Here is a 144,179-nt window from a genome sequence, read left to right on the forward strand (position 1 = left end):
TGGTCAGAGTTGATGGATAGAGGAAAACCTAGTAGAGGCTGCAAAAGACTTGAGACTGGGGCAGAGGTTCACCTTCCAGCAGGACAACGACCCTAAACTTACAGCCAGAACTACAATGGAATGGTTTAGATCAAACCATATTCATGTGTTAGAATGACCCATTCAAAGTCCAGACCTAAATCCCATTGAGAATTGAACATTTTGAAAACCATGTATTATTTTCTTTTCACTTCACACATACTTGCTACTTTGTGTTAGTCTATCACATAAAATCCCAATAAAATACATTTAAGTTTGTGAGTGTAACGTGAAAGAATGTGGAAAAGTTGAAGCCGTATGAATATTTATTCAAAGCAAACGACAGATTAGAACTTGCAGTGGTACAATGAATATTCTTGCTAAGTACACCTGAATATGAGATATTTGTCTGACTGGTCGGAGTATGACAGCTGGTGCCTCAATTGATCCAGAGAATGGGGTGCCAAGTCCATGTTACTAGCGGAGAAGTGATTGGGTAGTTACTCTATCAAAAATTTATGGGAGATACTCAACTGTTTAAGTTTCTCTATTAGACTTTAGAGGGGTTTCTAGTACTTTCCTATTGATGGCCTGACCTCAGGAACAATTCTGATTAGCTGGGGGCAAAATTAGGGCAAAATTGTCACCTACAAGGAGCACCTTTAGGCCCTTGGTGTATGTCGTGGTCTGCCATCATGTGTAGATCAATCCTGCACAATGCCCTTTCTATCACTGATGAGAACGTTTTTCACAGTAGCACTCTTAAAGGGAATCTGTCACTAGTTTTTTGCCACCCTAATCGGGTCAGCATAAACTGGTGACTGATACCCTTAACAAAACACTGGGTCACTTTCTTTAATTGATCCAGCCATTTTGCTAAAATGTTGTACTGAACGTCTCCGGCACTGGAGCAGCTGAATACACAGCCGATGAGTTCCGATCACGGCCGGCCTTTGTGGTGTGACACTGCACAGAACCAAGAAGGGGTGCCAGAACGGCAGAATGGGAGTGAATGCTGCTGGGTGTTGCTGACAGTGAATACCTGTTCTCAGTGCTCCCTTCCCGCTGCTGAGTTGCCTTCTTGCTGCTAACTCGCAAGCTAGCTGTTGCTTGCTCCACTGGGGGGGAGACTGCTTCCACTAGCAGCCAGGCAGCTCCCGTCCCGCTTTTTTTCTGCCATTATACCCACCCCTAGTGACATCACAGACAAGTCACCTAATGACCTTACTGACCCACCAATGCCATCATTAGCAAGCAAAGTAGCAGCAGGACTGGAGCCCTTGAGGAGCTCTGACAGGGCCACCAGCAGTGGAACACAGAAGGAGACAGGGGTCCTATTTCAGAGAGGGCTGAAGCTTTTGGCAATGGTGAGCGGGGTATCAGAAGGTTCCAATGTCTGTACAGGGACATGGGACATTATATATATACTGTTGGGGCAGACAAGTCATGAGATGGCAGGAATTCAGCGGCAGTCTGGGTACAAAAGCTTGTTGCAGGGACTCTGGGGGATCAACAGGCGTCAGGGTTCTGTGAAGGGTGGTTGGGAGGTGTGAAATAAAAGATGGCAGGGGCTTTGTTAGGGTAAGAGGACAAAGAAGATCTCAGGAGTTTTACGGTTGCAAGGGACAAGGGGATAGAAGGTGGAGTGGGTTCGGTGGGAGGCGGAGGCTCAGAAGGTGGGGATGCAGGGCATTGATGACAAAAGGTAGGGAGAATTCTGTTAGTGGAGAGAGGTACAGAAGGTGGTAGGGAAGGATACTGTGGGCTTCAGGGGACAGAATGTGGTAGGGGCTATGTGGGGTCATGGAACAAAGAAAGGGAAAGGGGACCATAGAGGGGGTGGCAGCACAGAAGCTGGCATGGTCTCTGTGGGAGAAGGACACAGAACATGGTAGACGGGCTCAAAGGTGGCCGGGGATCAGTTGAGGTAGGGGACACATTAGGTAGAAGGGGTTCTAGATGGGGGTAGTGGCATAAAAGGTCGCACAAGCTCTGTAGGGGAGGGAAAATTGAATGGGGGGGTGCCATCTAATATTTCTCAAAGGGCGCCATCTAATCTAAGGCCAGCCCTGGCTCTGATTACGATCCTGCTCTCTCCACCAAAACCAGTCCTGAAGCTGTTCAATACAAGATTTCAGCAAAATGGCTGGGTTATTTAAAGAAAATTACCAGCCAGTATTTTCCTAAGGGGATCTGTCCTTAGTTTATGTTGCCCTTATTTAAGGTAGCAAAAAACTAGTGGCAAATTCCTGTCACATTGACAAGCAATAAAATGTACAGGCTGCATGTGTCACGCTTCGGTGTGGGAGGGAAACACCACACCGAGCATAAGAGGGAATGGGGAACAGGAAATCAGGCCTGAGAACTAGGAAAGGAAGATGTACATCTCCTAGTAAAACCCTAACCAAAATCCTGACTTGACTACCAGTATGAACAGACCTCAGAGGTAGGTGTGTTCATACACAGGAATACCTAGAGACCTATCTTGACCTATAGGACTCTGGTATGAATGGCAGGGACGAGACTACCTGTTCCTCCAAAAGGAAGGACGAACAGGAGTCTCCTTCAGGCCTAATACAAACAATAGGGAAATGCAACACACAGAACCCAAACAAAATACAAAAGGGAAAGGAAAGACTTAACTTCAAAGGAGCAATAGAAGCACCAGGAACTCCCCCGAGATCCACACACTAACTATCCACAACTGAGACTGAAGCTATAAACTGCACAGCATTGTGGGAGAAACAACAATAAATAAGGAAGTGTAAATGACCACATTAGCAACACCTGAGGCAAGGGGTGTGGCAATTACCAGAAACAACACAGACGCCTATTGATCCACAAGGAAAACCTGTCAGATCAAACCATGTGTTGCCAGTCTCACCGATCTCCTGCCACCTGTCACATTCTCTCCTCTGGTCCATTACCCTTCCAGTGAACAAGATACTGCAGAGATCTATGGAGAACTTGAGAGTCAATTATCTTGGCGATCTGAAATTCCAAACTACTGTCCACCATGACAGGAGCGGGTAACAAGGAAGACGGCTCCAAAGGTTCAACATATCTCTTAAACAAAGGTTTATAAAACACATTATGAATTTTCAGTGCCTCAGGAAGTTTAAGACTAAAATCTACAGGATTAATAATGGCAGTGATCTTATATGGACCAATAAACCTTGGACCCAACTTCCAAGAAGGTACCTTCAACTTAATGTTTCTTGTGGACAGCCACACAGACTCAACCACTCTTAGGTCCGGACCATACATACGTTTCCTGTCAGCCACACGTTTATACTTGTTGCCCATATTCATCAAGTTATTTTGAATTTTCCGCCATATAGATGACAATGATGATGAAAAATGTTCCTCTTCAGGGATACCAGAGGTATCAGAACCAGAAAATATGCCAAACTGAGGGTGAAATTAGGTAGATCAGTGATAAAATCCATGGATAAGTGAGTCCATGGTCTGAACAGGATGGGCAACGGAAGTAGAGATCCGGAAGGCTGACTATGTGTCACCTTAGCACGTGCACAGGTACTACAGGCTGACACATAGTCCTCAACACACTTACGAAACCCCGGCCACCAGAATCGACGAGAAATGAGGTCGGCAGTGGATCTACTCCTAGGGTGTCCCGTAAGAACCGTACAATGATGTTCCTCAAATACCTTGTGATGTAATTCTGATGGCACAAACAGTTTCCCAGAGGGACAAGAATCTGGTGTGTCTGCCTGGGCCTAACACCTTCACCTCTAGGTCAGGGTAAAGAGCGGATATCACCCCCTCTTCTGACAGTATCAGACTCAGATTTTCTAAATTACCACCTCCAGTAAAACTATGTGATAAGGCATCTGCCTTGACGTTCTTAACCCCAGGGCGATAGGTGACAATGAAATTGAATCTGGTGAAAAACAAAGACCATCTGGCCTGCCTCAGGTTCAGTCGTTTAGCCGACTCCAGGTAAGCCAGGTTTTTATGATCTGTGAACACCGTGATAAGATGACGCCATTCCTCAAAAGCTAAGGGTACTTTCACACTAGCGTTTTTCTTTTCCGGCACTGAGTTCCGTCCTAGGGGAACGGATACGGAACACATACAGAAATGCATCCGTAAGTCTTCCATATCTGTTCAGTTTTTGCGGAACCATCTATTGAAAATGTTATGCCCCGCTCAATTTTTTTAATGTAATTACTGTATAAGGTATATGGCATACGGAAAAACGGAACAGAAAAATGGAAAGGAAACGGAAACACAACGGAAACAAAAAACAGAACAACGGATCCTTAAAAAAAAAGCCATACGGTCGTGTGCATGAGCCCTTATTGAATTGAACGGAGTTGAGCTGCAATACCACTCACTGCCACTATACAGTGTATGGCGCTGTGCTTGTGGAGCTGTAAAGAGAAAATAGCACTGGAGCGCTGGCGAGCTCAGTGGCCTCATCAAACTGCTAATAGGCGGGGGTGCTGTGAGTCGGACCCCCGCCGATCTGATATTGTTGACCTGTCCTGCGGATAGCCCATCAATATCCAATTTTTGCATAACCCCTTTAATAGTTAAACATCAAATCAGTTTCATTTTGGGAATGATGTCTCCAGCATTAATATCCAATAACCTTCTTCTTGCATTTCCACCTTCCACCTCTCTTGGCCGTTGTAACCTATTCTATGCCTGAGGATCTAAGACACGATCTATCGCCTGCATGTACCCGTCTGGAATGTTTAGAAACAATTGGGGAATTGTCACACCATTAACATACCTCTCAAGTGTCCCTCTTTCTGACCCAAGTCCCTCTTTTCCATTTGAGGTGTAGATTTGCATTATTACATTTACAATATTGATCCACAATGTGTTTTCCTGGTTATTATCGATATATTAAAGCCCGCCTTGCATATTATTTCTATAATTTATGTAATTTTGATTTTAGAAATCTTTATATTCAGATAATTTTTGCGCTATTGTGTTTAAAAAAGCTATTGTGTGATCAGGTTACAGAGCTCGCTATGGTACTGCAGCAGAGGGGGTGAGGGACAAGCCAGAAGAAAAACCCACCAACATGCTGCCCGCATGCCTCCTTCTGCACATGTGCCGCTGAGCAGGTCCGGTGCCAGTGCGCTGCCCGCTCGGACGGGCTGGTGACATGAAGTTACGGGCTGGTGCCGCTGAGCAGGTCCGGTGCCAGTGCGCTGCCCGCTCGGATGGGCTGGTGACATGAAGTTACAGGCTGGTGCTGCTGAGCGGGTCCGGTGCCAGTGCGCTGCCCTCTCGGATGGGCTGGTGACATGAAGTTACAGGCTGGTGCTGCTCAGTGGGTCCGGTGCCAGTGCGCTGCCCTCTCGGACGGGCTGGTGACATGAAGTTACAGGCTGGTGCTGCTCAGTGGGTCCGGTGCCAGTGCGCTGCCCTCTCGGACGGGCTGGTGACATGAAGTTATGGGCTGGCATGTTCCATTGTACAGGTCCTTCTAAAAAAATTAGCATATTGTGATAAAGTTCATTCTTTTCTGTAATGTACTGATAAACATTAGACTTTCATATATTTTAGATTCATTACACACAACTGAAGTAGTTCAAGCCTTTTATTGTTTTAATATTGATGGTTTTGGCATACAGCTCATGAAAACCCAAATTTCCTATCTAAAAAAATTTGCATATTTCATCCGACCAATAAAAGAAAAGTGTTTTTAATACAAAAAAAGTCAACCTTCAAATAATTATGTTCAGTTATGCACTCAATACTTGGTCGGGGATCCTTTTGCAGAAATGACTGCGTCAATGCGGCGTGGCATGGAGGCAATCAGCCTGTGGCACTGCTGAGGTGTTATGGAGGCCCAGGATGCTGCGATAGCGGCCTTAAGCTCATCCAGAGTGTTGGGTCTTGCGTCTCTCAACTTTCTCTTCCCAATATCCCACAGATTCTCTATGGGGTTCAGGTCAGGAGAGTTGGCAGGCCAATTGAGCACAGTAATACCATGGTCAGTAAACCATTTACCAGTGGTTTTGGCACTGTGAGCAGGTGCCAGGTCGTGCTGAAAAATGACATCTTCATCTCCATAAAGCTTTTCAGCAGATGGAAGCATGAAGTGCTCCAAAATCTCCTGATAGCTAGCTGCATTGACCCTGCCCTTGATAAAACACAGTGGACCAACACCAGCAGCTGACATGGCACCCCAGACCATCACTGACTGTGGGTACTTGACACTGGACTTCAGGCATTTTGGCATTTCCCTCTCCTCAGTCTTCCTCCAGACTCTGGCACCTTGATTTCCGAATGACATGCAACAGTCCAGTGCTGCTTCTCTGCAGCCCAGGTCAGGCGCTTCTGCCGCTGTTTCTGGTTCAAAAGTGGCTTGACCTGGGGAATGCGGCACCTGTAGCCCATTTCCTGCACACGCCTGTACACGGTGGCTCTGGATGTTTCTACTCCAGACTCAGTCCACTGCTTCCGCAGGTCCCCCAAGGTCTGGAATCGGTCCTTCTCCACAATCTTCCTCAGGGTCCGGTCACCTCTTCTCGTTGTGCAGCGTTTTCTGCCACACTTTTTCCTTCCCACAGACTTCCCACTGAGGTGCCTTGATACAGCACTCTGGGAACAGCCTATTCGTTCAGAAATGTCTTTCTGTGTCTTACCCTCTTGCTTGAGGGTGTCAATGATGGCCTTCTGGACAGCAGTCAGGTCGGCAGTCTTACCCATGATTGCGGTTTTGAGTAATGAACCAGGCTGGGAGTTTTTAAAAGCCTCAGGAATCTCTTGCAGGTGTTTAGAGTTAATTAGTTGATTCAGATGATTACGTTAATAGCTCGTTTAGAGAACCTTTTCATGATATGATAATTTTTTTAGATAGGAATTTGGGGTTTTCATGAGCTGTATGCCAAAATCATCAATATTAAAACAATAAAAGGCTTGAACTACTTCAGTTGTGTGTAATGAATCTAAAATATATGAAAGTCTAATGTTTATCAGTACATTACAGAAAATAATGAACTTTATCACAATATGCAAATTTTTTTAGAAGGACCTGTTTTAGAGAAAAGGATGGCTGAGACCTCGCCGTGTGATGATTGGTCGGCGCACTGGGTTGGGCGGCGCGGTTGTGTGTGGGGCGGCGGTAATTGGGCAGCGAGCTGGTGTGGGGGGCGTGTGGAGCGCCGTATGCTGATTGGTCGGCATGGCGCGCATGTGCAGTTTAATTATCGATATATGAACTGCGCATGTGCGGCGAGCCGACCAATCATCACATGACGCTCCACACGCTGCCCGCACCTGCACGCCGCACAATCACCGCTGCCGCTCGCAGGTTATGGTGTGCTCTCCACGTCGAAGCGCCACCATTACTGTCCATGCATCACAGAGCCACCTAGTCTCAGCACTCTCAGCCACCAGTCGCTGCCAGCAGTCTCAGCCACCAGTCACTGCCAGCAGTCTCAGCCACCAGTCACAGTGCCAGCCGTCTCAGCCATCAGGCGCTGCCAGCATTCACTGCCACCAGTCACAGTGCCAGCCGTCTCAGCCATCAGGCACTTCCAGCAGTCACTGCCACCATTCTCAGCGCCAGCCGTCACAGTGCCAGCGGTCTCAGCCATCAGTCTCAGCACCACCAGTCAGTGCCAGCCGTCCCCTTGCCATCTAATATAGACTGTTCCTACTAATGTTTATGCACTACTGTTCTAGCGCCTGTTATTGTAACGGGCTTAATGTCTAGTAAACCATAAGTGTCCCTCTTTGACCGTCCAAAAAGTTGGGAGGCATGCATTTATATTTGTCCCTGATTCTACATTTACTAGTTCACGGCCGGTGCATCCAACATATGACAAGTGACATGCTGTGCACACATGGCGGTATGTGCAATGTATGAAGCTGTCACTTTGTGTGTTTTATTATTATTATTTAGTATCCGTTATACTTTTAATTTGCTGCATTTGATGCGCGTGTCTACAACACATCGCGACTATTACATTCAGAAAATCCACCTCAATGTACCCGGTGTGCTGGTGGCATCTGTTGGGACAAGACTTGGGGAAAGCACAGATCCCAGGGTTTGGGGCCTATGGTAAAATCTCAGCTTTCTGTCTTCTCAATAAAGCTGAGGGCATGTGATTTCCCCTCCCCACCTTCCCATCCCCCTCATCACTGTGTAAATGCTTTGTTGGAAGGTTTTGTGATTGATTGGGTATGCTAGTGTGCATGCATTGTGATGTATAGTGAGGCTAGCCTGCGCCTTACATAACAATGCCATGCTCGCAAAGACGACTGTAAGTAATTTAGTAAGTGCTGCCCCACAGTACTAAAGAATGTATGTATAACGATGGATTGTAATAAAGGTGTTAGCTAGAGCATCGTCCTGCGCTAATGTGGGGAAGTACTTCTTCACAATTTGACATATCAGACAATATCTGAAACTACAACTCCCAGAATCCTCCTTCGACTTCTATGAGAGTTACAAAACCAGCTGAGTAAGGGCTTGTTCACACGGCCGTTGTGTGCCCGTGGGCGTATTGCATTCACTTGAATGGGTCCGCAATCACGGCGATGCGGTACGGAAGCACGGATAGGAACCCTACGCAGTGCTTCCATGGTGTTTCTGTCCGTGCCTCCGCACCGCAGAAAAAATATAACATGATCTATTTTTTTGTGTGGTGCGGACGGATCACGGACCCATTCAAGTTGAATGGGTCTGGATCCATCCCGTCAACCGCATGGATGTTGCCCGTGCTTTGGGGACCGCAAATTGCGGCCCCCAATGCACGGAACGGCCACACAACGGCCGTGTGAACAAGCCCTAACTGTGCACGGTGGGAGTTGTAGTTTCACAGCAGCTGGAGTGCCGAAGGTTGCTGATCCCTGGTCCATACTATGGGTGGTAACAAAAGTAGGAATGTTGGCATCTGGCCCTGATTTATTTTTATTTCAGGGTAAATTGCAACTTTTTTGTTGTTTCAGGCCTGTTTCACGCTTGCGTTGCTAATTCCAGTATTGAAGGATCTCAATACCGAAATTAAACTGATCCGTTTTGATTTTGCACATAAGGATGCATCCGTTCAGGATGAGGTTGTGTGAAATCAAAATGGAAAAAAAAACGGATCCGTCACTAAATAAATTTTTTGGGTCCGGTCACTAAACAAAATGCTGCCGGAACAGAAGACATCCTGATGCATCCTGAACGGATACAGAATGCATGAGGAGTAAACGGAACCGTTTTTTCCCGGTATTGAGATCTTCTGCCGGATCTCAATACCGGAAAACAACAACGCAGGTGTGAAAGACTAACTTGAAAGACTAATTGGCCAAAATGAATTAAGTCAACTTCACAAAGCCAGCAGTTTCTGACCTTATTTATCATGGGAGATTGTCTCACAAAATTGTTCTCTCCGCTGCTCTCCACTCCTGAGCGGCCTTAGCGGCGGCGATTGTGAATAAATAAAATGTGATCTTTTGTCCTGTGCTAAACTCAACAAGTGCTGTGCGCCGCTTTCTGAAATGTATCTCACAGACCATTATGTGAAGACAACCCTCGATCTGATCCCTGCTGATTAGGCCTCATGCACACGACTATATGAATTTTCCGGACTGCAAAAAACGCATCCGCAAAAAATACGGATGACATCTGTGTGCATTCTGTATTTTGCGGAATGGAACAGCTGGCCCCTAATAGAACAGTACTATCCTTGTCTGTAATGCGGACAATAATAAGACATGTTCTATTTTTTTGCGGAACGGAAATATGGAATGCACATGATGTACCTTCCATTTTTTTTTTTTTGCGGACCCATTGAAATCAATAGTTCCGTATAAGGTCCGCAAAAAAAAACCCGGAAAGGACGCGGAATGAAAATACGTTCATGTGCATGAGGCCTAAATCAGTTTTTTTCCTGTTCTCAATGGAAAGTAAATCTCTGTTCCTTTTATTGCTCGACTCAATACCCATTGAGAGTAACTTCGCTTTTTCAGTCTATAGTTGGTGTTTTCTTTTAAAAATGCTGTATTCGGAGAACAATTATTTTACGCACTTATATAACCCTACTATATTCCGCAGCGCATTACAGACATTAGCATCCAGCTGTCCCCAGTGGGGCTCACAATCTAAGTTCCCTATCAGTATGTCTTTGGAGTGTGGGAGGAAACAGGAGAACCCGGAGAAAACCCACGCAAACACGGAGAGAACATACAAACTCCATGCAGATGTTGTCCTTGGTTGGATTCAAACCCAGGACAATTCCGTTTAGCCCTTAATAGTCCCCACAGGGATATTCATGATGGTACGCCGGGGATGACACCATGCGGATGCAGCATCGCATTGACTGCTGTCGGTTTGCGGTAACTGCATGTGTGAACAGAGGCTTCCTCCACATCTACTGATAACTTCAAATCCAGAAACAGATCTTGTGTGTTCATATTTGCTGGGTTGCGGACAGATCGCGCCGGTTACCATTATAGTTAAGGGGCTGGCGGGCCAGTGCATTCCCGGGCAAGAGCCGGGGCCCACTGCCACAGCTATAGGGGTCGCAGTTGCCAGTGGCGCTGTATTTTTTGCTTCATAAGACGAAGTGCGTCTTATAGAGCAAATACTAGTGAGCGCTTCCATTCTGGAGGAGGCGGGGGAGTGAAGAGCTGTACTCACCCCTCCTCCCGGGTCTCTTCCACTGTCCTGACTGCCGACAGCATCAGGACGTAGTGGGCAAAAATAGAAAAAAGGGGAGCGTAAATGGAGAGGTGAATTAAAAGGGAAAAAGGGGGAGGATAGATTAGGGGGGCGCCAGGGGACACCTAAAGCCAAAACCAAAAGAAGAAATGGTAGATTGTAAGGCTGCTCACACCCAGTGGAACTCGCAGGCCGCGATAATTAGTGGATGCACGAAAAAAGAGGGGAAGAAAAGCTGGTGGAGCGCCAAGTATTAAAAGAGAATTAATGGGAATTTGATACCTCTGATAGAGGCTTGTGGTGCCTCCCCAGAAATAAAGAAGACCAAACGGTGAATAGTAAAAAAGAAAAAGGATAAAAAAATGTGTTCTTACATAAAAACAATAATCATCAAAGTGAGTATGTTCACTGTATTATTTAACAGATAATACATATACACCCAATCGTGTTTTACTCACTTCACCAGGGGGGGGCGTAAGATAAAGCTCAAGACGCTTGACGCCAGGAACCCCCCCCCCCCTCGCCGAGGTCGCCTGTAGAGCGTGAGCTCCCCTTGTTGATTGATGACTCACTGGACTTCAGACGTTTATGAGATTAGTGAAGGCACTGGATTATGCAGATGCTCACCCGTCTAATATCTTGTAAGGTGCTCGACGTCTAACTGGCTCACCCAGCCAGTGGCAAGGTGACGTAAAGATAGGGGTGATAGACAGACTGGCACACTAATACCTGGGATTGAGTATAGAGTAAAGAGCGGACCGAGTAGATTATAAAATTTAGTTTATTGCCCTTAAAAAGTAGTGGGGTTAAAAGTACAAAGGGAGAAAGTTTTTATAAAAAGTCTTAGGTGGTACAGTATTTCGGATTAAAAAAATGAAAGTCTCAGTGCGTCAGAAGTGCAATTGCCCTTAAATGGACCAAGGGTCTATTAGAATGCAATCCGTTTTGGACGGCTTGTGAGAGCCCTGAACGGATCTCACAAACGGAAAGCCAAAACGCCAGTGTGAAAGTAGCCTTAAATACACAGGATGTTCCCAACAGTGAAAAATTTGATTTTATTGAGAAAAAAATTGAGCAAAACGTAAAATATTATCAAATAACCCCGTATTAACCTACACCAACCATTTTAAAGAGGACCTTTCATGGGTCCAAACATTACACTAAGTATCAGGATACGTAGGGCATAGTGCAGGGATCTAAGATTTGTGGGGACTCATTTTTTTGTGGGACGATCTGTCATTTTTGACAATACCACCTGGGGTGTGTATAACTTGATCACTTTTTATTCAATTTTCTTGGGAGATAAAGTGATGAAAAAACTCGAAACTGCCTTTTTTTTCTGTTACACCATTCACCATATGGGCTAACTTTAAAAAAAAATAATTTTAATAGTATGGGTGCTTTCGCATGCGGCGATGCCCATCATTCTATTATTTTGTTGTTTCTTTTTATTTTGGAAAATGGGGGTGATTAAAATTTTTGGGGTTTTTAATATTTTCAAAACTTTTTTTTTCTTTTTTCTTTTCTTTTTGTTAAGTCCCCCAAGTGGACCACAACTTACAATCATCAGATATAAATTGCTCCATTAGGGCTCATGCACACATACGTTTTTTGCGTTCCGTATACAGGCCATATTTTGATCCCGTATATGGAACCATTCATTTCAATGGGTCAGCCAAAGATGGAGACAGCACTCCGTGTGCTGTCCGCATCTGTTGCTCCATTCCGTGGCCCCGCAAAAATGATGAGGCATGTCCTATTCTTGTCCGTTTTGCGGACAAGAATAGGCATCTCTATAATGGGCCTCCTGTTCCATTTCGCAAATGGTGGAAGGCACATGGGCTGCATCCATTTTTTGCAAAAAACGGCACGGTCGTGTGCATGAGCCCTTATTCTGTATAGAAATCACTATATCACAGTTCAGTGCTGCCACCTAGTGGCCTGAACTGGGGTATAATAACAATGAGCCTGGAAGCCTAGTACAGGCTGCGACTCATTTTTAGAACAGGGTGTTTTCCCTGATCTCCTCGGGGGGAAAGCGCGACTGAAGAGGAATCCCGCGCTTCCGGTTTTTAACACTCTCGGATGCCGTGAGTAAGGGGAACTCATTGCTGTGAGGGGAGGGGCAATATGGCATATTCTGGGGCCATGAGGGTGAAGAACTGTGTTTGGAGCATTACGGGGTGTAAATCTGTGATGGAGAGCGCCGGAATCAACTGTGTTGTTAGTACATTATTACAGATTTGTGGCCCCACTTTTGATTTTGCCCAGGGCCACATTTTGTCTAAAACCAGCGCTGATCCAGGTCCCTCTCAACACACAGGCGATGACCACTCTGCCAATCAATGGTTGCAGTGATGCCCGCCCTAGGAGGATTCCATCAGTGATTCTGACCCAGAGGCAGGGGTGGTTCAGAAACACAGAACTGGCGCAGATCTTTCCCTTAGGCCTCATGCACACGAACATTCCGTTTTTACGGTCCGCAAACCGCGGATCCACAAAAAACGGAAGCCTCCCGTGTGCCTTCCGCAATTTGCGTAACCGAACGGGCGGCCGTTAATATAAATGCCTATTCTTGTCCGCAAAGCGCGGACATGAATCGGACATGTTATATTTTTTTTAAAGGGGTCGCGGAACGGAGCAACGGATGTGGACAGCACACGGAGTGCTGTCCGCATCTTTTGCGGCCCCATTGAAGTGAATGGGTCCGCATCCGAGCCGCCGATGTGGACCCAAACAATGAGGCCTTAGGTCCCTTTCACACGAGCGAGTTTTCCGCGCGGGTGCAATGCGTGACGTGAACGCATAGCAGCCGCACTGAATCCTGACCCATTCATTTCAATGGGTCTGTGTACATGAGCGTTGTTTTTCACGCATCAGTTCTGCGTTGTGTGAAAATCGCAGCATGTTCTATAGTGCGGGTGCGATGCGTTTTTCACTGATGGTTGCTTAGAGATGTTGTTTGTAAACCTTCCGTTTTTATCACGCGCGTGAAAAACGCATAAAAACGCACTGCACCCGCGCGGAAAAAACTGAACAACTAAACGCAATCGCAGACAAAACTGACTGAACTTGCTTGCAAAATAGTGCGAGTTTCACTGAACGCACCCTGAACGCATCCGGCCCCAATCCGCAACGCCCGTGTGAAACCAGCCTTAGGCCCCTTTCACACGAGCGAGTATTCCGCGCGGGTGCGATGCGTGAGTTGAACGGGGAAATAATGCAATCTTCAGAACATCAATCCCAAGCCCGAACTTCTGTGAAGAAGTTCGGGTTTGGGTACCAAACATGCGCGATTTTTCTCACGCGAGTGCAAAACGCAAGACAATGTTTTGCACTTGCGTGGAAAAATCGTGCATTTTCCCGCAACGCACCCGCCTCTTATCCGGGCAAAAAACATGACGCCCGTGTGAAAGAGGCCTTAGAGTACTTTCACACTAGCGTTTTTCTTTTCCGGCATAGAGTTCCGTCACAGGGGCTCAAATCCGGAAAAGAACTGATCAGTTTTATCCCCATGCATTCTGAATGGAGAGCAATCCGCCCAAAAAACTGAAGACTTACCTGAATGCCATTTTTTTCCCATAGGAATGTATTGGTGACGGGTCGGCATTCAAAATACCGCAATGCCAGTTCCGTCATTCCGGTCTGCGCATGCGCAAACCGAAAAAACATAAATGCCGGATGTTTTTTCCAGATGACACCGGAAAGACGGATCCGGCATTTCAATGCATTTTTCTGACTGATCAGGATCCTAAATGCCATCAGTTGGCATACGTTTTGCCGGATCACTCTGCCGCAAGTGTGAAAGTGGCCTTAGTCAGCGATTGGTTGAATTTTGCGTGTGACGAGGGACCAGGAAGCAGAGGAACAGGATGGGTGATATTTAATGGTAAATGCCATTCTGACTCATCCCACAAAAACATTAACCATTCAAACGGATGGCTTAGTGTAAGAAGTTGCCATGATGCCGGAGTTGTCCCTCCTTACGTTCTTTGAAAGTTGGGAGGAATAGGGCACTGTGACTGTCGCCGGAATGATGGCCATGGCCACTATGACTGGCAGTGGTAATGGGTACTGTTCATGGTATATGGGGCACTGTGCTGGTCTATTATGGGGGCACTGTTATAAGGCAGTAGTGATGGGTACTGTTCATGGTATATGGGGTACTGTGCCAGTATATTAAGGGGGCACTGTCCTAAGGTAGTGGTAATGGCTACTGTTCATGGTATATTGGGTACTGTGCCAGTATATTAAGGGGGCACTGTCCTAAGGTAGTGGTAATGGGTACTGCTCATAGTATATAGGACACTGTGCCAGTCTATTATGGGGGCACTATGCCAGTCTATTATGGGGCACTGTCATAAGGCAGTAGTGATGGGTACTCTTCATGGTATATGAGGCACTGTGCCAGTCTATTATGGGGGCACCGTCATAAGGCAGTGGTAATGGGTACTGTTCATGGTATATAGGGCACTGTGCCAGTCTATTATGGGGGCACCGTCATAAGGCAGTGGTAATGGGTACTGTTCATGGTATATGGGGCACTGTGCCAGTCTATTATGGGGGCACTGTTATAAGGCAGTAGTGATGGGTACTGCTCATGGTATATGGGGCACTGTGCCATCTATTATGGGGGCACCGTCATAAGGCAGTGGTAATGGGCACTGTTCATGGTATATGGGGCACTGTTATGAGGTACGGCTGCACAGAACTAATCTCCAGAAGTACAGTCCCCCACTTCTGCTCTCGGCTCCCCCGCTATTACGCGCAGAGCCCGCCCCGACCTCTCCGGCCAGCCCGCCGGCCTCTGCTAACCTCACCCCATCACCCGGCAGCATCCCGGCCCCCACAGCCCCGCCCCTTTCCGATAGCTCCTCCAACTCCTTTCGGCCAAGCAATCAATAACTTGTCTAGGCCCCGCCCACTCACGACAATCGCCTCTATAGCTCTTCCTGTTCACCCCGCCCACACACTGCGGTGTCCCCGCCCCTCTTGCTGACGTGTGTGTGGGCGCGTTCCTGTGGGAAGCCGTGTGTACGAGCGCGGTGGCGGCGGCGGGTGTGAGCGAGTGACTGCTGGTGAGGGAAGAAGTTCCCGCTGCCCGAGATGTGATGACCCGAGCGGCGGCTGCAGTCATGAGGAGCTGGGATGTGGCAGGCGGTAGGAAGAAGACGCCTGGGGCGCCCGGGGGTTGGAGTCGGTTCCCCGGTGTGTGCCTGGTGCTGCTCATCGTTGTCTTGCTGCTGCTTCCCCCGGCCTCGGTGTGCACGCTGTGTGAGGCGGACGGAGCGCGGAGGAGGCGGGATACCCCGGAGCTGCTGGCAGGTGAGCGGGTGGTGATGATGCGGAGGTGGTGGGCACACAAGTGACCCGCCCGGGTGACTTCCTCTACTGTGTGGAGGACGCTTCTACTTGCCCAGGACAGGGGACCAGGAGGTGTAATGCCAGCGGTGCCATCTGTGGGCACAGGCGCCCTGCATCAGTCCTGAACGTGTCTGTAAGGTGTTACTGCTGGCCACTGGCATGGAGGTGGGATGACTGGCACACTGGCATCCCTGGGATGGTGGTGGGGTGACTGGCATCCCTGGGATGGTGGTGGGGTGACTGGCATCCCTGGGATGGAGGTGGGGTGACGGCTGGCACATTGGCATCCCTGGGATGGAGGTGGGGTGACTGGCATCCTTGGGATGGAGGTGGGCTGACGGCTGGCACATTGGCATCCTTGGGATGGAGGTGGGCTGATGGCTGGCACACTGGCAGAACCAGTCACAGCTTTGGGTTTACTTGGTTGTCTTCTCTGCTGTCCTAACACTTCTCAGCCTTTGGCCCATACTGCCCTCACTATTGGCAGGCTGACCATGCACATTGGTTATTGGGGGTCCTATGGGATCTTCCAGCAGTCTATGGGCAGAGATGTGCCCTAATCTGATGCCACCCCACTCCTATGTGTGGCTTATGGGGCCTGGGTGACTCACGGGCAAGGACTAGGGACAATGAGGTCCTGCTTGTGGTTTTTAACTTCTATGATGCTGTTAATGATATGCGAGTTCCTTTTGAGGGGTCCTCACTCCAAGAATGAGCACCTGGTGGCATGTTTACATACCTCAGACCTAGAATGGACACTGAATTGCATCTGACCTCCTTAGGTCCTAGAGTGGACATCTGAAGGTACGTGACTACCATGTATACAGGTCTTACGGTGGACCCCAGCTGTATTCTAAACATTATGTACCCAACCTGGAGTAGAAACTGAATCCCAAGAGAATATGATCTATTTTGGTCATCTTGCATACACAGGAGCTAGATTGGATACTTGAGGGCATCTAACTGCCATGTTACTAGGACCTAGTTTTGATACTTGAGAGCATCTAACTGCCATGTTACTAGGACCTAGTTTTGATACTTGAGAGCATCTAGCTGCAATATAACCATCTCCTAGAATGGACAACTGAGCGGTAGGACTTGGAGGCTACCTAATGCTATGCACATGACCTTGAATAGATGCCTGAGGGTATCTAGCCCCATGCACGTGATCTAGGTATCTGATCTCCACATACACAGGACCAGCTGGACACTAGACCTGTGTATGTGTGGTTCTTTCTTGTGCCCTGCTCTCCGATGGTGCAGTGAATAACCCTCAGCAGATCCATGCCCACACGGTGGTCCTCAAGACTCCAGTAAATCATCCAGTTCTTTTTTTTGTCCTCACTCTAGGCGTCCTTTATTTTTACTAATGCGCCAGGGGTGCACTATTAGGAGTACGGTGCTATGTTTGGTGTAATGGAATCTCCTCCACAGATCGGATTTTAACACTCTCCTCCTTTGGTGATTTCCTGATTCATCCGGGAGTAGTTGAGCTGTGAGGGCAGCTTGGTTCTCCCTGCCTCTGCTGTGGTACCTGAGGTGGTGCATGTGGCACCATGAGTGTTTTTGTTATGTTTTTCCTGGGAACCTCCTGCTGGAGAACTGGGATCTTCCCTGTTTTTTTCCCCCTTGATGATGGAGCGATGCGGTGGCTTTATTACGCTGCATCTTGGTATTGGCCTGTCTGTAGGGGACTCTGCATGGAGGAAATAAGCAGCATTGCGGTATTCAGCAAATAACTGCTGCACATACTGCCGGCTGGCAGAGCGGCAGATGAGGGAGGGCTTCCTGCCACTGGAGGGGTCCTCCCGGCCTCCCTGTGTGCAGGATTCCTTCTTGGAAGGCAACCCCTTTGTCATCTGCTGTAATTGTCAGCATCCTCCTGGTGGAATGAGGAAGCGGCAGGCGGAGAGCCATAAGCAAATGATTAGGTTTCACAGGGAAAGTGCTGTGTGCGCGCAGCCAGCCGCCCGGCTGCCTCGGTCTGTGGGAAAGCGTCTATGTGCAGTCTATTTGCTTACAGTCACTGCAAGCTGTTGTTTCCCTTTGCTGTTATGTAAAGAAGACTCCCGCTCTTACACGGCATCAGGATATTTTAGGAGATTATTTTTCTATTTCTCGCTGTCCACCTCGTTTGCTCTTATTTTTTATCTTATTTTTATCCCCTCCATTTCTCTGCTGTCGACAAACTAGTGACCTAGATAATTCAGCCATGTTCACCTTTTGAATACCAATGTGTAAAAATGCCTCTCATACAGTTTCTGTACTCCGGAGCTGCATTCTCAATTCTGCAGGCTTCAGAGCCGAAGTCGGCCAGGGATCTGTGCTCAGTGTCTGTATAGAGCTTGGTGATTTGGAAAGTGTCATCTCTACGTGGGGCACTGGGCAGGAGCCTGGTGTAAGGTCATGCCCCTCAGTATTAGAGCTTGTTCACACAGTGCAGTTGGGTGGTGAGAGGAAAGGGAAGACTGATACTGATCCTGTGTTTTATTTTTATTTTTTTAGATCCGGGTACCGTTTTGGAAAGAGGAAAGTAGCATAGTCTTAAAGGGGTATTCTGGAATTTTAATAATGATGGCTTATCCTCAGGATAGACCTTCAGTATCTGATTGGCGCGGGTCTGACACCCCACTGTTCTGTGTAGAAAGTCGGCGCCGGAACCGCACAGCTTCTACCGCTGAGTGTTGGATGTGTGGCAACTGCAGCGCTGCTCCTATTGAAGTGAATGGCAGCCATGCTGTTACTGGAACGGCTGATCAGTGTGGGTGCCGGGATCGGTCAGGTATTGTCTGTCCTAACTGTAGGCCATCAATATTAAAATCCTAGAATACCCATTGGAGGTGACATACACCCTAGATTGCAGTCGGTAGAACGGTTGCACACGGCCACAGCTATCACCAACTCACCATACACATACGCACTCAGATGGTGGCTGATCTCCTGTAAGAACACAGAGGACTGTTTGTGGAAGCACAGCAACCCTGTTTCTTCTTTCCTCCATCAACCACTCTTGTAATCCAGGGTTCAGCTACCTCCAGCACTCCAGCTATTGTCGGACTACAAGTTCCAGCATGTACACTGCCTTGGCTTTAGTCTGAATACCTAAAGAGTGAATGGAGCATGCTGGGCATTGTAGTTTGATAACAGGTGGAGTACTGGAAGATGTTGACCCTTGATGTGTGTGATTTGTACTATTGTCTCCAGCAAATACCGATATCCACCTCAGTACAATGGGGGCCAATTAGGGTTGCTGGCAGGATAGGTTTGCGGACAGAGTCTCAACCTTTAGGGGCAGTCTCTGGGCTAAGGGACCATCATCGGAATAATGTATTGGGAAGCTTTAGGTTTATTTTTTTAATTAGACGAATTAAAGTTCTGTTTTTAAGGGTCTTACTTTTTGCTGGACTTGCCGTAGTTTGATTGTACTATTGGCTTCGCTTTCTAGTTTCAACCAGCAGAATTGTGAATGCAGCTCTGGACTACAATATATGCTGTAACTCCAGATAGGAAGAAGTAGTCATTTACGAAGTTACTCAACTTTTTGTGCATTATATAACCTTTCAGAGGGGTTGTCTGAGTCTCAAATGTAGATCATCAATGTGTGATAGATGGGAGATTTCAGGCATCTCCACCAATGAGCTTTCGGGCCATGATGCTGCTGCCTTCTTAGTACACCAAGCACAGCACCTTATAGTGGCTTTACTTGGTATTGCAGCTCAGTCCCTTCCACTTAAAGGGGTTGTCCAGGTTCAGAGCTGAACCTTGACAGCCCTCCATTTTCACCCCAGCAGCCCCCCTGACATGAGCATCGGAGCAGTTCATGCTCCGATGCTCTCCTTTGCCCTGCGCTAAATCGCGCAGGGCAAAGGCATTTTTCAGAGTTCCGGTGACGTACCGGGCTCTCTATGGGGCTAACAGGAACCCCGGTGACGTCACTGGCACTGATGGGCGGGATTTAGCGCTGCCCTAGCCAGTAAAACGGCTAGGGCAGAGCTAAAGCCCGCCCCTCAGAGCCGGTGACGTCACCGAACACACTGCTGGGCGGAAGTTACCGCCCGGCAGTGTGTTATTGAAAACACAAGAGCCCGTGCCCTGCGCGATCTAGCGCAGGGCACTGGAGTGCATCGGAGCATGAGATGCTCCGATGCTAGGCTCAGGGGGGCTGCCGGGGTGAAAATAACGGTATGTCCGGGTTCAGCTCTGAACCCGGACAACCCCTTTAAATGGCCATATGATAGGCCTAGAAATAGGCAGTGGTGTAGCACAGAAGGATGAGGCAGAGGCGTAGTCAGACAGGCAAAGGGTCAGGGCCGGCGGCACAGGTCAGGCAATCCTGGTCGGCAACAGGAGAGTGAAGGCAAGCAGGTAGGGATATAACGGGCAGCAGAGTCCAGGAATACAGATACGAGTCAAGAGCACAAGCTAAAAACGGGAACCTTAGCAGGCCACAAGGACCCTGACACTGAGGCATCTGGGAAGGGGACTGAGCCACTTGTATATGTGCAGGAGGGCTAGGATAGGTCATCGAGGTCACATGACCTAACCCATAAAGCCCAGGAAGTGACGCTCGCTGGCCCTTAAGTGCTGCAGGGAACAAGCAGCAAGCATGCTGTGGCCAGGGCTGAGGGCAAACTGGAGCGAATTCTAGAACACCACCCACACGGACAGAGCCCAGGACTGCAGGGGTGAATGGGAAGCATCGGCTGCAGATCACCGCTGAACACAGCGCCCGGGACCCCGGTGGTAAGCAGGGGAACATCAGCTCACAGCAGTCGCTGTTACACAGAGTCGGCTTTTACTTCGGAAAGCCATTGCATCCTACCTTAGTCGGTGTGGCTGAGGCGGGATCAGATATGCCGACTACAGTAAACCCCCCTGATGGTGCTTGTGGTGCAGATGTGAACCTACCCTTAGCTTACCAGTAGCAGTGACATGTTTTTGTCCTCTCCGCTGCTTGTGTTGGTTCTGTGTGAGTGTGACCTTAGAAAGTAGTTCATGAGCTGTGCATTGTTCCCCCCCCCCTCCTGTGCAGGTGTTTATGGGACTTCTAGGCAAAGTGTCTGAACAGATGATAAAAAGACATCCTAAGAATATAGGAAATAAAACATTTTGTCCATTGATTGGAGTAAAGGTTTGAGAAACCAAAAGCAACTCGTGGATTTTGGTGGTGTCTGCAGACAGACTGTTTGGAGCTGCCAGACGTTCCTTTGATGTGTGCCTGCCCCCAAGTGTCATTAGATTGTCAGCTCAGCTGATCTCGGAGATCTATGGTCTGTGGCCAGTTTATACTTCTGGCAAACACAGAGGCCAAGAAGCGGACATACATCAGATCTGCGTTTATCTGAAATGACATTTAAATCCGTGCGCTACATAATCAATTCAAGAGTTATTCTATCTTGCTGCTTGCTTGGCTCAGAAGGCAACTAAGGTCCGCATCTCCTCTGGAACCCCATCAGACATGTATGGCATGCCCTGTGGATGTGCTGTAAATGTGTAAAGAGGAACCCCTGTCCATATAACCTATTAGAGATGCCCCCTTGTTGACCCAGAATAAAGGGCTGCTCTGTACCAAAGGCATCCATTCTGGAGGGCTTGGGTTGTCCATGTGTCACAAGAACGGCCTTTCAACTACACATCCACATTTTCTCTGCTGGCCATGGCTTTCCCTGGCAAAATCAACTTTTAGACAGGAGTGGATCTCTTTTAAAATAGTAATGCCCCTTTTAATATAGACATTTGATTCGGGCACCTTGCTTTTTTAATTCTTTCCTCTTTGACTGTTCTTATTGATGGTCCACTGAGAACTGGTTCCGGAAGTCTACGGTATATTGGTCAACTGACCATGAGCCTGACCAGTGACGTGAGTGCTTGATAAGTGTTGAAGCCCTCCAACTACAATGTGGCCTCTAACCCACATATTTCATATTGATCTTAGTGGCTCATCGTATATGCAAGTTACTAGCAAAGATTAAAGTACCAGACCTTGATTCTCCTGGTAGTAGCTGTGGTGTTTTACCAGAGGACTATGTTAGTGGGTTTTCAGTACCAGGTATCAGTCTCTGAGCAGTAGACATTCCTCCCTGGGTACTGGGAACATCACAAACTTTAGAATTAATAGTTCCTAAGTTGACTCAATTTCTGCAGGGGCACAAGGAGACCTGTTTTGTGACATCAAGTCTCAAAGTTGAGCGACCAAAAACTCATGTGACTGTATTGGGATTTGGGAACCACAATCATTGGTCGAGGTTTGCAATTCATATGCACACATCTACTGAATAGTAAGATTTTTTTTTTTCACACTTATTGATGTTTTTGTTGTAATTTTTACAGTTAAAAGGATATTTAATGACCATAAATTAAGTGGGGAAATTGCTATTGACAAGCTTGCAGTAACTTATTATGGTCCTTCTACTAGATCTAAAAAAAACCGAAATAGGGGAGAATATCTCAGAAATGCAGTGCTGTGCATATGCACCAGACGGAGCCTAGAGCCCAGCCATAGCGCCTCCAAGTGCTGCTGTAAGGCCTTCACACACCTCTCTAACCCAGTAGGACACCCTACCAAATGTCTGTACAGAGGTACTCTCCCCAGAAACAATTGTTTTTGGGGGGAAGAGACTCGTATCTATGGATCCTGAACTCCAAGATGTGGAGGTCATATGGTGACTCTGAACAGCGTTACGGCCTCAGTGCACATGGCTCTCCTACGCCTGGACCTCCTGATGTAGAATGGTCTGTATCGGGGGCCCACTGCCACTAATGATTAATACTGGGGAGGGGGGGTGGGTTTGAGTTACCAGAGGGGGCTGATAAGAGTGGGAGGCTGGGGGGCACATGAGGCTGGGGGGCACATGAGAGGCTGGCTGCCATGGTCAGCTCCCTGCTGTTGTGTGCACAGGGCAGCAGGGAGAGTGTAAAGTCCTATTCACCCTAATAGAACTCTATTAGGGTGAATATGACAAGGGTTCTAGCCCTTAAGGGGGCTAATAGTTATTTAAAAAAAAGTTTACCTCCCCCCCCCAAATATAGAAAACAATATATTGCGATATATATCGCATATCGCACATGCTTAAAATTTAGATTTTAGGCTATATCGCCCACCTCTAATCTCCCTCAATATTTTGCTGGGTGGGATATTGGCGTTTAAGGGATAAGCGAAGAGGTCTTAAAATTTAAGTGGGGGCAATGTAAAATGTAAAAAAATCCAAAACCTTATTCATCTTTAAAATGGATCAGGAAGCTGTCCCATTGCCTGCCCCCCTTCTGGGCCTGTATTCATGATCATGCACATCCAGTTGAGTGCTACAGCCAATCACTTGCAACAGTGACATGACCACTGCAGCCCATTGTGGATTGGAGAAGCAGCATAGAACCTGTGGGACTTCATAGTGATAAGTAATGTTTTTTATTTTATTTATAATTTTGAGATTTTAATAACTCTTGGGTAACCTCTTTGAGGAAGTTGTTTATCCTGCGGGGGCCTCTCAGACAGACCCCCCCCCCCCCTCCCTTCCAGTGTGGCCAGACCTGAAGAGGGATTCATACTTACCTGACCCCCAGACACTTGAGTCTAGCTCCTTTGCTTCCACTGGAGCTGCAGCAGCTCTCAGGTCATGATCCAGTTTGACACAGGTCATGTGAGGCGTGGGAGACACGTCACCGCTGTAGTGGCAATGTGATGACGTGGGTGGCGAGTAGTTGATGGGACAACTGAGCCAGAACCCAGCGTTGAGGATCAAGTATGATTTCCACCACAGGTCTGTGTATGCCAGGGCCTCTGAAGCCCTGAGAGTGAACAATCCCTTTAAAGTAGGTCCATTGCTATCCATTTTACCCAAGTACTCCTATTTTAGACCAGATTGTTCAATTTTCTCAGACTTTTAGCAAAAACTGTCAGGAATGTAAGCATATGTAGTGATACTCCATGTTCTTCAGTCTGGTGGTCAAAAAGTGAAGACATTGCTAGGGAACCTAATTGGCTGCATCCATGGCTATGGATACCTTATTCTGCACAGTCTGGTATGTTGGCCGTTTATTTGCTTCCTGGGGCATTTATACTTTTCTTTGGCTGCACAACTATGTTCAGAGCAGAGAGGGGTTTTCTGGTTACAGCAAATTAGCCCTAATCCCTTGTTTGGACCCTCAGTGATCACAATAAGTGGGGTCTGTTTTTACAGTGAACGGATCGGGAGTATGTGCAATGCTGCTCCTCTACTGCTGGAGATGGCTGGTGTCAAGGCTGTATCTAGGCCTATAAAGATGAATGGTGTGTTCAGGAGCCTCTTCATTGGGAAACAGGACCTCTTAGTTTTGTGACTTGGGGAGGGTCCCAGCAGTCCGATCTAACCGTTATTCCTCACTGTGGATTGGGGTACCTTGTTCTTACTTGGATGACAGAGGGAACGTTCAACTACAGCATCGACAATTACTGAAGTAAACTTGGAAGTGGCTCCCTGTTCTCTTCCTTTCTATAGTGTTACTCCTTCAGGAAGGGGAGGCCATGTCCTGCTTCTGAGTCACCCAGCCTTCAGAAGCTTGGACCCCTGACAAGAAAGGGACGCTTATTTTTCTGATAGCATCACTTGTCTGGAGCCAGATAGGATACGGTTTGGTGAATTGCAGTAAAATAGCATTAAAACTTTGTCAGGTGTGGAAAATAATGTAGGAGGGTCCTGGTTTCTGTTCTGTAATCTTTCCTATTATGATGTGTCCCTGGCGGTTGGCTGTTTTTAGGGCCTCTAGGCTCTCGCTGTAATTTACATGTAATACATAGTTTTACTAGGGAAGGTCACTGGGTATCCATTACACCTTAAAAAAAATAATAATTGGTACTACCATCTCACCATGATGAGCAGCCCTCCTTTGGTGGACTGATCTTGTCCATGTTGTCCAGATCTGTGGCTCCATTGCAGAGTCAGCAGTATTCTGATATGTAAATAAGATTTGGTGCAACGAGGTTGGCGCCCTTGCATCATGTTGCACCAAGAACGCTGCCCTTTATTGTGGATAGAACCCTCCTTCCCCCCCCCCCCTCCTTCCCCCAACTATGACTGACAAAAGAAGGGGTAAAAAAATTAACTATATTCACACAACGAGTTGGAGATTCAGGTACCACATTTAATAAAGCAAAGGGAGAATCTGCATTATTGATCATTCCATTAAAATTCCACCTAGATGGTAGGTCTTTCTGTCTGGACGTTTTGTAATGGATGATCAATAAAACTGATATTTTTTTTATTTCCCCTTTACGCTACTTTCACACTTGCGTTTTGGACGGATCCATCATGGATCTGCAAAAACGGAGCCATTACAATAATGCGACCATCTGCATCTGTCATGAACGGATCAGTTTGTATTATGTGTAACCTAGCCAAGACGGATCCATCATGAACACCATTTAAGGTCTATGGTGGACGTATTAGTTTGGCTCAGTTTCGTCAGATGGACACCTCCAAAGCGGTGTCCGCCTCCAAAGCGGAATGGTGTTGGAACTGATGCATTCTGAGCGGATCCTTTTCCATTCAGAATGCATTAAGGGCAAAACTGATCCGTTTTGGACCGCCTGTGACAGCCCTGAACGGATCTCTCAAGCGGAAAGCCAAAACGCCAGTGTAAAATTAGCCTTACTTGGGAATCGCACATGCAGTTTTTGAACCCAAGCCAGAAAAGAGGATTCAGCAAGAAGATAGACTATAGAAGTCCTTCCCATTCCTTTTGAATCCACTAGTGGCTTTGATTCAGGAAAACTGCATGTGTGATTGCTGCCTAAAGACCGTCTTCGTATGTAGCAGAGCTGAGCCGCCCTCTTGACAGTCTATTTCCTACTTGCAGACTATTGACAGCTTTAAAGAGTTACCCTTTATAAGTTTTATTGTTTCTGAATTGGGTTGTGTACTAACCTGCGGACTGGTGGGACCCGTGTTGATGATTATACTTACCTGATGTAAGGTAAGCTGGGTCCCGGCTCGTTCACTCCCCGATCTCCTCTACTTGTCTGGGCTTCCTCCATATAAACTTCCTGATTTGATGCTGCTGCAGCCAATCCCTGGCCACTGCTTGCATCATGTCAAATGGTGGGGTGACCCAGGGGAGCAGATCACTGCTTGTAGTAACATTGAAGTCGCATGCTGCACCGATCCCATCTTTTATTGAGCACATTGAGTGCAGGAAAAAAGGAAGGAACTGATGATCTGTCGGGGAAGGGTGTTTGTATAAATGCAGATAATCTGCCAGTGTAAAAGCTGTCGGCAAGTCACCCAAAGAACGAGCTCCTTCATGCGGTGCTTGTGGTGTTCGGGCGGCACAGAAATCGTTGTTCCTGTAGCAGATCATGGCGTATAATCTGCTGCAGGAACAATGACTTTCTATGGGGACATGTGATCACTGTATCGTTCGCTCGTCCCTGTACAGTGGAGATGATTGCTACATGTAAATGCTGCTCTCATCTCTGCTATGATGACAGATCATCGGTTTGTGTAAAAGGACCTTAATTACTTTTTTGAATTTGATAACGTATGCATCCCTTTAGCTGTAGTCACATACACTAATTATTTAATTAAAGAGCAAATTTGAGGGGGAATTTTGGACCAACCTCAGTTTAACTTCTTGGATGCCTCGCATGCACATGTCTCTTCAGGTCATGCTCACATCGATGGGGTTAAATGGGTGGTCCAGCCATTAATATTCATGACCTATCTTTAGGATAGGTCCATCAATATCTGATTGGCTGGGGTGCCAGAATCCTGCCAATCAGCTGTGCGGCGAGGAGGCAGCGCTGCATGCGAGCGCTGCGCCCTGGTCCTCACCCTACGGCTGGTCTCCAGTGGAGCGATGGCGTGGTGTCATTGCAAGCACTTGCCCTATTCACTTGACTGGAGGGGGTACTTGTATTACACTGCACTTCTGAGACGAAGTGCAGCATAATGAAGAGGAAGCAGCGCTCGCATGGAGCACCGCTGATCAGCAGGGGCGCCAGGTGTCAGACCCCCACAGATTTTTAGATATTATGACCTATCCTGACAATAGGTCATCAATAATTTTGGCTGAGCAACCCCTTTAAGGTCAGAACTCTGACTTGGCCACTCTAAAACATAAATGATCTTTTTCAGCCAGTCTTTACTTGACTTATTGTGTGTCTTGGATCATTGTCTTGAGCTCATCTCGTCTTCAGCTTGAGGTCATGGACTGCTGCCCTTATATTCTCCTGTAGTGTTTTGATGTACCTTGCAGTTCATTGATCCCTCAGTCATCATGAAGAGTCTAGGCCTTGAAGCATCAGAGCAGCCCCAAACCATGATGCCACTTCCACTATGCTTCACAGTTGAGATGAGGTTTTGTTGTTAACCCCTTTCCAACCAGCGCCATAATAATATGGCGCTGGCCGGGTCTTTAAACATGGCGCCCGCACCTGAGCGGTGCGGGCGCCATAGCCGCAGGTGGCTGCCTGCTTCTTCTAGCAGACACCAGTGGCTCATGTCCGCAACTGGCAGTAATGCCGATCGTGGACATTTAACCCCTCAGATGCATTGGTCAATCCTGACCATGGCATCTGAACGCGTGAAACACCGGAAGCGCGTGCTTCGGGTGATGCTCCGGTTCCCCCATGTGGCGATCGGGGGAGCTGAAGCTTGTGTGCAGCAGCCCCTGTCTTTGTGAATGACACAAGGCTGCTGCATAGTATTTCCTATGGAGCCATTGCCTGTAATAGGGCTCCATAGGAGAGTAGTAAAATCATCATAGATTCCATCATGGGAACTGTAAAGTTTGAAAAAATAAAATAAACACAACATAAAAATTCCAATCGCCCCCTTTTCCCAAAATAAAAGAACTAAAAAAATTTAAATACACATCATGGGTGTCGCGATGTGCAAAAACGCCCATAGTATCAAAATATATTCCCCCACGGCAAACCGGATTCGCAGTTTTTGGTCACTTCATTCAACAGGCGCAGTGGCTTCATTCATGTTGTCCTTCCATGAGCGTCTTTCTTGGTCACTGTTTTCCTGATAGTGGACACATGAACTGATGGGTTTTGCAGTTGACTCTACAAACTGCAAAACCCTGTGTAGTTCGCTGGGGATCCTTCAAGAAATAGTAGCAACAGTCCTGAAATTTCTCCAGTGGCAGATAATTTCTCTTTGATGTCCACCCAGGTCTTAAGCAATGCTTTTGTAGACTTTTCCAGCTTCATGTATCTCAGACACATCTCTTTTGGTCTTCTGAAAATTGTTGGCATTTGAACATGGTTCACACCAGCCAGTCGTCTTTGAGAAGAACAGATTTGTCAGTAACCAGGGTTTGTGTGTCTTTATTTATTGGGCAAAGCACCTATGAAACCTATACTTCAAAAGACGTTTTGCCAACTGGCTCTTGGAGAAGTCATTATTGCGGAGGATCATTAATCCCCCCCCCCCCCCCCTCCCTCAACTAGTTTCTGTGGATGTTTACTCAATAGAAGACATGACCGGTACAATTACTTGTGCGTTGTTAGTCAGATCGTGTTTCTCTATAATTTGAGTGTTTTTATTAGTAATCTATAGAAATATCTTGGGTATTACAGAGGTTGACTTACTTTTTCTTGTATCTGTACAGAAGACAGTTTTTTCACTGAAAATAAACCTCTTTATGGTGAAAGCTGAGGACAAAGTATAGTAGAACCCTGCAGGTCTCCTTCCTTGGATGATGAAGCATTATTTGCAGCAAGTCTAAAACCACTAATAGTTGAGAGAAAGGACTTCATACATTAAGGTGCACTACGTAAGACTGTCCCCTGTAATGAATATGCAATTACGCTGCAATAATCCATAGTGTTTTTCCTAATTGATCTCTTGGTTCTTCTCCAAGAATTACAAATTTGAAGTCATGTCATTTGCCAAAAGAACGTCTGTCTTTTGAGAATTTGTGAAAAGTCATGGGAAAGTTAGAAAATATGTAATTACTACAGTCACGAAAGTTGGGAAAACACAAAATAAGTTTTATGGTTTTTGGATGACAGGGAACGTATTAAGGCAGGAAGTCCCAAGCTCTGGGCCCAGTCTGACCAGTAGAGCTTGACATATCTTGGAGACAACTGTGTTTAGATATTGATAGTGGCCCCGTATACGCCAGACTTATCGGTGATTTAGCTCTTCCCAATCCTGGCTGCTAACCCTCCCAGTGCTACTAGTAAAGTCTATGTCTGTGTCCCAGGGTTGTTATAGTCGGTGGTATGCTCTAATGGGAACATGTGTAAATTGCTATTTACTAGCTTATATGTAAGTGTGTATATATATATAAAACAAAAAAAGACCTAAACCCTATTTTTAAACATTTGGGAGCTCTATCACCCCTGTAACTGGGGTTTATTATGTCAGACCCAGTTCCAAGAGAAATCAACAATAATATATATAAAAAAAATAATAATGTTGTAATGCCCCCTTATAGGTGGCACAAAGAGTTAAAGTAAAAAAGGACAAAATGAGGGGAAAAAAACAAAACGCCAACTTCTAGCCCCGTCCTGGTGATCATAACTTATTGATGCCCCAATACAAAATTGATAGTTACGGAACAGAAAAAATAAAATAAAAATACTATTTCAAAAGGGCTAAAAATCTGACTACTTCCATGTTATTTATTTTATTTTTTTAGAACATTTGCGCAGGTATAAAAAAAAAATACAGATGACAAATCCTCATGTCTGACTGAAAAAGGTGCAAAAATCATTTACATAGCTGAATGGGATAAAGTTCTGGTTTGACTGCAGCGCTGGATCGGTAAGGGACTGGAACATCTGGCATAAAGTGGAACCCTTTCAAGTATCTAAACACACAATAGAAAATGCATGTGGTTAGTAATGGGTTAAGCTAATATCTATGTACCACAAAACGCTATTTATTGAGACTACAACTTGTCCAAATTCTGTGTGTTTAAGGAAGGCCTGTACATTTTTGATGATTCTGGATCATCTTTTCTTAGAATTTGCATCTGTGCCTGGAAAATATATTTCCAGGAGGAATAACTTTGGAGTGACACTCAACGAGGAATTGTCTGGAGTGGTGAGCAGTCAAGGGTGTATTTAATTCAAGGACCCTTTAGACCCGGGATATATAAGTCCTAAAGTTCAGATAGCCCTGGGCTACAAGATTCCCGTTTCTGGTCATTTAAAACATAGTTTTAACAAAAGGAAATAAATGCTAACAGTCAAGGGTTTAGTCCAGTGCTGGTGCTTCTCACGGATGTGTCCACTATACCAAGGGTGTCATTGTTTAGCCATTCACAATCATACAGGGAAAATGCCAGGGCTCCCCGTGGTCCTATAGCAATAAGGCATCCCGTATGAAGTGAGGGGCCCAAAGTGTCCGATACATATAGCAGAAGTAAATAGACCCCTGCTTAGTACGGGCATCCGAATCCGCATCCAGAACCATTCTGCCTGCTGTGAGCCCTATATATGGACCTCTCTACAATGCTCTGCTATTGTCATAGCTTTTCTAGTGTCGGCCTGGGCACATCAGGGACCCTGTGATTATGTAAGTGCATGGGTGTAAGGTAGAGCAGAATTCTGTGGAAATGGGATCAGGAAAAGCTTTTGCAAACTGCTTTTTGTATCCTGGCCCACACGCCGTCTTTATTTTAAGAGTAGACGTCCTGTGTTTCCTCTGTACTGGCCAGCGTGCAAGAAACAAACTGAGGCTTCATTCATGCCGCAGCCTTCTCCTCCGGATCTCTGTTACCTGGTTTCTAGGTCAGAAATGGTGAGGGTGGCATCCAGCTGGCAGCACAAGAGCCTGTGAAGGTACCCTGTGTTGGAGCAGTGAGGGTGGGTTGAAGAGTTAAATAAGATTAGCAATCACCCTCCCTTCCTTAGAAGAATGTCTTGGCAAAGCCACTTCCTTCAGACCCCACCATTTGTTCTTCTTGACAGCTGACTTTTACTTAGCCGCCAATGCTTGCTTACAGTTTCTGATCCAGATAAAGCCCAGGGAGATTATCAGCGATGGCGAGACCCCGTCAATTGTGGGCGAAGTCATGTGACTTGACTGAGGAGACCATGGACACTGTGCAGTGTGCACCCACCACTAGGAATCTTTACATTGACTTTCTCCACGTCCACAACTGCAGCCCCTTATTTCTCCTATCAAGGACTGGATTGTCATACAGATAGTATTACAAACTGGAAGTGTGCCCTGCACCCCCGCCTGCCAAAGTAAAATGCGTTGACTGGTCTGGATGAATCCCAGGAGCCAGGCAGCCAATCCGTCTTCTGCAGGTTTAGGAGCGTCAGGTGCTTGATAACGTGTTCTTCTCACTCCAGGTATAATTGTATTGATAACTGTAGATGTATAGATTGGAATAAATAATGAATATCCTCCTTCCACGTGTAACACGTGGCACTATATGTCCTATACTGCTGGGCACTGGCAATAGAGCGGTGGATGAAATCACACTTATTATTCTGCCCTGCCTGCTTGTATGGCTGCCCAGGGATAACCCTCATCTTCTGTGTACATGGCTCTCGTTGGCAACTGCTGCTCCAAGACTTCATGCTTATGACTTAGTTCTTGGCACGATGAGTCCTGGTGTGTTTTTTTTTTTTTTTTTCTTTTAATTCCCACCCCCCCCCCCCCCCCCTCTCTTCTCTGGCCTGACGTTGATGTAATCTGACAGTATTTAGTCTTTTTTGACACGATGATGCAATCCAAGAAGTTTTGTTGATTTCGATCTCGGGGAAAAGTTGACTGCTGGAAATATATTAAAGTTGTTATCCAAGACCTAAAAAGACCCAGTGACAGGCCACTGCTGCAGCCAGTAATTGGCTGCAGAAGTCACGTGGCGTCTGACAACAGGATGTTGATGCCAAAGCATCATGGAGCAATAGAGCCAGGACCCAGGTAAGTATGAACCCCACTACGGGTCTTCCATTTTCTGAGGTCTTTTTAAGCCTTTAAAGGGTTCTCCATTAGTTACAATGGCTTGTTTTGTCTAGGGAGCAATCATTAGGAGAAAAATTGGCTGCCATCTTACTAGTCCACACACAACCTGTCCTAATTACACAGGAGGACATCTTACTCTTACTTGTCAGGATCCTGTATACAGTTTATTATGATCAGATGAATTTCTGTAGGAATGGAGTTCATTAGGATGAGAAGTACAGAGAGAATAGTGTGGTTGTAGATAATGAGTAGCAGCACTTGTATGCAGCCTCCATTACCACAGTCTGTCCTGTCCGTCCTCTCTGTACTTCATGTCTTCTCATGAACTCCATTCCTACAGAGATTCAGCTAAAGATTTTATCTGTGTTCAGCATCATAATTCCTGACAAGTAGAGCAGAGAGGAGGATGAGGCAGATCTTTAGCTCAGTGTTGAAGTAACTTGTCCTCCTGTGTGGTTAGGAAAGGTTTTGTGTGTACTGATAGCAAGGCGGCCATTTTATTTCTCCTAATGATTGCTCCCTAGACAAAACAAGCAATTATACCTAATGAAATGTATTTGAGAATATATTTTTACTAAAGAAATATTTAAGTTTTTTAATTTTCTTAATTCCCAGAGAACCCCTTTTTAAGGCTACGTTCACATCACTGTTAAGCCTTTCCGTTCTCCTGCTCCGTTTAGGAGCAGGAGAACGAAAAGGACGGATAAGGCGCTTAACTGACGTCAAACGGAGCACTTAGGACCCCATAGACTATAATGGGGTCCGTTATGTTTCCACTCAGAAGTTGATTTTTAAGCGGAGACAAAAGTCCTGCATGCACAACTTTTGTCTCCGCTTAGGTTTCCGCTCAGAAGATGATTTTTAAGCGGAGACAAAAGTTGTGCATGCAGGACTTTTGTCTCCGCTTAAAAATCAACTTCTGAGTGGAAACATAACGGACCCCATTATAGTCTATGGGGTCCTAAGTGCTCCGTTTGACGTCAGTTAAACGCCTTATCCGTCCTTTTCGTTCTCCTGCTCCTAAACGGAACTGGAGAACTGAAAGGCTGAACGGTGATGTGAATGAAGCCTAAACTGCATTGCTGTTTTCTGCCTTTTTACATTTTTCTTTTTTAAAGCTGGCTTATTTACATTTAGACCAGTGGTAGATACATCACAGCTATGTAGAGGCCTGTGCCTCTTCATAACTTCGGCGGTTCCACCTCCAAATATACAGGTTATTAAGACCGGCTTAATAAATGGCCGCCGTATTTTGACGAAAAGGTCCTTTTCAGATGACCAGTTCCCTTGAAATGCTGCAAGGAGTGCTACAAAGAGCCTGAGACTCTAAGAAAAGCTGTCGGTCACTGTGTAGGTGGCAGATGCAGGACTCTATGGCTTTTCCTAGTAACTCATCCTACATACTTAATAAAATCATATGTTTAAGGAGACTGGACAGAGCTTCGTGAGGACTGATTTGGAGCATCATCAGGATAGTCCATGGTATTAAAAAATAAAAGACAAATTCCCATTCATTTCAATGGAGTGCACATCCTAGGAAAAATGTCTGTAAAATCTGCAGAGTTTTCACTTAGTGTTTCAGCATTGGTGGCGGTAGCTGTAGATACGAGACACGTGTGTGTTTGGTTACATTCTGCAGAAAGGCTTGTGATGAGTAAGCGCTGTCAGGGAACGCTTGCCATCTGCTTGTCCCATTAGGACTGACTATTGGCACAGCACGTTTCTGAATGTTTCATATCCTGTTGCAGTTGGTAGAAGCTGAAGCTGCTCCTCACATTGTTCTTTCCTCTCAGGCATAGCTATGGAGAACTGATTGAATACGTCTTTAATATTTGCACCTACATATTCTTTCATTTACAGTAACTTCTTACTGCTCCTTCTGGTAAAACCCACCTACATGATCAGGTCAGTAGGGTTTAGGTAATCACACAAGTCGTGTGATGTCCCCATGGATAATATATCTCCATCCACTTCTGTATCCCAGAGATGTATGATATGGGGCAGTATGGAGAACATTTCCACACCGTGAGCATTGACACTGCGTGAGCTGTGGCTGGAGCGGTCGCCTGCTTCTGATGAAGATAAACCAGGATTTAGAAAAATCTTTAAAAAAAAAAAACTAGCCCTCTAGTTTTGTCATTTACATGGATTTGACCTTTCTTGTCCTCTAAATCCTGAATAGAATTAGGTTACTTTTGTCAAGCTGTGTTCACACAGAGGACTTCTGCTTGCTTTCTGCTAGATATTTTCTATTTTTCAATACTTGATGATCTTACTTGAGTCACTGCTCTGCTCTAACATTAAGAGATGCTTTAGACTGAGCAGCCACGTGGACCTAGTGTCTGGAGATGACTTATCTATGGGAGACCTGCTCTGTGAGGAGGTGCACATATGATAAATGTTTTAGTCTGGAATACTCATGCACACAGCAATGTTATGGCTGTTTTCTATAGGTTGATTTATCAAAGAAGAATCTGAGGCATGCTCCGTTGAATGCCAAAAGTATGGAGGTATCCTCTGTTTGGTCAAGTTTGCATTGCAGCATTTTGGTCAGTATTTGTAAGCAAAGACCAGGACCAGGTCTGAAACCTGGAAAGTTCAGGTCTTTCCATATGTTTCACTTCTTTTTGGCTGGCAAAATGCAGACTGTGGCGAAGCCTGCCAACGAGACATTGCGTAAAGGAGAGACTAGCTTGGCACTTGGCAGAGGTTGTAGGCTCCATGCAGTGCTATGTAGACTCTGCCATGTGCATGGGCTCCAGTTTGGTAAATCTAGTCACCCTTGTCTGTAGTGAGGTCAGTAAACTGGGATGGTAAGTTCTGGATCTTATTTGGCTAGAGACGGCTATGTACAGAGAGCACAGGCAGAATGCAGTTGTGATTGACACTTACGCGGGTGAAGTCTCTCTGGATAAACGGTTCTAATCTCATTTGAAGAAGACATACAATTTTTGTCTTCAATCACTCAGTGTAATTACAGCAATTTGTCTGTCCTCCTCCACCTCTTCCAGCATGCATGCACCGAGATGGCCGCAGAAACAGAAGTAGGGCGTCCTCGATACAGCCCCGGATAGGCTTCAAGGCTGTGTCTGTACATGAATAAGAAGTAGTGATGCTTTATACTAGTTTCAGGATTATAGAATGTATGAAGGATATGAACTGCAGGTTGTGAGCTTCACCAGTCACTGGAAGCCTTGAAAAATAATAGAATCAACAGCAATGGTCAAAATGTGTATGGTGGCCTCCTGACGGTGCCCCAATCGGACGCATTGGATTCATTTGCCTGATCCTTTTGTTAGTGTGGAAAAAAGTTGCTGCCAGAGGTGACTGAAAGCCACTTTCTCCCCATTCGCTAGATATGCATGCTCGGCCAGGCATGCGTATGTGGGGGAAGAGTGTGAAAGTTGGGGGTTGGCCGATTAAGCGTCTGGCTGACAGCTATGTATATGGCCAGCTTAAAGGGGTTGTCAACTTATATCCTATCCACAGGATAGTTTAAATGTCTGATCAGCAGAGGACCAAACAGTGGGGTTTCCACCAATCTCGAACAAGAGCTTGAGCTCCCCATTTTGAATGGAGTGGCAGACATGCATGCGGCGTCCTGCCGCTCCATTCAGCTCTACGGGGTTACCGGAGATATCTGAACTATTATAACTATCTCCAGCAGTCCCATAAAGTTGAATGGAACAGTGGACACTCATGCATGACCACAACTCCATTCAAACAGAGCATTGGCCCACATTCTCGTCATACTGCACTGGGGACGCCACTGCTGAGGACCATTGTCTGCCAAACCTGCAGTTTTGACGGGGTGGCTGACAGTCTAATATGTATGGAGAGCCTCTGACTCTTTACCTGACAGATGATGTTGGGGGAAAGAAAGATTAGGCTTCCTTGAATCTCAATGCCTGATCCTTTTGGGGAGTAACTTGCTGTTAGACACATCTAAGGGTACATTCACATGACAGTGTGGTAGGTAGGCCCATCTCATTTGCCATTTTCTACGCCTGGTTTAGGAGTAGAAAATGGTCTAAATGTAAGACTGCTAGGTAGCGGCAGTGGATCCGCCGAAGGTATGTATGAAGTTACAGTATATATCATTCTGCTCTATAACCTGCTGCCTGCATTGCGTTTCAAGGTGACGGGTTCCCTTTAAAATTTAGCAAGATGCTCCTGCCAGATATATGGGAACTGAGCCTTAGGCCCCCTGCAGAGGAGCATGTCCGGATGCTTTGCGAATGCATTCAGTGAAAACTGCGTGATTTGGCAAGAAAGTCCGTTCAGGTTGGTTTGCGATTGCGTTCAGTTGTTGTTGCGCGGGTGCAATGCGATTCAATGTGTTTTACCCACGCGTGATAAAAAACAATATTTACAAGCAACATCCCTTAGCAACCATCTGTGAAAAAACGCATCGCAGCCGCACTTGCTTGCGGATGTGATGAGATTTTCACACAGCTTCATTCACTTCTATGGGGCCAGGGTTGCGTGGATATAGAACATGCTGCGATTTTCACGCAACGCTCAAGTGATGCGTGAAAACCAAAGCTCATGTACACAGCCCCATTGAAATGAATGGGTCTGGATTCCGTGCGGGCGTAATGCGTTCGTATCGTGTTTAAAGGGGCCTTAGAAGAGCATCCTGCCCTTTTTAAACACAACATAGAGCATCTGTAGCTCCTTATGTCGGTGCCCTGGTGTTGTGTGGTTACTGCAGTTTTACCACTGCTAAACCTTGAAGCTATGCAGTAATTGCACTGGGGCGTCTATGCACGTTAGATGGCTGTTGGCAGAGTGGTTGTTTGGCCGACTGCTATCCTTCCTGACCCCCGAAGTGAGCATGCATTTGTTCTGAATTAGTAGAGCTGTATGGCTTTCACACTAGCGTTTCTATTTTCCGGTATTGAGATCTTTCATAGGGTCACGTTACAGGAAAAAAACGCTTCTGTTCTGTCCCCTTTCATTGTCAATGGGGACAAAACATAACAGAACTGAATGCTCCAAAATGCATTCCGTTCCATTCTCGTACCGGAGAGCAAACTGCATCATGCTGCGGTTTGCTTTCCGTCCTGGGATGCGGAGCAAGACTGATCTGGCATGACCCACAATGTAAGTCAATGGGGAAGGATCCATTTTCTCTGACACAATCAAACGGATCCGTCCTCCATTGACTTTCGATGGAGTTCATGATGGATCCGTCTTGGCTATGTTAAAGATAATACAACCGGATCCGTTCATAACTGATGCGGACGGTTGTATTATCAGTAATGGAAGAGTTTTTGCTCAACCCTGCCGGATCCAGTAAGCGCTAGTGTAAAAGTAGCTCAAGGGCTCTTTCACACGAGCGAATGCCTTGCGGGTAATCTGCGTGAAAGAGCAAAGCCCCGCTCCGGACAGCAGAGACACTAAGCGTTAACATGACTGATAATGCTCCATGTCTCTCTGCGATCTTTTTGCTATGAAATCACGGTGACCACCTTCTCACTGGGATTTTGTAGTAAAAAGATCAGAGAGGCACGGAGCATTATCAATCATGTTAACGCTTTGTGTCTCTGCTGTCCAGGGCAGGGCCTTGCTCTTTCACCCAGCGGATTACCTGAACGGTATCCTCTCGTGAAAGAGCCTTACGGGTCCTTATTGAGATGGGTTTGAATGAATGATCGTTCTTGTAATCATTCGTTCAAACCCCTTCCTATACAGTTACACTGTTGGCAGCACATCCCTTGTTTACATGGGAGAGGAATTGGGAGGCTGCTTACATGTTAGGTCTCATGCACACGACTGAATGTGTGCAGTCTGCAAATGCAAAAACGTGGATCGGACACGGATGCAAAGTACGGCCTTAGGGATCATGCACATGACCGTAATATGGGTCCGCGTCCAATCCCCGTTTTTCCCATCTCTCACTCATTTCTGTAATGTAATCTATCTGTGGTCCGTTTGGCTGTTCCTCAAATTATCGAGTTAGTCTGTTTTAAACGAGAATAAATAATGGTGGCCGAGGAAAGTGCGCATTGTGCACAGCCGGTATCTGTATGGTCGTCTGGTCCTAGCGGGTTCGGCTGACCTTTATCTTACGTGTACGGTTAGCTTACATCATTGGAAAAGCACATGAGGCAAAATCTGTGGAGGTTAATGATGAGGGACTCTAGCCATTGGCCAAAGAGGGTGCTCGGAAATGCTTCAGTACTCGTGGAATGGAGATATGGACCTGGGTGTTTTATTCTGCATCCTGTGCCTACACTTAGAACACAGTATGGTGCTTGTGCCAAGTAGAACGACACCTTGTCAGAATGACCAGATGTTGTTTCATTTACACACGGCCCACATAAGGGTCTGACACATCCAGTTTTCTGGAAGTGTCTCCTGGGTGAGAGCGGGGTGTCCTTCAGTTTTGAATCCCTGGTGACAGAATCTTTAAGAGGTCTCCTCCTAGCCAGGCAATGCTCTGTATATAAACTCAACACATGGGTGCACCTGCTGGGCATCTGTTATGTTTCCTTCAATCTAATAGGGTGCCTTCCTGTCTTCACTTGTGTCTTTCTTCTGGGTGTGTTAATAGGTCTACCTGCTTGTGAAGCTGACTGATGCTCACATAGATGCTATACTCATGGTGGACTAATGTGTGCCCATAGAGAGGCCTGACGTGTACAGATGTACAAGTATCTCACAAAACTGAGTACACCCCTTACACTTATGTAAATATTTTATTCTATCTTTCCATGGAACAACACTGAAAATCTGACACTTTGATACCGTGTGAAGTAGTCAGTGTACAGAGTGTATAGCAGTGTAAATGTGGTGTGCCCTCAAGATAACTCAACACACAGCCATTAATGTCCAAAAGTGAGTACACCCCTAAGTGAAAGTGGCCAAATTGTGCCCAATTAGCCATTTTCTCTCCCTGGTGTCATGTGACTTGTTAGTGTTACAAGGTCTCAGGTGTGGATGGTGAGCAGGTGTGTTAAATTTGGTGTTATTGCTCTCACAATCTCTTAATGGTCTCTGGAAGTTCACCATGGCTCCTCATGGCAAATAACTTTGAGCATCTCAGAAAAAGAACTGTTGCTCTGCATAAAGATGGCCTAGGCTATAAGATTGCCAATATCCTGAAACTGAGCAGCAGCACGGGGGCCAAGACCATACAGCGGGAACACTCAGAACAGTGGTCGACCAGAGAAGTTGAGCGCACATGCTCAGCATCATATCCTGAGGTTGTCTTTTCAAAATAGACGTATGAGTACTGGCAGCATTGCTGCAGGGGTTAAAGGACAGCCTGTCTGTCCTCAGACCATAAGCCGCACATTGCATCAAATTGGTCGTCACAGAAGGAAGCCTCTTCTAAAGATGATGCACAAGAAAGTCTGCAAACTGTTTTCTGAAGGCAAGCAGACTAAGGACATGGATGACTGGAACCATGTCCTGTGCTCTGATGGGACAAAGATAAACGTATTTGGTTCAGATGGTGTCAAGCGTGTTTGGCGGCAACCAGGTGATTAGTACAAAGACAAATGTGTCCTGCCTACAGTCATGGTGGTGGGAGTGTCATGGTTTGGGGCTACATGAGCGCTGCTGGCTGTGGGGAGCTACAGTTCATTGAGGGAACCATGAATGCCTAACATGTACTGTGACATACTGAAGCAGAGCATGATCCCCTCCCTTCGGAAACTGGGCCGCAGTAGTCCAGCGCGATAACGACCCCAAACACACCTCTAAGGTGACCACTGCTTTGCTAAAGAAACTGAGGGTAAAGGTGCTGGACTGGCCAAGCATGTCTCCAGACCTAAACCCTATTGATTATCTGTGGGGCATCCTCAAACAGAAGGTGGAGGAGCGCAAAGTGTCTAACATCCACCAGTCCTGTGATGTCATCTTGGAGGAGTGGAAGAAGTATTCCAGTGGTAACCTGTGAGGCTCTAGTGAGCTCCATGTCCAAGAGATTTAAGGCCATGCTGGAAAATAATTGTGGCCACACAAAATATTGTCACTTTAAGCATAATTTGGCCTTTTTCACTTAGGGGTGTACTCACTTTTGTTGCCAGCGGTTTAGACATTAATGGCTGTGTGCTGAGTTATTAATATTAGAGGGCCCACCACATTTACACGGTTATACAATCTGCACACTGACTACTTCACATTGTATCAAAGTGTAAGAACTTCAGTGTTGTCCCATGAAAAGAGAATAAAATATTTACAAAAAATGTGAGGGGTGTACTCACTTTTGTGAGATACTGTGCTTAAAGAGGACCTTTCACCAAAAAAAAAAAAATGTAAACTAAGACCATAGCTTTACTTACATGCCCCCATGAAGTGTTGATCGTTTTTTCTTTTTTCAAACTGTGCCCCCGTTTGTCCGCTATGCCCCCCCGGAATAATTCCTGCCGTCTATGCTAATGAGCCAGCCTCAAATGGGCTGGCTTTAAAAGTTCTCCTCGGCGTGCCTTCTCTCTTCTCCCTGGCACGGAGCGCATCCAATCAGCGCGCTCCGCTCTTAGCCAGGGAGAAGACGCTCCAGTTCTCGCGAGACTTCAAGAGCGGAGCGCGCTGATTGGATGCGCTCCGTGCCAGGGAGAAGAGAGAAGGCACGCCGAGGAGAACTTTTAAAGCCAGCCCATTTGAGGCTGGCTCATTAGCATAGACGGCGGGAATTATTCCGGGGGGGCATAGCGGACAAACGGGGGCACAGTTTGAAAAAAGAAAAACGATCAACACTTCATGGGGGCATGTAAGTAAAGCTATGGTCTTAGTTTACATTTTTTTTTTAGGTGAAAGGTCCTCTTTAAGGTATTTTTACATAGCTCTTTTCAGTTCCTCTGCAGCGCCGCCTCAGGAGCAACAAAGCATTGCATGGATTGTCATCGAAATGAGTGGGTTGTTTGTGTGATGCATGGATATGCCGGGTCCTCCAGAGTTGCTTTTTGTAAGTTCTCGGTTCGTTCCTGGTAATTTCTGAAGGTCTCGAATGAGAGCTCCCCCTCTAATTTATGGGTTTTTGGAGTGGGACAAGAGGTCTCTCCCCCCCCCCCCCCCCCCCCTCAGCAGGTTTGCTTAAGACTACATGATGAGTGGTTTACATTTTTATGGGTACTCAATATTTTTTCTTTTATTAGGACTTTTTCTTCTGAGATATACCGTTTTGAGTTCGAAGAATCTTTTCTTACGATATTTTTTTATTTTTTTTACAAGCCTGCTTTGACATTTAGATTTCCTTTCATGGCTTTGGAGACCTCTGCTGCTTGGCACTGGAGCTGTGTGTTGTCTTAGCACCATGTCCCTCATTATGTGGAATAATGTGTTCATTATGTACGGGTTTATAGCAGGAGAGCGAGTCCTTTCACATCTAGTGGTTGTGGGTAATGTGGTGAATGCACTCTTATCTGAGGCTTTAAACATGTATTTGATGCGTGTAACATGGTTACAATAACTCGCTCATCAGTGTTACTCTGTGGACCCCCACATCCCCTCACAGGGGTCTCAAAATTGTGAAATAAAAATGGTGTTATTTTTAATAAGTCACCTTTTAATGTATTTTTCTAAATGTTTCTTGTCCATGGGAATAATGTGTCTTGGAGGTTATCACTAATACGCTATTGTAGGTCATCTTCTCGGGTGCATCTGTACACATCGGTAAGACTTATTGACATCTAGGTACTTAATATAGTTAGCTGGATATTAGAATCTCGGACATTTGTGGCCTATCCATAGGTTATGCCATACATTTCTGATGCAAAACCCAGGGACAACTCTGTGAAGGTCCTTGAGTAGCACACTGTGCAGACACCCTTGTGAATATCCTTGAGTGGCTATGCCTGATCCCTGACTTGAACCCACTTGAACATCTCAGGAGAGAGCTGAAAATGCCTGTCCACCGATGGTCCCAATCCAACCTCACAGAGCTGGAAAGGATCTCAAATCAACGCGTACAAACCTTGTGGCATCATACCCAAGAAGACTGGAGGCTGGAATCTCTGCCAAAAGGTGCTTCAACGAAGTCCAAAATAAGGGTCCATTCATTCATTTGGCGATGTGCGTTCCGCATTTTGCGGCCTGCATATCGCCGGCACTTGATAGAAAATACGTATTCTTGTCTGCAATTGCAGACAAGAATAGGACATGTTCTATTTTTTTCGGGATCGGAATTGCGTACCCGGAAGTGTGGAATGAAATTGCGAATGTGTGAATGGACCCTTTTATCATTTAGGGGGTATTGAGTGCAGAATAATGGGGGGAAGGAACTTATTTTATTTTAACACAAAGCAGTAACATAAAATGTGAAGAAAAAAAAAAAAGTGAAAGGGTCATTTAGGAAGTGGATGAGATAAAAATAACCTGTGGTAAGCCGACCCCCTGACATTGTTGGGATGTTCCCACAGGACATTGCACTTGCACTACTTTGTAATGTGACCTTTCTGAATGTCAGATTAGTGAGAGTAGAATCGCCTTACTGGAAATGTTTGATCTCATTGCAAATTTCATACATTACTCAAGTGAATGGCTTTCTTGGGTATTTTTTTTATTTGATTTTTCTGCTATAGACTCTACTTTACCTAGTCACCCCCCCGATTCTCCTGTTTAATCTTTCAAGGGGGTTTCCCACTAGTTGTGGCATGTAGATATGATAGACATGCCTCTACAACACACTCATTTTATGAAGTTGTGTTCCTTGTTTGTTTTCAGCTGTGATGAGTAAGAGAGTATGACCTGGTATTGCAAGAGTTAATTTTGCATTGACTAGGAAATGATCACCTAATCTTCTCTCTGAGCTGAGACTAATGGGACATAAGTTCTACGGATAGTCATGTAGTGATGGAGAGAATTAATCGCTGGGATTTGCACTGATACGGAGACCTGAACGATTTCTTACTTATCACAATTTTTTTTTATTAACTGTAAGAGGTTGCACAATCTCACTTTTGCATATCGTTAGGGTATGCCACCAGTATCAGATAGAGGTGGGATCTGCACCCCTCTAGAACAGGGCCCCCAAAGTGAAAAAGTGCGCCCTGTGCATGTGCAGCATGCTCTCCATTCACTTCTAGAGGAGTTTCAACAAGTTGAGCCATTATGCCTTATTTCCAGAACTACCATAGAAGTGAACGGACAGCGCACCGTGCAAGCGTGTCTACCTCTCTATTCACCTGTATGAGTTCTGGAAATGGCCAAGCCATCGCTTGGCCTATCTTTAGCACTCCCAATAGAAGTAAATGGAGGGTGGCCACACTTGCACGGTGCGCCCTGCTCTAGAGATAGGTGCGGGTCCCAGAGGTGGGATGGTGCTCTATGTATCTGTCTCGTCTACATTCATTCCGCCTATTGCTTGGCTTACTTTGTGTCAGAATTGTTCTCCACGGTGCTTTGGCACATGGTGCTAATTCCCAGGCCATGACCTATTTCCCACAAAGCCATGTCCCCTTGTTGAGGCCAGACACTGAACGCTGGTGCATATTCATCAGTAAATCTGCCCCGTTGTTTTTTGATCTGACACAACAATGCCAAAGGGAATCTCCACCTGAATGTTGCTGGACGTGTGTGAAAGCACCCTAAGAAGCATCACTTCTAGGAGAAAACTGGGCTCCGGACAGGACATCTGATAGACTGTCCGGCAGTTCTTCTAGCTGTCGGAGTGTAAGCTCGTTATACTTTGTGACTGGTTTCTTGTGACACATAATCCCATGTTTCTCAAAACTGTCTGGGAATAGCAGTTTCAAAGAATCTTGGCAGGACCGATAAGATAACATGCGAGCATACTTCATCTTTCTAGTGTACCTAGCTGCTAATGGGCTGGGAATCCAAGCACCTGGAGCCAGCGTGGAAATATATTATCGCATTACGTTTTCTTCCAGATGACCTTTTTTGCTGACTTTCATAACACTAATAACTTAATCTCTCATAAGCACTATTGGGAGTTGGGACCTAGGGTCCTTTCACAGGGGCAGTTTTATTTTTCCTGGCCTCTTGTTTAGCTCTGTTTACATGGAGCTGTGTACCATAAGTGTCCGAGCGATTTATTAATACTGGCACATATACTTTAATTATTGGTGACAGCTGTGTGCTACCACCGGCTTATGTTCATTTTTAAGGGGTTCATTGGCTTGCTTACACGAGAAGATAATCAGGCGCCGGAACATTCTTGCCCAGTCTTTAGGCCTTTGTAAGGCCCCCCCCCCCCCTTCTACACAGCTGAGGTGAGGATTCCTACTAGGTCTCGAGAAGTAGCAGTCTATTTCTTGACTTCCTGTGATGTGGAGTCTCCTGATGGAGCTTGATGTAGGCACCCAGGAGTATTAGGTGGGTTGTCCCATGACAGGAACTTATCCCCAAGCCACAGGATAAGTAATGAGTGTCTGGTGGGTGGTCATGGTCTCCCACCTATCGCCAAATCGGGGCTTGTGTTCCCAGTTTGAATGAAGCGGCAGGGACCAATGTGTCTGCCACTACAACTCTGTGGTTACCAGAGATGTTGGAGCAATAGCACTCTATCTCCGGCAGCCCAATGGAGAGGCGGACACACTTTTTTTAAAGAACTCGTGTAAGGATCCTGTAGTATAGAAGCACTGACTGTACAGCTTTATCAGAAGGTTTACAACCCAATGACAAGGCATTGTCAGCTTGAGGGAGACCCCACCCATATCTTGAAGGGATGACACCTCAATGTACCATGTTCCTTGGTCCCCAGTCTACGTTCTTGACTTCTTTTGGAGTGAAAATGGGTCTCTGTATAATTTTCTGTGATCTTTTGAGATTTTGGCTATGAATGGGGCAGGAATACTCTGTATTAATATCATTAGTACTCATGGAGGTTAGATCAGGTTATGTCATCCCATCACCCCCCATGTATCTACATGCTTCACGTTCTGCTGGTTGGCAGTAACAGGAGATGTTTCTGGATCAGTTAGTTCTTTGTTGCCTGTCTAGGTCACCGTATATACTTCCCAGCACGAAAGTGACTTTTGACAGATTTTCTATTGTATGTAATAAGACATTTAATACTTCACTAGATGGTTCAAGATCTGTGAATGTGAAATGCGTTTGTTTTGTTTCTCATTGCAGCGACCATATAAATTTGATTTCTTAAAAATCTCCCAACATTCAGTGCTTATCTACATAACCTGTTTAATCACTTTCTAGGAGAACCTAATTTCTTGTACCGACTTTGTCTTCAGTTTTCACATTCATCCGTTCTGTTTCAAGGCGTTTTGCCTACCAGTAAATATTTATATTTATTGCACAGGGCATGTACAATTAACAGTACTTGCTGTTTATATACATATGTGCATGCCCACTTGTGGGGAGAAGGAGGCTGATTGAGGAAGTTACTGGGGACTATAGTTACTACTGCCTGGGGCTTACAGAAACTGACTGGGAATCTATTGAGGACTATACTTACAGCTGCCAGAGGGGGAAGGAGGCTTACCCAGTTGTGTACAGCTGCCAGAGGGTGAAGGAGATGGCTGGTGATGCAAGGCCTGTTGAGAATTGTATGCAGAAAATGGGTCATATGACATGGACCTGCAGCCATTCTACAATAGCACACGTTAGTAGTTGTGCTGAGTGACACAGAAGCAAGCAAAACATGAAAAATGTGTACTTTTGGGTTGAAAAAGTGCAACTAGTTTAAAATTGTCTATTGAGACTTGTATGAATTTTGGCAAAAACCTTTACGTGATGTATGCTGACCACGCAGTTTACTATTCTACTGAACAATGAGCCAACTAGACATTTAAAAGGGTGTCCCAGTCATGGCAAGTGCTGGAACATCAATACAAAATGCCGTCCCTTGCGAACCTGTGGGTGTCTGACTGGGACCGTCATTGAAGAAAACCAAGGGTTTGGGGGGATGATATAATAAACCAGGAATGGGGGCATTATTCCATAAGTCGACATATGATGCATTGCTTTTTGAAATCTTGAATGGTGCCCTTTGCTGTTGCTCAGCAGTATAGGAGAATTAGTAGTAGTCTTCATCTGTCTCACTTTCTCCTTACAGATCCACTTATTTCCCTGAGTCCACCGTGTCTTACAGAAGAGGACCGCTCTAGCTTGGAAGCCATCAGAACAATTCATAAACAAATGGATGATGACAATGATGGCGGCATTGAAGTTGAGGAAAGTGTTGAGGTGAGCCTCAGTGATGAGGTCTTTACTGCTCTGCTACTATCCTGGATTCAACAGTTCTCATATCTTTGAATAGCAAGCATCTTAATCTGTGACGTAGGGACATGGGGCTGGTTTCATTAGCTTAGTGATTGCCGTTCATTGGGCCAATATACATTTTAATGGTTTTTGGCTGTTGCCTTGTAAATGCGAGATGTCAAACAGTCTGGAGTGTGATACATTATGAAATCATATGAATTGGGAAATATATGGGGAGATTTGTAGTTAAATGGTTTGCCTGGTTTAAAAAAAAAAGTATGGCCATAAAGGATTGATCCTACGGGCAGCATGTGTCTCCTTTCCACAGGATAGGTCATGAATGTTGGATCAGAAAGGGGTTTGACTGCAGTCCCAAGTGCCCAGTCAGTCCTATAGAAGTGACTGTAGCAGTGGAGCGACATGTGCGCTACTGCTCCATTCAGACTTGAGACTTAAGGATCTCCTGTGGATAGGTGATACATGCGGTTTGTGAGATAACTAGTGTTGAGTGAAATTGTGTTAACCCGAATCTTCGAACTTATCGAGGAATCCCATAATGGATTCCGCTACGACTGACCATAACTGAATTCTTCAATAACCCCAAATTTGGACGCCAAACTTAAAACACAAGTTCATTTTACACTAGAGATACCCTATTTAAGGAGTTCTATGGATGGCCTGTTATATAAGCCCTCCATCTTTTAGCCAGAAAGGAGAGCAAGAGTGTCTTGTCCTCTGAAGGTCTCATGATGCCCACATCCTACAGGCTTTGGTTGCGAGCAGAACACTGTATAACTGCAGCCTTTGGCTATAGGGGCTTGGCTGCAGAGGTATTGAACTTTTACTGCAAGGGTTTGTCCAAAGGGGGTAAACCCTACAAGTCTGCTTATTGAATTTTTGTGGGGAATTCCTTTAGTAGCCTCCTCGACATGAAATACAGAATAATGTCGCTTCATTTTGCAGTTTGAGGGGTTGTGCCAAGTTTATAAATTATCCTCTATCCAAAGTATAGGGATAACTAGCTAATTGTGGAGGGTCTAGCCTCTAAGACCCCCATTAATCCTGAGACCGAGGGTCACATTCCCTCCATTCATTCTCTATGGGAGTGCTGGGGATAGCCCTTTTTTTTTTTTTCCGTTGCTCCCATAGGAAATGAATGAAGGGCACCGTGCATGCACGATCTGCCGCTCCATCAGAGCAGGGGAAGGATCCTGTACTTCTCGGGATCGATTGGGGTCTGTGCATTCGGACCCCCAGCAATCAGGATAACTTCTAAACTTGGCACAACCCCTTCAATTGTGGAGCTCACTGGGACTTGTGGAAATCTACATGTAATCTTGTCTGACCGAAATGTCCAAATATGTTGAGGGCTGCCCCTTTTTAAAGGGGTTGTCTCATTTCAGGGAATGGGATTTATTATGTAGAGAAAGTTAATACAAGGCATTTACTAATGTATTGTCCATATCGCTTACTTTGCTGGCTGGACTAATTTTTTTCATAACACTATACACATCTCGTATCCATGGTTACAACCACCCTGCAATCCAGCATCGGTGGCCGTGCTTACATACTATAGAAAAAAGCACACGGGACCATAGGATCGCACATAGGTCAGCGCTTATTCCTATAGTGCGCAGGCACTGCCACCGCTGCTGGATTGCAGGGTGGTCGTAACCATGGAAACAAACAGTGCATAATGTGATGGAAAAATGAGTCTCGAATTAATAACAGCATGGCTGTACAACAATGCACATACAATTCAACTGAGAAATGGGGATCATTCTAGATTAAAGTGGTATTATACCTACTATAAATGAAAAAAATAGAAGCTCTTTGCGCACATTTTTGATCAAACGTGTGTTGGGCTCATCTACCAGACGTCAAGGTGGCTTCCGCAGATGGGTCCATTCACACGACCGCACATTGCCGGCACTCTTAGAAAATGCATTTTCTTGTCTGTAATTGCGGACAAGAATAGGACATGTTCTATTTTTTTTTTTTGCAGATCCGGAAGTACGGACCTGCATTGAAAATAAATGGGTCCGCACCTGTTCCACAAAATTGCGGAACGGATGCGGACCCATTTTGCGGACGTGTGAATGGACCCTTAAACTAATACCGCCTCTCTTGGACTTGCCTACGCCTACATTTTCAGGGCAGTGTAGAGACCAGCTCCATTTATACTCTGCTCAGAAGCCCCAGGCAGATGGGTGTTGCTCAGTCTAAAAGATGCGCTACCCTCAATATATACTACAAGAAAATGTAGACTAGCACATTCATGGTCACAGGTCCATAAAGCAAGCATTGATGTCTGGTAGATGGGCCCGACACACGTTTGATCCAAAATGTGCGCCAAGAGCTTCTATTTTTTCATTTATAGTAGGTATAATACCACTTCAATTTAGAATGATCCCCATTTCTCAGTTCTATTGTTTGCATGTGAAATGTTGTGCAGCCATGTTTTTATTAGTTCTCTGTATGCTTGCTTTATGGATATGCTCCAGTGACCGTGATTGTTCTAGTCCTACATTTTCTTGTAGGAAAAATGAGTCTAGCCAGAAAAGTAGGCAATCACAATACATTAGTAAGTGCCTCGTGTTAACGTTATCTACATGATGAATGCCAGTTACTGAAGTGAGACGGTCCCTTTAAGTGTGTGTTTTGCTTCCCTTCTGTCTTTAACTTTTCTTGACGCTACAGTCTATTAAGATGTTAGAATTTGCCTTCCTTTCTATAATATTCATTATATACCACAAGCCCATTACACATCAGGGCTCCAAAATGAAAACCCAGCTAACGTACAGAAACCGATTGACGCGGGGGGCGCGCTTGCTTGCGGGAGCTTACAAAATGTGTGGCTGTAAGCAGCTCTCTGCAGGCAGTGACAGGTAAAATGAAAATTCTTCTCAGATTACTGCTGTGTGGGCTGCCAAGTCTACAATATGTTTGTGCTTAAGCCTCGCAAATGAGCTTATGGGTTTAAATTCTTGGGTTATCGAGTTTATTATTAAAGGTGCATGAAGCACTTATTAATAAAATCAATGCACGATCTGAGAGGTGGAACGGTCGTCTGGAGATGGCTCATTGACCAGGAAAGAGTCAAGGCATGCTCTGTCCCTGTGCGGAGGCCGTTGTAAAGGGAATGGGAGATGGTGAACTATGACCTTCCTCTATTGTCAGTGGATCCTGTGTCACTTGTCATTGTAACCCTGTCTGTGATGATAATGAGATGACTGCTGAGAAGTGATCTCCACAGAACAGGAAGTGTCAGCTTCTTATAAGACTAAAGCCCCTTTCACCAATGCAGGATAACCCAGAAATGTACCGGAGTTTGCCCTGTCCCGGGCTTTATCCCCTAGTGTTCTGGGTAGTTTCAGCTCATGTGTGAACACAGCAGTAATCGTAGTGGGCACTGGAACACTTCGGGGCTGATCGCTACATGTGTGAAAGGGCTAATCCAGTCAATCTCCGGACCCAATATCCCGGAGATTTTGTAAAAACCCCATCAATATGAAAAGTGCAGGGTTATAGGACTGTTAATATAATATAGCAGAGGCAATAAAAGAATTGGGGAGAATGTTAGGCATAAACACATGGTGCATTCCCTAAAAGTGTGATTTTGATTGTTAGCTGTTGGTCAACTTCCAGGGTAACTCTTCTGGTTGACTTCATGGTGGCTGTTGACCGCTTCTGTCTGGAGCTCAGGTCATATTTTTGCTTATGCAAATAAAGTGCATAATAAAATCCACCTGAATACACATTTACCTATATGTAAAGTCTCCCTCGCTGAAATAGTCGGCCCTTTAAGAAGCCTCTTCAGACACTCCATGAAAGTTGATGACGTTTCTTGGAGTGTTTGGAAGGGTAATGTTTCGGCTGCTTTAAGATCTGGATTCTGCCTGTTCCAAATATCAAATTTTTGACTACCACAGCCAGGCTTTACTCGATGCCATACACGGCTGGGATCCTATATGCCGAACAGAGGAGGACAGGGTTATGGAAACCTCTGGTCCATGCAGTTGCCTTGGGATAGGTCGTTGCACTGTAAAGTGGACAAACTATGCTAAGATGATTGACCCTAGATTTTCTGGGTGTTTAAGGCCTTATGCACACGACCATTGTTCTGGTCTGCATCTAAGCAGTTTTTGCGGCTTTGGTGCGGACCCATTCACTTCAGTGGGGGCCGCAAAAGATGCGGACAGCACTCTGTGCTGTCCGCATCCATTGCTCCACTCTGCGGCCCCGCCAAAAATAATGTCCTATTCTTGTCAATTTTACGGACAAGAATAGGCATTTCTACAATGGGCCACCTGTTCCGTTCTGCAAATTGCAGAAGGCACACGGTGGGCTTCCGTGTTTTGCGGATCCGCAATTTGCGGACCGCAAAAAAAGGAATGGTCATGTGCATGAGGCCTAATATTAATTATCTATCCTTGTCTATATCTGGTGGGGGTCTGACTCCCGGTGTTGATCAGATGTTTGAAAAGGCTGTGGATCTCACATCACCATGCATAGTATAGTGGCTGGCTTGGAATTGCAGCTCAGGCCTATTCAATTAAAGGTGATGTCACAGGCCTAGGAGGAGACGGCAGCTCTCTACTTTTCAAACAGCTGATTGGTGGATGTGCAGGAGTCTGACCCCCACTGATCAGATACTGATGACCTATCCTGTGGATAGGTCATCAATATCAAACGCCTAGAAACCCCTTTTAAATTTCTATAATTTTGTATATTCAGTAAAGCAATGGAAATCTTGTAACTGAATGCTGGAATTGGCAGTACACATTCAGCTGCTGTCGGGCTAAAGATTATTTGGCGGACCTCTTTCCTTCTGACCCAATCATACAGAAGCACGTTCATTTTGACAGGGCGAGCATGTGTTTTGAATTGGGACAGGTGGCAGTAGCTGGTCTCCAATGAAAACTAAAAGGATCGGGCATGTAAAATTCAGCATGCATGATCAGTCTTCCCTGGCATGATCTGTCAGAGCAGAAGTGGGACACCCTCATGTGCATTAATCCAATGTATATGTGCACCTTTATGCTCTCTCTACACACTTCGTTAAAACTGATGAGGATAAGGGCTTGTTCACACAAACGTGCCATATTTTGCGGTTCCGTAAAACACGGATGCAGCCCGTGTGCCTTCTGCGATTTGAGGAATGGAATGCCCTTTATAGAAATGCCTATTCTTGGCCGCAAAACGGACAAGAATAGGACATGATTTATAAGCAGCGGATGTGGACAGCACACCAATGACGTGAATGGGTCCGCACCTGGGCCGCAAAAATTGCGTCTCGGATGTGGAACCAAACCACGGTCGTGTGAACAAGCCCCAAGTCAGATTTCCTTCAAGAAATATGGCTGTTGCCCCCTGCTGATCACCATACCCATTTGCATAGAGAGTTGCCGAGACTCTCCACTGGCCTGTAACCCGGCTTTTTTACCTGCTTAGCTAATCGTATGTGGGGGATATACATTCGTATGGGCAGTCTAAGAAAGTTTGGGGGCAGTCTGCCCTTCGCTGGTCCCTGTCTTGACTACGCATGGACCAGCGTGTGGCACAGTTGGCAGAATTTCCAGCTATAATGAGAACTCCCTTTATATGGACATTTCTGATGCCAGGAATCTGACCTGCATCACTCACCTCTTTAGTGCTGTGTGTAATGTGACAGAATGTGGCAGCTTCCCCGATCTTCTATGATTCATCCACTTCTCTGGGAGTCACAAATGGTTGGCAGGATTTTTGACATTCTATGGTTGAGCCTGGGCATGTGTAACTGGCACTGCCTGCGTCACTTTCTTCTCTAAGGCCTGGTTCTGTGGTTGACATTGCGGTGTTCATTTCTCATTCACTGACTCAAATCTTTTAGGCTAATTCTTCGGGTTGCTTGTCCGGTTTTCCTCCACGTTCCCGGTGCCGTGCACTACACATGAGTCATAGGTGGTGACGTCATGTGCTGTGCAGGTGTCTGACTCATTTATTACAGCCTGCTTATTGTCAACACCTATATATTCCCTCAGACTACATCATACAAATTACCACACTCCTAATAAATAACTTGTGAAAACCAGTTTGCCTAATCATTTGCCCTAAAACCACTAGAAGGACATTACAAAAATAATCAATTGGGTACAAATCTGCTGACGGATGCCCCCTATGACGCTGGCTGACCTGTTACATGAGCACTTGGCAGCTGAAGGCATCTGTGTTGGCCCTATGTTCATATGTGCCCGCATTGCTGAGAAAAATGTTTTAATATATGCAAATGAGCCCCTAGTGATGTCACAGCCCTATAAAGCACTCACCCCGCACAGTCTCCACCATTGTCCTGTGAGCTGAGCATAAGGAGAGACGTGACCAGCGCTCATCTTCTCGGGACCGTGTTGCTGAAAACGATTAGTAGAGGAATACTGGAGAGTGCTCTCTGTGAACATAGGGGACGATTTATCAAAACAGCCTTAGTTGCCCATAGCAACACAATCAGATTCTACCCTTCATCTTTCAGTGCTGGAGGAATCTGGTTGCTATGGGCAACTAAGCCAGTTCTGCTTTGATAAATCTCCCCATTAGAGTTTAAAACAATACCCCATTCTGATGGAAGTGTCTTTTTAACATACAATTTGGTAGGCTCGCGCAAAGTAGAGGAACAGACTATGCTGCCACTGGCAGAATTAGGGTTGTAATAATTCCAGGATTTGAACTTTTACTCAAACATAAGTTCTTCCATTGTTTAAAGGCGATGTACACCTTTTGGGGGTAACTTTTTTTTTTTTTTTTTATTGTACGCATTTTGAGCTAATCATTTTTTAAATTGATCTTTATAAAAAAATAATATGGAGTCCCTTTTCTGTACAGAGCTGAGATGCTGTAGTAGCACCCTTTTGGATTTTGCCTTTTCAGTCAGACGAGAAGCAGACTGGCTCCTTATCTCTGCTCTCTGACCTCCTAAACACTCATTATAGCTCAGTTCTTATCTTACTGATAAGAATGGGGCTTAAATAAGTGTTTATGAGCTCTCAGTAGTTTAAAAAAATAGAAAACCGCAGCACTCCCAGTCTTGAATCCAATTTTGTTTATTAACACCGAAAAAAAATAGCCCCCCCAAAAAAATTGCTGTATGCTAACAAGGGGGCCCTCGGGTTGGGGCCTGGCACTGCGAGCACCGCCACAGTTTTACACAGAAATCGACTAACAAGTGGTGCTGTCCTGTCCGGTCTTCACTTTGACGACTCAGTAGTTTAGAGATAAGGTTCATTAGAAAACCAGCACAAAGTGAAAGTACCAGTCACACAGCTAGAAAAACAGTTAACCCTTTGTGACAGAACGGCTCAATATTTATAATAAAGGCCAATTGAAAAAAAGATTTTTAGCCCAAAATGAATACAATGCAATAATAAAAAAAATATTACCCTCTAAGGTGTATATAGCCTTTAACCACCTCCGGACCGCCTAACGCATGGATGCGTCCGGAAGGTGGTTGATTCATTCCTCCTGGACGCATCCGTGCGTCATCTCGCGATAGCCGAGATTTCCTGTGAACGCGCGCACACAGGCGCGCGCGTTCACAGGAACGGAAGGTAAGCGAGTGGATCTCCGGCCTGCCAGCGCCGATCGTTCGCTGGCAGGCTGGAGATGTGATATATATATATATATATATATATATATTTTTTTTAACCCCTAACAGGTATATTAGATGCTGTTTTGATAACGGCGTCTAATATACCTGCTACCTGGTCCTCTGGTGGTCCCTTTTGTTTGGATCGACCACCAGAGGACACAGGCAACTTGGTAAAGTACCACCAAACTACACTACACCCCCCCCCCCCCCCGTCAATTATTAACCCCTGATCACCCCATATAGACTCCCTGATCACCCCCGTCATTGATCACCACCCTGTAAGGCTCCATTCAGACGTCCGTATGTGTTTTGCGGATCCGATCCATGTATCCGTGGATCTGTAAAAATCATACGGACGTCTGAATGGAGCCTTACAGGGGGGTGATCAATGACGGGGGTGATCAGGGAGTCTATATGGGTGATCACCCCTCTGTCATTGATCACCCCCCCCCTGTAAGGCTCCATTCAGACATTTGGCCCAAGTTAGCGGATTTTATTTATTTATTTTTTTTAATTTTTTTTACAAAGTCTTATATTCCACTAACTTGTGTCAAAAAATAAAATCTCACATGAACTCACCATACCCCTCACGGAATCCAAATGCGTAAATTTTTTTTGACATTTATATTCCAGACTTCTTCTCGCGCTTTAGGGCCCCTAAAATGCCAGGGCAGTATAAATACCCCACATGTGACCCCATTTCGGAAAGAAGACACCCCAAGGTATTCTGTGAGGGGCATATTGAGTCCATGAAAGATTTACATTTTTGGCCCAAGTTAGTGGAAAGGGAGACTTGGTGAGAAAATACAAAAAAAATCTATTTCCGCTAACTTGTGCCAAAAAAAAAAAATTCTATGAACTCTCCATGCCCCTCATTGAATACCTTGGGGTGTCTTCTTTCCAAAATGGGGTCACATGTGGGGTATTTATACTGCCCTGGCATTTTAGGGGCCCGAATGCATGAGAAGAAGTCTGGGATCCAAATGTCTAAAAATGTCCCCCTAAAAGGAATTTGGGCCGCTTTTGCGCATCTAGGCTGCAAAAAAGTGTTACACGTGGTATCGCCGTAGAAGTTGGGCAATGTGTTTTGGGGTGTTATTTTACATATACTCATGCTGGGTGAGATAAATATCTTGGTCAAATGCCAACTTTGTATAAAAAAATTTGAAAAGTTGTCTCTTGCCAAGATATTTCTCTCACCCAGCATGGGTATATGTAAAATGACACCCCAGAACACATTGCCCAACTTCTCCTGAGTACGGTGATACCACATGTGTGACACTTTTTTGCCGCCTAGGTGGGCAAAGGGGCACACATTCCAAAGAGCACCTTTAGGATTTCACAGGTCATTTTTTACAGATTTTGATTTCAAACTACTTACCACACATTTGGGCCCCTAGAATGCCAAGACAGTATAACTACCCCACAAGTGACCCCATTTTGGAAAGAAGACACCCCAAGGTATTCCGTGAGGGGCATGGCGAGTTCCTAGAATTTTTTTATTTTTTTGCCCCTTTGCAGCCTAGGTGGGCAAAGGGGCACACATTCCAAAGAGCAACTTTCGCATTTCATCGGTCATTTTTTACAGATTTTGATTGCAAACTACTTCTCACGCATATGGGCCCCTAAAATGCCAGGGCAGTATAACTACCCCACAAGTGACCCCATTTTGGAAAGAAGACACCTCAGGGTATTCCATAAGGGGCATGGCGAGTTCCTCAAATTTTTTATTTTTTGTCACAAGTTAGTGGAATATGAGACTTTGTAAGAAAAAAATTAAAAAATCATCATTTTCCGCTAACTTGTGACAAAAAATAAAAAGTTCTATGAACTCACTATGCCCATCAGTGAATACCTTAGGGTGTCTACTTTCCGAAATGGGGTCATTTGTGGGGTGTTTGTGCTGTCTGGGCATTGTAGAACCTCAGGAAACATGACAGGTGCTCAGAAAGTCAGAGCTGTTTCAAAAAGTGGAAATTCACATTTTTGTACCATAGTTTGTAAACGCTAGTACTTTTACCCAAACCATTTCTTTTTTTTTACCCAAACATTTTTTTTATCAGACATGTAGAACAGCAAATTTAGCGAAAAAGTTAAGTTATATATGGATGTCGTTTTTTTTGCAAAATTTTACAAATGAAAGGGACTCCATTTTTTTGCAAACAAATCGTTAAATTTCGATTAATAACAAAAAAGTAAAAATGTCAGCAGCAATGAAATACCACCAAATGAAAGCTCTATTAGTGAGAAGAAAAGGAGGTAAAATTCATTTGGGTGGTAAGTTGCATGACCGAGCAATAAACGGTGAAAGTAGTGTAGTGCATAAGTGTAAAAAGTGGCCTGGTCATTAAGGGTGTTTCAGCTAGCGGGGTTGAAGTGGTTAAACAGTGGAAGAACTTCATATGTTTGAGTATTTTTGAGACAGTTTTCGGAGTAGACTCTCAGACAGAAGTAAGCAGTGGCCACACGTGTGCAATCGTATTAGGTTTCCCCTTGTGTTGTATACTTGCTCTTCTTCCCATTATGACCCACTTTTACTAAAGAGGTGATACAAGATCATACTGCTCTTCCCAAATCTGCCGCCTATACTGGTGCTGATCTGTGTGCTCCCATAAACCAGCGGCTCAGCAGCATAATTTAGGCCTGTGGTTGTGTCCCCTGTACAAAGTGTCCTCCCCATAGGCGGCCATTTGGAGGGAGGTGGCTCGGAATGCTCTGCCTCTCGGGCTTTCATGAGCTCTGTTCTGCTTTTGGCGTGTATGGATCCTGTATACTTTCTATGGATTTGTACTCCGCAGGCCCCAAGAGCCTAAGGCAGGGCTTAACAGGAACATTGTGATTTTACTATAGACTCAATACCTTATTCAAATGCAGTCTATGGTGTTGCTTGTTAAAGTCCCCTTTATTTAGACCTAAAAAAAAAAAAAAAAAAAGTTTAAAAATATTAGACAACCAACACAATAATAAAAGCAGAGCCATCACAGAAACAAAGAATAGTGCAGCAGTATACCAGCCGGTACCACCCGCCAACTAAATGACACTATACCAGGGATAAAATATCAATTGTGACCACTCAAACCATCAGATGTCCATAATCAGACTTGCCTGCCCCACCGCTAAGCCCTATACTGCTGAGTCTGAAACCACAGGTATTTCTCACCGGATATTTCCCACATAAACTATACTATCCGGCACCTACCGGAGCTGGTGGTACTGGAAAGGCAGAAGGGATCCTGTGAATGTGGCGTCCTCTGATTCCTGAGGAAGGAAAACAAGAGCATATTCGAAACGCGTTTGTTGCGTTTTGTCCCTTGTAGCTTTTGCAGCTCAGGTGATGTCACGGTGTGCCCTCTACAGAGCGCAGGCTTTGAGGAGGGGAAGCATGCTCCAGCCGGGGCACGCTTCAAGCATCTGGAACTACTACTATCGCCAGGGCCATGGGTATTTGCCCATACAAGAGGACGCCACACACAGGATCCCTTCTGCCTTTCCAGTACCACCCGCTAGTTTGTGGGAAATACTTGGAACTGTGCGTGCGCCTGTGGTTTCACACATGGCAGTATAGGGCTTACCGGTCGGACATGCTTGTTGGATTCTGGACATTTGTGTTTTACTCTCAATTTATTGAACAAAGTATTATCTCTGAATACAAAGCTTCACTGCCGTCCTTCCATATACTTACAGCTCACATTTTAAACCAACATTTACAAACCTGTATTATGAGTACGTTAGTTATTATACCGCCTATTGTGGTTGTACATATTTAGTGTTATCCAACATCATAGCATACTTATTCAATATATGAACAAAAAGGTAAATGAAAAGAGGAGATTTAAGTTATAGAAGGGAAAGAGAAGGGGTAGAGCACGTGGTGAGTACCTAACCTTTATTTCGTACCTCTTCACTAAAACTTATCTGGAAAGCTCTCTGTAATGCAGAGAATTCTGAAGAATGAAGGGAATTCCACCTAGTGTAAAGCCTACCCCTCTGATCATGTGTGCAATCAGTTCCTCCATTCTAAGTAAATGTCTGATCTCACCTGCCCATTCAGAGAGAGGGAGCCTCCTCCGACTTCCAGTGTCTCGGCACACTGCCATGAGGAAGAACCTCAGCACACTTTTCGTCATCTGAGTTCCCGAAGTTGGAGAATGAAGGGTTACTTTAGGTGTATTGGCTATTGTCTTCCCTGAGAAATTTCTATAAACCTGGAGCACTTGATCCCAGAATCTTTTTATAGTCTGGCAGGACCACCAAATATGTAGTATGGTACCCTCCTTTCCACGGATTCTGGACATTTGATGGTTTGTGTGATCACAATTTATATTTTATCCATGGTAGATTAAAAAAAAATAATACAAACTACAGCTTGCCTTGTTAAAAACAAACTATCACATAGCTCCAAAAATCTAAACAAAAAGTTGTGGGAATCTGAGAACAGAAATATTTTTTCCATGGCCGTATTCTATGTTTTTAATATTACATAGCTGTATGAGGGCTTGTTTTTCGTGGGGCAAGATATACTTTCTAACTGCACCATTTATGGTTGTATACAATGTGGTGGAAAGCAGGGAAAAAAAAATCTAAATCGGGTGGAATTCTAAAAATCAAAAAAGGCCACTGTTTCAAATTTTCTTTTTTTATATTTATTTTTTTTAACACTTTTTAATAGTTCCCCTAGGGAACTATAACAAGCAATCATTAGATTGCTCTTCTCATAGACTCCAATGCATTAACATTAGCGTTTATTAGAATTGCACTAACTAATGTGCAGCAGCCCTGTACCACTCCTCAGTACAGATGCTGCCGCACACTACATCCGGCTCCCCCGATCCTCGCCAAGGGTAGCCAGTACATGGACTGGTCTTTAACCTCCCAGATGCTGTAGTCACATTTAACCACAGCATCTGAGGGGTTAAATGTGTATGTGATCGATGTAGGTTTAAAACTGCATGGACCTGACCACTATGGCACCCGCTCCGCTCGCGAGTGGGCACCATTTTAAATGCCTGACAGCTAATGTATATTTACGTGGGGTGGTCGGGAAGGGGGTTAAAGGGTCTGTCTCAAGAAGACCACCTCCATTCATGTGCCTGGAGTTTCTGCATGTCATACAGGGGATTACTCTGTTTTAAAGGGGTTTTGCGAGATAGAATACTGATGACCTATCCTCAAGATGGTTCAATAAGTATCTGATCAGTGGAGATCCGAGCACCACGGCCTCTTCCTAGGTCAATGATGTCATGAGCATCGGTCACATGGCCTAGGCACAGCTCAGTCCCTCTCTTAGGCTACTTTCACACTAGCGCTTGATCGGATCCGTTCTGAACGGATCCGATCATATTAATGCAGACGGAGGCTCCGTTCAGTACAGATCCGTCTGCATTAATAACTTAGAAAATTTTCTAAGTGCGCAAGATGCCTGAGCGGATCCGTCCAGACTTTCAATGTAAAGTCAATGGGGGACGGATCCGCTTGAAGATTGAGCCATATGGTGACCTCTTCAAGCAGATCCGTTCCCATTGACTTACATTGTAAGTCTGGACGGATCCGCACGCCTCCGCACGGCCAGGTGGACAGCTGAACGCTGCAAGCAGCGTTCAGCTGTCCGTGCGGAGGCGAGCGGGGCAGAGGCTGAACGCCGCCAGACTGATGCAGTCTGAGCGGACCCGCTCCATTCAGACTGCATCAGGGCTGGACGGAGGCGTTCGGGTCCGCTCGTGAGCTCCTTCAAACGGAGCTCACGAGCGGACCGATGAACGCTAGTGTGAAACTAGCCTTAAGTTCGTCGGTCCGCTCGTGAGCTCCGTTTGAAGGAGCTCACGAGCGGACCCGAACGCCTCCGTCCAGCCCTGATGCAGTCTGAATGGAGCGGGTCCGCTCAGACTGCATCAGTCTGGCGGCGTTCAGCCTCTGCTCCGCACGGCCAGGCGGACAGCTGAACGCTGCTTGCAGCGTTCAGCTGTCCGCCTGGCCGTGCGGAGGCGAGCGGATCCGTCCAGACTTACAATGTAAGTCAATGGGAACGGATCCGCTTGAAGAGGTCACCATATGGCTCAATCTTCAAGCGGATCCGTCCCCCATTGACTTTACATTGACAGTCTGGACGGATCCGCTCAGGCTACTTGCGCACTTAGAACATTTTCTAAGTTATTAATGCAGACGGATCCGTACTGAACGGAGCCTCCGTCTGCATTAATATGATCGGATCCGTTCAGAACGGATCCGATCAAGCGCTAGTGTGAAAGTAGCCTAAGCAGCGCATGCTGGAGCTCCTCTGCCTCTTCACACACCTGATCGGTGGGGGTGCTGGGAATTAGACCCCACAGATCTGATATTAATGACTTATCCTGAAGATGGCTCATCGGTATTACAGTGAGCCTTTCACATTGAATATGGTGTCATGTTATAGAGCAGGAGGCGCTGAGCAGACTGCTGTATATTATAGGAAGAGTTTCAATAAAACTTGTATTTTATACATTTACATTCCTGCTCATTCTGGGCTTTGAAGTCCACGGGGCGGTCCTATCAGTGATTGACAGGCTTCCCTCTATGGCTGTGTATACAGGGAGAGCTTTTCACTGATAGGACCGCCCCCTGGACTTCAAAGCCCAGAATAAATTACATTTTACTGAATATTTTCCCATAGAACCATTTATCACTCTGCTCAGCTCTTCCTGCTCTATAACCTGCTGCCCTGCATTTTCACAGTGACAGGTTTTAATGTGGCTCAGTTACCAAAGCCAAGAGCGGTCACAATTGCCACCTAGTTGTCTGTTGAAGTCACTGCAGAGGAAAATAATATATTTCCAGATGCAACGTGCATCAGATAGAGAGAGATTTCATTTCAGGCCCTGTTTACACAATTCAGTAATTTTAGCAAACACCAATCTTGGAGGACTGTTCAGTGTATTCTCTCCTGGATGCCGACATTTTGGGGTTTCATACCGAGGGGGACAGTATGGACGCCATGACGTCCTGCGGGGGCTGTTTGCACCCAGATGTAGTACAGCCATGTGATGTATGTGGCAGTAGGTCATTTCAGATTTTCCAGTAGCTGAAGAAAAAAAAACCTATCTGTGTGCATTCACCGTGTACAGTAGGAGGAAGCGGGTGGATGTTAATGTTTCCGTCTCCTGCCTTCACATAGTAGTGACATGATACAGAGCCGGCCCGCAGATGTCACAGGGTTTCCTGTTTTTACTGCTGAATGGCTTTATTAGTCTCCTACATAGTTTCCATTAGTGCTATTGATTTGTTATGTGGCTGGCCAGAATCCATTAATAATCATTAATCTGCCTCTTTACTGTATTTCAATACATTTTCCACGTCTAGAAGCTGTACTACATACAGTAGATAGTGTGTGTGTGTAATATATTATATTATATTTCTCATACATAAAGTTCCTTTAATCCACACAACTGTCGGCTGCATCTCCTGGACCGATGGCGGCTCCTCTCACCCAAATATACTTCATCATATGTGTACGGTACAGCAGACCCGCAGTCATATAGCAGCTCAAGGCATGATAAATCACTGTGTTGCAGTGAGTTGAGGGTCAGAGGAGCCACCGTCTGTCTAGGACATGCGGCCGGCACACTGGGTGGGTTTACCTGATCCTACACGGCCGTGTGCATGCGCCCTAATCCTGAAAATCTGATCATCTTTTTTCCAGAGCTTCATTCCAGTAAATGACCCAAAGCAGGAGGCAGCAGGCAGACACGAACCAAATTAAAGGGGTTTTCCCAATATAAATACTGGTGACTTTTTATACAGAGGTATAACATTTGGATTCACATGAACATTTAAAGGTGTTCTCAGGGATTTTTACATTGATAGCCTATCCTAGGGATCGGTTATCAATATGAGGTCAATGGGTATCCGAGACTCTGCACCCATGCCAATCAGCTAGTTGTGGAAGCTGTGGCGCTCATCAGGACTCCGGTGAGTCTCCTCACGTCTGATGGCCCGGTATAGTAGACAATCTGGCCGCGGTTGAGCCCATTTGTAGTTCCAGTTTCAATAGAAACCAGCCTGGTTGAAGATTATGGGAAGTCCTGTTACTCGAGTATCCAGCGATCAGCTATTAGTGGGGAAGACCTACCTGTCTATATACTGTTACTGCTGGGGAAATGTAGAGTTAAATGCTGACCATGTAATGCATGGTGTTGCCACCCAGAACTTCTCTTATGTGGCGGTTTTCCATTCTACTCAAGGTGTGGGATCCTTCCTCTGTTGTCCATATATCTTGATAGGGCAGAAGCACATAGTGTATGGTCATCCATCCTCTGCTGTCTTCTTGCTGGCCTCTGCTGAAGCCTACCCGAGAGACAGCAGTAGTCATATTCCTTACAGGATATCTCTGATGCATCTATGTGCAGAAGTATTTCCTGTACAGGTTCCTGGGATGCCTGTGAGAACCTGAAGGCTTCAGATGACCTTTAGAGGACTTCAGTGGAGCTTGTTGTAAATTGAATGTTTGTTTTCTCTGAAAATCCACAGAAAATTGTGTGTGTTCTTATTCATCCTATGTGTGCTTGATTTTTAATTACGTTTTCATTAAAGTCATTTTTGTGAGCAGCAAAAGAGACTTTAAAGGAGTTTTCTGGAAGTTCAGTATTGATGGCCGAGCCTAAGGATAGACTGTCAGTATCTGGGGGGTCCAGCACCCCACATTGGCACCAGAGTTGCACCTCTGTCCATTGGTAACTGCAACACTGACCTCATTTAATGGGGCAAATGGCCTTAATAAAGCCCTGATGTAGCAGTCAAGTTGGAAATATGAGCATCTTGGCATCTTAAAAGGTTTTCAGGTTTACTCCATATGCAGTGTGTGTGAAGATTGTACTGTGCCTCTTGCTCTTCATGAAAATGGCTGAACTGAACTCAAGCATATAGCGGCATATGATGAATATGAGCAATTAGCTTGTAATTTTCTGCAATTCAGTTTATTTTCTCATGTTCTTGTGTTTTTTCATCTTCTCGCTCCACCTCCCTCCTGTTCAAGGAAAACAGCCAGGGCCACCCAGTCAGGTGTACTGCGATATAAATGATTATGTGGATCAGACCATCATGTCCTCCTCTGGGTCGTGTGCACCTCGTGGTAGGACAGAACAGAGCGGAAAACTTTACCTTATTAGGTCACGTTAATTTGGGGCAGATTTGTGTATGTTCACTGGACATCCTCCTGTGAATTCTTGGTTGAATAGTTGGATGAATTGTGCAGTTATTGACAATTGGAAGACTCTATTAAAGTAAATGTGTCAGAAAATGGCCTATTGTTTGTGCTATATATCTATAATCTATATATCTATATATCTATCCTTGTCCCTCTAGTTTTACTCTGACTGCTGACACTCTGTAGCTATCTCCTCTCAGCAGTCATCTTATTGTCATCACAGGCCGGAGTACTACAAAAGATGACACATTCTGTATTTACACATAAGACAAGACCCTCTATTCCTAGGTGATGGTAGCAGCTCATCTTCTCCTCCTGCACAATGACCTTTGCACAGGTTGCATGCCTATGACATTCTCCAATCTGTGGGTTCCTCTGGTCCATGGTTGCTGTAAACCATATTTCTGAATGCTGTTAACTGCTTCGGCCAGATGACTGCTCTATAATTATGAACAGAAAACCAAATAAAATCTACAATCTTAGAGTTTGCATCTGGAAACTACAGGTGATGTGTAAGTTTTAGACCCTTAGCTCTTATTATAACCCAATGGGGGGTTCTTTCACGATTCAGATCCCATGTTTGAGGAATCGGTCACAACTTCACGACTTTCGTTATCAACGCAGGCTTACCACTAATTGTAAAACTTTACAGAGGTGCGGCTACGTGTAATAGTTGTCGGGCTACTCTTGTGATTTGTTGCGTTGTCTTTTTTAGTTTACTAGCTGTGTCATCTTCTATTTTGGCTGACACACATGTATTGTCCTGTTTTTGTTTTTTTCAGTTCCTGCGTGAAGACATGAACTATAAGGACGCTTCTCACAAACACAACCACTTGCACAGAGAGGACAAACACATCACAGTGGAGGACCTGTGGAAGAGGTGGAAAACATCTGAAGGTGATGCATGAAACATAACACCATTTCTTGTTTGCATTTATAAGTTTAAGGCCTCTCTTTCACATGGCAGTGACGACATCCGAGGCAAGATGGTCAGTGGTTCAACTGTGAAGAATCTGTTTGGTCCGTTGTCCGGTTTTTGCCCTCAGTGTCATCTGCATTCCACGTACACTGCTAGGCTGAAAAATAATTTTCAGGTAGCAACAATCTGTGAAAACATGATTGACATCCTTGTTGTGTCCATGGTCTTCACAGATCCATAGACTGTAATGTGCTTGAGGGATCTCTGATCATGGACCATAAATGGAGCTCTTGTGAGAGCTGCTTCCTCTTCAAAGTTACTTGTGCGTTGTCTCACTTGCGGATGGGACATGCAGTTTTCGTTACACTGACAACGTTGTGCAGGTAATTTTGAAGTTGGCCTCCTGATCTGACATTGATGGCCCTGCTTTCACATATCAATTTTTAGTGGTGTGTTTTTTTATTTTTCCCTCCTGATCAAAATGTCAGCTCCAGATGTTAGATGTAGGTCAGTGGGAAATATGAGACACAAGGTTTTTTGTTTTTCTGGCGTTTCCAAAAGGCAGCATGCTGTAGCTCTTTCAACACTTAATGGGTTTCTATTCATCTCTGGGTTCTGGTCTGGGCTCAACATATTGGAAATGGCAGGAGATGCCTGTTCTGCCACCCATGGCTGCTTTCTTTCCATGTTTCCCTAGTATAGCGACGTCATATTCATCGATCACATGGTCTAGGCACAGCAAGTAAATGCGGCTGAGCTGCGCTACCAAGCACAGACGCTTTTACAAGGTATGGCGCTGTGCTTTGTAAGCTGCCAGAAGGCCACGGCGCTCATGTCGATCATCCCAAACAGTGTTGGTGCAGGAAGGAGGGGACAATAGTGTTTTGAAGGAACACTATTTGGGGGCTGTGTGGCTACAGAAGGGGAAATACTTCTGATGGCTTTAGCCCCTCATTGGGCTACAGCCACAATTTTGATCATAGCTGTAATCCAATCTAAGATCGCAGCACAAGCTACAATATGTGTTGAGTTACACTCCTTAGAAATGTGTCAAGTGAGAGCTGCAATGCCTGCAGTTTTCACTCCCAATGTGGATTATAAAGGCTGTTTCTCTTAATGTAGCTCAGCCTGTAACTGCAGTCTGTCATGTTTAACAGCTTAGATTGTCTGCTTTCAAACAAGACCAGCATCACATCTTCAGCTGGTACAAAGCTTTTAGATATGAAGCACAGCCCTCTCACCCTTCAGCTGGAGGATGAGAGGGGGGCCCAGAGGGGAAGTGCTGACAGGCTGCACAGTAGAGACTGTTTCTCCCTGGGTTTTGTACATGTCCCCAGAGGGAGGGTAACATGGGCTTATATCCAGAGATCAAGTGAGACGATGAGCGCTTATTCATCTAGTCACTCCTCTGCACCTAATTAGGCTTTTTATTGCTGCCATGACCCAGATGTTTACCAGCGTCCAGATCATGTCGTCAAATTGTGCCAAACATTTGTAACCCACACGCAAAAATCATTTTACACAGTGCCCATTCTGTCCATACTAGATAGACCTATAGCATAAAGCATGCAGACCACTTCTCTAACCCCTTACACTCTGCAGTAATAGTGATGACCATCGCTGTATATTTCACTGCTGGAGAAGGTGTCTTCTCATATACCATAGTGTTCAATTATTTTTACAACGCAAACCAGGCTCCTGCACAGGGCTGCATACGGTTCACTGAAATTGGTGTAATGCTACTGGTCCTGAAGACTAAAATTAGTTATGTCACCAAGGGGTTAAAATGCACTTCAGTTACCAGAGTTGTGCATTAGGCTACTTTCACACTTGCGCTTGATCGGATCCGTTCTGAACGGATCCGATCATATTAATGCAGACGGAGGCTCCGTTCAGTACGGATCCGTCTGCATTAATAACTTTAAAAAAAATTCGCAAGTGCGCAAGTAGCCTGCGCGGATCCGTTCAGACTTTCAATGTAAAGTCAATGGGGGACGGATCCGCTTGAAGATTGAGCCATATGGTGACATCTTCAAGCGGATCCGTTCCCATTGACTTACATTGAAAGTCTGAACGGATCCGCACGCCTCCGCACGGCCAGGCGGACACCCGAACGCAGCAAGCAGCGTTCAGCTGTCCGCCTGTCCGTGCGGAGGCGAGCGGAGTGGAGGCTGAACGCCGCCAGACTGATGCAGTCTGAGCGTATCCGCGTCCATTCAGACTGCATCAGGGCTGGACGGAGGCGTTTGGGTCCGCTCGTGAGCTCCTTCAAACGGAGCTCACGAGCGGACCGGCGAACGCTAGTGTGAAAGTAGCCTTAACTATATTTACTTTCTTTATTTAGTTTTTATCCAATTTTGATGACTCCTAAAGAGCACCTATGCACACCGGCTCATCATTGTTTTTAAAAATATAGCTGCTAATAAGAGAAATGCATGTGTTTTTATTACATAAGGGGTGGGGGCAGGGGAAAGGAACATTGAAACCGCTGCTCCACAGTGACTGGTGTGGACTCTTAAATGCCTTCCACTAAGGAAAACTCTATTATTAATGAGGTAAGATATAGTTGTGGTTAGAAGTATTCGGTCTATAGGAGATTAGTAATTGAAGTATTTGAAAACTGGCTATATACTACTGCTAAATTGTACGATCCCTTGCAAAATTATTTCCACACCTCTCTTGTTCCAGTTTTTTGCATTACACCCTAGAATTAAAATTGTGGTTTGTAGCACTGGATTTACACACAAAAAAAATATATATATTTATTTTTTACTATTGCACAAACAATTAAGACAAAAAAGAACAGACTTCTCCAACTCCATGTTGGCTTGTGTTAGTCTACAGCATCTTCAAGTCATGATACATATCCTCAGTTTGTGTGCGGTTTGGGCCGTTCCTAGGCCTTTCCAAGACTGTTAAGGGAAGATTTATCATAGACCAGCATTTTATGTCTATCTTTGAAATCTCTTGCGCTTGCTGGTGCATGCACCTAATTTCTGACTAGGCACAGGCCTCTTCATAAATTAGGTGCATCCTCCAGCAGTCTGTGACATAACAAAATCTACGGGAGCTGACGTAGATTTGTGTTAGTTTCTGCCAGAAAACTGGTGCAAATGAAGAGAAGTGTCGGGCCAACTCCCCTCCGTCCCCACACCCCTTGTCGCAAGTGCCATTTAAAAAGTCTTTTTTTTTTTAATTTTTTTAATTTATTTTTTTTACGCCAGAAAAGTGGCACAGGAATATCATGTATCTCCCACCTAAAGGGGTTGTCCCACAAAAAATATTCTACAGATTTCAAAACTGCACCTGTATCTGAATACTTTTTGTAATTGCATGTATAATGTATAGCCAGGAGTTATTTAATAAAATGTATCTGTATGGCGCCACCTGCTTTGTTTTTCTAATTTCTTTGTCCGGCTCACTAAGGTGGCCGCACATGCTCAGTTTTATCCTTCAACTGCCTCCTGAGCTGTGATGGGGAGAGCATGGACACGCCCCCTGAGCTGTGATGGGGAGAGAGCGCTGCAGCAGAAAAGACACGCCCCTCCACAAGGTTGTCTCTGACCTGTGGAGGGTCCTGTGTCTTCATTAGTAGTGTTGCAGAGTCGAGGACCTTTCAGAGCAGGTGTAGTTATATTCAAATCATGTGACACAGGGGGGCCATATTCTACAAATGTGACTTCCCTCCACCGTAACAATCTGGACTGTTTTGTTAGGTCTATTACATGTACAGCTGTATATGAACCTTTGGCCGCGTAGTATTTAGCACGGTGGAGATTTGCACGTAGGATCTCCTCAGAGTACACTTTTACTAATAAGAATAGTCTTTGGGTTAGAGCTTTAGTACAGCATTGATTTTGCGTTTTGCTGTGTAACCTGCGGTTATATATTGATCTGTTTCCAGTCATACGGCCTCCCATGAAAAATCTGGTTACGTTCAGGAACTCCAGAACCATTTAATACATGTTCAGTATCTGCTCTGCTATTAGTTTTTTTTATAAGGAGTTAACATTTCACTACAGATGTTGGATTGGACGTCATCATAAGGTTGGTGCTATACAGCGATCTTGGATGCTGACACAGCATAGAAATGAATGGGGTCCCAGCGCGACCTGATTGCCTTGGCTGCGAACCTGCAAGTCAAGCTTGCAACCCCATTCATTCCTATAACAGCACTGCGATCCTTGGTCGCACAACAGCTGTTGCACCCAGGATAACCATGTTGCCCCAGCCTAATTCAGCTTAGATGATGGTTCAAATCACTGTCGTTTGGAACGCTACATTTCTGTTAAAACTGTTACTTTATTAATCAGAAAAACAAAAGGGAAGGGGGACTAACCTATATTAAAATTCTAGGACACCATCCATTCAGTATAGGGTCGATATGAGGACCTATAAGCCGCATACACGGTAAATGCAGCTGCGGGTGGGGTCACTAGAAATGCCGCAGGCTAGTGCTATACTGCAAGTGAAAGCAGAGGGCCATGGGGCCGTGCTAATTGATTCCACAGAAGTAAGCACTAAGGCGCGGTCAGTGTGCTCTGAATCACTACCAGCTCATGGATCCCTCGACTAAAGTTATGGATAGACTAATCCAGTGATAAACATCTGCCTGCAGAAGCCGATCTCAATTGAATCCATCCGTTCATGTGAAACGGATGTCTAAGAATCGGCCCTGCAGACACGAATCACTGGATCTAAGCTAAGCTGGGTGAAACAGGCAGATCTGGATTGCTGTTGCTCATCTAACTGCAGAGGGCTGAGAACCGCAGACCTCAACTGCAGTGTGAGCGCAAAGCAGATACAAATGAACATTGATTCATCCCCACACCACACTCAACACGTTTCGCCATAAGGCTCGTCAGGAGCGTGTATCTGTGGTTAGCAGGATAAATATTCAAAGCTGCTGAGCCTCCATTACAGAGGCTGCAGCTGTAAGTACGAGGTGGCCGAACGCGGCCGCTCAGGTGCACAGAATATGAGGAGAGTCCTCCTCCCCTCAACTGAGCCCCGCCTGCAGAACGGCCAATGAGGACGCAGGAGGCACGGCATCGCCGCATCATCCATCCCGCCCCCATTGTGCCGCCCCCTCGATGAGACCGGCCCAGATGAATGTAATAACATTCTACATTAAAGTTAGAGTAGATATATACGGCGACTTACTACCCTGGCAACGTTTGTATAGCTCCGATCGGGACAGGGATCATGAAGTGGTATGAACTACATTGTATTTTATTTAATTTTATTTATTTTATTTAATTTAATTAATTGAGGACATCAATCGGTGGTGGTGGAGACAATACAGGAGGGTCAGGAAAGACCCAGCAGCATTTTTACTAGATGGCAATACTGTGATCAGGCTGATTTAAAGGGGCAGTGTATGGTATGATGTGGTATAAGTAATCCACAACCAATAATTACACTATCACACCCCTGGTATCTCCTAGCCCCCTCAATTGCCTAGGTGATCTAATGACATAGAGTCATTAGTAGTCCATGCCGCTGAGACACACGGATCGTGGGCAGTATGTCATCACCCCTAATGTTCCCCCGTTGCACCTCAGCTCCAGGGATCTAGAGAAAACACACAAAGGAATTATACTCATTTAGTCCCTGGGGCTGGAGCGCACATAGGCGGTAAATCCACTGTGTCTCTTTTTGCAATAACCGCCTATCAAAGTCGCCTCCTCTTGGCGATCTTCTGACCACCTCCACAGCCTGAAATTTGATGACATCCACATCACCGTTGTGCATGGTCGATATGTGTCTAGCAATCGGGGTATCCGCCCCTTTGCGGATGTCATTTAGATGTTCTGCTATTCTTCTACGGAATTCTCTTGTGGTTTTACCCACATATTGCTTTCCGCAAACACAAGTGGCCAAATATACCAGGCCTCTTGTTTTGCAATTGACAAATGATCTAATAGTAAATCTCTGTTCGGTGACGCTACAGATAAATGTAGCGCCAGTCTGGATTGCAGGGCAAGCCACGCAGCTGCCACAGCGGAAGGTCCCTTTGAGGCTGGTACTCAGCCATGTGGATGTAGTCGGGCCCTGAAAAAAGCTGTGCACCAGGCGATCTCTCAAACTACGTCCACGTCTGTACGTGATTAGAGGTACATCGCCTATCATATCCCCAATATCTGGGTCTGATTTAAGAATACCCCAGTAGGTCGTCAGCAAGTCACGCACTGTGTTGTGTGCTTCATCATATGTGGCTATGATGCGCAACTGGTCCATTCCAGCCGATCCCGACCTAGGGGTAAGGAGGGCATCCCGGTTTTGTGCCAGTGAATGCTGGTACGCTTTAGTTAGTACATGTTGTGGGTACCCCCTACTCCTAAATCTGGTTCGTAGATCACTGGATGCCGTTCTGAAATCCGACATACTGGAGCAGTTACGCCTTACCCGAAGGTATTGCCCTTTTGGAATTCCCCTCTTCAGGGGCAGGGGGTGGCAACTGTCCCAACTAAGGAGGCTGTTTGTTGCAGTCTCCTTGCGGAACAGCCGTGTGCCAATATTGCCCATCCTGTCCCTGAAGATGGTTAAATCCAGAAAGTTGATTTGAGATTCCTGGATCTCTGATGTAAAAAATAATCCCATAGTGTTTATGTTCAGGTCTGAAACAAACCGATTGAAGTCCTCAACACTCCCAGACCATAAAATCAATACATCATCGATGAAGCGTAACCACAAATTAATGTGGTCAGCCCATCTCTGATTATCCGCGAACACAACTTCACGTTCCCACCAGCCCAGGTAGAGATTGGCGAAGGTCACAGGGGCTCCCCATCGCCACTCCCCTGAGCTGGTGGTACATGCGATGATCAAAGATAAAACAGTTGTGCTCAAGGACAAATTTCATTAGTTCAAGAATAAATTCGTTATGCTGCCAGCAATGGGTGCCACGTTGACTAAGGAAAGAGGCCACAACTCCACACCCCCTATCATGGGGTATGGAGCTGTACAAGGCCTCAACATCCAGGCTGGCCAGCATAACGTTCTCACCAAGATGTATTCCTTCCAATTTTTTGATTACATCCATAGAATCACGTACATACGAGGATAGGGACACCGCAAATGGTCGTAAAATCCTATCCACGTATGTACTGATTGGATGTGTCAAACTCCCAGTCCCTGACACAATAGGACGTCCCTTTAAAGGGGTAAGTCCCTTGTGCACCTTGGGTAACCCATAGAAACAAGGGATCTGGGGATGTTTGGGAAACAAAAACTCAAATTCAGATCTACTGATAAGGGCATGATCGTGTGCTGTGTCCAAGAGGTCCTTCAATTGCCTCCTGAACATCTCAGTAGGATTTGATTCCAGCACACGATAACATGATTTATCACTGAGAATGTTCAGACACATGATCTTATATTGGTCACAGTTCATTACGACAATATTCCCTCCCTTGTCCGATGGTTTAATGACAAGGGAGTTGTCGCGTTCCAGTGAAATTAGGGCCTCAATCTCCCTTTTCCGGAGATTGGACTCAGTCCCCTTCAATGTGTCAAGCTTTCTCAGTTGGTCTGTGACGACCTTGAGAAAAATGTCAGGTGGTGTGCCATCACTAAGGGGCGGGTTTTTAGTAGAGGACAATTTGAGGTCCGTAAATGGACCCTCACCAATCTCCCTACTCCCTTCCTCCATAAGGGATGCCAGTAGTTGGATATCCGGCAGGTCATTTATGTCCATTTAGATGATGGTTCAGGAGAAGACAGAGGGGGCTGGAAATGATGCCATGTGCATTCCGTTTCCATATGTCCGTTCCGCAAAAAAATTGATGTCCTACTATTGTCCACATTACAGACAAGTATAAGACTGTTCTATTAGGGGCCAGCTGTTCTGGTCCGCAAAATAAGTGTGCCAATTTTGATCTGCCGTTTTGATCCTCCATGTATTGGGGTATGATGTGCCTTATTTATTAACGGGCAGATGCCTCTTAATAAATCTGGCTCCTCTCTGGCCCTCCGTGTGCCAGAAGCTCGACTCTATGCCAGCCAGGGGCTGGCCTAGACTTGAGTTTTAGCTTACGTCAGTTTATCGCACGAGTTATAGTAAATCCGGTTGGCTGTGATAGACTCCGCCCCTCCCGCTCCCCTTCGGGCCACTTTAGAAAACTGTCGAGAACCTGAAAACTCAATTATGGCACTATTCTGACGTGTGCCATTAAAAAAAAAAAAAATTTTTTTTAATGCTGTAATAGTGGTGTAAAGACAATGATAAATTCCTCTCATTATCCTTAAGATATCTATATATTATCCCAAGGCCCTTGAAATCCCCTTTAAATTTAAAGGGGGTTTCTCAACACGCTATTTGATACTTACCTGCTCCCGGCGCTCCGTCCTTCCTGGTTTCGGCACTCTGCAGGGGGTGGGCTCCATCTTCATTGATGTCTTCTCCCGGCCGGGCCGCACGCTGTACTGAACGCGCACGCAGAGTCCGCGCATTAGACCTGGTGACTTCTTCCTGGCCAGTATAGTATACTTGCCAGGAAGAAGTTACCAGGGCGCATGCGCGGACTCTGCGTGCGCGTTCAGTACAGCGCTCGGCTGGGAGAAGAAAAGACGCATGCGCGGCCACCGCGATTCCTGAGAAGAGCGGTGGCCGTAACCAGGGGAGACGGAAGACAACAGTCAGGTAAGTATAGGTTTATTTTTTTCTAAGGGGTGGGTATTTGTTAATGAAATATATTTAGAAAAATGATCATTGTTAAATCATTAACAGTGATCATTAAGATGATAGACAAATCCGTAATAAATGATTGCTTTCTAACCAGTCATACCCATGTGATGGAGTTGTCAAAGGGCATCTGTCAGCAGATTTGTACCTATGACACTAGCTGACCTGTTACATGTGCGATTGGCAGCTGTGTTGGTACCATGTTCATATGTGTCCGCATTGCGGAGAAAAATTATGTTTTTAATATATGCAAATGAGCCTCTAGGAGCAACAGGGGTGTTGTCGATGCACTTAAAGGCTCAGCTCTCTCTCCAACTGCTGCACTGACAGGGCCAGGCATGATGATGGTTTCACCTGGCCCTGGAGATTGCTGAGCCTCTAGGTGTACCTAGAGGCTCATTGCACCTAGAGGCTCATTTTGCCTGTATCGAGACATCATGTTTCTCAGCAATGCGGGCACATACGAACTAGGGACCAACATATATTTCTTTTTTCCTTTTTAGCTCGGCCTCATTCCTAAGAAATGACTGTCTCTTTGATAATGGCCATCACAATTATTTCCAGTAGACAGTAAAGTAGTTGGGAATACTTTACTGTATTTATGTGAGCAGTGGTTTTGTGTTGGGTTAGTAGTCCAGCACTTTAACGTGGCTCTGTGGCTTCTACCTATAGGGGTCAAATGATGATGACTCTTGGTCTGGAGGACTGTCTGCAAACCTCAATATTCACTTCTATCCATCTACTCAAGTTATTGGCATGCTCCTCATGTGTGACGGGTGGCAGCCCAATCCTAACTAGGCTGTCTGACCATGTTCCATTTTGTGCACATGCAGACACATGCTCTATAGTAAAAAACTAAAATACATTCTTTGTATCTTACGCAGAGATATCAAAACAGGGGATTTCTGAGACTTTGCATAGGTCATCCGTATCTGATCAGTGGAGGTCCGACACCCGCAAACCCCGCCGATTGGCTGTTCGATAAAGCAGTGGCCTAGCGGCCTTCTCACAGCTTTTCCTAGACCAGTGATGTCACTGTCTTCGGTCACATGACCTAGGTGCAGCTCAGCCCTATAGAAGTTATTGAGGCTCAGTGCGATACCAAGCACAGCCACTATACAATGTACGGCGCTGTGCTTGGAGAACGGAGAAGGCTGCAGCTCTACTTCGAGCTCGAGTGCCTGCTGAAATAGATGATCCTCTGGGGTCTCGGCTGTGAGACCCCCACCGATCAGATACTGCTGACCTTTCCTGAGGATAGGTCATCAGTATTAAAGTCTTGGAAAACCCTTTTAAGACTAAGTACACAGATGAGATATATTTGGTGTCGGCACAAACCTAACCCTGTTTACAATGAAGATGTAAGGGAACATCCACATGTAGTTTGTTCACTGCAGATTTATCTGAAATTCACCCAAAATGCACAGTTTTTGCAGTGACATTACTGCAAGAGTCGCAGTGGCTCTTCCACCACTTTCCTTCCACCTCTGTATTGCTGCCGGTAAATTGATATGTTATGGACTGAAAACGTGCAGCGCAAGTCAGTTTATACTGCAGGTTTTTTCCTGAATCGTGTGGATGAGATTTCTGAAATATCCACTTTGCTAGTTCTGTATACAGTGTCCCAGTAAATTCTGGTGCTGAGAATCCGTAGCATTTATGCCACCTTTGGCCATGCACTAACAATTTTTTCTTTAGTGTAGAACATAAACTGGTGGCATCAATTTATTATATATATAAAAATTTTTTTATCTTTCCCATAACTTTAATGTACAGCATGTGTGCAGTGTAGCACCGAAATACAAGAATTAAACTGTAAATCTAACTTTCAGCTTTATGGGGGCCGTGCCTCTTGCTTTGGTGGCACAGGCAAGCAGCGCTGGGTAATGTAATCCCACCTTGGAGCTGTTCTATATTAAAAACCAGAGGACATACGAGGCGGCCTGAGAGGGGAGCTACCAAGAGGCAATACAGGGTGGCCAGGGATGGGAGCTACTGCGCATGCGTGCACTCTTGGAAAGGCCAGAATTATTTGCGCAAGCGTGACCACCGCTGCTGTGCAGGAGCGGACGTAACACCCTAAAAACGAGACAAAAATGTTAACACTAAAAACAGGAGGCATTATTTGTACAGAGTATTTGGGTAAGTGACTTACATGACTATTTTACTCAACTTCGATATCTATTATTGAGGGCAGACAACCCCTTTAAGCAAAAGAATGAATACATTACAGGGAAGTGTTGGGTCAGCAGGGACTGAAGAATTTTAGCTTATATAGAACTAAAAATGAAATCTCCATATATGACTATCCTTATGTAATCTTCCTATTTAGCAGTAATCCTGGTATAGCTCATCCCAGGAACTGATTAAAATCCATGATTGTGTGTTTTGGACTGGCCCCAAGTGAACACCAGAGCTTGGTCCTTAAAATTGCAGGACGCAGGTATACTAGCTTGACTGACTTGTAGATTTTCTGTACACCCTGTGCTCTCCGTACCTTTTTTGCATTGTACTGGCAGCACAAGAGGAACTATACTTGTAGAAAGTATATTCACCCGAGTATTTACGCCCTTATTCTTCACAATTTCCCCTGCTATATAGGCTTAAAACAATCCATCCATTTACTAGTTAGTTTATTAAGGCTACTTACTTATAACATGGTGCGAAACATTGTGCCGGTCCCCATTCTGATTTGCCTGATTTCAGGTTATGTATTGCATCAGTCTGCTTGTACCTTGGGTGTCCCAATCGTAATGGCCTATCTCAGGATCTTTTCATGGTGTGGTGCTCTCTTGGGTTGTCCACACTGGAAGTCTGGGTGGACACGATGGGGTTGTGGGCAGGTGCCCCAACCCCCCTGCCTTTGGAGGGATCCAAACCTTGACTTCGACTCCTGTTGGTTAGCTAAGGTAGAAACCAGAAGCAAGACAGGCTTTCCCTAAGCTTCGGAGAACCCGAATCGGCCGTCCCTGTACCTTACTAGGCCTTCTAGCTCTGAAGGTTTCAAGGGATCTTCTCCTTTAGGGGAGGGCTTACAATAGACTGCATCCTGGTGCTCATTTATGTATTGTACATTGCAGTTTTTTAAGTAGCACTTAGGTGAAAGTACATACTTGGGATTTCTATGGAAAAAAACGACTTTACACCTGTGCAACTCTTCAACAGATCCAGCATCCATCAGCAGTTCACCTACGCTGATAAAGACTCTCTCCGTTTTTGTCTAATGGTCCAGTTTGTGAAAACTCCAGTAAGATGTATTTTGGTCATAATAATCTTGTCACTAAATGTATTAAAGGGGTTGTTTTGAGATTTTGCTATTAATGGCCTATCCTCAGGATAAGTCATCAATATCTGATTGGTAGGGGTCTGACTCCTGGCAACCCCATTAATCAGCTGTGTGAAGAGGCCACGGTGCTTCTGTGAGTGCTGCGACCTCCTCACAGCTTACCAAGTACAGTGCTATACTCTGTATAATGTTTGTGCTTGGTATTGCATCTCTGCCCCATTCACTTGAATGGTACTGAGCATGGTAGGCCATGTGACGAGACACCACTGGCCTTGGAAGAGACCACAATGCTCACCAGAACACTGCAGCCTCTTTAAACAGCTGATCAGTGGAGTTGCCTGGAGTCTGACCCCCCCACCAATCAGATATTGATGACCTATCTTGTGGATAGACCATCAATATCAAAATTTTGGACAACCCCTTTAAGCAAAGAGATGCTGAGTAATTGGACAACTTAGTGTCAGAATTCCAGTAAAGATCTCTAAGACACTCCCTGTTTCTGTATCCTGTTAGGTCATAAGAGTATCAGAGGGGGGTCTCCTAGTGCCAGTTTACAGAGCTGCTGCAAACTATGGCTCCCACTGTGGAGGAAACGTCAAGACCATGTATTTTATTACCCATTTCAATGGATATCATGTAATACCACATTTCTCTAAGGCCCCTTTCACACGGGCGAGTTTTCAGTGCGGGTGCAATGCGTGAGTTAAACGCATTGCACCCGCACTGAATACCGACCCATTCATTTCTATGGGGCTGTTCACATGAGCGGTGATTTTCACGCTTCACTTGTGCGTTGCGTGAAAATCGCAGCAAGCTCTATTTTGTGTGTTTTTCACGCAACGCAGGCCCCATAGAAGTGAATGGGGCTGCGTGAAAATCGCAAGCATCCGCGAGCAAGTTGCTAGGAGACAATCGGGATGGGGACCTGATCTTTATTATTTTCTCTTTATAACATGGTTATAAGGGAAAATAATAGCATTCTAAATACAGAATGCATAGTACAATAGCGCTGGAGGGGTTAAAAAAAACATTTTTTAACTCTCTATAATCCACTTGTTCGCGCAGCCTGGCTTCTCTTCTGTGCTGTGTACAGGAAAAGGACCTGTGGTGATGTCACTCCGGTCATCATATGGTCCATCACATGATCTTTTACCAGGTGGTGGATCATGTGGTGACATCACCATAGGTCCTTTTCCTGTACACTTTTTTTTTTTTTTTAACCCCCTCAACCACTATTTTACGTTGCATTCTATATTCAGAATGCTATTATTTTCCCTTATTACCATGTTATAAGGGAAATTAATACAATCTACAGAACACTGATCCCAAGCCCGAACTTCTCTGAAGAACTTCGGGTTTGGGTACCAAACATGCCAATTTTTCTCATGCGCGTGCAAAATGCATTACAATGTTTTGCACTCGCGTGGAAAAATCGCTCATGTTCCCGCAACGCCTGTGTGAAAGAGGTTAAGAGTGGACACTGCAAAAAAAAGTGTGAAGTCATCTGGAGGTACCTCTACCAAGAAGCTGCCAGGAATCAGATGGAACAACCCCTTGTAGATGAAAGGTTCTCCAACTTCACTGAACATCAGTGGTTAAACTGCCTTTGGCAGCGTTGCCTGCCACAAAGCTGTTCCTATACTCTTATTAAACCGACTTGTCACGTGTAAACTTCATTATGTATTGAAGCTCAGAATTGGTCACTAATAACCTTATAATGGTTTATTTTGCTTTTAGTCATCTTCCACGAAAGCTGAAGTTTTTTGTTTAGTTCACCAGAAATGATTATTCCAGACTGTCACCATAAAACCTTGGCTGGATCTCACACTTTGTAACTCGCCGTTCCTCTGCGGTGTAGCCCACGCTCCAATAAACAATGGATTACACTACTCTAGTAAAGAATCGGAGAATGAAGTCCAAGATGAAAGGAAATCCACACTTACCAAGTAGACCCGAGCGAAAGTACAGCTTGTGAGCTCGATCCACAAAAATGTTCTAAATATTAATCTGGATAAATACCGTACAATGAGTGATTGTAGTGATTATTCAGCGGCTAAATCTGGGCAAGCTATGGCTTGTGTTACTGTGGGATTACGCTTCACGCCAAAAACAAAGGGAAAAAAAATAGGTTTTGCTACCAGAATATTATGAAGGACTTTCCTTCTTCTCGTAATCTGCGGTCTTAAGGAATTGCGACTTTTGTAGTGTCTGAGCTGGTAGTGATGTAAGAGTGTTATGGTGTGTGTGTGTGTGTGTGTGTGTGTGTGACCATTGTCCAGTAGACCAAAGGTATTGTGCTCCAATGTATGTCCATAGCTTGCTAGATAGGTGGAAGTATTCATCGCGGTTTATGCCATGGCACCAACATTGTACAACCGATCTGGTTTTGCCAAGTGGTTTTCAGAAGAAAGACATTCAATGTTCTTCACCTGTACAAAGGACAGAACTAAAATACGGGGACGCGTCTAGGCGCTGAGCCTCTTCATACCGTACTGCCGTCCACTGTATAGCAGCTGTGCTTGGTATTGCAGCCCACGCGCATTCACTTGCATAAGACTGAGTTGCAGGAAGACAAAGTTATTGAGGGATTTATTATTTATTTCTCTTTGTATAGAACCAACCTATTCCATATGCTTTATAGACATTATCATTACTTACTGCCCCCAGTGGAGCTCACTATCAGTCTTTGGTGCATGCACTCCTGATTAGCCTGTCTGCCCCATAGGCTAATTTTAATTAGTTTCAATATAAAGCTGTGGCCTGCTTTCACTACATTCATTGGAAGGTGTCTAGCACAAGTAAAGGTATGGAGTGTGCTCAGCATGCATGTTAGTACCTGCATCCCTTGTAAGTAATGGAGCCAATTATGGCACCAAAAAATGGTAAAAGGCAGAGTGAACCCAGTATGCATGTGGATCCAACACTTCCTGAAGATTGTTTCGCATAGTGGGTAGTATTTAGTGTTGGGAACAGTCTTACAGAGATCGCCTTGATGTACGGCAGACGGGCTCAGATGGTTTTGTACAAAATGCATTGGCCAAGCATCTCGCTTTATAAATGAGCGTAGCATTAGCACTATAATATTTTTGTGACTATGGCATTATTGTACTTTATCTGATATCCAGGGTGCTGTTGTATTGTGTTCCTCCCCCCCCCCCCCCTCCTCTATCCTAAAGTTCAGTAAAGGGAACCTGTCATCAACTTTATGCTGCCCATACTAATGGCAGCATAAAGTAGACAGGCGAGTTGATTTCAGCGGTCTGTCATTTAAAAGTAAGTGGTTGCCGAGAACCAACATCGCATTTATTGCAGACTGGGCCTGGAAAAGAGTCCTGTCCACCTGAGAAGAGTCCTGGTTATTCATAAATTCCTGCTCTCCCTGCCCACCTGCTGATGACTGACAGTCTTCTACCTAGTTTTCTCTCTTTCTCTCCAGTAGAGAACTGCCAATCATCATCAGGTGGGCAGGAGAGCAGAAGATTATGAATAACCAGGACTCTTCTCAGGTAGATTTGACTCTTTTCAAGGTCTGGGCTGCAATCATTATGATGCTGGTTCTCAGCAACCACTTGCTTTTAGCTGATGAGTGACACACCGCTGACATCAGCATTTCTGTCACTACTTTATACTGCCCTCAGTGGGGTCAGCATAAAGTTGATGACTGGTTCCCTTTAATATTTAAGTCTTGGACGACCCCTTTAATTCACCTATAGTAATCGGTGGAACAAAAAAAACTGTTTTTACAAACCTAAATTTACTCTGCCCAATATAAGTGCAGCAGTCTGCATGATGAAAATGTATTAAATCATCTATTGTCTCAATGTAAGCGGTACACTCCTGCAACTTATCAAATGACACAACAAAGAAGGAGTGCATGACACACCGATGTAGAAAAAATGCTAATCAATTTTATTATAATATCAATAAAAGACATACATGATGCATAATGTATATGGGTAAGTAAGCAGGGACTACTACAATCCTACATCACCCCAATGTCCACCCAGCCTGATAGATTGAAATGCTAGAATCTCTAAACATAGTATACATCAATGGCCAAGTATCCTAATGGATGTGATGCCATGAAAACAAGAGATCTATGTAAATGATGTACCAGCCTCACGGACCATTAAGCAATATAACCTACGTCACAGACAACAAGTCAGAGATGCCAGGTAATGCATATATGTGTGGGGCTACATACCAACAGAGCTGGGACAGACACCAGGGCAATGGCGCTCCTCGACGCGCGTTTCGCGTGTAGGTCGCTTCCTCAGGAGGAGTTAATTATTGATTTGATTTGCATTTTTTTCTACATCGGTGTGTCATGCACTCCTTCTTTGTTGTGTCATATGATGAAAATGTATATAAACCTTGTAAAGAACGAGTGCTAGGATAGATTAACTTTAAGAGGCTGGACACCCCCTTTAATGCTTTATGTAATATTGATGGCCTATCACAAGGATAGATTAGTTAGACAACCCCTTTTAATGCTTTATATGTATAACCATTTGGAAAACAGAATAGCTTGAATCCACGTGAAGTAAGACTCCAGGACTAATCACCGAGGTAGACAATTTCATTGAATAACAGGAGAAACTTATTCCTTATATGGTCCCAATGTGAGAGAGTCATTGAGCTTCACTTTATACTTTTTACATTCCTGATGGGAGAGGTGGTAGGGATTTTAACTCCTAAAAGTCCTGTCACTCTCTGAGGGCTTCAGCCGCTAGTAAATGAGTGACTTTAGATAGAGCTGCATCCACACAGCTTCGAGGTCCACAGCTTACATCTTATTCCTCGCAGACTGAAAAATATTTTGATAGAATGAGAATGACCAAAGTAGAGAGAGTTAATTAACATAGAGGCAGGTCCAGTTTAAAAGGTCATCTGCTATGCATGACCTTACAGTAGTTCTCCGGAGCTGCACTCATACTTCTAATGATTGCAGTTGACTGACAGCACATCTCAACACCAGCTGAAGTTGTATTTTTATATAACAGAACCATGAGTAGGGTTATTGGCCAAGCTCGGGCCCTCTACAACCCGTTAAACTAACACACGTTATATAGTGACCTTTTCCCTCCCGATCTGTCTTAGAAAAACTAAGATAAATCGCCAACCTGTCGGCATATAAAATTACGTCCTCCCCGCTCAATCCCCCCTCACCACTCGCACTGCTACACACGAACTCTCCCAAACGAAACGCCCCGAAAAAGGCCAGAGCAAACTCTAATCTGAATAACCTCAATTCCCAAGCCGAATGGCAGACCAAGGCCACTTGCTCCCCCAACTGGAGCAACAGAGAAAAAGACACCGGAAGTCGAGTGTCTCTCACCCGCTGAAATCTCCTATACCCCTTTAACGCCTGTCGCACCAAAAAGGACTTCGTGATGTCTGGGGAATTCTGCAACTTGAACCCAAAGGCCAACCCCGCCATGCAGCTATTCATCTGTGCGACCGACCATCCCTGTTCCTTCACATGGCCAATGAACAGTAATAGCGGGATTTCCCCACCCATCACATCGACCCCAAGGTCATCACACCACCGTTGCCAAGTACGCCAGGCCTTATCGTATGCCCTCCTCCTGCCTTCACTTAATGATGCCTGCAACAGATATCCTACTGTACCTCCAAGATCTCCCACAACGACTCTGGACACACCAACCCGTCTGGACTCTCCTCTGGGGCCAACTGGCGAAACTGCTCCCACTGCAAACGAGAAAGTGCGTCAGCGATACTATTATAAGACCCTGCCACGTGCACTGCCACCACCCAAGCATTAAGAGACAGACACATAAGGACCAACCGCTGTAATAAACAAATCACAGGGGGAGAAGAGGCAGTCAAACCATTGATCGCTTGCACTACGCCTAAGTTGTCACAATGAAACCTAACTTTCCGGTCCCTAAACCTTTCACCCCACAGTGTGACTGCCAGCACAATTGGATAGAGTTCCAACAACGCCACATTTTTAACCCAGCCATTTAACACTCAGGATTCTGGCCACCTACCTGCACACCACTGTCCATGACAGTACACCCCAAAACCAACCCCACCCGCAGCATCTGTGAACAAATCAAAACTATCAACAACCCCACTCATAACCAATGCCCTGCTGTTAAAACGCTGCAGAAACGAATCCCACACCATTAGATCCCCTTTCAGTTCCCTGCCCAGTCTGATGAAATCGTGCGGAGCCACAATACCCCCGGTCACAGAAGCCACCCTCCTACAAATGCGGCCCATCGGGAGAATGCGACATGCAAAATTCAATTTGCCCAGTAAAGACTGTAATTCCCGCAGGCAAATCTTTTTTCGCCCTCAATGCGGCCGCCACCCCCTCAAATCCAACACCTTGTCCTCTGGTAATCTACACTCCATTCGCAGGGTATCAATGACTATCCCCAGAAAACTTAACTCCGTTGTTGGCCCCACTGTTTTGTCCACTGGCAATGGAACCCCAAACCACTCAAAAACAGACTGCAACGTAGATAACGACAAGGAACAAACTCTAGATCCTCCCGGCCCTAAACACAGAAAATCGTCTAGGTAGTGAATAATAGATGAACAACCCGATTCCTGAACAACCACCCACTCTAAAAATGAACTAAAACGCTCAAAATAGGCACAAGACACGGAACAGCCCATTGGCAAACACCTATCCACAAAATAGCTGTCATTCCAAAAACAACCCAGTAAATACAAACTATCCGGGTGAACCGGTAACAGGCGGAATGCTGACTCTATGTCAGATTTCGCTAATAGGGTACCCGGTCCTAACTTTCTCACCCACTCAACAGCCGCGTCAAAGGAAGCATAAACCACGGAACAAAACTCGGGGTCTATGCCCTCGTTGACCGACGCAACCTTAGGGAAGGATAAATGATGTAAACGCCTGAATTTATTCAGCTCCTTTTTGGGAACCAAACCCAGCGGGGAGATACGCAAATTACTCATGGGTGGCGTAACAAACGGACCATCCATCCTTCCCAAAGAAACCTCTTTTGCTAATTTCTCTGGCACGATTTCCGGGAATTCTAATGCCGAGCGCAAATTTTTCTGCGTCTCCACCACCGGTAACGGATTGAGAGGGGATATGAAAACCTAACCTAAAACCCAAGCGTAAAAATTCTGCCACTTTTTGGTTAGGATATCTACTTAGATAATCCCCCATCCTTTCCACTCGCACTGGAGTCCGCCCCTTTTGCAAACCCATCTCCCCCTCTGTGTCTACCACCTCTAAAACACCTGTTGGCCCCAATCGGGGTTTAGGCATGCCGGTGGCCGTTCCCGCCGTGGCCGTCTTGCTGGTGGAGTGGGGCTAGCTGTACCCGCCTCCGCCCCCCCAACATGGCAGTCACCTGCTGCTCCAGCCACCCGGGGCCCCTGGAGTCCGCCGCTTTCCTCAAACGCCGCAGCATCGCCTCCACTGCTTCCAACATGGCAGGATGCGGCTAGATGATTGCTGCACGATGCTGTCTCCTGCTTGTCCATAAAATGGTGCCAGTTTTCCTGCTCCCACTCCTATTTAACCTCGGCCCCCCTGCCCCTTCTCAAACCACTTCCCGCCTCACGTCTTCATTAACCCTACCTAACCCTAGCCCTCTCCCTACAAAACCCCTCATGCTGGCCTCCCCTGAACTTCGGTTCCGTCCGGCCTCACTGGAGCATTGTACAGTGCCTGGTGTAATGAGAACACACTGTAGGCAAATTACCACATGCAAAAACTGCAACTGCATTAAAGACTGTGTTAATGTACACATAGGGCTAGTATAAGACGTCATGTTTTATGTCAATTCTATATGTAAACTATAAAATGTTTAAAGGATCATAGTTTTGCCAGAACTTTTCATATGCCATAGAGATAAAAAAATTTGGATCAGTGGGTTTCTGAGTGCTGAGACCCCCACTGATGACTGGATTGAGGAGAGAAGTGCACGCATAGCGCACTCATTCTTACTGTAGAGGATGGAATGGAGACGGGCCCATAAACTTTGAGTGATCCCGTCTCCTGCAGTGAGGAGGGAGAGAGAGAGAGAGAGAGAGAGCAAAACGATGGGGGTCTCAGCGATCCTACCCCCACTGATCAAAACTTTTGATAGTTCTCTATGACCTATGTCTATTACTAAAACTCAGTGGCCCTCTAAGCATTAATTTTGTTGTAAAATCGGTCTGTGTGGGTTCTAGGCCTGGGGCATTTACAATATCTTGAGATTGATGATGTCTGATCCAGTGAAGGTCTGACTACTAAGGCCTTCACTTATCACAAGAACATGGCAGACACCTGTTTCTCTCGCAGTCCCATAGAGTTTGAAAGGAGCCACAGTGCACGTGCTCGACCAGCACTCCTTTCAAACTGGGAATACAGGATGCCTGTCCTCGTGATCGAGGTGGGTCACCAACTGATCAGGCACTTATCTCCTAACCTGTGTATATATGATAATTTTGCATGTTCCTCCCCCACCTGATCCCTGATCAAAGCAATCACAGAGGATGAACGTGAACATCAGAGGATCCCATAGAATTTCAGCAAGATTGTGTTTTACAGTATTGTCTCAAAATGCTAATTATATTTCAGTGTATGACACCTACTACCAGTACAACATGACAGACGTTTTTCAGCTCGTTATCTTTGACATCACTTGTGAAAAAAAAAAAAAAAACCTGACAATTAATAATGTTTTATCACAATGGATCTCTAAAAAATTTTTTTAAGAACTGATGAAAAAAAGTTCATATTTTTTTTTAGGCTAATCTGATTTCATAGAAAAAATTAGAAGGCAGTGATTAGACTGAACATGAACTTCATGGTAAAATGGCTAAAAGAGCTGACAGTGGTTTTCTCCTAGTTTTAGTGAAATATGAGAATATCTAATGTCACCGAGGCGTGCAAACAAGCCAGAGCTGGAAATGTGAACTTTGCCGTCCTTTATTTTTCTATAGGTTGAGTTTATCTTCTGGGTGGTGGGTTATACACCCGCGTTACTGAGTAAATAGCTGCATTGTAATGTGTGGGATGAAGGAACATTAGGAGAGAGCAGGATTGCGAAAAATGATGACTGTGTGTAAAAAATGAAATGGGTAAAAAAATATATACTGGTCTGGTGAGGTGCAAAACTTTGGTTGGTTGTCTCGTGAGAGTGGTATTAGTGTACTGGTGGATTATATAAGGCAGCAGATCTTGGGTTTTGTGTAAACACTGGTAAATAAGCATGTATAAAGAAGTGGGCGACTGGATCATAGCGTCTCCAAAACAGCAAGTGTTCCTGAAGTGCCGTGGTTAGTACCTACTAAAAGTGGTCCAAGGAAGGATGGCCCAACGTTATGGGCATCAAGGTCCATTGATGCATGCTGGGAATAGAAGGCAAGTACGTTGGGTCCAATCTCAGACCAGAGCTACTGTAGCCTAGATTGCTGAAAGTTACTGCTGGCTACGATTGAAAGATGTCAGAACACAAGTCCAGCCCATGGAGGCCACAGCTTGCAACTTCAGAACCTAAAGCCAGATACTACTGAACATCTTCAAAGATCTTTGGAGTGCATGCTCTAATAAGTCAGGGCTATTTTGGTGGCACTAGAGTGACCTACATAATATTAGGAAGGTGGTTTTAAAGTGGTTTCTCCAAGATTTTCAAAAATTTGGCAGGGAGCAGGGATCTGGTTTAAAAAATAAACTCTCCTTTCCTGTGTCTTTGGTCCCATCGCTCCATTCCCCACTGGGCCTGTAGTGATGTCACTTTCACCGTCCACCTGACCACTGAAGCCAGCCATACACTGGCCTCAGTGGTAACGTGCATGAGTGGCATATGACTGCTGAGGCCAGTGATTGGTTGCAGTGGTTTCTTGAATGATGGACAGTGTGTGACCACTGCAGGGCCAGCGGGGGCCAGAGAAGCAAGATATTTTGATGTCCGTAATAGAGATGAATGAATCGACTCCAACAAATCTATTTGTCTCATCAGCAGAACTTTTTTACACGTTGAGGGCTTTTCTCACAGGTGAAGAGGCGCCCACTTACTACAAGATTGACTGACTGCTTCGGAGTCGCCGTGCCTGAGTAGACACTGCTTCAAAGCATAGCCTATATCCTTGTTCTGCTAATCCTAGCAGTTCCGCAGGCAGGAAATTGTCAGGGCCCACTTGGAGAATGTTGTGGCTGATCTGTGTAGACTGGGATAGGTTTTGCTTTCTAAGTGCCATGTATTGTGCAGTAACTGCTGGACTCTCTCTTGACATCAGGATATTTGTGCTTTGTATTAATGAATTGTCTTTCTTGCAGTTCATAACTGGACAGAAGAAGAGACTTTACAGTGGTTGTTTGAGTTTGTGGAGCTCCCGCAGTATGAGAAGACTTTCCGGGAAAACTCTGTCAAGGGAACAACTCTGCCAAGGTAAGAGTCGTCCTGAAGTGTCTGTGAGAGACACAACATAAGATTTATCAAAACTGGTGCAAGGGGAAAGTAGTGCACCGGTCCATAGCAACCAATCAGGACGCTGCTTTTATTTTCCAAAAGGCCTCTGAAATTTGAGCACTGTATTCTAATTGGTTGCTGTGGGGAACCTCTCCACTACTAGAACTAGTTTTACTTAAATGGGTTCTCTGGGCTGCATATATTGATGACCTATCCTCAGGACAACCTCAGATCGGTGGGGGTCTGTAACCCCTCACCCACACAGATCAGCTATTCCAGGAAGCCATGCTGCTGGAAACTATACAGTACAAAGCTGTTAGCAGATGACGCCATGCACCGTGTAGTGGCCAAGCTGAGCGTCAGCATGCTGGCGCTGGAAACTACACAATATGCGGAGCCTTATGCTTTGACGCTGTGTATAGTTTCTGGGGCCTTGGCTAGCCAAAACAGCTGATCTGTGGGGGTGTTAAGCACTTCAGATATTGATCTATCTTCAGGATGGTCAATAATTATCATATCAGTGGGGACCTTGGGGTGAAACCCCGCACCTCTACAGATTAGTATTTTTGGGCAGTAATGGAGCCACAAACTATACAGTGTATGGAGCGGAAGCGCTGGCATACTGCTCCCATTCACTTTAATGGGAGCCGAGCTGCAGTACCCCACAATGGCCACTACAGTTTTTATGGTGTCTTACAGCTTTTTACATTGTACAATTTCCGGCCCTGTGGCTGCTCTGCCTGTGCAGGTGTCGTGCCCCCACTAGTCTGGTATTAATAACCTATCCTGAGGATAGCTCATCAGTATCTGTAGCCTGGAGAACCCCTTAAACCTTTTTGCGTACAATAAGCCCTTAGTAATAATTTGAGTATTACCAGCGCAATTATTTTTGACAGCGTGTTAGGCTACTTTCACATCTGCATTTCTCCTTTCCGTTATTGAGATCGGTTTTGTCCCTATTCATTGTCAATAGGGACAGAACTGATCGGAGTGCACTAGAATGCATTCTGTTCCATTTGGTTGCGTTCCCATGCCGGACAGAAAACCGTTGTAAGCAGTGTCTTTATGTCCGGCAGGGGATGCGGAGCAATACGGATCTGGTATGAAAACGCAACGTAAGTCAATGGATCCATCCCTCATTGACTTACAAGGGTTTTTAGTGATGGATCCGTCATGGCTATCTTAGAGAGAATACAACCGGATCCGGATGCAGATGGTTATATTATCATGATGGAAGCGTTTTTGCCAAACCCCTAACGGGTCGAGCAAGAATGCAGATGTGAAAGTAACCTTACATATTTTGAGTTTTTCTCTTCATTCTGTAGCATGTAAAATGGTTTTCTCAGCAACCAATGAACATGACCAAATATTTCTGCTAGAGCGCAAGGAAAATCTAGGGCTCGAGTTATCCGTAACGTAAGAAACACTGACCTTTAGTGGACAACTTTATTTTCTTAAGCTGCTATTTAAAAATGAAAACTGCATTGTGATTGGTTATTGTGGGCTGTTTTTCTCTTTACGTCTTCTTGCATGAGGCCTAAAACATTGTTATTTCACTATTCCAGTGGTGTTGTGCTGCCACCAACAGATGTAGACCTGCTGAGGCAGTGAAGCCTTATCCTGACTTTGTCCGGGGCACTGGCTGTCCTTGGTGTGAGGCTGGATATTGGTTCTCTTAAGTACAAAGTCGGCACAAATAACTGGTTAAAAAGCCAGCTTTATGAATATGTTCCAGGTACTGATGGGTGACTTGGTAGTATGAGACACTGTTGGTTTGGTCACATTTCCAGAGATATCTAAGGCTAGTGGGGAGATGTCACAAGACAGTGGGAGACCATGCTGTGGTAACATGGGGCTGTATAGTGACTAGAAATAATCTGGTTTACCATTTAGGGCTTTTTGCAAAAGTTGGTTGACAATCCCCGTACGGACACCATATTTTCACCTAGTTGATGCATCTAAGAACGGAAGAGGAACACTTCATGGCCAAAAAATACATAGACTCCATTTGCACAAATTGGTACTGTGGTGAGGCAGATGCCTCTTTATAAATTAGGTGCATCTCTGCCCCTCTGTGTGCCAGAAACTGAAGTCTACACCAGCTAAGGACTGGCGTAGACTTCAGTTCTAACTTGAGCCAGTTTCTGGAGAAAGTTGTAGTAAATATGGTGGTTCGCATGAAGCCCTTCACGCTAAGCCCTGCCACTTTTCCAAAAGCTCAACAAGTCTCAAATTATTGGGCAAATATGGCATGTGTCATAATTTTGTGACTTCTTTTTTACCGCTTTAGTAAATGTCCTGTGCCCTCTTCCTTTGCTGCCTTACCAGCCGTCAACTCTGAGATGGAGCTTCACTAGAGGTTAAAACAACTTCTGAGACTAGGAATCTTCTCCATACATCTGAATGAGGTTGTTTCTGCAGCAAGCTCATGTGGTGTGTGACCTCATCCTCTTCTTCTGCCTTACATTTTGCAGCTCTGTTTAGATCAGTCAGAATCACAAGATATTTTATGTGCAGTCATCATAGATGGATGCTGAGTGTTCTGCTTCTTCAGGTGATCTGCCTCTGCCCACCTGATCTCCTAATAGTCACAGGGAGAACGCTCCCCGTGTACTTCCCTTCTGCATGCCTTATATAACACTGACATATTCTGCAGCGTCTTTCAGACGTTATCATCTCTCGCTGTCCCCAATAAGGCTCACAATCTAAGTTGCCTATCAGTATGTCTTTGAAGTACGGAAGGGAACCCACTTAAACATGAGCATAACATACAATTTCCATGCAGATGTTGTCCTTGGTCGCATTTGAACCTAGGACCAAGACACCAGTGCGAACCACTGAGCCACCGTGCTTTCCATCCCATAATGCTGTGATGGCTGACCTCCCACACTCCAGCTGTGGTAAAACTACGACTCTCGATGTACAAATACTTGGCTGTTCTCAGAACTCCATAGAAATGAATGGAGCATGCTGGGGCTTGTAGTTTCTCCACAGCGGGATTGACTGAGGTTAGCCATCACTGCCTAATGCATCTGCTTCTGACAGTAAGCTACATACGAGGTCTCTGCAGTCTGCAGCACATTGCACTTTTAGGGCTGTTTCACACGAGCGGATGCCGTGCGTGACATCCGCTCCGTGAATGACAGCCAAGACCCGATGCTGACTGCAGAGGCACTGAGTATTAACATGATTGATAATGCTCCGTGCCTCTCTGTGATCTCTTTACTACGAAATCGCAGTGACAACTTTATCTCACTGTGATTTCCTAGTAAAGAGATCAGAGAGGCACGGAGCATTATCAATCATGTTACTTCTCCGTGCCTCTGCAGTCCGCATCGGGTCTTGGCTGTCATTCACGGAGCGGATGTCACGCACGGCATCCGCTCGTGTGAAACCGTCCTTAGGGTATGACGCTCTGCGGCGCCCTCTGCTTTTACAACTTCACTTTATGCACTCTGTGCCTGACTGGAATGGTCTGAGACCACCTGTGCCGGCAGAGATGGAACTTGATGCAGACTGTGACAGAATCTACCCTCATGTATTTACCACTAGGTGAAAGTTTGGTTTTCTAAGGCCTTTAAAAATTGTTGAAGTACTGAACTGGGCAGCCGGAGGAATGGTGGGAAGCATTACTAGTAATCATCTTGTTCTTTTCAATGTGTTTTTTTTTTTCTTCTTCTTTTTGTTTTGCGAACAGAATAGCTGTGAATGAGCCGGCATTTATGATCTCACAACTGAAGATCAGCGATCGGAGCCACAGACAAAAACTTCACCTGAAGGCGTTGGATGTTGTCCTGTTTGGACCATTAACACGTGAGCGCATGGGTTCTGCTGATAATGATTGGGTAGTGAGCCTTTCTTTGTGCTTTTTGACTTATGGAAACCATTGCTTTTCAGGCCCCCCTCATAACTGGGTGAAGGATTTTGTCCTGACCGTTTCTATAGTCATTGGCGTTGGTGGGTGCTGGTTTGCCTACACGCAGAACAAGACCTCAAAGGAACATATAGCTCAGATGATGAAAGATTTGGAGGGGCTACAGAAGGCTGAGCTGAGTCTTCTTGAGCTGCAGGAAAGGTAACAGAATGGATAACATCAACAGCGGAGGCAAATAAAGCAACTTGTCTTGGTGTCCTCTAAGCTTCTGCTTTGCATGTGACTGGTTGGAAACGGAAATAGTTTAAAAAAAAAATAGATATATTCTGTCCTAATGCAAATGTTTAGCACAGCAGCTTTTGGATGCTGTACATAGACTTGCAAATTCAATACATCAAATTTTGCTTCTGTATACCACGTCCTAAAATGTGTTCCAATGTAGCTGCTGGCTGTGGCTTCTTCATTTTTTTGTTTTTTGTTTGTTTTTTGCTTATGTGACTGCACTGATGTCTGTTATAAGATTGTACTTATTTTCTTATATGTTTGGTCATTTACTAGCATATCATACCTTATTTTAAACTCTAAGGGAAATTGGTATTGACAAATGTGACTATCACCATAAATATATTGCGAATTCCATTATTGGGATGGAAATTTTATTAATACATTATCAACCCAAAGAGTTTTCTGAGCTTATAAAAATAAAGTACCTATGTGTTTGAATATTCACTAGGTCATGTCACCATAGGCCAGAAGTGGATTATTATTATTTATTCTTTCCCATTTGTGCTGCTGTACCTTTGTTTTGGTGCTGCCAGGGTTTGCAGTGGGCTGGATTGTCAATGTGAAGGACTGTATTTCCCATAATAACTCTCCCTTCTGTTAGGCATAGCCTTCATATCCCTTTACTGCAGTTTCGAGTGCTCTTGTTCCCTGTCACCTCTGCTGTTCTGTTGCTCACTGACTCTGCATAATCTGCTGCCCAGCATGTCAAACGAAATTCCTCCAGAGATAAAGGGAGCGGGAATAGCAGGGACCAGTAGCGATATGAAACCTTTTATGTGTGATTTCCCTGTACATCAGAGGGGAGATAAATATGTTGCCAAAGTATAAGAGGTCATAGAAGCAGGAGATCAAATTTGGTCAGATCTGCAACATTTACGCTATGAATTCTGCAACACAGCGGAGGGAGAAACTACTTTAGTCCTGCATAGTCTGCAAGCAAGTGTAGACTGCAAGAAGTCTGTATACTGCATGGTGTAGATGCCGAATTACATTAGGTGGCGCTGCAGTCTTATTACATGCAGCATTGGTCTCTTGCAGGCCAGGCTCCTTAGGGTTACTCCCAGTCTAGGAGGTGTGTATTACCTGTTTCAATAATGATTCTACCCTGGCATTAACAAGCTGCCATAAAAACTGCCTTTTCAATAGAAGCTACTTATGTCGGGGAATCTGCATCTGACTATATATTCTCTTTTAAGGTTGGAAAAAGCCCAAGAGGAGAACAGGACTGTTGCTGTAGAAAAACAAAATCTGGAGCGCAAGTTAATGGACGAAATCTGTGATGCAAAGCGGGAAGCTCATCGCCTCCGAGAACTGAGGGAAGGAGCAGAATGTGAACTCAGTAGACTGAAGTATGCGGAGGAGGAACTAGTTCAGGTACATACTGTATGAATAGGTCACGGTGTCCTTCACATCCAGCCACTACTTCTGTGCTCTTGTTCTCAGTGGGATTCTATGGTGGGAAAACCTTTTAACTGGCACATCGACAAACAGGAGGCATCACACAATCAAGCATGACTTGATACAATTTTTGAGGTTTAATGTGGCTAAAAAACTTTGCTTCCAATCTGGTTTTTATGCCCCTCCCACATGCCACAGATTGGAGCTAGGTGCTTGAAAGTTTGATCATCTGCAGATCTTGGTGACACCTGCTACTTCCTCGATTTGCATAACCTTACAGCTTGTCCATCTCGGTGTTGCAATTTCAATGTTGAGTGCAGATTGATAATATAAGGGTACTTTCACACTAGCAACAGGGGACTCCGGCAGGCTGTTCCGCCGGGTGAACAGCCTGTCTGATTCTTCCTGCCGCTAGTTCACGTGTGCCCCAGGACTGCCGCTCTGTCCCTATTGACTATAATGGGGGCAGAGTTCCGACGGCAGCCTCTAAGTGTGCGTTGCCGTGCTGCCGCCAGAACTCTGCCCCCCACCCCCATTATAGTCAATGGGGACCGCGCAGCAGTCCGGGGGCACACGATTACTAGCGGCAGGACGGATCAGACAGGTTGTTCACCCGCCGGAACAGCCTGCTGCAGTCGCTAGTGTGAAACTAGCCTAAATTGATAGCTTTTTTTTATGGCATTTGGAGGATATGATTTGAACCCCAATATCATAAAGAAGAGTCTAAATCGCCTAAACACCCCAACAATTATCATTATCCGTGTTACTTTACTTGCAGCAGACAAGTGGTTGCACTGCACTCTTTATAGAAACTTGCGTGCACTGCGATAGGATGTCACACAAAAATTTGTATTTTAATCAATCGTGCTTCATCCTTTTAAAGAGCATACAGTCCGCTTCATCCCACCACATGCCAGCCTGGACCCTCATTCCAGATATTACTTTAAAGGGGTTGTCCAGGTTCAGAGCTGAACCTGGACATCCCTCCATTTTCACCCCGGCAGCCCCCCTGACATGAGCATCGGAGCAGTTCATGCTCCGATGCTCTCCTTTGCCCTGCGCTAAATCGCGCAGGGCAAAGGCATTTTTCTGAGTTCCGGTGACGTACCGGGGCTCTCTATGGGGCTGACAGGAACCCCGGTGACGTCACCGGCACTGATGGGCGGGATTTGGCTCTGCCCTAGCCAGTAAAACGGCTAGGGCAGAGCTAAAGCCCGCCCCTCAGAGCCGGTGACGTCACCGAACACACTGCTGGGCGGAAGTTACCGCCCGGCAGTGTGTTATTGTAAACACAAGAGCCTGTGCCCTGCGCGATCTAGCGCAGGGCACGGGAGCGCATCGGAGCATGAGATGCTCCGATGCCAGGCTCAGGAGGGCTGCCGGGGTGAAAATAAGGGTATGTCCGGGTTCAGCTCTGAACCTGGACAACCCCTTTAAGTTCCTGCTAAACCAAATGTTGAGATTCCTGGACTATACTTGTCTTTGCTCTTTAATGGAAGAAGCACATGACTGACTGAAATACAAATTTTCGTGTGACCCATTAACGTGTGAAACCTTTTTTGCATGATTCTTGAAGTGGCGCAGTTTCCTGCTTGAATACTTTATTTACAACAGTCTCCAGAGGTGGAAATCCCAGAGCAGCGTCAAGTCTTTGGTTTCTCTTAGTTTTTTTTGTCAAATGTTAAAGGTCCCCACCATTGTCCTCCCAACAGCTTATTCTAGCTGCATTTCCGCTTTAACAGGGAGTTGCCAAATGTCCTCTAAGCCAGTGTTTTGCTTTTGCAAAACTACAACTCCCAGCATGCCCGCACAACCAAAGGCTGTCCAGGCATGCTGGGAGTTGTAGTTTTGCAACAGCTGGAGGCACACTGGTTGGGAAACACTGCTCTAAGCTGGGATCTGGGTAGGAAAAGTAAAGAGCCCTTATTTCTGGATACGTGTAAAAGACCACAACAAGAAGGAAGTGATCTTTTTGTACAAGACAGAGATATGTTCTTGTTTGCAGGTTCGCATGGCGCTGAAAAAGGCAGAAAAGGAGTTTGAACTTCGGTGTAACTGGTCTGTCCCCGATACGCTCCAGAAATGGCTGCAATTAACGCATGAGGTGGAAGTACAGTACTACAACATCAAGAAACAGAATGCAGAAATGCAGCTCGCAATAGCTAAAGAGGAGGTAATAAACTGCGAGAGTAAACCTGTCCCATATGTATATGATGCTTTATGTATACATGCGTCATACAGAATATACAGCAATCGACTGTAAGTTGAGCTAGGTGGGGGGGGGGGGGTGTAATTTGTGTATTCAGCATTTATGAAATGTTAACATTGTTTGTTAAATTTGATACATTTTTAAACCTAAAACTTGTGAATTAAAAACAAACTGGTGAGCATAGACCAATATAGCTCTCTATCGGACTTTAAAGTCAACCATACCAAATCAGAGATACTGAACATCTCTATACCAAGATCCAAAATCGCCCCCTTGCGAGCACGATTCCCATTCAATTGGGCCAAAGGACCTATTAAATACCTGGGAATATTGATCCCTAGCGACACCAATGATCTGTACCAGCATAATTACACCCCCCTTTTAGGAGAATTACAACGCATACTGCAAACATACAATCTCCCCTACTTGTCCTGGATGGGACGTAAAAATATTTTGAAGGCATATGTGATGCCAAAAGTTCTATATGTGATGCAACTAGTCCCGATATGGCTCCCTAAATCGTTTTTCAAGAGTGTGCAGAGTATGTTCTCTAAATACTTATGGAACGGCAGAAAACCCAGAATATCCCATGAAACCTTGACAAGGCGCAAAGAGAAGGGAGGTTTAGGCCTACCAGACGTAACTAGGTACTATAAAGCAATTCAACTTAACAGGTGGTTGGAGATGGTGAACCCAAACAGGCGCCCAGATGTACAGGCCATTTGTCGCCACAGCTTAGGAAGACACTTTCAGAAACACCTATGGCTACCTGACAGACATATTCAGAAAGACCTAACTGTAGACCCGCTGGTACGCGGTATAGGAGAGGTCTGGAGGGAAACGCGGAAAACATTAGCACCTGACCCATCCCCCCCCTATTGCCGGTTAGCCTACTGCCTGACCTCCTAGACTGTGACGCTAGTACCAACCAACATATATGGAACTCTCTAAACTATATAAAATTAGGGGAAACCACTCCTAATATAGAGTCCTACATCCTAGAGACACTTTCATCCTCAATCACGGAAGCTCCAGGGTTCTTCCTTGTAAAACCACATATTAGAGCTGTGTGTGGGGAGATGAAGGCGCGGTACCCTCTCCAGAGGCCCTTGACTGATTTCGAGAAGCTAATACAATCACCACTTATCGCTGCTAGAAAAGTTTCAAAACTCTACCAGGTGGTGGGAGGCGAGGGTGAACTTCAGAGGCCAATTTATATCAGAGAGTGGGAGAAAGAATTAGATAGGACTATAACTGACACCGAAATGAGGCATATATTGAGATGCTCTCATGGTTTCTCCCGCTGCATTCGCCTACAGGAGAGTCACTATAAGCTCCTGACGAGGTGGTACAAAACTCCAGATTTCCTTTACAAGAGAGGACTGACACCTACAAGGGAATGCTGGAGGTGCGGAACTGATGTGGGTTCCATATCACATATCTGGTGGCACTGCCCTAAGATCAAACTCTACTGGAAAGAGACTGAAGCGTTGATTCAAAAACTAGCAACTTCAAACTTTATGCTCACTCTAGAAATTGTGGTACTGCCAACACCCCAGTATTCACCCTCAAAAAAGAATCTTATCTCACATATCATCGCTTCGGCCAAAGCATTAATCCCTCTGCATTGGCTAGATGTCCACCCTTCAACTGTACAGGAGATGAAAGCTAAGATGACTCAAATCTGCAGGTTTGAAGAAATGACCAGCTGGATCGACAGAACGCATGACCAATTCATTAAGGTCTGGAGCCCTTGGAGAGACCTGACGTAGATGGATCCTAGCCAAACTGTGGCGATGTCGCCTATATCTATGACGTAGCTGCCTAGTAGCATCCGCCCCCTCCCCCTCTGTCTTTCTCCCTCTCCCCCCTCTACTTATCTCTCTTTCTACCTTCTTCTTTTATTTTTACCTTTCTTTTTCTTCTCCTATTAAGTGTTACCATGATACTGTAAAATATGAGACCAGTTTAGTGAATGCTGGAAGTGACTCTACTTTGCACTCAATTAGCACTGACTGGTACTATTTGCACTTGAATGCTGACATTTCCATGTATTGTTACCTTTTGCTCTCATTTATGTATCATCCTAATGCTTCTTTGTTACGTGATTATACAAAGAAAATTGAAAAATAAACAATTTATTAAAAAAACAAAAAAAATGGTGTAAACATGCAAAAATTGACCCTAAAAAGTCACAAAGCACATATTTTGACTTTTAGTCAGAATTCTGGAGTGCAGGGGTAATAAATCCCCAAAATGCATTCTGCTGCTTCTGTTCCATGACAAGCCATCATGGGAGCTTCACAGCTTACACATTTAAGGGAGGTGAGAGGCACCCAAATGTAACGTCAAACCATTCAAAACCGTTCACCTCAGCGTGGTCTGTTTTTTAGATGCCCTGCCCTGACTACACCACCAGGCAGAGGCATCATCGTCTTGCATAGACGAAGGACCAGTGGGCCTCAGTGCTGTTCACTGAGTCGATTTCATGCTGATCAGAAATGGCCAGCATGTTGGAGATGTCAAGGAGAGCGCTATGTGTCATCCACTGTTACCTTTGGTGGTAGTGGTGTTAGTGTGGGCAGATGTGTCTAGTCAATACAGAACTGCCCTACACTTTGTGGATGGTACAGTGACAAGCCTATACTACTTGAATAACCTCATTAATCCAGTCATTGTGCCTCTGCATGAACAACACAGGACTAATTTCATCTTCATGGGCAACAATACGCCAGCTCGTCGAGGTTCCATCATTAGAAAATGGCTGCTGGAGACTGGGGTACCTTAAATGGAGTGGCCTGCACTTTCTCCAGACCTGAATCCCATTTGAGAACTTATGGGATAAGGCTACTTTCACACTAGCGTTCGTCGGTCCGCTCATGAGCTCCGTTTGAAGGGGCTCACGAGCGGACCCGAACGCTTTCGTCCAGCCCTGATGCAGTCTGAATGGATGCGGATCCGCTCAGACTGCATCAGTCTGGCGGCGTTCAGCCTGCGCTCGCCTCCGCACGGACAGGCGGACAGCTGAACGCGGCTTGCAGTGTTCGGGTGTCCGCCTGGCCGTGCGGAGGCGTCCAGACTTACAATGTAAGTCAATGGGGACGGATCCGTTTGAAGATGCCACAATATGGCTCAATCTTCAGGCGGATCCGTCCCCCATTGACTTTACATTGAAAGTCTGGACGGATCCGTCCGAGGCTATTTTCACACTTAGCTTTTATATGCCAAAATAATGCAGACGGATCCGTTCTCAACGGAGCCTCCGTCTGCATTATTATGATCGGATCCGTTCAGAACGGATCCGATCGAACGCTAGTGTGAAAGTAGCCTTAGCTGAGTCGCCTTGTAGAGGCTCATAACTCTCTACCACAGAACCTCAATTGCCTGAGGGCCGCCCTTAAAGAAGATTGGGATACCATACCTCAACAGACAATAAGTTGGCTTGTGAACAGCATGAGACGTTGTTGTCAAGCTTTAAATGATGCTCAAGGCCACATGACAAGTTATTGAGACATTGACATTTTTGTGGGGGTATATCCACCACTGGTGTTGGCTTTTGTTTCAATGAATTGTTTGAGATGAGAAAATCACCATTGTGCGCTTCTACTTAAATGCTCTACTTTTATGATATAATATCACTGTCGGGTGAACCTATTACGTTTTCCATAAATTTCACCTGAAAGCCAAATATCCCAAACTTTTTGTCAGTAGTGTGTATGATTCCCAAGAAGGTACAGTAGAAATTTGGTCAATACAATTTACTTGTTACTGACAGTCTTTCTACTGAGAGGGACCAGGCCTACTCTACATCCTTGGAATAAGGACCCATTTACATAGGCAGTTATTGTGGACGAATGTATGAATGTTTGTTACAAATAATCGGTCTGTGTAACTGTGCCACTGATCAACCAACAAGAGAAATAACTCGTTAGTTAGGTAATAAAATTGTTTATGCACCATTTAATTATTTGTCGGCAGCTCATTGCCCTTTGTAGACAGGGATGTGCTGCTAACAATGAAACTGGGGGAAAACAATTCATTCATCCTCATACAGGAGGGACTATTTCTGCACTAACATGCAGCTGAACAAGCTGGCATTGATTGGAAACAAACAATTTGTTCCTGATTGTTACCTCTTTATTGGCTCATGTAAATGTCCCCATTCACACGTCCGCGAGTGTTTGTGGTCCGCAAATTGCGGATCCGCAAAACACTGACATCGGCAATGTGCGTTCCGCATTTTGTGGACCGCACATGGCCGACACTGTAATAGAAATGCCTTTTCTTGTCCGTGTCTGCAGACAAGTTATGTTGAACATTTTTAGACAGTGTCTTTCCTCCTTACATTTAGTTTCATAGCTGCTTCATGGTCGACCTGAATAACCCATCTAATAGTGTCCTTATCTGTGATTTATGTTCTAGGCAGAAAAAATCAAGAAGAAAAGGAGCACAGTTTTTGGAACCTTACATGTTGCACACAGCTCTTCGCTAGATGAGGTGGACCATAAAATTCTTGAAGCAAAGTGAGTTAATTCACCGTGGCAGTTAATGATACACTATCTTGGTTACTTTTGACCATTGCATTAAAGGCTAGGGATGCCCATGGACTTTTTTTTATTGTTAATTTGCTTCCTAATTGGGAAATTAAGCAACTTTTTAAATGGTCTTCATTAAACCTTTCCCACCACTTTGCTGCTGTAGAGTCTGTGCAGCTCCTTCACATAGCTGTGTTTGCTGCTACTTCTGACATAGATCTGACAGAACACTGTGGCTTCTGTTTGCTCAGGGCTGACATTGACCATCTGCGCTTTCTTCTCTACCTCTCTTTTCAGAGTAGCAATGTTAGTCATATCAGCAGGAGTGGGTGGATGTTCTATTTGAGAGGGAGGTGAGCACACACTGTCAGAGGAGAGATCACACAGGCAACCTCGCCTGTCAAGAGGAGAGAGCGTGTGGGAGAAACTGTAAGCAGTGCCTTTGTCCATACAAGAGCTTCCTCTGTGACTGTATTGAGAGGCAAACTGCACAGGAATTAAAGGCGTTGTCTGAGATTTTGATGGCTTATCCTCATTATAGGTAATCATTACCTGGTTGGTGGGTCTGACTGCTAGGTCCCCTGCCAATCATCTGTATGAAGGGGCCATTGAACTCTAGTGAGCGCTGTGGCCTCCTCGCAGCTAACCAAGCACTACCCCTAGGACATGTAACCAATGAAAGTGATGTCACTGTCCTAGCGTCACCGTCCCTAGTTTAAACAGTCCTCCAAACTTCTAGCCATCTTCTCCCCCAACACAGCTGCCCCTTCCCCATTGAGGTGAAGCCCATCCCTACGATAGAGCCTGTAGCCAACAGAGAAGTCGGCTCAGTTATCCAGGAACCCAAACCCCTCCTTCCTACACCAGTTCTTGAGCCACTTGTTAACCTCCCTAATCTCCTGCTGCCTTTCTTTTGTGGCCCGTGGTACAGGCAGTATTTCAGGAAATACTACCTTCGAGGTCCTTGCCCTAAGTTTTTTACCTAAATCCCTAAAATAATTTTTAAGGTCGCTCCACCCACCTCTAACTTTGTCATTGGTTCTGATATGGACCATGACTGCTGGATCTTCTCCAGCCTCTCCCAGTAATCTGTCAACCCGATCCGCAATGTGTCGAACTCAAGCGCCAGGAATACAACACACCGTTCGACAATCCCGGTCTTTGTGACAGATTGCCCTATCTGTACCCCTAATAGTCTCCCACTACCAGCACGTGTCTGCCCTGCCCTGCTCTCCTGGTCCCCTGCTTACTGGAGCTGACATTCCCCTGACTGGCAGAGGAAGTGTCCGGCTGCAGCAGTGCTCTCTATGAACTGACATCCCCCTCATCTGCCAACCGTGCAAACCTGTTGGGGTGTGTCAGATCAGGACTATCCTCCCTGGCACTCTTCCCTCTACCCCACTTTCTATCTGTTACCCCACTAGCTCCCTCACTTTCTTGAGCCTCCTCGCTACCACCCTCCCCCACATCTACCCCATAGAGTGCTTGCTCGGTGAGCAGCAAACTCTTTTTCAAATTGTCAACTCTTCTCAGTGTTGAAACTCACCTGGTTAGATATTCTATGTGCGATTCCAAACGGCAATTTGCTCACATTTTGAATGAAGATATGCACCCTCAAACAGCTGTTTGCATACATTAGACAAGATGTGCACTGGACTGCGCTGTCAATAATGGAACACATACTAAATGGGGATTACACAAGAAAAGAGGAAAAATACAATGTAGTGCATGCAGAGATAAGAATCTAACGTACTGTAGTGCCCTCCTAAAGTCCCTGAATCTCAAGTCACGTAATCTAAGTCAGACACTTAATACAAACTTCAACTCAAACACGCGAAAGCTCTCAAACTCGCGGTATTTGCCTGCTTGTATAAGTGCAGCTCTCGAACCAGCGTGCTTTTTTTTTTTTTTTTTCCCCCCCTCTGGGTTCAAAGTTGGAGGAACTTCTGTAGTAAAGCTGAATTTGTCCTTTTTAATGTAACTTTTTTTTATATATCCTGGTAATTCTGGGAGCGGAGATAATGTGAGTTTACCCGAAGATCACACGTGGTAGTACTCTGACAAACTATGCCTCATTAAATCAGTACATATTTTATATTTATTGCTGTACCGTAGTAAATGGTATGATTAGTGTCACTTCAGTAGAAGTCCTGATGCATTGACATTTGCATGTTTATTCCACAGGAAAGCACTTTCAGAGTTAACCACGTGTCTGCGAGAGCGACTGTATCGCTGGCAACAAATTGAGAAAATATGTAGTTTTCAGATCGTGCACAATTCTGGTCTGCCAAACCTGACATCGACGCTTTACTCAGACCACAGTTGGGTGGTTATGCCCAGAGTCTCCATTCCTCCTTACCCAATAGCTGGTGGGGTGGATGACCTGGATGAAGATACACCTCCAATCATTTCCCAGTTCCATGGTATGTAAGCTCTCTGTCTAAGCAATACTTTCTCCTCATCTTGAGATAGTCATTGACAAAAAACAAACGCACCAAGGAGGAGTTGATTGAATTGAACAAAACTTTGTGTGAATGTAATGATCGATCCAAAGCCGCTTCGCTAAAAAATTCATTATAATACTGTATGGAGATTCATCTCCATAGTTATTCACAAAAGGTCTCTGTACAGCATTATAACACTTTTTTATCTAAGTGACTTCGGATGTAGCATCTGAAATCTCTTCTCCCATCTCGAATTACAATATTAGAGCAAAAGGCTAAATTTATTGGGAAAAACTGGACAATAGAAAGGCGGCTCTAGGACCCTGTTGGCCACCTAGTCTGGATACAGGATGAGATATGGTTAGGCGTGGAGGCTTACAGGTTCTGTGTGGTATCCTGTGGCACATTTGCTCAGATATTGCAGCTGGGCCTGTAGCTCCTGCACACTGGTAGGTTGATGAAGCTGACATCCCAGCTGGTTCCATAAATGCTTGATTGGCGATACATCTGGTGATCGGACATCATGCAAAGTTCTGAAATCTGGTGGAGGCATTACTAAGAAACCCTTGCTGTGTGTTGGTGAGCATTATCCTGCTGTTGGATGCCCTGCTATGAAAGAAAGCACATGGTGCCGCAAGATGTCCTGTACATATCGCTGACCTGTTAGTGTCCCTCGTATCACTGCTAGGGGTGACCGATTTGTCATAATTGATGGCTCCTCAGATCATCACACCAGCAGCTGTGTCGCTCCACAGAAAAAGCAGGACTGAAGCGAATACCACAGGGCCTACAGACTGGATCCTGTTTGCCTTGTGTGCGTGCCACCACTGCTCCTAATAGCTAGGTCAGAACGACCTAAATGGTGGGCAATTCATCAAAATATCCAACTCAGTCCAGTAATACACCCCCCTCTCAAAGCCAAATGTAAAATGTCTTTGAATGCGTTGTAAAATGATGTCCAGCAGTCAACAATCTCTCACTAAGAGGTACACTACCCAAAAGAAGCCTCTGAGGGTTTTATGTTTTGTTTTTTTAGAATTTATATAGAGCAGGGGGGGGACAGGACATTTTTAAGCCCTCTTGTGGAAAGACCCAGTATCTAATCGGACTACACCTGTAATAATTTACATATCCGCCTGAGGCATAACTGCATGTTGAATTCTGCAGCAATCTGACATTACTATCTGGGTTTTGTTAGTTTTTCTTTTAAGAAGGCCCTCTACTCTGCACTCATTACCTGTAATAATTGCACCTGTTTGAACTCGTTACCTGTATAAAAGACACCTGTCCATACACTCGATCACACTCCAACCTCTCAACCATGGCCAAGGCTAAAGAGCTGTCTAAGGACACCAGGGAAAACATTGTAGACCTGCACAAGGCTGGGATGGGCTACAGGACAATAGGCAAGCAGCTTAGTGAGAAGGCAACGCTGCTTAGAAAATGGAAGAAACACACGAGAACTGTCAATCTTCCTTGGTCTGGGGCTCGCCTTGTGTGGTAAGGAGGCGAGAATATAATAATTTATTTATTTTTTAGCTAAAAATACATCGATTAAACAAAACAAATGTCCCAAAGGCTCCCATAGCGTTTAAAAACAGTTTTTGAGATTTTTAGAAACTTGACCCAGAGCAGGGGGCTGTCTTAAATAAAGGTAAAACCCCCTACACACTTTCATATGTCTCAAGCTCTGTTCCCCGCTGGCACTGCAGCACTGACGTCCCTTCCATAGGTCATGTGATCGCTGCTGCCAGTCAATTGACCTCAGGGGTCATACATGACCGCTGAGGCCAATGTGTTGCACCCTTCACCCTGATGATGGAAGTGTCCAGCGCTTGTGCGGATGCAGCAAGGGAGGCAGTCACATGGGCAAATCACATGACTGGCGCAATCTGGAGCGCCTTGGACGTGGTGGCTGTCACATGCACTGTTAACTCGGGGTCCAGTCATACCATGGGTGGCTAGGGGCTTCGGCGTGTCTTCTGGGGTTAAGGATTGACCACCTTTAGCACTTCACATGCCAGTACTCAGCAGCTTATGACATTTATTAAATTTTAGAAGAAAGTGGTCAACCCCTTTTAAAACAATATATAGCACTGTAAATCTGATGGGCAGCAATGTAAGGGTAAGCTAAGGTTACTTTCACACTTGCGGCAGAGGATTCCGGCAGGCAGTTCAGTCGCTGGAACTGCCTTCCGGATCCGTCAAAACGTATGCAAACTGATGGCATTTGTCAGACTGATCAAGATCCTGATCCGTATGACAAATGCATTGAAATGCCGGATCAGTCTCTCCGGCGTCATCCAAGTTTTGGGAAAAAAATATAATTCGTTCCTCATTTCCCTGGTTCTCTTCTGGCCCTTTGTTTGTTTACCTGCAATAACAATAATCTCTGCCCCTCCTCCTGCTCTGCAAAGGGAGTGAATAAAAGTGCTGCCCTGAGTGACATGTCTGCCTGCTGGGATACTCAGCAGCATGTTATGTGTAGGACTAAAAGTCCCAGCTGTACAATGACACTACTGATACACACAGGATCTTCTCCCTATCTGTTCTTGTGCAGAACTCCTCTAGTCTGTCAGCTCCTGTGCCCAGCATTTGTGTCATCACTGCATGCAGCCACTTGGTAAAGCCTTCAGCCCTGAGTCTGTGCTCCTGCAGGGGTTTATCTTTCCTGAAGTATCCAGTGGGAGGGAGACACAGGGCAGAGAGCAGCAGAAGGCAGTGAAGGGGGGCGTGGCCAGCACTGTGACGTCACAAATCATCATCTGAGCAGGGAGAGAAACTGACATTACAGGTCATGTGACCCTCAGTGAAATCTGAGAAAGGAGCAACTACAGATGCAGTAAGTGCATGGTAAAGCTGTTACATTTCATTAGTTAGGAACATACAAAGAACAAGGAAAAAAACCTCTAACAACCCCTTTAAATAGACTTGCCTGTAGAAATCTGTGTGGGTTGTATATTTATTATAAATGTGATCCCAGATTTTTTTTTAAAGAGGTTCTCTGGGGTCTCCTATATTGATAATCTATCCTCCAGGATAGGTCATCAATATCAGATCCGCAAAGGTCCGACGCCCAGCACCCCCTCCGATCAGCTGTATGAGGAGACCGCTCGCGCGCACACAGCTGCTTGTGTGGATGTAATTGACCACATTTTATAACTGCTCCCTGCAAGGATCATTTCACTTATCTGTATGTATATTGTATGCGTGGCCTCCCGTGTACTAGAAGATGGGTATCCACATAATTTCTGTGACTAACCTGCTTCTGACATCAGAGCCTTTCATTATCGGAATTTCTCAGTAGTGCAGCCTCAGTCTTTCTGCCTGCAGCATTAATGAGACCAGTTGTATTTTTCTTATATAGAAATATTTTCGGGTAGGTCTCTGTAAGACTCAAAAATGCCCCCAGTTCTATGTAGGCGTTATGTCTCTGCTCATTCTAATATTCCCCAAACCTGTAATTTATAAGCCACAGTCTCCTGAGAAATGCTTGGAAGTCACGTACACTAAGGGAGGTGCGGGGTGTGGAACTGCTGCCTGTAGACTGAGGGATTATTAATGTACACGCCAACATACGTGAACACAAGATTTGGCCGTAACCATATGTCTGCTTAAGGATATTTATTTTATTTTTTCAAATGAGCGCTCTCAAATGTTTACCAAGGGTTTCACCTCTCCTGTCAAGGCTGATTTAGTAAATGCTTACATTGCCCCATAAAATATTAAATCTGGAGCATCTTCTCTTATATCCCTGCATTGTGCCTTCCCTCTGTTATTCCTCCTGTAAATGCTGTGCTGCCTTGTCAGGGAGGCATGACCCTATGCGCCAACAGTGTCAGCACGGATTGTCTCCCCTACAACATCTGAATACTAAAACCCAGTTGTGAATGTGCTCATATATTTCTAGGAGGAATAAAAGTTCTGTACAAAACCACATAAAAAATGCTGGCATTCAATTGGTAATTAAATATTGACATTGCTATTACTGTACACATGTCCACTCCGCAGACACATCCTTTTTAACAAATATGAGTTCTGACAGGGAGAAGTTGAGCAACTTTGCTCATCCGTCTCTAGAGCATATATTTTGTGTTGTGCCATTCCTCTATTATTTCTGCTAGAAGTCTATCAATAAAGGTCCACCTGGGTGTTACCAGTAGGGGGTGTGTCCCTGCACACTGACCTTTATCCAGTCACTTCTACCCGTGTCTGGACACACACTACAACTGGTAACACCCATCTGGACCTTCATTGCAAACTGCTAGCAATTCATTCATAACAGCGCAACATTAAGAATCGATGCCCCAGAATGGTTCTTACAAGTAGTTACAGGAGAGGTTACGTGTCCTCTTTAACTTCTGGACCCTACCAGTGGTTCGATCTTCCTCCAAATTTATGTATATAAATGACCGAAAGAATTTTAAAGAGGTTTTCTGAGACTTTTCTGAAAGGATGGGTCATCAGTATCTAAACGGCGGGGTTCCCTGGTGTCAGACCCCCACCAATCTGATGAGCTGTTCGAGAAGGCACCGGCACACTCAGTAGCGTCGCAGCCTTTTCTTGGCTTTTCCTACTCCAGTGACATCAGGTTCATCAGTCATGTTGCCTAGGTGCAGCTCGGCCTGATTAAAGTTTACGGGCCCTAGCTGCGATACTAAGCACAACCACTATGCAATGTATGGAGCTGTGCGTGGTGAGCAGGGAGAAGCCGGTGGTGCTACTGCAAGCGTCGTTGCCTTCTCAAACAGCTGATCGGTGGGGATCCCATGCGTCTAACCTCCACCGATTTAGATACTGATGACCTATCTAGCGTGTAGGTCATCGGTATAAAAGTCTCGGAAAACCCCCTTTTACATTATAATCCCCCCCCCCCCCCCCTTGGGGCACTACTGTAGTCTCTAACTGGACTTTTCAAATATCTACTCCTCTCCTTATTGCTGCTTTATCTTAGTGATGGGGAGCAGGATTAAAGGTTATCCACCATTGATCCTTGATTTAGTTTTGGAACAGTCATTGCATTTCTTCTTTATTTTACTCTATGCATTCACAGGAGAGAGGTGCTAGGACGCTCGCCACCAATGAATCTGCTGATTTCTACTACAGTTATGGAGGCTAGCCTGTAATACAGATAACGCACTGTTTAACTTGTTTAGAGGCCCCCCCTAGTGTCCGCACAAGCAAACTGCATGGAAGAAATGTAGCGCACACAATCTGCAGCCTGAAAATCTATTGGAACCTGTCCAGTAATGATTTAGTTATTAATATGAGCAGCGTTACGTGCGGAGAAAATGTCTCCCTCTCTTTAGAGTTGTCAGGGTATAACTTTCCAGTAAACAGCTTCCTGGGTGTTTTTATTCTATGACCTAATGCTGTGTATTGAAAGGATTTTTTTTTTTCCCCTCCTTTTTTTTGTGTGATTAAAATTCCCTTCCTGTCTCTGTAGGTTCCATTCTGAAAACTCATGGAACATTGGCACGCAGCAGCAGCATGTGTCGCCCTCGACGTAATGTAATTCCACCTTCCCCCCAGTCTCAACACGTCCTGCAGTCACCTGATCCCGACATTCTGTCGGTATCGAGCTGTCCTGCCCTGTACCGCACCGAGGAGGAAGAGGATGCAATCTACTTCATTGCAGAAAAGCAGTGGTATGAGAAATTAAGTCACGCTAATATGCCTAAAAGGTAGATGGTTTACCGAAATACCAAAGCGCCTATTTCTAGTCTCTAGCACCTCTAATCTACCTGGAATTCACATCGACACAGAAGCAAGTACAAATCCTTGGGCCGTCATCACTGGGATGATCTGCGCCAGAGCGCCCTCTGTAATGTTAGGCAAGGTTACTTTCGCGTCTGCGCTTTGAGATCTGGCATGGGATATCAAAACCACTGAAAAACGCTTCCGTTATTATAATATGACCGGCTGCATCCGTTCAGAACAGATCCGGTTGTATTAAAAAAAAAAAAAAGGAGGAAACCGGATCTGGCACTAAAACGATTGAGTCAGTGGGTGCGGAATCCATTTTCTTTGTGTCCGAAAAAACAGATCCGGCAACATTGACTTACATTCTTCATGGTACCAGATCCGGCTTCTTCAGTTTTTCATGCCGCACAGAAAATCGCTGCTTGCAGAGATTTTGTGTCAGACATGATGGGAAAACAACAAACTGGAACGGAATACGTTCTGGTGCACTCCGTTCCGGTTTGCTTAGTTTTGTCCTCATTGACAATGAATGGGGACAGAACTGAAGCGTTGGGCTGCGGTTTTGCGATCTTAAAACCGGAAAGGAAAACGCAGATGTGAAAGTAGCCTAACCTAAGAAATAACCTGGTATGACATTTGTGGTCCATTTTTGCTACCTTTTTTATGTGCATGTTTGCAACTATTTTGACCACATTTTCTTTTCTATTTTGTGCATTTTTTATTTTTATTCATAAATTATTTTTGTGCATACTGTTGCTTGCTTTTGTGTGGATTCTTATTGCTAATTTCTATACCTGCTTTTAGTTTTTTTTCCATTACCTGGATATTTGCCAGGATATTGCTGTTACAATTGGGTACATTTGGTGCATATATCAAGGCAGTGCGCTATTATCGAGGCTTAAAGGGGCTGTCTCACTTCAGCAAATGGCATTTATCATGTAGAAAACGTTAATACAAGGCACTTACTAATGTATTGTGAGTGTCCATATTGCTTCCTTCGCTGGCTTGATGCATTTTTCCATCACATTATACACTGCTAGTTTTCAGGGCTTATGACCACCCAGAAATCCAGCAGTGGTGGTCATGATTGCACACTATGGGGAAAAAAAAAGCACAGACACCTATGGTGGCTGGGACCACAGAAGTACACCTAGGCACGCGGTGCAGCAAGCCCTTTGTCCTGGCCATCGTGTATCAGCACTGCAGGGTGGTCTGTAAACCCCTGGATACGAGCAGTGTATAATGTGATGGGAAAAAAAAGGAAGCAACATGAACAATCACAATACATTAGGAAGTGCCTTCTAATAACTTTCTCTACATGATAAATACTATTTACTGAAGTGACACAGCCCCTGTAACAAGGTTTGAAATTTTCAATCTATATAAAGAAAGATCTGATTGATACAGCAACCTGACATTGGGATAAGAATGGCTGCCTTATGCCTTCCCTGCTTTCTCCAGTGCCAGTCCAGCTTTCAGCTGAATTGGGTTTGACCATTTTTAGTTTAGTGGTACAGTGCCCGACCACCTCAGTGAGCGGACGTGCACATTTGTATACAGATGAAACACCAGGGCGTGCCATTATAATGAAGTAAAGAGAATATCTCTCAATTGGATCATTTTTGTAACTGAAAGTGAATTATAAAAGTAACTAGTTTTGTCTTATAGAATTATGGTAAAATAATGTTTAATGTAGGCCTGGCCCATTTAAGGGTTTTATTAGCCAACTGGAAAGAAAGGGTCTGCTATTTTTTTGTCCATAGGCTTCGTCTGGTATTGTAAGGGGATGACCCGCAATACCTGGGACAGCCTATGAAGATGTGAGGCACTGTTTCTAGGGAGGAAAAAGTAATCCCTCTTTTCTGAGACTAGACAACCGTTTTAACCAAACCCTTTCTACTAGATCTAACTTCCTTTCTGACCTTCTTTTTTCTTTTTAATTTGGAATCTATAACTTGGTTGTATACTAACAGCAATACTTGTGTGCCATGTATTCAGCAACCATTTGAGCATAGTGTAGATCAGGGATCAGCAACCCTCTGCACTCCAGCTGCTTTGAGACTACAACTCCCAGCATGCAAATGTTTGGCTGTTCTCACAACTCCCATAGAAATGAAGATGAGCATTCTGCGAGTTTCAGAACATCTGGAGTGCCAGAGGTTGCTGATCCCTGGTATTGATTTTATTACTCAGGTCTAGGCACCAACATCATCAATCAGACCTTCCAGACTAGTTTTGGTAGTTGCACTGAGGTCGTATACTTATAATCCGCAATGGTGACCAACCCCCTATAATGACCCCCTCAATGCATGGGCCCCCCTCATATATACATTATACTTAAACCTGCTTCCCGACACCCGCGTCGCTCTGGATCCCTGCACGGCCGCCTCTGCATCTCCCCGTCACTCGGATTAAAACCCCTGGATGGGGGTCGATAGATAATAGGATGCCACGGGGACAAGCCTCACTAACCCCACCCACTATTCTAGGGATGCTCGTCCCAGTCACGGCCTGCTATTGGCTGCTCCGGCCCCCCCTGCGGCTGTGCAGGGACCTGGTGCCGGGGAGCAGGTAAGTATAATGTATACGAGGGGGGGCCTGGATTTGGGAGGGGGGGGTCATTTATAGTGGTTGGATAACCCTTTAAAGGGTATTTCCATGTTATGGTAGATTAAGATATTTCATTAAAGAGGTTATCCAAGAGTATAAAAAGCTCCCCCATATGCCGGGGCCCCTCACATTGAAATTACTTACCCCGCTCCCTGCGCTGCTACTGGTCCCCACACCTCCGCTTGCGGGGGAGCAGCCAATGGCGGGCAGGGAAGAGACAAGCCTCCCTAGTGTCACCAGCGATGCTAGGGAGGCTCATACCCCGCCTGCCATTGGCTGCTCCCCCTGACACCGGGGGGTGTTTCATCCGCGCACAGGGAGAAGTGGCAGTGTGGGGAGCGGGCTAAGTAATTTCAATGTGAGCCGCCCGGGCATATGGGGGAGCTTATTATACTCTTGGATAACCCCTTTAATTTATGATCAAGTGGAGCCCAAATGAAGGGAGCACTGTTATAGCGCTGTGTTTTTGTCTACACACAGCGGGCCCAGTTAAAGGATTGCGGATGCCTGCAGGTCTCTGAACAATTGTTTGGCCAGGAGTACCATTATGTAGGGCCTGGTTAGCAGGGGATGCAGCACTACACCTCCATTCTCTGATTAAGTGGCACTCTCAGAGATCAAACCCCAGTGAGATACCAACACTAAGATTCCTAATGTTCTACAACATTTCTACACATCTCTACAACATTTTTTTATTTATTTTGAAATTTTATTAATTCTGTTATCTAAACTTTTTTTCCTTTGTGCCATCAGGGAAGCTCAAGATACAGGCTCAGAATGTGATTCTTTAAACTCTTCAATTGGAAGAAGACAGTCACCACCTTCAAGTCTGGAGGTTCAGCAGCAGCCCATACGGAAGATCTCAAAAGAGGAAACCTCATGTGAGGAGTCTCTATCTACAGACTCTCCTGTAACCACAGATGTTTCTAAAACCTCCTCCCCTGACACCACAGGGTTGACAGAAAGCCAAAGCATGGTCTTTAGTCCAGCCAGTAAGGTATACAATGGTATTTTGGAGAAGTCTTGCAGCTTACACCAACTCTCCAGTGTTTTACCTGTCTCTAAGGCACCCCATCCTTCCTTCCCTTCGTCTCCAAATGACAGCAAGCCAGTTCAAGAAGTCCATGGGATTCCCGTACTTAAGACCACACCCCATGACCTATCTCAGAATGGCGAGAAAAAAAAGCAATCAAAAATTAAAGTCCTGCTGAAGAAAATCTCAAAGTAAATGACTTTGAAGGGATTAAAGACAATGGATGAAGCGTCTTAACGTTTTGAGAATGTAACTCCTTGTGGAGTTTTTCAAGACTGAATGTTCTGGGTGTGATGCTCCGAGGTTCGTCTTAAAATTTTACCGACTGTGAAGGTCATGCCAACTCTTATCACTGAAGTTCAACGGAAAGTGGATCTGTTTACAGTCCCTTTTGTCTATTTATTTCTGCTCTTAAGTTTTTAGTTCTGAATTTGTAAGAGGCCACTAGTTTGGACTTCCCAGCTCCGACGGACTACTCAAGCCTATGTTGGGGAGTGCCCGATCTCATGTTTACTGGAGCATCTTCTTATCTTTCCACAGAGCTATGACATTTTACATTATGGACGAAGTAATTAATTGCACTACAGTTGAGGTTGATTTTTCCAGATTGGAAAAAAAAAAAATCAAGGAAATTTGCAAGTGAAATAGTGAAAAGATTTGTAAAATGGCAGATAAGAGGGTCTGTTTTCACTTTTAAATCAACCAGGTTTTTAAGTAGAGCCTAGAGTTTCTAATTGGCAAGATTTCCAGAAGAAGACACTCATACATTTTTGTATGGGGGAGGTCTAGATTCACCTATTCTTACTGTTACAGGTTGACGTCCTGCTGTAAAGAGTGTTTATTTCTCTAGGGCTTTCACTGTGATTTCACAGAGCTGCGAGCTGTATGATATATGTAGATATTATATAACAAGAGGGTGCCCTCTTGATCTTTTATGCAAGCGATGATCGGGGATCGTTATGGGAGTTAATGCACTTAGATTGGTGCTTTAAGTGCTATTAACCAATAAGCCGAGGATTGTTTACAGGCAAAGGGTGACTGGATTTGCTGTACTTTCTACTGTGTTGAAGTTTGAGGGATTACTGTATTTTGGGCTGACCCACTGACCACATTTAGCATGCAGATGTGCAAACAACAAGTAACGTTTATGGTTCCTCGTGTTCGAGTGTTACCGACTCACATGCATTTTCATAGCTCCAAACTGACACCATGGGTATTGCTAAAATGTACTGTTTGCCATAAACCTCTCGCACTGCCCAGGCGACTAATAACTGCAGTGGGGGCCCTTATCGCTCTAACGCGCATTTTCGTTTCTCTGCTACAAGAGATTTGTACATGTTGTACCATACACAATGCCACTTTTAAACTAATAATACTTTTGCTACTACAGACACCTATGTCTACCCCCTTTTTGCCAATACTTTGACATGTTTTTCTCTTGTTTTTGCCTGTTTCAAATCTTAATCACTAGATCTGTTACATTTCAAAATGTACAATTTTCCAATAAACTAATTTATTTGATTTCTGGAAGGGAGTTTGATTCATGGCAAGTGCCTAGTGACTGGTATATAGGTGTGTAGCATCAGGCTGCTTGGGCACCATACATTAGTACAAAATGGGTCAGTCGGCACTCGTTTAAACATCCTTTACATAGGGCGATGAAAACTGGATTGGGGAGGGAGGATTGTTACTATGCCGGCAGCACATCCCCTGATGGGGCCTGGCAAATACCATTAATCCCATGGCCAAACTCCATCATGTAAGGCACCCTTAAAGGGGTATTCCCATCCCAGACAATGGGGGCTTATCACCAGGATATGCCCCCCATTGCCTTATAGGTGTGGTTCTCACCTCTCGGACCCACACATAAATATCGAGAACGGACCCCTGTGGGTCGTGTAGGGCACGTTCACAGCCACCCTCAATTAATTTCTATGGGGCCAGCGAAAATAGCCGAGCGCTGGCTTGGCTATTTCTATTGGCCCCATAGAAATGAATGGGAGTGGTGGCCACACAATTGTCGTGCGCTCCCAGTCAATCCTATGGGGAGAGCGTTTGGCGGTGGCCAGAACTCTGAAACCCCTGGGTCTTCCAGCAACCACCTTCCCTGCTCTGTTCTCAGTATAGGTGTGGGTCCCTAGCGATATGCCCCCATTGTCTGAAATGGGAATACTCCTTTAAGGCCTCCTGCACACAACTGTATCCACAAATCTGCAAAATACGGATGTAGTCCTTGTGCCTCCAGCAGGACCCACTGTCAAAAAGCCTATTCTTGTCTGCAAAATGGACAGGAATAGGACAGGTTGTATAATCTTCATCCTGGCCACATGGCCGCGGACAGTATACGGATGGAAACCGTGGGCTGTCCACTTTTCTTGCTGGGTCACTGTGATCCGCAAAAAATGCGGTCAGACACGGACCAAAAATACAGTCGTGTGCGTGATGCTTAAAGATCAGATCAGCCGACAACTGAGTGTTGCTTGAGGTGGGTTCTTTAGATGGGCCAATAATTAGCCAAAGAAACGTTCCTACAAACGTTAGTTTCTGATCATCAGCCCAGTGTAAAAGGCCCTTAAGTTGTAGGCATTATAAGCACAGGACATGTGCTTTAATTGGTATTTAATGCCCCTGTGTCCAGGGCAAATTTCAAGTTTACTGTCGTGGTATAAACGAATGGCATTAGCTCAGAAGACATCATAATAGGTGGTATTGTTAGAGTCCATTAGTTGATAGTAAGTAAACTGTTAAAATAACCAGAAAATGTACACAGTGAGCCAAGCCAAGTTCTGAAGACCTAAAAAGAGAGCGGCTAGGTCATTGAAGTTGAAAAAAAATGACTATTAAATGGTGGACAATAAGCAATTAAAATTAGTGCCAAATATTTGAATTGTACGATTGGTAAACTTCTCAAGGACTGCCGTCAATCAACTTCCTCAATTATTAGGAGCACTGATGATCTGTTCATTCAATGTTCGCTAATCAATGGTCAGATATTCAGGATGTCATCAGGTCGTGGCTTCCCGAACTTTCATTTGCAATCCGTAGTTATGTACAGATCTGTCCACCCTTTTCCACAAACTTAATTAAAGGCTATGTACACCTTTTGGGGCAAATTATTATAATTTTTTTTATTATTGCATTGTACTCATTTTGAGCTAAAGATATTTTTTTCAGTTGATCATTAAAAATTTGGAGCCCTTTTTTTCTCTGTACAGGGCTGAGTTTATCTAGTAGCAGGATCTGAATTTTCGCTTTGTTCCTCCAGGCTGCTCACCTGACGGGTTCCTGATCTCTGATGTTATAAACACTCATTATAACTCAGTTCTTATCTTAATGATAAGAATGGGGCTTAAATAAAAGTTTGGCCTTTTAGTAATTTAGAGATAGAGGTAAGTACTATTCATTCACCTAGAAAACGTTAACCCTTTTGTGAGAATGGCTCAATATTTTTAAAGGGGTTATCCCATGAATAATGTAAAAAAAATGAAAATCAGACATCCATATAGGGATGTAAAGACATCATATAGTAATACATAAAAACATATACCGTATATATATATTTTTCCCAATGAAAACATGAACTCCTGCAAAAGTGAGCCCTCACACAAGACTATCACCAGAAAAAATAAAATACTGCGCCCAGAAAAATGTTTTTTTTTTTGTGTAAATGGAAAAAAAGTAAACTATTATTGCTAATCTTACTGACCAGCAGAATTTTTTCCTGCACGCTGCAGTAACAAAACCCAAAGAGTAAAGCCTAATTTATGGACGTGGGCTGTACGTGTTCTCCACGGATAGCACACGTCCCGATTCATTCTAATGTGTGTGTTCACACATCAGTTTTTTTTTGGGTCAGTGTTTTTAGCACGGATCCATCACGTCCATTATACTCTATGGGTCCGTGTTTCACGGATCATCAGAACGAGATGCTTTTGAAAAAAATATTTCAGCTGTTCAGTGTCAGTGAAACACGGATGCAACATGGACAGCAAAAATAGGACACACGGACCCAACATGGATCCATCACGTGCAGCTTAACGGATGCATCACTGACCACCTGCTCACGGATTTGAGCACGGACGTGTGAATGAGGCATAATGGTGGCATTGCTGCCTTTTTTTTTTTTTTTTTTTTTTTTTTTTTTTTTTTTTCCTCTCCTGCTTTCCAAAATGCAAAATAAGTGATCAAAAAATGTCCCCCTGATAATGGTAATTCATCCCACAAAATATAAGCGCTCACACAACTGCTGTACTGGTCCCCCAGAGACTTGTGAAAACATTGCGCCTGTAAACCAATTGATCAAAATCTGGCTGTAAAAGCTAAAAGGTGGTCTTTCCTTTCTGAACCCTGCTGTGTACCCAAACAGCAGTTTGCATCCACATTTAGGGCATTTCCATACCCAGTAGAATCTGCCTAACAATTTAAGGGGTGTGGTGGCACAAGCTGGGCACTGAAATATCTGGAAATTTTTCATTTTGCATCGTCCTCTGCTCATTTATTTATGCAAAATGGCTGTGGTGTAAAATGCCCACTCCACCATTTTACAAATAACTCGATGGGTGCCATTGTACTATTACAGTCACATCAAAGCTAATCCGGCAGACTATATCGGCAGAGAACAGCCTGCAGATGTTCTCCAGCTCTGGCATGGCGGGATAGCGCTGCATGCCACAAGAAACAGTTTTTGTCCAAATACCAGCATTTATGCTGCTGAGCAGCCGTTTTCTCATGCGGTCTGACAGTGAGCGGCACTATCCGGATCCAGAGAACTGGAACAGTCTGTCGGATTAGCTTTGTCGTGAGTGTGGAACTAGACTTGGATGCTGTTATCAACCTGTTCCCGACTGCCGTGTGTATATGTATATGTGTATATATGTGTGTATATATATATATATATATATATATATATACTTTAAATATGGCACCTGCAGAGGGCATCCTAGCTGGCAGGTGCCTGCTGTTTTAAACATCAGGAAACTGGGGCTAATGTCCACGAATGGCAGTAATGCTGATCGTGTACTTTTAACACTTTTAAATTTAGCGCACACTTCCAGGTGTGTTCTGGCATTCCCCAGCAGAGATCAGGGAAGATGAAGTGTGTGTGCAGCAGCACCTGTCCTGAGTGACGGGAGGCTGCCACACATTAGTTCCAATGGAGAGCCTGCCTGTGGCAGGGCTGCATAGGAATTTAAAGGGGTTCTCTGGGCTTTTTCTATTGATAGAAGCCCAAAAATGATGGGTTGCTCAACCAGGGGTAAAAAAATGGATAGGTGCACTGCTATTAGACTCACCCACTCTAAATATTAAAAATGAAAATAGGGTAGCAGGCAGCACATATTTTTCGCCCTATAAGACGCACCGGCCCATAAGACGCACCTAGGTTTTTGAGCAGGAAAATAAGAAAAAAAAATTTGAACCAAAAGGTGTGCTTTTGGTGGGTTTTGAACTAATTGTGGTCTGTGGATGGCGCACTGTTATGGGGGATCTGTGGGTGACACTTATGGGGGATCTGTGGGTGGCTCTTATTGGGCTCTCTGGATGGCACTGTGTATGACAGTTATGGGGGGGGATCTGTGGATGACACATAGCATAAGAAGTGTCCCTGTAGTGAATGACCCTCAATACACGCTGGCATCTGCTTTTATAATGACAGCGGGGCCCGTGCAGTGACTGTATTCCACTACACAGGCCCCGCTCACTGTATAATCCTATGTCTAATAGTTAATTGTAATTGTATGTAATCGCATAAGGAGCGCTGTGTATTACGGTACTTACAACTACAAGCGCTCGGTAGGCAGGCCAGGAGGACAGGCGCTGGCAGCGTGAGTCATGCGCCCACGCCGCCTGCTTCATTCATAATGTGGGTGGCGCAGGCGCGTGACGTATGACTCGCACACTGCCAGCGCCCGTCCTCCCGGCCTGCCTCCTCCCTCATCTCTGCCTACCGAGCGGCGAGCGCTTGTAGTTGTAAGTACCGTAATACACAGCGCTCCTTATGCGATTACATACAATTACAATTAACTATTAGACATAGGATTATACAGTGAGCGGGGCCCGTGTAGTAGAATACAGTCACTGCACGGGCCCCGCTGTCATTATAAAGGAAGATGCCGGCCCCCAGCCCCTCCTCCCTCACAGCTGATACACCCGCCGCGCGGCAGGTGTATCATTGAAAACGCAGCGGGAGTGCGTCTTATACGGTACATAAGGAGCACGTATTTATTATTAAAAAACAGATAGTATTAAAATATATAGCAGCTAATAAAAGTGATGCAATATATAGCAAATAACAAACAGCAAGTACAAATATGGTGCAGAAATAGCAAATAAATATGAATAAGTAAATGCAGCAGCTGGTGGAGATCGATATTTATATGAACAAATAACAGCAATCATTTGCTGAATGTTCCAGTTGTAGGGAGGGGCTTTGGTTCGAATCAATAGTCCATAGAAAAACTAAATGTCATAATAGTTGCAATGATAACAGAAAAAAATGGTAGTTTGTATCTACCAGTGGCAGCGCAACTAAGATTCAAATGAATGAAGGACCTGCAATTGAGGGTGAAATGGATCACATGCCGGATTGCTTAAGTGCGGCGTCCCGCAAGCTCTACAGTGTACAATCCGGCGCTTGCCTTCCCTGAAGTTTTCCCTCTGCAGTCCCGTAAGTATGCGTCTCTGTTCAGGCTTTCTCGGCGTCTCACGTGTGGTGAAGTGGTGCTCCCAAGTTCCGTTACAGTGGAGCGATGTCGTATAGTCCTGATGTAAGCAGTGATGTTGGGGTTACCTTTTGCACGTGACCCGGATGCTGGAGAGCAGTACACTGGATTCAATTAAGTACTTTTATATTGCTATTCACATTGATATCACCATGCGCTTTCTGGTTATTTCAAATTAAAAGACTAAACAAAGTTATTTTCCTAGCTTGCAAGCAAAGGGTACATCCCCAAAATCCTCAAACTCGTTTCGGGACAAGTAGTCCCTTCATCCGTGAGTGATGAAGGGACTATGTGTCCTGAAGGGCTGCCTGCTACCCTATTTTCTTTTTTTATTGATGACCCATCCTCAGGATCGGTCATCAATATCAGATCAGGGGGTCCAACACCCAGCAATCCTGCTGATCAGCTGTTTGAGGAGACGGCACGCACAGTCTCCCTTCTCTCATCCTGCTCGCTGCTGCTGTCCCATAGACATGCAGCAGTGAGCCAGAGGAGAGAAAGGAGATGGCACGTGCGCATTGAGCACGTCCTCTTCTCATACAGCTGATCTGCAGGGGTGCCGGGCGTCGGGCCCCCACCGATCTGATAATGATGACCTATCCTGAGGATAGCAATCAAATGACGGCAGCATCTCCAGATAATCTTTATTCAGCGTACGTCCATGAATGTGTACAAAAGAGAGCAATAAAGTGCAACGTTTCGGCTACAAAGTAGCATTTCTCAAGCATAACAATAAGTGATAATGATAAAGTTATAGACTGCATACAGCTCCTCCCTTCGTTTGGTGAGCCAATGAATAGAAACTTTACAACACCCACTAATAAAAACATATCCAATAAGGACCTTTTAACCAATGATTCTCATCACCTTCTATTAACCTTAATTAAGGAAAACATGTGTTACCTTTATAGTAGGTGGAAACAGATGGAGCATCATCACCAAACACTCGGATTCCATGATTGCCATCTTCGCATCTGACGAACAGTATTACGCATGTCTGTGAGCGTCATCCACAATTGCCCTGTCACGGACTCACTACATCCCGACTTCAACTTAATCACATGAACCCATAGTTTACTTCTGTTAGCCCCAGCATATCACGCACAGAGAAGAAAGAGTCTCCATGACCATGGTGACCAACTCCGCCGCTCAGCAAAATATCCAGTTGCGCTACTATGCATACCATCATTGTAATCTACTCCGGTAACTAAGGGGATATATATATATATAAAAAAGCAAAGGCAATCATTCTATCATTCCTCCATAGCCATTACGTAATAATTCCATCCGAGTGTTTGACATCGCTCCCTCGTGATCCATCCTACCATCTATAAAAACAAAAAATATGTCATTAAAAAAATCCATCATGAAAACAATAGCTCACAATTGATGAGGCATACGTCTTATTAGTCAATACCACTTACATTGAAATCTATGTTAAGTCCATAAGGTTGAAGTGATCTCAGAGTGAAGATCCATTTCAATTCCTTTTTTCTAAGTATCTTCTCTCTGTCACCACCTCTCCTTAATATTCCCACAGCATCAATGACACAAAACCTCAATTGATTGATGGAGTGGCCACATTCTACAAAGTTTTTGGCCACCAGTTTATCCAACATCTTCTTTCTGATGGTACTTTTATGTTTATTTATTCTTTCCCTAATTTCCATGGTGGTCTCACCCACATAAATCAAGCTACATGGGCATTGGATCATATATATAACATCTCTGGATCTACACGTATAGAAACCTTTGATGCCATATATCTGTCCCGAATTCGGATGAGCAAATGTATCTCCATATTTCCACAATTGCAACACCCCAAACATGGGAAATTGCCCATTTTCCATGGCGCTACATAATGTTGTCTCTCCTGTTGTACACTATTTCCACCTTAACTAACCTATCCTGTATATTGGTATTTTTTTTATATACCATAAGGGGGGTGTATCAAGTTCCCGTATTGTTGGCAAACCCTTCTGTAGAATGTGCCACTCCTTTCTCAAAATATTTGCAATCTTACCGCTGTGTCTTCCAAAGGTAGACACAATTGGAATCCTACCAGTCCCATTTCTAGAAGGGGCGGACCGTAATGTAGTTTCTCTATCCACATTCAACACTTTATCCCTAGATATTTGAAGCAGTCTGTGGGGATAACCTCTTCTAGAGAATATGTCACACATCTCGTCCACTCTGTCACTAAAACATGTGTCATCAGATGCTACTCTCCTGACCCTCAGTAGTTGACTCCATGGAAGTGATTCAACCTTACAATGGGGGTGATTGCTATTGTATCTTAAGTTATTCCTGTCTGTTGGCTTTTTATATAAATCTATTTTGATATTCCCCCCTTCCACATACATTCTAACATCCAGAAATTGTAGAAATTCCAATCCGGGAACCCCCATATTCAAATATTAATGAAAGGTCTCTAGCTCTTCAATAGTTCCACCCCAGATCATAAAAATATTATCGATGTAGTGCCACCAGCACAGAACCCTCTCCATAAATGCAGATTAATACACCAGCCTGTCCTCCATTTCGGTCATAAAGATGTTAGCATAAGTAGGGGCCACATTGGACCCTATTGCCATACCCTGCTTCTGTTGGTAGTAGGTTTTCCCAAAGAGGAAATAATTCCACCTTCAAATATTCACCCAAATCTTTGTCTGTAAGTTCTTCATCAATAGCTTTATCTATCATTACATTCAGAGTATTAATTGTGACATTTATGATCTCCTTTCAGTATCTCATACACATCCCCATAGGCTAACTGTCTACATATTTCTCCGATATACAGTACAGACCAAAAGTTTGGACACACCTTCTCATTCAAAGAGTTTTCTTTATTTTCATGACTATGAAAATTGTAGATTCACACTGAAGGCATCAAAACTATGAATTAACACATGTGGAATTATATACATAACAAAAAAGTGTGAAACAACTGAAAATATGTCATATTCTAGGTTCTTCAAAGTAGCCACCTTTTGCTTTGATTACTGCTTTGCACACTCTTGGCATTCTCTTGATGAGCTTTAAGAGGTAGTCACCTGAAATGGTCTTCCAACAGTCTTGAAGGAGTTGCCAGAGATGCTTAGCACTTGTTGGCCCTTGTGCCTTCACTCTGCGGTCCAGCTCACCCCAAACCATCTCGATTGGGTTCAGGTCTGGTGACTGTGGAGGCCAGGTCATCTGGCGCAGTACCCCATCACTCTCCTTTATGGTCAAATAGCCCTTACACAGCCTGGAGGTGTGTTTGGGGTCATTGTCCTGTTGAAAAATAAATGATGGTCCAACTAAACGCAAACCGGATGGAATAGCATGCCAGGTATATTTCTTCTGAGATCTGCGATGGTTCCTTCTGCCCCGAGTAAATGTGGGCGTAAATGTGGTCTTAGTCCTCATGGAATTCTTTGCATTTTATAATATTCCCTTAATGTATTAAGGTGTAATTCAATGGTGGTCAGTCTCTTATACTCTTGTTCATATTTCCTTTTTAACAGATCAATCGATGGTGTGCTAAAAAAAAAAACCATCACTTTTGTCCTCATTGAACAATCTGTGTATGTCCTCATCAGTATATGAGTACACATTCATGTTCACAGTCTCTTTGCTCTTACCCGGTCCACCACAAAACAACCATGTGGTGGAATCATATATTGAGATAGTGACGAAACAGATTAAACCTTAAGAGAACAGAGGAGTGAGGGATGCAGAAATAATGTCTAAACTAAACAGGGATGCTTTGGGGTCCCTTGAGCAAAATAGGGAGATGACTATAAACCTGCTGATGAGGGGGGAGCAGTTGTAGTAATGGACACAGACAAATATATCAGAGAAATACGTAGACAGTTGGCCGATGGGGATGTGTTCGAGATACTGAAAGGAGATCCTAAATGTGACATAATTAATACTCTAAATGTAATGATAGATAAAGCTATTGATGAAAAACGTATAGACACAAATTTGGGTGAATATTTGAAGGTGGAATATCCTATCAACCCTTTGATATATGTACTTCCACAAATCCATAAGAGGCTTCAAGACCACCCTGGCAGACCTATAGTGTCTGGCAGGGGTTCAGTGTTCAGTACTATTGCAATTTTTCTCGATAGATTGCTCTGTGTCCATTTGGTCAATGCCCCCTCGTATATCGATACGATACGAGTCATTTTCTTATAAAGTTGCAGAAAATTGCACTACCAATGCACTTCTTTCTGGTGAGTTTTGATGTGGTCTCACTGTATACATCAATTGAACGTGATTGTGGAGTCAACTACTGAGGGTCAGGAGAGTAGTATCTGATGACACACGTTTTAGTGACAGAGTGGACGAGATGTGTGACAAATTCTCTAGAAGAGGTTATCCCCACAGACTGCTTCAAATATCTAGGGATAAAGTGTTGAATGTGGATAGAGAAACTACATTACGGTCCGGCCCTTCTAGAAATGGGACTGGTAGGATTACGTTTGTCTACCTTTGGAAGACACAGCGGTAAGATTTCAGATATTTTGAGAAAGGAGTGACACATTCTACAGAAGGGTTTTCCAACAATATGGGAATTTGCCCCCCCCCCCCCCCCCCCCCTATGACATATCAGAAAACGACCAATCTATGGGATAGGTTAGTTAAGGCGGACATAGACAGTGTACAACAGGAGAGACAACGCTATTTAGCGCCATGAAAAATTGGCAATTTCCCATGTTTGGGATGTTGCAATTGTGGAAATATGATCAAGGGAGATACATTTGCTCATCTGTATATGGGACAGATATATGGCATCAAAGGTTTCTATACATGTAGATCCAGAGATGATATATATATATATGATCCAATGCCCATGTAGCTTGATTTATGTGGGTGAGAATAAATAAACATAAAAGTACCATCAGAAAGAAGATGTTGGATAAAGTGGTGGCCAAACACTTTGTAGAATGTGGCCACTCCATCAATCAATTGAGGTTTTGTGTCATTGATGCTGTGGGGATATTAAGGAGAGGTGGTGACAGAGAGAAGATACTTAGAAAAAAGGAATTGAAATGGATCTTCACTCTGAGATCACTTCAACCTCATGGACTTAACATAGATTTCAATGTAAGTGGTATTGACTAGTGTTGATCGAGCACCCGAGCACAATGGAAGTGAATGGGAGAACCCCAGGCACCCCCTGCTCGGAAGAAGAGAATGTATCTGGTTCACAAAAAAAGGTTAGAAATTGATGGAAACCCCATCAAAATTGTTTGGAAACAGCATTAAGAGGATGGCTGAATGCGTCTTGGACTCCTATTATCTATGACATACAATAGACAACCACACAAAGACTATATGCCAAAAGCCAGGTATATGCAAGCCATCAATCTATGCATGAGACAGATGACAGGCTTAGTCAGCATACCTTACAATAGCATCCTTGTGCACTATGAAACATTCCAAACCAGCTCTCATCTGACTGAGAGCCAGTAAGTCTCAAAGTTACTTCAGATCTGTTGGATGGCTTGGGTTGACCTGCACACCTAAATCAATATCATTAGGGAGACAAAAAGTTTTCTGATTGTCCTAACATAATAATCAATAACCTTTCTATACAGTTTTGTCATGTAAAAACTAATTTGCATAAACATGGGCATATGGGAAAGACATGCAAATGAGCAGAATCTGCCTTGTTTTTCAGCTGAAAAACCATTTATATGGAAAATTTGCGATCTACACTACTCATGAACAGCGCCATCTATTGGATTCATAGTCTTGTCATAATGGTTTGATGCTCGGGTCTCCCATTGACTTTCATTGTATTAAACTGTACTCGAGCATACACAGTATTCGGCCGAGCACTTGGATGTGCTGAGCATAGCGATGCTCGAGCCGAATAGCATGCTAGTATTGACTAATAAGACGTATGCCTCATCAATTGTGAGCTATTGTTTTTATGATGTATTTTTTTAACTACATATTATTTTTTGTTTTTATAGATGGTAGGATGGATCACGAAGAAGCGATGTCAAACACTCGGATGGAATTATTTAGTAATGACTATGGAGGAATGATATAATGATTTCCGTTGCCTTCATATATATATAAACGGAAAAAGAATTCGGCGGCACCACTCTGCTGGCTCAGGTGCTATGTCCAAAGGAATGAGCTTCAACCTTCTTATATATGTAGAGAATGGGACAGCACTCCAAGACTTGAAAAAAGTAGAAATCTTTATTCACCCATGTGAAAAATAATTGCAACGTTTCAGCTCACAACTGAGCCTTTCTCAAGCAAAGAAACACAAGCCTGTGCATGTCTTATACAGCATTCTCAAAAATCAGGTAACCAATGAATTTTACAAATCAAAGAACATGTGACTATTCGACATGTGAAACTAATTCACCTCATTAGGTCATGTGAGCAATTACTTATGCAAAGTATCCTACTGCTGGATACATAGAGCTGTGTCCATTAGTATTGCATCCAAACTTGTAACATTTGAATAATGCATTTAACAAAGTGCATATGTGCATAAATAAAGTGCATAAAGATACAAAGAAGATAAATCATGTATTAATGTTTAAAATCATACACCACGGAGACTGAGGGAAAACAGTGAAGGTTTGACCATGTCCGACAAAATCGCATGTCCATGTGAATACTGGCCAAGAGCAGCACTGTTAACTAATACTGCCAATACCACAGAATGTCAAAGACAGACCTCTGCCTCCACTGTGCGCTCGCAACTCTGCTCCATTACATCATCGGCAACCAGATTTCATAATGTTGCCGTGTAGGGGCTATTGCACGCGCATAATGTGACATTATTTCAAGGCATCGTCTTTGGAATCAGGCACTTAACACTGTGTAAACCTCACTGTCTGGGCCCATCGGAAAGGGATCCAACCTCCCGGGTGGATCAACCCCTCCAAAATTATGGACAGGTAAGGGGGACACCACATGTGAGTGTAGTGTACCCCGAACCGTCTCACTATTTCGGTCCATAGACAGTGTAATGGGGATCTCCCATATAAACCACTTAATAGCAGAGATTAATTTTGACACAGCGTGGATACAGTAACAGAGGAAAATCTATCCAGGTAATTTTATACACATAGAACATCGCGAGCTGTCACATGTGTCCGAACTTCTATGTTCACTATTTCCGCATCAGTCTGCATGGTGTCTAAAAGACAAAAAGAGAGAATTACTCATGTGCTTGTGAATCTTATCTAAATTCCACCTTCACAGCAGGGATCATGTCAGAGAGCATAAGTTATGGGGTATCAGGCAAACAGTCATCTAAATACATCCAGGATTATATTCCACATTTAACCCTTTAGGTTTTAGGCTGTCAAGAGTGTAAATCCACCACATTTCTTTATTTTTCAATATTTTTAATCGATTACCCCCTCTCCTGGGGGGAGGTACATGGTCTACAATCCAGCATATTAATTCACGTTCTGTGTGTTTCTGCTCAGAAAAATGCTTCGGTACCGGTAGATCACGTCGTTTTTGACGTATTGAAAATCTATGATTATTCAACCTGGTTTTCAGATCAGTGGAGGTTTCTCCCACATATAAAATATTACATGGGCAGGTTAACACATAAATTACAAAATTTGAATTACACGTCAAATGAAAGTTGATAGGATAAGTTCTGCCAGTGGCAGGATGTGTGAAGCTGCGTCCCTTGCCTATGTATTTGCAATTTACGCAGCTTAAACACGGAAAGCTGCCCAATCCATATTTTGACAATTTCATTTGACGTGTTCGCTGCTTTGTACCACAATCCACTCTTACCAATTGATCCTTCAGACTGCTAGCTCTCCGGTATGAAAACAGGGGAGGCAGTCTGAATTCTTGAATATCACTGAAGGTATTACCCAGTATACTACAATGCTTTTTAATAATCTTACTGATGGCTGCACTTTCGTCCGTGTGTATGGAGATAAAAGGAATCCGACGTTGGGGATTTTCTTTATCTTTCCTCACTAAGGTCAACCCTCTATCCATCTCCAAGGCCTTCTGTTTGTGTGTGTGTGTAGCAACATTGGCGGATAGCCCCTGTCTTCAAACTTCCTTGACATTTCTTCAAGGGCCTCCGTCAAATTGCTATCCTCTGACGTTATCCTACGTACCCGCAAAAATTGCGAGTACGGTAACTGCCTGACCATATTTTTCGGATGATTACTATCATATCTTAATATGGTGTTCTTGTCCGTGGGCTTAGTGTATAATCTAGTGAGGAATTTTTCCCCAGACCAGACGACCGTGGTGTCAAGGAACTGTACCTCCGTATGTGAAAAAATCAATGTGAATTGAAGATCACTATTTTTACTGTTTAAATACATATGAAAGTCAACCAGTTCCTTCTCCGTACCGGTCCAAATGAGGAAGACGTCATCGATATAACGCCACCACCGCAGCACATGTCTGAAGTGGTGTGAAACATAGATGACGTCTTCCTCAAATTTTCGCATAAAAATATTCGCGAACGTTGGGGCCACATTCGACCCCATCGCTACTCCCCTTAATTGCTTATAAAAGGAATCTTGAAACAGAAAATAATTCCAATGTAGAACAATACGCAAGAGAGATAAAATAAAATGCATGGCAGGTTCAGTCATTGAGGAGAGTTCTAACATATATTCAACAGCCGCTATGCCCAGTGTGTGGTCAATTGAGGTGTAGAGAGAGACTACATCAAAAGATGCAAGAATATATGTCTGCTCTCTATCCACCTCGATTGCATTAAGTTTGCACAAAAAATCGGTCGTGTCTTGAATATATGAGACTGCCCCTGTCGCAAAATTGCGAAGTATCTTGTCCAAGAATATGGCGATATTGCTGAATATTGACTCAGAGCCAGATACTATCGGCCGGCCCGGGGGATCCACCAGAGATTTGTGGACCTTGGGGAGCACATACATCACTGGTGTGAATGGATGTGCCACCACAAGGTACTCACAAAGATCCTGGTCAATCACCCCCGCCGCCAATGCATCAGGAAGACACTGTCCAATAATCCTAGCGATATCAAATTTAGGGTCATAATTAATCGGCAAAAAGGATTTATCCGCTCTCAAATCATCTGTCACTAGTAGATTTACACGTCCCAATATGACGAAGTTTGAAATAGCCGCATTAGATCAATTAAGGAATGATCCCCATTTGGTAATTAAACCTGCCGATAAGGGTGGGGGGGTAGTCATCCCAGATAAACAGAAGTATATTGCGGAAATAGAGCGGCAGCTCAGTGACACAAATGTGTATTTGCCGATTAATTATGACCCTAAATTTGATATCGCTAGGATTATTGGACAGTCTCTTACTGATGCATTGGCGGCGGGGGTGATTGACCAGGATCTTTGTGAGTACCTTGTGGTGGCACATCCAGTCACACCAGTGATGTATGTGCTCCCCAAGGTCCACAAATCTCTGGTGGATCCCCCGGGCCGGCCGATAGTATCTGGCTCTGAGTCAATATTCAGCAATATCGCCATATTCTTGGACAAGATACTTCGCAATTTTGCGACAGGGGCAGTCTCATATATTCAAGACACGACCGATTTTTTGTGCAAACTTCATGCAATCGAGGTGGATAGAGAGCAGACATATATTCTTGCATCTTTTGATGTAGTCTCTCTCTACACCTCAATTGACCACACACTGGGCATAGCGGCTGTTGAATATATGTTAGAACTCTCCTCAATGACTGAACCTGCCATGCATTTTATTTTATCTCTCTTGCGTATTGTTCTACATTGGAATTATTTTCTGTTTCAAGATTCCTTTTATAAGCAATTAAGGGGAGTAGCGATGGGGTCGAATGTGGCCCCAACGTTCGCGAATATTTTTATGTGAAAATTTGAGGAAGACGTCATCTATGTTTCACACCACTTCAGACATGTGCTGCGGTGGTGGCGTTATATCGATGACGTCTTCCTCATTTGGACCGGTACGGAGAAGGAACTGGTTGACTTTCATATGTATTTAAACAGTAAAAATAGTGATCTTCAATTCACATTGATTTTTTCACATACGGAGGTACAGTTCCTTGACACCACGGTCGTCTGGTCTGGGGAAAAATTCCTCACTAGATTATACACTAAGCCCACGGACAAGAACACCATATTAAGATATGATAGTAATCATCCGAAAAATATGGTCAGGCAGTTACCGTACTCGCAATTTTTGCGGGTACGTAGGATAACGTCAGAGGATAGCAATTTGACGGAGGCCCTTGAAGAAATGTCAAGGAAGTTTGAAGACAGGGGCTATCCGCCAATGTTGCTACACACACACAAACAGAAGGCCTTGGAGATGGATAGAGGGTTGACCTTAGTGAGGAAAGATAAAGAAAATCCCCAACGTCGGATTCCTTTTATCTCCATACACACGGACGAAAGTGCAGCCATCAGTAAGATTATTAAAAAGCATTGTAGTATACTGGGTAATACCTTCAGTGATATTCAAGAATTCAGACTGCCTCCCCTGTTTTCATACCGGAGAGCTAGCAGTCTGAAGGATCAATTGGTAAGAGTGGATTGTGGTACAAAGCAGCGAACACGTCAAATGAAATTGTCAAAATATGGATTGGGCAGCTTTCCGTGTTTAAGCTGCGTAAATTGCAAATACATAGGCAAGGGACGCAGCTTCACACATCCTGCCACTGGCAGAACTTATCCTATCAACTTTCATTTGACGTGTAATTCAAATTTTGTAATTTATGTGTTAACCTGCCCATGTAATATTTTATATGTGGGAGAAACCTCCACTGATCTGAAAACCAGGTTGAATAATCATAGATTTTCAATACGTCAAAAACGACGTGATCTACCGGTACCGAAGCATTTTTCTGAGCAGAAACACACAGAACGTGAATTAATATGCTGGATTGTAGACCATGTACCTCCCCCCAGGAGAGGGGGTAATCGATTAAAAATATTGAAAAATAAAGAAATGTGGTGGATTTACACTCTTGACAGCCTAAAACCTAAAGGGTTAAATGTGGAATATAATCCTGGATGTATTTAGATGACTGTTTGCCTGATACCCCATAACTTATGCTCTCTGACATGATCCCTGCTGTGAAGGTGGAATTTAGATAAGATTCACAAGCACATGAGTAATTCTCTCTTTTTGTCTTTTAGACACCATGCAGACTGATGCGGAAATAGTGAACATAGAAGTTCGGACACATGTGACAGCTCGCGATGTTCTATGTGTATAAAATTACCTGGATAGATTTTCCTCTGTTACTGTATCCACGCTGTGTCAAAATTAATCTCTGCTATTAAGTGGTTTATATGGGAGATCCCCATTACACTGTCTATGGACCGAAATAGTGAGACGGTTCGGGGTACACTACACTCACATGTGGTGTCCCCCTTACCTGTCCATAATTTTGGAGGGGTTGATCCACCCGGGAGGTTGGATCCCTTTCCGATGGGCCCAGACAGTGAGGTTTACACAGTGTTAAGTGCCTGATTCCAAAGACGATGCCTTGAAATAATGTCACATTATGCGCGTGCAATAGCCCCTACACGGCAACATTATGAAATCTGGTTGCTGATGATGTAATGGAGCAGAGTTGCGAGCGCACAGTGGAGGCAGAGGTCTGTCTTTGACATTCTGTGGTATTGGCAGTATTAGTTAACAGTGCTGCTCTTGGCCAGTATTCACATGGACATGCGATTTTGTCGGACATGGTCAAACCTTCACTGTTTTCCCTCAGTCTCCGTGGTGTATGATTTTAAACATTAATACATGATTTATCTTCTTTGTATCTTTATGCACTTTATTTATGCACATATGCACTTTGTTAAATGCATTATTCAAATGTTACAAGTTTGGATGCAATACTAATGGACACAGCTCTATGTATCCAGCAGTAGGATACTTTGCATAAGTAATTGCTCACATGACCTAATGAGGTGAATTAGTTTCACATGTCGAATAGTCACATGTTCTTTGATTTGTAAAATTCATTGGTTACCTGATTTTTGAGAATGCTGTATAAGACATGCACAGGCTTGTGTTTCTTTGCTTGAGAAAGGCTCAGTTGTGAGCTGAAACGTTGCAATTATTTTTCACATGGGTGAATAAAGATTTCTACTTTTTTCAAGTCTTGGAGTGCTGTCCCATTCTCTACATATATAAGAAGGTTGAAGCTCATTCCTTTGGACATAGCACCTGAGCCAGCAGAGTGGTGCCGCCGAATTCTTTTTCTGTTTATATATATATGAAGGCAACGGAAATCATTATATCATTCCTCCATAGTCATTACTAAATAATTCCATCCGAGTGTTTGACATCGCTTCTTCGTGATCCATCCTACCATCTATAAAAACAAAAAATAATATGTAGTTAAAAAAATACATCATAAAAACAATAGCTCACAATTGATGAGGCATACGTCTTATTAGTCAATACTAGCATGCTATTCGGCTCGAGCATCCATTTCTATTTTGCTTGGGGCCCCCAAATTCCTTCAAACGGCCCTGGATGTAGTGAGTCCGTGACGGGGCAATTGTTGATGACGCTCACAGACATGCGCAATACTGTTCGTCAGACGTGAAGATGGCAATCATGGAATCCGAGTGTTTGGTGATGACGCTCCATCTGTTTCCACCTACCATGAGGTAACACATGTTTTCACTAATTAGGATTAATGGAAGGTGATGAGAATCATTGGGAAAAGGTCCTTATTGGATATGTTTTTATTAGTGGGTGTTGTAAAGTCTCTATTCTTTGGCTCTCCAAATGAAGGGAGGAGCTGTATGCAGTCTATAACTTTATCATTATCATTTGTTGCCCATAGTGACCAATCAGATTGCACCTTTCATTTTTCAAATGAGCTGAAACGTGGAATCTGATTGGTTGCTATGAGCAACTTAGCCAGTTCTACTTTACACCAGTTTGATAAATGACCCCATATGAGAATTTGCTTTTCTCACAGAGTCTATTAATCTAATGATTGCTTGTTATAGTTTCCTAGGGGAACTATAAAAAAAATATACATAAACAATTAAAAATCATGATTATTGCCTCGTGCGAAAACACCCATACTATTAAAATATAAAAATATCCCATATGGTGAGATGAAAAAAAAAGTCAAAATGACCAATTCAACTTTTTTGGTCACTTCAGCTCCCACAAAAAATTAATAAAAAGTCTCACACAGCTCAGTACACATAAAAATAAAAAAGTGATGGGGGTAAGGCCGAATGCACACGGCCGTGTTTCACGGCCGTGAGCGGTCCGTGGTAAACGGCCTGGATTCCGGCTGCGAGCAGGAGCGCACGGCGTCACTGGTTGCTATGACGCCGTGCGCTTCATGCCGCCGCTGTACCTGAAAGTGACAGGTCAGTTTTACAGCAAAGTAAACAAAACCCATAAAACTGTGGCAGAATAGTTTATTTATTTTTTTATTCCACCACATTTGGAATTTTGGTATTGGTTTCATTATTTTCATGCTAAATTTGAGAACTTTTACAAGGACGCCTGCCTTGGGTTATGGTAAGTTTGGCATTGCCTACTCGATACAAAATGTTCCAGATTTCTGAGACTTCTCTATAATTTTATACTTTTCGCCTTTTACTCGATGACAGACAGAGAACCGCTGTAACTATATATAATTCAGCAGATAATTATAATATTTCTGATATAACTGCTTGAAGTGAAAGCTTTATATTAAAGTCACATTCCGCTCACAGAAAGTGACATCAGGACAGCTGGGTGATGCACAGCTATGAACCTGACAGCTGACGCAGGGAAGTCACCGACTGCACAGGATGTGGTTCTGTCAACACAATTGTAGTCTGTACATTCCAAATACACATTTAAACTGTCACTTTATATTAAAGGGGTTCTCCGGGATTTTTATGTTATGTTATGTCGTAGGCGGGGGCGTTGCTAGGGTCTCAAAAGTTCCGGGGCCCAAGCACCAATGCATATGACCCAATTCTCTAAGTTGAACAACCGCATCCCCCCCCCCCCTTTGCAAACACTAGCAATGAAGACATTTTACTGTACTTCCTATACAGCAGCACATACCGGTCACATCCAGGGCCTCCAGGTGACATCTCCTCTGATGTAGATCTTCTCTGTCATCATCTTCTCCATTCGGTCCGGACTCTTCTCTCAGCCTCCTCGTCTCTGCAGAGTGTGGCGCACAGACATCTTAGCTTCCTTACTTTTCTGTACCCCCAAATACTATCCTGAAGAAAAATTTGTGCCCCCATAGTAACAGTACTCCTCATAGTCCCACCAATAGTAATTCCCTTCTAAAATTGCTCTCAATTGCCCCCTACTGGGCCCAACAGTGAAAATGCTCCACAAGAGTGCCTCCATTAGTAGAAGAGCCCTCCAGTCTTAATAATACCCTCACAGAGCCCCTAGTAGAAAGAGAGAGAGCCCCTGTGAGTTTTGGTGGGCGGCCGTCTCTTGGCAGGTTTGCTGTTGTGCCATGTTCTTTCCATTTGGTTATGATAGATTTGATGGTGCTCCTGGGGATCATCAAAGATTTGGATATTTTTTTATAACCTAACCCTGACTTGTTTGGAGAGTTCCTTGGTCTTCATGGCAGTGTTTGGTTAGTGATGCCTCTTGCTTAGATGTTGCAGCCTCTGGGGCCTTTCAAAAAAGGTGTGTATATGTAATGACAGATCATGTGACGCTTAGATTGCCCACAGGTGACATCATGTCACTAATTATGTGACTTCTGAAGGTAATTGGTTGCACCAGAGCTTTTTATGGGCTTCCTAACAAAGGGGGTGAATACATACGCACATGCCCATTTTCTGTTTTCTATTTCTAAACAATAGTTTTATTTATATATTTTTCTCATTTCACTTCACCAACTTAGACTATTGTGTTCTGATCCATCACATAAAATTTAGATTAACAAAACATTGAACTTAAGGCTGTAATGTAACAAAACACAAAAAAAGTCAAGGGGGGGGGGGGTGAATGCTTTTGCCCCATGTAAATAACTTTTCTCCCTTCAGCCCTAACATACAGTCCCAGTTAAATAACTACAACTCCCAACATTGCTATGCCTCTCACAGTGAGTAATGTTCACTTACCTCTCCTCATGTAGAAGATCTCACCTCAGCCTCTTCCCTGGGCTTCTCTTCACTGCTGAGCCGTCCTCTCCTGCACTGGTCACATGATGGTGACTAGTGATGGACGAACATCTAATGTTCGCGAACCACAAGTTCACGGCGGGTCCCATTTATTTTAATGGCAGACTGTTACGCTGAGCGCTCCGGGTCCCCTGCTGGCCTCGGAGCGCTCACAGCGTATGCCCCCAGGCAGCACTCCAGCGTCTCGGCGTGTGCGTCCTCGCTCTCTAGGGCGCGCGCGCCGGGACTCTTAGATTCAAAGGGCCAGTGCACCAGTGATTGGTGCCTGGTCCAAAGGGGTTTTTTAGGGTTACGGTTTGTGAGAGGCAGTGCTGACTTAATTAGGCTGCACCTGTGCACTGCCCATATATACCTTCTCCTCCCACAGCTTTCTGCTGGATCTTTGTGCCTTGTGCCTCAGAGAAAGCGTTCCCTACTGTGTTAGTTTGCCTTGCCTGTTGCCGAACCCGTTGCTACCGTCTACTCGCCTTTGAACCTTTGCCGCCTGCCCTGACCTCTGCTACGTCCGACTACGCTCTTGCCTTCTCCCTGTGTACCACGCCTTATCAGCTGCCAGAGAGGTTGAGTTGTTACTAGGGGACACGACCTGGTAGTTACCGCCGCAGCAAATCCATCCCGCTTTGCGGTGGGCTCTGGTGAAGACCAGTAACTGCTTAGAACCGGTCCTTTAGTACAATCCGCGCCATCGCCTCTCTGGTCCAGAGGATCCACTACCTGTCCTGCCGGTACGTGACACAGACGAACCTAAAAAACCTTCAGCTCATATTTGCAGCCAAGAAATAATTACTAGAAGTGCACAAATAGTAGTCCCACAACATGGACAGCAGTGATGGCCAGTTCGCCGTGTTCGCCCGTGAACACATGTCGGCTGCCATCTTAACTCACAAGTCCAGCGATGCACAGGTAAGTCCTTACCTGTGCCTGTGCGCGAGCCGGTCTGAAACAAATGCGGTCACCGGGAGCAGGCAGTTCTGAGAACACCCGCCGGGGGCCTTCATCGGGGCTGTTCTCGGAACTGCCTGCTCACGGGGACCGCATTTGTTTCAGACCGGCTCGCGGCGCAGGCAGAGGTAAGGACTTACCTGTGCATCACCAGACTTGTGATTTAAGATGGCAGCCCGCATGTGTTTGCGGGCGAACACGGTGAACTGGCCATCACTGATGGACAGTGACATACCAGATGTATTATTCGAATTTGCGATCTCCATTCATTATTTTTTTTCAGATCAAAATTTCGACAATATAATTTTCGTGTACGCGCATGCGCAAATGCACTATACAGTACCCAAATGCACTATAAAGAAAGTATATTGGTATATAACACCCCGCTTCAATCAGTTTTTTGGGGGGGCGACTGGTATATCACACCAGTAGAAATTATTTGTTCCAATAACGCTTGTCCCTCTATATATCTGCAGTATCGCAGCAGAACCGCACACAACTGCCGCACAATACAAATGCACTATAATATACTTTCTAACATAGAAAGTATATTATAACATTGTACACAGAAGGCAATCCATTAGAATATACATAAAGATAAAACGTAATCTTTAATAATGTTACTATGAGGGTCCATTCACATGTGCGTAAGTGTTTTGAGGATCCGCAAAACACGGACACCGGCAATGTGCATTTCGCAATTTGCGGACCGCACATCGCCAGAACTATAATAGAAAATGCCTAATCTTGTCTGCAATTGCGGACAAGAATAGGACATGTTCTATTTTTTTGCGGAAACGAAAGCACGGATTGAGAAGTGCCGATCCGCAAATGCGGATGCGGACAGCACATTCCGGCCTCATTGAAAATTAATGGGTCTGCACCCGTTCCGCAAAATTTCGGAACGGATGCGGACCCATTTTGCGGACGTGTGAATGGAGAAGATATCCGTCAAAATGAAAATAAATAAAATTATTAAAGTTAAGCAAAAAGCATAGATGTGGTAGGCAATAACAAATGCTCGGCGGCACCAAATCAGAAACCATATGTCCTACCACAATCCGGGGGGTTCCAGTGCACATCCATGAATCCCGGAGGGAAAGCAAAAAACATCCATCCCTGGGCTAGATGATGATGTGGTATTGAAGGACAGGGTGGGCAAAGAACTGTCCCTGATATTGCCCTACAGGGGGGTGCTATTCTGGCCCTGATAGCCTAACCACAGACCACCCGCCCTGATAAGAGTGACCCCGTCCGGAACCTTACCCTACATAAAAATGTCCCTAGTAAGCCCCTAGCCCCTAGGCCCCTGACTTCACGGTGATCACTATATAGATCCGGCAGGCTGTTCCCCCGCCGGAGAAGGCTGCCGCTAGTGTAAAAGGAGCCTAATACTAAATAAACATTTTCTGAAAATCAACTAATGATAATCAGACATTGCTTTTGAATTGTGGTTTAACAAAATAATTTAGAATACAAAATAATGAAACTGGCCTGGACAAAAATGATGGTACCCTTAACTTAACTTAATTTGTTGCACAACCTTTTGAGGCAATCACTGCAATCAAGTGATTTCTGTAACTCTCAATCAAACCTTTGCATCTGTCCAGTGATATTTTGGCCCACTCCTCGTGAGCAAACTGCTCCAGCTGTCTCAGATTTGAAGGGTGCCTTCTCCAGACTGCATGTTTCAGCTTCTTCTACAGATATTCAATAGTATTTAGGTCAGGGCTCATAGAAAGCCACTTCCGAATAGTCCAATACTTTGCTCTTAGCTATTCTTGGATGTTTTTAGCTGTGTGTTTTGGTCATTACCCTGTTGGAGGACCCATGACTTGTGACCGAGACCAAGCTTTCTATCACTGGACAGCACATGTTGCTTCAGAATGCCTTGATAGGCTTGAGATTTCAATGTACCCTGCACAGATTCAAGACACCATGTGCCAGATGCAGCATCAGCCCTAAAACATAACTGAATCTCCTCCATATTTCCCAGAAGATGCAATGTTCTTTTCTTTGTATGCTTCATGTTTGTGAAGATAGAGCTGGCGTGATTCAAAAAGGTCCAGTTTTGTCTCATCCGTTCAAAGGACATTCTCAGAAGCTTTGTGGCTTGTCAATATGCATTTTGGCAAATTCCAGTCTCGGTTTTTACGATTTGCTTTCCTTAACAGTGCCCACCCCGCTGCTCAGTCACAATCATTCCATAACCCCAGCCACCATCTCCTTGCTTGGCACATGCCCAGTTCCGTAGTTGAGGCAGATGCCGTCAGTTGGAGACGAGGCTATATATGCGCAAGACATGTGAGAGATGATGCAAGGAGATGGTGGGCGGGGTTATAGTATGATGCTGATTGAGTGGCGGGTGGCAGACACAGTGCAGCAGGGGCGTCATATCTGAGTGAGGAGGAGGCGTGCTGGGGCTCCTTTAAGAGAAAATAACGCCCCTCTGGGCACTTTACTAGCTGATTTAAATACCGAACAAAGTGGCTTTTCTGAAGTCAGAAAACAAGAATCCCAGAAAGAACGGAAATGAGGTATTGGGTGCTATTAAAATATAAATAAAAAATATGCACTCACCAGCTGGTATGTCTATAGTAGAAAGTTTATATTTAAGATATAAATCCTATTAAACAGTACAAAATTAAACAATATAAAATTTTATAAAATTATACTGAGGTCCGGGATCCGCTTACATAGACAAATTCATAAATGAATGATCATAGGTTCAAATCATGCAAGAATTAATATAATGTGTTCTAATTATGAATTGATAATGTCCTGTGCCTGTAAAGTAAAAATGTTCTGTGAACAAGTGCAGTTCTCCAGTGAAAAAGTCCTCCTATAAAAGGAAACAACCTTGTGATAAAGACTTGTAATTTATAAAGAAATCAACCTTGTGATAGAAACTTATAAAGAAGTCTTGCAATAGTTTGATATCTTGCAATAGTTTGATATCTTGCAATAGTTTGATATCTTCCTATAATAAAAATCGATTTTTGCATATGAACTGTGTCCAGTACTGTTGCTATAATGATGTATATCCTCCAATTGTACCAGTATACAATTATTATAGGAAGATATCAAACTATTGCAAGATATCAAACTATTGCAAGACTTCTTTATAAGTTTCTATCACAAGGTTGATTTCTTTATAAATTACAAGTCTTTATCACAAGGTTGTTTCCTTTTATAGGAGGACTTTTTCACTGGAGAACTGCACTTGTTCACAGAACATTTTTACTTTACAGGCACAGGACATTATCAATTCATAATTAGAACACATTATATTAATTCTTGCATGATTTGAACCTATGATCATTCATTTATGAATTTGTCTATGTAAGCGGATCCCGGACCTCAGTATAATTTTATAAAATGTTATATTGTTTAATTTTGTACTGTTTAATAGGATTTTAAACCTATATGTTTTATATATATTCTATATTTTAAATATAAACTATCTACTATAGACATACCAGCTGGTGAGTGCATATTTTTTATTTATATTTTCATATGCTTCCACATCGGATGAATAGGTGATTCATCCAAAAAATAGTGCACCTTTACCATATTGGCAGATACGGGTGAGCCACGATATAAATTGAATTATTTTGTTACTGTTTTTTCACCTATATATCGGTGAGCTCCCCAATGTCTACCAATATGGACATATGGCAGTTTATAGAGACTCAGAATGTCAGATTGGAAACATTTGTCTTTGAGCAGGGTAATATATCGAATACAAATGGACTTATGGAGAAATCCATCACGGAATCTTTTAGAGAGCTAGAAACCTTATTAATTAGACAACTAAAACAAAAATGGGAGATCAAATCCCTAGGAAAACATCTAGAAATGGGGATTATACCCAAGGGATTACAGCTCTCTAAAAATCCAGCCATGGACTTATTAACCAATTCCTTTAAGGAAGAATGGGATGACCTTTTGGCAAAACAATCTATAGCATTGGTGGAATTAGTAATTAAAAGGAGGAACCAAATTCTAGAAGAGACCTCACAACAGATCCTAAAAATTAAAGAAATTATACAGCAATTTCCCCAGAATGAGGAAACAATAAATTGGCAACATAGAATTTGCAAAAATTTAGGAACAATAGAACAGGAGATAATTACTAAAAACAGTAAAAAATTAAAAAATACCATTAGAAGAGATAATGGAAACCATACACCAGTAGAAAATTTAGATACTAACATAGGGAGTAGTGAAGAACAGAATAGAGATACGAGACAACATATAGAATATGAAATCCCGGTATTGCCGGATGCAACGTTTAGCTTTTTCTCAATGGTTACCATGGCTGCCGGGACGCTAAAATCCTGGCAGCCATGGTAAAGTGTAGTGGGGAGCGGGGAGCAGCATACTTACCATCCGTGCGGCTCCCGGGGCGCTCCAGAGTGACGTCAGGGCGCCCCAAGCGCATGGATGACGTGATCGCATGGATCACATGATCCATGCGCATGGGGCGCTCTGATGTCATTCTGGAGCGCCCCGGGAGCCGCGCGGACTGTAAGTATACCGATCCCCCGCTCCCCACTACTACTATGGCAACCAGGACTTTAATAGCGTCCTGGGTGCCTAGTAACACTGAAAGCATTTTGAAGACGGATCCGTCTTCAAATGCTTCAGTACACTTGCGTTTTTCCGGATCCGGCGTGTAATTCCGGCAGTGGAGTACACGCCGGATCCGGACAACGCAAGTGTGAAAGAGGCCTTAGAAATAGATATGAACCAATGTGAATAACCATTTTTTAGATGGGACTCCTCCACACCACAAAACGAAAATACGTCAAAAGAGACATACAACACCAGAACGAGTGAAATCCCCCCAAAAAATAGACCATTATCAAGAAATGGGTCACCATTACAACCTGAGACACAGAGATCAACAGCAAATACAACACAATTTCAGGGAGGGGGATTATCAGGGACGGAAAGCAATATATACCCCAAATCGTTACCAACAGTATCACGATCAAAGGGGACAAGGAGGGGAAAGAGAAAGGGGAAGAAGGAATCACAGATAATAAAACTCCAGAAAGAAAGAGATTCCATTATTAATCTTAGCCAAACAATACTTACCTCAACACAGATCCAACTGTTGAATAAAGGACTAAAATTTGCCCCTACAGCACAAGCCAATAAATTTGACATCTATATTGGAATAGAAAAATTTGTTAGAAAATTGTGCTTAAAAAAGTATTATATGAAGAACCCTGTAGTTATGAACTCCGTGGAGAAAGATAGCTTCCAGCATACTAGCTTGAAACTAAAAAGTAAGATGTACCCAAGACAACAAATTGGCCATGAGATGGCAGCTTTCAAAAAATCTGTAGAAAATGACATAAGAAAGCTAAAAACAAATGGAAGGATAGGAAATAATATAACAACCCAAGAAATACAGGCCTTAAAACAATTACAAAAGATTGAAAATATCACTATACGGCCTGCTGATAAGGGAGGAGCTATTGTCATTCTGGAAACACAAAAATATGAAGCAGAATGTCTCAGACAGTTGTCGGACACTGATACATATTCCAGACTGATGAGAGATCCCATAAATGAATATAAGGATGAGTTGGTGAACTATGCCAGAGATGGTTGGGAAAAGGGAATCTTGAATGAACAGGAATTTAAATTCATTAGTACCAGCAATAATAGATTATCAATATTCTATTGTCTCCCAAAAGTACACAAAGATCAAATCAATCCCCCAGGGAGACCAATCATCTCTGGCATAGGTTCACTAACTTCCAATTTGTCAGAATATATTGACAAAATTCTACAACCAAGTGTAAAAAAGAATTTTGCATATATCAGAGATACGACCCAGATTATTAAAGTAGTAGAGGGACTACATTATGAAACAAATTGGATATTGGGGACTCTAGATGTTAGTTCCCTCTACACAGTTATCAATCATAATCAGGGAATACAAGCACTAAGGAATCAATTAAAGATACATAGCGATCTCCAGGAGAAGCAAATAGATTTTATAGCGGAGGGGGTCAAATTCATTTTGACCCATAATTATTTTTTCCATAATATGGACTATTATCTCCAGACGAAGGGAACCGCCATGGGTACCAGGTTTGCCCCCAGCTATGCTAATTTATTTATGGCACAATGGGAATATGAAAAGATCTTGCCCATGCTGGGGGCAGACCTGGTACTATGGCATAGGTTCATTGACAATATCCTGTTTATCTGGAGAGGTACGAGAGATGACCTAGATATATTTCTTGGAAATATAGACATCAATCCATATAACCTTAAATTTTCTGCCAACATAAGTGTAGAGAAAATATAATTTTTAGATTTACTAATTAGAGTACATAACAAACAATTAATCTGCAGTACATACCAAAAAGAAGTTTCTCGCAACAGCTATATCTTGTTTTCAAGCTGCCATCTACCAAGATGGTTGCTTGAAGTCCCGAAGGGACAATTTAAGCGGATAAAAAGAAATTGTACAGATGAGGCTGATTTTGAAAAGGAAGCGAAAACTATGAAAGAATGTTTTTTGGAGAAAAATTACCCCAGTAAGGTATTGGACAAAGCACTCACAAATGTTAGGAACATGCAAAGGGAAACTTTCTTTAGAGAAAAAGAAACCATAAAAGAAGGAGGAGAATTAGATCAATTCAGAATAATATTACCCTTCAATAAACAACATAAACAAATTGAAACAATTGTGAGGAAACATTGGCATCATTTGTTGAAAGATAGACTAATAGGGCCTCTAATCAGTAATGGTCCTCAAATAACATATACAAGGGCCCAAAATCTCTCTTTAAAGGTGGCACCAACGATTAAAAATAGGGAGAAAAAGAACATGAGGTCTATGCAGAGCTGGTTGAACTTGAGTGGTTTTTACAAATGTGGGAAATGCGGAATATGCAAATTGACATCGTTCCCCAAAAAGACCACTCAAGTTCAATCAAGGGTGAACTCCTTTATATGGAAGATTAAGGAGTTTTTGACCTGCAGCTCAACCAACATTCTTTATATGATAGAATGCCAATGTAAGAAACAATACATTGGGAGAACAAAACGTTCTTTAAAGAAAAGACTGTCAGAACATATCACTAATATCAGAAATGGTTATGAAAAGCACTCCCTTTCACTGCACTATAAAGAATATCACAATAAAAACCCTGAGGGTATGGTCTTCGCAGCCTTCGAAAAAATAGAGGTACACTGGAGAGGGGGAGACCATATCTCCAGGATGTCAAGGCAGGAATCAAGACGAATTTTTGATTTTGAGACACTTATCCCACAGGGGTTGAACTCTGACTTTGAAATATTCGGTTTCTTATAGACAATGGAGATGGGTGCCATCCTCTGACGGGACATCCTGAGTTGGCTGGTAATCAGCACCAGGATCTCCCCTCCGAGTTTGGCTCCCTCTTCCTATACGACTCTGGAATGTTGAAAAGGTCCGGGGGACCCCTGAGGGAGAATAAACAGCAAAGAAATGTGAACAATTTGATGAATTTCGTTGTCTTAAATGAATAATCTATAAGGGACAGTTAAGAAGGACAAGGGAAAATGGAATTTATAAAAAACGCATCCAAAACGCATTAAAAACGCATATGCGTTTTTTAAGTTGGATGCGTTTTTAGCTGTATCTCCACATTTGTGTATAAGCAGAGGATGATGTTTCCAGTCTGGCGATTTTTAAGCCAATTGATCTTAATACTTTTATTAATATGTGTTATATGTAATAAAAACTTATAAGTTGAAAATATATAGAACTATTTAGTTATGCAGATAGGATTCACTGAGGTCACAAGAAGCCGCATTGCAAAAATACAGATCCATGCCGGGTTTTTGGTGGGATTTATGGAAACAAGAGTATTTAAAGAAGGGGGTAGTAACACTCGCATTATAGCCACTGAGGAAGAGGGAGACCCCTCGAAACGCGTCTGGCTGGTCCTGAGAGGGACAAACTACCCACCTAAACCCGAACAGCATTTGAGTGACTATCGGTCACGAGAAAATCTATGCGCTGATTTAGGATGTGAGCGAAATAGAAACCAGCTAAAAGCTATCGCGAGACTCCGCGATCCCAGCTGAGTGCTTCCTGGAAAGCGAAACCTAACTACACCACGTGGAACGCTGAGACCAGAGAGAACTGAAAAGCATATACAGAGTATCGAATAAAAGATACAAAAGAACTCAGCAAGCGCTGGAACCGCAACTTCACACTCTGAAGACAAGGTAAGAGGGTTGAGGAAGAGGGGGACGCCCCAATTATCAAACCCGACCTCTAGTTATATACTAACTCTACCTTGCTTCACTACGAGTGCGGACTCTGTATACTGGTACAATTGGAGGATATACATCATTATAGCAACAGTACTGGACACAGTTCATATGCAAAAATCGATTTTATTATAGGAAGATATCAAACTATTGCAAGATATCAAATTACTGCAAGACTTCTTTATAGGTTTCTATCACAAGGTTGATTTCTTTATAAATTACAAGTCTTTATCACAAGGTTGTTTCCTTTTATAGGAGGACTTTTGAACTTGTTCACAGAACATTCTTACTTTACAGGCACAGGATATTATTAATTCATAATTTGAACACATTATATTAATTCTTGCATGATCTGAACCTGTGATCAATCATTTATGAATTTGTCTATGTAAGCGGATCCCGGACCTCAGTATAATTTTATAAAATTTTATATTGTTTAATTTTGTACTGTTTAATAGGATTTTAAACCTATATGTTTTATATATATATTCTATATCTTAAATATAAACTTTCTACTATAGACATACCAGCTGGTGAGTGCATATTTTTTATTTATATTTTCATATGCTTCCACATCGGATGAATAGGTGATTCATCCAAAAAATAGTGCACCTTTACCATATTGGCAGATACGGGTGAGCCACGATATAAATTGAATTATTGTGTGCTATTAGGCAATATATTTACATGAATAGCGATGATCCAGGTGACAGATTTCCTTTAAAGGGATTCTGTCACCAGAATTTCACTTACTGAGCTGTTAACATGACCACATCAGTCTTCACGATTTATATTACAATATACTAGTATTACTGCCCTTTTATTAATATGCAAATTACCTAAATAAGGAGCCCAAGGGGCTGTCCCTCTGCCCGTTGGAGCCCAGCTGCACCCCTTCTCCTTGAGCCCAGCACTGCCCCACTGCTAATTTATTCACTCCTCATCGCCAACCTCATATGCCTGGTGCGCCATAATCTCGCGCATGCGCCGTGGAAAGACCAGTCAGCGCATGCGCAATGTGTTCTGTAAGGCCGATGCCAGGACACCGCGCGGGCGCTGACAGGTCTATCCACAGAGCATGCGCGAGATTACAGCGCACCAGGCATATAAGGTCGGCGATGAGGAGTGAATAAATTAGCAGTGGGGCAGTGCTGGGCTCAAGGAGAAGGGGTGCAGCTGGGCTCCAACGGGCAGAGGGATAGCCCCTTGGGCTCCTTATTTAGGTAATTTGCATATTAATAAAAGTGATTTTATAGACAAATGACAAGACACAGGGCAGTAATACTAGTATATTGTAATATAAATCGTGAAGACTGATGTGGTCATGTTAACAGCTCAGTAAGTGAAATCCTGGTGACAGAATCCCTTTAAGTCCACTTTAGCTGTCAGTGATGGATGGTGTGATCTGACACTGATGTTCCTTGACCTTGGAGTTCACCTCTAATCTCATTGGAAGCTGTTATGGGATTTTAGTTATCATTCCCATATCCGTCTCTTCAATTTGTCATCAGTTTTCCTCTGGACCTTAAACGTCTGAATAATATGTGTAATTGTAGTAACATGAACATCAAGCTGTTGGAGATGGTCTTATAGCCTTTACCTTTAACATGTTTGTCTATAACTTTCTTTCTAATCTCCAGAGACAACTCTCTCTTTAGCTTTCTACAAAATAAATAAATAAGAGAAAGACAAGAGAGACCTCGCAGTGTCATATACCAATTTTCAGGCCAATGGAAGATCTTTTGATTTTTAAGGAATCAAAGAGAATTCTTAACATTTGATGTAGGAAGCTTCTTAGGACAGTTTGTTTTCTTGCACTTGTCAAGAGTATATACAGATGAAGCATGTTTAAGTCTGTAACTGGCCATAGGTAGGAGATGTTACTTTCCGTGACATCCCTTAATGATCTAATGTCTATGAGTGCTGAAATACCCAACTGTCATTTCTTAGAAGAACAAAGTTTGGAGTTCTCTAGCCTGCTAACAGCACTGGAGGACTGTGGAAGCTGGACCTCCTGACACTCGCTTCTGCCACTAGTACATGTGACAAAAGAGAAACGTTCCCACGACCAGATAATATAATGATTCTGTCAGAGATTCCTGTTCATATAACACCAACATCCCTTAAATTTGTGCTCTAGTATATCTGTGTTTTTTTTTTTTAAACTGTACAGGAAAGAAGGTTGCCGTCCTCTTCATTAACTTTATCTGATTGTCAGAAAAAGTGGAAAAGATGCTTCATAAATATGGTGCTCATTCTGAACATCATAATTCTCAAGGCATTTACACCAGACAACTACCATACACTGATAAACCTCCCCATAAAGATCTTTGGATGTATCTTCTTTCATACAGTGTACTTATGACAGCAGCTGCTGTGCGCCGCTGTTCTCCTGCTTACCACCGCGGTCCTGGGCGCCGTGTTCAGCCGTGATCTGCTGCTTGTGCTTCCCCATTCACCTCTGCAGTCCTGGGCTCTGTTTGTGTAGGTACTGTTGTTCTGGGATCTGCTCTACAGTTTCTTTTCAGCCCTGGCCTCAGCATGCTTGCTGCTTGTTCCCTGCAGAACTTCCTCAAGGGCCGGCGCGTGTCACTTCCTGTGCTTTACAGGGAGGAACAGAAGTATTTGAACACACAGCGATTTTGCAAGTTCTCCCACTTAGAAATCATGGAGGTGTCTGAAATTCACATTGTAGGTGCATTCCCACTCTGAGAGACAGAATAAAAAAACTGGAAATCACATTGTATGATTTTTAAAGAATGTATTTGTCTTGCACTGCTGAACATAAGTATTTGAACACCTGAGAAACAGCAAGAATTCTGTCTCTCAAAGACCTGCTACTG

The 144,179-nt window shown here is 44.3% G+C and overlaps 1 protein-coding gene and 1 non-coding gene across 3 annotated transcripts; both read left to right on the top strand.

The window, feature by feature from the left end:
- The first annotated feature begins 15,663 nt into the window (after positions 1 to 15,663).
- STIM2 (stromal interaction molecule 2) lies at positions 15,664 to 111,779 on the top strand. 2 transcript variants are annotated; one of them, XM_044296619.1, is made up of 12 exons: positions 15,664 to 15,985; positions 45,920 to 46,050; positions 63,644 to 63,758; positions 86,035 to 86,146; positions 89,865 to 89,980; positions 90,065 to 90,242; positions 91,523 to 91,700; positions 93,730 to 93,897; positions 98,356 to 98,456; positions 100,653 to 100,891; positions 106,359 to 106,596; positions 109,979 to 111,779. In XM_044296619.1, exons 1-12 carry the CDS (start codon positions 15,772 to 15,774, stop codon positions 110,451 to 110,453), a joined length of 2,265 nt encoding a protein of 754 aa, XP_044152554.1. In that variant the 5' UTR covers positions 15,664 to 15,771; the 3' UTR covers positions 110,454 to 111,779. The 2 variants fall into 2 exon arrangements, with proteins under 2 accessions (XP_044152554.1, XP_044152563.1); XM_044296628.1 differs by having other exon boundaries at positions 106,359 to 106,560.
- LOC122925286 lies at positions 42,608 to 42,698 on the top strand. The gene has a single exon (XR_006387598.1). It is a non-coding gene; the product is annotated as a Z30 small nucleolar RNA (small nucleolar RNA).
- Positions 111,780 to 144,179: the final 32,400 nt, after the last annotated feature.

The sequence above is a fragment of the Bufo gargarizans genome, chromosome 1 (assembly GCF_014858855.1).
Source record: "Bufo gargarizans isolate SCDJY-AF-19 chromosome 1, ASM1485885v1, whole genome shotgun sequence".
Lineage (NCBI taxonomy): Eukaryota > Metazoa > Chordata > Amphibia > Anura > Bufonidae > Bufo > Bufo gargarizans.

Coding starts and splice junctions, on each gene's coding strand:
- STIM2 (XM_044296619.1), top strand. CDS start 15,772: ATGACCCGAGCGGCGGCTGCAGTCATGAGGAGCTGGGATGTGGCAGGC. Junction 86,147..89,864: donor AAGGGAACAACTCTGCCAAG/GTAAGAGTCGTC, acceptor TTTTGCGAACAG/AATAGCTGTGAATGAGCCGG. Junction 106,597..109,978: donor CACGCTAATATGCCTAAAAG/GTAGATGGTTTA, acceptor TTGTGCCATCAG/GGAAGCTCAAGATACAGGCT.